Here is a 121,896-nt window from a genome sequence, read left to right as displayed (position 1 = left end):
TTGATCTGTTTTGTTATCTGTGTACAATACTATCTGATACTATTATCTGATTACAATACTATAATTATTCAGTAGCCAGTAGAATTTTAGATCTGGATCTATACCTTTAATATATGAAAATGAAAAAAAAAAAAGGCTTACAATGAAGTCATTCAATAATACTAATAATACATTTAATCTAAATCATATGTCTAGATTTTTTTCCTATCCTAGATCTAAATTAATTCTAGCAACAATCCTAGTTCATAAAACAAAACAAAAAAGAACAAAAAAAAAAGCTTCTGTTCAGTTACCCAAATTCTAGGACGATTCAAGTATTTTAATACCCCACCACCTCATCCCCAGACCTCCAGACCTTATCAAAGACATAGGCACCCAGATACACCTCCACAACTACTACTACACATCCATATACACCAATATAACCTTACATCATACCTACATGCAACCTTCCCCACACAAACACACCTGTAACACTGAAATAAAAAGAAGGAAAACTTCATGCTCAATATTAATTCCCTCCTTTGATTATTCTAGAACAACATTGAGAACCACTGTCTAATACATCAGTCACTTTGATTCTCTTCTATTAGTACCACATTGAATACCACTCCAATAATCAAATACATCAGTCACTTTGATTCTCTTCTATTAGTACCACATTGAGAACCACTGCTATAGTCAAATACATCAGTCACTTTGATTCTCTTCTATTAGTACCACATTGAGAACCACTGCCATAGTCAAATAAATTAGTCACTTTGATTCTCTTCTATTAGTACCACATTGAAAACCAATGCCATAGTCAAATACATCAGTCACTTTGATTCTCTTCTATTAGTACCACATTGAGAATCACTGCCATAGTCAAATAAATCAGTCACTTTGATTCTCTTTTATAATAACCACATTGAGAACCACTGTTATAGTCAAGGCATCAATCTCTTTGAGTCTTTTCTAAATCCATTCTTCAATGTTTCATTAATTATCTAGTCCAGTGGTCCAGTCCCTAGTCACTATCAGCTACTTTTTTTTATTAGTTCAGAGTAATTACATCTCACTATCAGGAATGTAGCCCTGTCAATCTTATCATTTGTTTTAGTTAGAGATAAAGTTGGTGAAAGCTTTTTGAATTAAACAGAGGATCTTATCATCCCTTCTAATGATAATGAAAATGTACAAATAAAATGTATGCAGTGGATACAAATAAAAACAGTAGACCACTGAGCTTTGCATGGATTCTATTTGTGTCTTGTTTTTTTTCTCACTGGATACAAAGTGTTTGAAACTTATATGTTTTATGGTGATTTGTAGATGACATGTTCAGTCAACCAGATTTACTTAGAAGTCACACAATTTGCAGAATAGTGTTGAAGGGATGTGAATAGAAAATAGATGCTGTCACTTGAAACAGGTTGCAATTAGCCTGAGGGACAGAAGACTGAAAAGTAATGTAGCAATTATACATAAAACACTGAACCATAATCTTCAAATACGAAAAACAAAACCTAATAAAATAATCAGAAAGACACAAAGATAAAGGCATATTCCTTGTATTTGTATAAATACTCCTTCTCCCCTAGTTCTGGAGTGGGTTGCCTGAGTCATTGATTAACATGTGTAGCTAGATTGACCTAGGGACGCGCTTAGGACATAATCATCTTTTTTGAAGTAATGTCTGTATTTTATAAGATAAGAGGGTTAAGTTTTAAACCTATTTCTAGAGAAGGCTAAAAAAATTACTTATTGTCATTTTTAATAGTCATTATAATAGTCTTTGAAGGGCTCAACTTTTGTTTAAGAAAACTTGAAAATTTCAAATGTCAACAAAATGTTTAAATGTCTTTAATTTATTGAATGAAGCTTCTCCTTTGCAGTCTTAGATGTGCATAGCCACAGATTAATTTCCTATGAACATGAAGAAGGTTCTATCTTTGCTTTAAAACCTGATTAAATTTGGGCCATGAGTAGGTTGTGCCTATTGCTGTGTTGTCCTGAGTTTTTTTGCTTGTCTATTTTCTCTGTGGTTGGCTATCCTCTTCATCTCATAGCTTGACATTGACATCCCTGCACAATGGGAAGCTATGAAATAATTGTTCTTCTAAAACAATAGATGTTGATTCTGCATTGGTTGAAAGGGGAGTAGTTTTATATTTCTTGTGTTGACCCCTGTTGAGAATGTCTTTTATTCACAGGTCCCAGTAAAATAGTCATACAGTAAGTACACTGTCCCACTGCAGCATAGAATCTCATGGTCTTGTGTTCATGCCAGTTCACCATGTATACATAGGCAATGCAGGTGGAAAGAATTTAGCTATCACGACAATTAGTCCATAACTCTGAGGTTTATAAATAGTTGAAGAACTAAAGCATTGTAGATTTTCAAATTGATATGTTAAGACTTTTCCTTTACCAGATTTGTTTATAGACGCTTAAACACATGCATGGAAAACATGGAAGTCTACCTGATCATTGAGTTTAGTATTTACTGCGCTGCTGCTTCCCAAACACACAAGTATTTGCACAATCTTTAGTTTCTGTCAGTGAACATTTCTGGCTCTATGGCCAATCAATAACAGGTGGCTGGTGCGGAACTACAAACTTTTTTATAATGATTGTGAGATCAAACTTTGTGCAAGCCTCAGTGAAGAGAGATTTACCATTTTGTAGACCTGCTTCATTTGAGGCATTCACCTCACACTTATTAGCCGCAGATTTCTAATACTCTCTAGTTTCGACCCCCACCACCTAGCTTGCTAGCATGTGAATTCTCAATGAGGTGTCATGGCACAGAAGTCTTTATAATGGATTTTATGGGCCCTAAAGTGTGATCTAGAAAATGTTGTGGAGGGTTCTGAAAAACTGTGGAGCATGCACAACACACTGGTCATCCAACCTCCCCCCTCCATCCCCCACTGTGTTTTGCTACAGGGTAAGTGGTGAGAAAGTTTGACAATAACCCAAACCTTTCTCACTGTAACATTTACATTGCACAAGTACATGACATTGAAAGCTAATTAACTCACAAATAATAAAAAAGACACTACAAGAAATGAATCAGATTGAGGATCCAGATATTGAACAAACTGTCATAAATATTATAAAGTGTGCACTAACCTCTTATGTTTTTGTCTGTGACGTCCTATTTAAATCCTTCCATAATAAGTTTAGCTCTTGCTTTGAGAAACATCTTCATTAGAGCAGAGATTATTACATGGTTATGCATAGAATGTAATAATCTTCTCTTTTGAATAATGTCTGTAATTTATAAGATACATGTATATTGCTCATATTTTATTGTTCCACATTAAATAATCTCCCTTGTTTTCTACTTTATTTACAAGAAATTGATTAGTTCTCTCATCTGTACAAAATGACATCACCAGCATGTGGTATCAAAAGATGGCGAGGGATGCTTGTGGTCGCTGGAGGAATTCTCATTCATCTTTCTCTGGGAACTGTCTACACATTCGGTAAGGGCAAATACTCAAGGTCAAGGGATGCCATTATTATGTTGTAAATGAAATAACACTTCTTTGAATTGTGCAGATTGACATAGTTACATTACGTGTCAGAATTCAGTTCTAGAATAATAAAGCATGAGTGATTTAATTGTGTATAATTGATGTAATTAAGTTTGAGTTATGTAATAGTGCACTTATTCGGAGAGCAAGACATCCTTGGCTAGATTTCTGGGATTTTTTTTACTTGGGGTATGTACCACATGGTCTGAAAGGTGAACTTAACTCTTTTTTTTTTACTATGAAAATGATCTGTACACACTTATAGTTTTTGGTAGTTCTGCTGTCCATGCAACACCATTTGAACTATTGGTCATGAAGTAGTTTACTGTAATTCACCTACGCTATTGAAATTTAGATCCCAATGAGAATTGTTTTTTGCTTGAATCAGTCTGAATCAATGTGCCAACTTACTCACCAGTATATTTTTTAAAACAATAGCAATAATGGACTAGAAACTATGGATATGTTCATTGATGTGATGCCATTTACAGGGAATCTGAACCCTTATATAACATCTTACATGAGGAACTATGGCTCCGCATCCAGCTTGACCTACACAGAATGTTCTTGGGTGTTTGCTTTAGGAGCCATGGGACAGGGAGCTTCCATGGCTGTGGGTGGAGTCATAGAGAGAAAAATTGGTCCTAAGCTGACGGCATTGCTAGGAGGCTGGTGCATGAGGTGACTTCTTTATGTTGTTTTGATAATTAAAATATTTTCTACTTTTATATTTAAGTACCAGGTGACCGAGCCTCACTCAGTTTGATGATTTGGGAAAGACATTTACCCAAACTTATTTTTAAAAAAAATTTTATAATGACCAAAATGATTGAGCGATTGGGAAACAACCAACAATCCAAAGAATTGCTTTTATGTTCTGTTAGTTGTAAATGTCACTGAACATAATGATTTGAATAGAAATTTTGCTCTGAGCATAATTTTGTTTTCTTCATTTAACCTTCAAATACTTAAATATTGTAAGAAAAGTTTGTCTTTTATTTTTTTTTTACACTGCAAGTCAATAATGAAAGTCTGATTCATTCAGCACCTTACAGCTACTAGCCTTTTTATTAAAACAACAATCCTTTAGGTCTACATTTTTATAACAAACAGCTGCTGTTTACAACCAGACGCTCACACAAATCATGTTATCAATAACTTAATTAGTCCAGTCATTCAGCATATCTGCATAGGTCCACCCCTACAAGTCACCAAGGCCAGCCACTAGTCAGTCTGTTAGCAATACTCTTACAAATTTTTTTTTGTCCATCTTGACTCATCCTGCCCTTCATCTCCATTGTCTTTCCAACTCTGAGCTTCTAATGCAATGTCTTTATAAATGCATGGGGCTTGTGGGACATGTTCTCTCTGACAAAAGGAAATAGGCATACCAAGAGTTGCGATGGCATGGAGGCCAATATGAGGAAACCGCAAACAAGGACATCCTCGTATAACTTGGTGCCATACTTTCATGGAGGTCCTCAGAACAGTGGACACCAGGCGGGAAGAGGCTTCAGACATTGCCAGTGACAGATCTTTGTGGAGACAGCATGACGGCCAATGCGCAGATTGGCGTGGCAGGGTCTGAATCTTGATAAAGGATTGAAAGTCTGAGACTTGATGGTATAAAATGGACAATGTTGATGTAAATAATGTCTAGAAAGATGACAGGTTTTGACCCTGTACCATCTGTTAGACTAACTGAAGAACTGCAGTTACATCACACATCTTTTTAACTGTCTAAAAATTAAACTACACTAACCTTTTTTAAAAATGTTAACTTGGTAATTGCTTCATTATGTGAAGGAAAAATACCTAAATTAATACTGGTACCTAAATATTGACAGCTATATGTAGCACTTTTTATGCCAAAAATTTAAGAGAAGCTTAATTTACTTTTGAGACTCACTTCTATCTTGTCTTGATTTCAGTCTAGGTGTGATGCTGACATATTTTGCTGTGAAACAATCGTTTGCTCTGACAATAATCACTTATGGCGCAGTTTTTGGATTTGGTATTGGTATAGCATATGCCATACCTCTGGCCTGCTGTATGAGGGTAAGTCATTCACTCACTCATCCTGGCAATATTTTTTATTGAGACTTGCCAGGCTGTTTTCATAAGTTAAGCCAAAATAGTGTCTAAAAAGGCTCATCATGAATAAATATGACTGACATAAAAATGTGCCATTTCCTGACAACATCAGCCCCTCAATGAACTTCTGTCAAAATGGTATCATTGTCTGAACAGCTATCATCATCTGAACAGCTATTAAACTCATCCTTTTGGGTTTCTATTTAAATTTTATTTTTGGCATTGTAATCATCTATTTTGTATGAACCCAAATGGATTTTAATAAAATTAGTTGGGTCTTGGGTTATTTAAATAGAAAAGGCCTGTCCATTGTTAATGTTGTCTTTTCATCTCTTTCTTTGTCTGCCTCTTCTTTTTCTTGGTATTGTTCCCTGAAGGAAGGTCTTTGTGAGCCCTCAGGACCTTGTGATATGGCCATAAAGCTTTAGTTTGCGTTTTTTTGACAGTGGTCAGCAAGTCATCATTAGGCCCTATTGCCATTGTGATTCTGTTTCGAATCTCCTCATTTGTGATGCGGTCATGTAGGTGATACCTTATATCCTTCTAAATCATCTCATTTCCATTGCTAGGACCCTTCTCTCTAATTCTTCAGTTTGTGTCCAAGATTCACAGGCATACAAGACTGTGGCCATGACCAAGGAGCACATCAGCCTGATGTCAAGTCTATGCCTTTGTCTTTCTAGATTGTTTTGATATTTGCAAGGGCTGCTGTGGATTGTGCAGTTCTGGCCAGAAGTTCAGGTTTGGTTCCAGCAATAATACATCCGGGGTGTTTTTGACTTTTGCCAGCTTTACCCCTCCAATACTGATATCCATTTTAAAGCCATGTGTTTTTTTTTTCTGCTTTCATTTACATATGTGCTGCACATCACAAATTCAGCTAGCTCTTCCCAGTCCCTGCCTTAGTATCCAAGTCATCTGCAAAGTGCAAGTTAATAATTCTTCTTCCTCCGATGCTTACTTTACCTTTTCAACTTTTAAGAGCTTTCTTCCATTATCCTTTCAAGGAAGATATTGAAAAGTGTTGGTGAAAGTAGGCAGCCTTTTCTCACTCCAGCTGTGGTTTCAAACCAGCCCGCAATGTTGTTATTGAAGAACACTGCACTAGTGACCTGCTTGTTAAAATTCTGGATCACATAAATTATGTTTTTATTTAGGTTGAACTTTTCCATTGTCGCCTAAAGTGCCCCATGCCAGACTTTGTTGAAATCAACAAAGACATGAAAGAGATTCTGTGGGTGTTGAAGGTTTTAGGGTTTGTTCTGTTGTGATGCAGCCCTGTCTAAAACCCAGTTATTCTTCTAATATTATTTTACATTCCTTTTCTGGAAATAAAAAGTAATTATTTTTTTTTGACACAGTGGTTTCCAGAGAGGAAAGGACTGGTGAATGGATTAGTAGTGGCTGGGTTTGGTGGAGGAGCCTTCATCTTCAACCAAGTTCAAACTGCCTTCATTAACCCAGATAACCTTCAGGCTGATAAGGAAGTAAACGGAGAAAAGTAATTCTAACTTTTTATTTGCTTGTTATCTATGGTTGTCATAAACATTGTTTCATGTTGTGGTCTGCAAAGGCTTGTTTCATCTGTGTTCTTATTTTACCTGTAAGGCTTTTTAATACATTTTCAAATAGCCAGGGCTAGTTGTTTTTTTTTAAAACATAGTCAGGTTTTTTCAAGCATCTGAAATAGTTTAAAAATTCAAATTTCAATCATACAAATGTTTAAACATGAGAAATATTAATGCTATATTAAACAGAATATTTATTTATCTTGAGAGTAAAGGCAAGTATCTTTAAAAAGAACCTGAATTCATCTGAAGAAAGTCAGAATAGAAGATCTGAATGTTTTTTATTTTACACCTACTTAAAACAAATCATTGCTATAATGACTCTGGACAGGTTTTTATATCAAACTGGGTTTTGGTGACCATCTGGCTTGGTGATATACTAACAAATGTAAAATTCATTTATTTAGGAACAATCTTCTAGTGGTCCAAGCCTCCAGAAAGTGATCTGCACCATGAACTTCGATGTTTGATAAATATTTGAATGATTGAGGACTGTGATGCCTGAATGATTGAGGACTGATGTTTGAATGGTTGAGGACTGTGATGTTTGAATGATTGAGGACTGTACTTAGTCTTGTTTTCTCCTGTCGGTTCTGGCCAAACTTTGACCCACTGTGCACTCCCCCCCCCCTCTCATTCTTGGGAAGAAGAAATATACTCTCATATTTGTTTTGATTGTCAGAGACTTGCTGAGCTTCTTTTTGCTAGGTCTGGGAAGCTACATGCTCTAGACTTGTATGTTGACATATTTGCATTTCACACAACAAAGTTTCTGTCTAGGTTTTTTTTTTTTTAAGAAAAGATTCTAGGCCTTCTAATTATTATTTTAAAAAATTATTTTGTGAGAATCCGTTGACCAGACTAAAGGTTTTCTGGGTGGAGGATCTCTAATCTTGAAAAACAACTAATTAAAGCACAATGCAGAATGGGCCTTGCTCCATCTATTCCTTTTTTGCACAGCTCAGACCAGGTTTTGTTTCACAATCCCTCTGTTGTTGGGCCAGCGAAGAAAATCATTTCTCATTTTCTTTTTTTTCTTTCTCATTTTCTGTCCCCAAATCTAGACCACCTTTTTTTTCCTCTGACCATCTTTCTTAAACATTAAGCAGCTTTTGTTGATTACATCTATAAAAAAAAATAAAATAAAACTATATATAAAAATGTTTTCAACAACTGTCATGTCACATCTTGTGCTAAGACTAGCTGTGTTTTAGCTGTCAACAGTTGTGTTGGACAGGTGTTGCACCCCTTAGTACACAGACAAGATCTATTTGAGATAGCATGCACCATAATATTGATTTTTTTTTATACCTCATTGATTGTAAAACATTTACTACTGGATTTAAAAGCCTAACTTATTCTTGTATATATTTATTTCTAGTGTTGGTGCCTAATAAATAAATGTACACTAAATGGACTGCAATTTAAGAAAAATATTCCATCAATGAAATGTGTTTTTTTTATTTTATGTTATCTGGTGAACAAGTTTAAACTTTTCTCTTGTTCTACAAAACTCTGCTCCTGTAGCTACTTGGATAGTTATTACTTAATTAGAGGCAAATTGTAACTGGTTTTGGAGTTAAACATAATTTGTACACAGTTAACAAAACACTTTGGTAAATAGGAGGGGAATAAGCAAAGGGCGGGGGGGGGGGGAGTTAGGGTAATCGAACATGAAATTTGGGAGTTAGTCAATATTTGTATTATTAATTTAACAATTTAAAAAATATTTAAAAATTGTTTTATTTCATAAATTTTAATATTAATTTGAGGCAGAGATTCAGTCCCTGAGTGGTAAAGCGCTTGGTTTCTGAACCGGTTTTAATTTCTGGTGAAGACTGGGATGTTTAATTTTGGGATCTTTGGGTGCTTCTGAGTCAACCCAGCTCTAATGGGTTGGGAAAAGTTAAGGTGATTGGACCATGTGCTGGCCACATGGCACCCTTGTTAACTGTGGGCCACAGAAATAGATGACATTTAAATCATTGGTCTCAAAGGGGAACTTTACTTACTTTAGGTGGCCAAGTGTAACTCTCTGTTTATTAACCAAGGCTCTAGAGTTTAAGTCTATGTTGAGGCTGGGTTTTTTATTTTGGGACATCTGTGAGTCCAGATAGCTCTAATGGATAATTTGAGAAAATTAAAGAGGTTGGTCATTGTGCTGTGTACACATTACGCTAGTCATCCACAGAAGCACACAAATGTTACACCTCTGCCTCATGGAAGAAAAAAAGTGATGAATATTTATTCAACTGTTGATTGTGATGTGAACTAACTAGTGACACTTCTCTGAATTTAGATATTTTGGGGAAGCCAGCATTTTGGATCAAGTGCCTTATGTTTTTTTACTGCTGGGCGGCTGTTACGCTGGTATGCAGCTCATTGGAAGTCTTTTGTTGTGTAACCCACCAGCTTCAGAGGTAAGTGTGAACGATTTGAGAACTTTTAAACTGATTGTGCTTCTGAGACATTAGTAGAAAACAAATGTATTTACAAATATGTAGAAAGACCTTAATGACAAGCGCATTCTATAGACAATGGCTCTTTAAGGTAACATTTTAAAAACTTATCTTTTAGAATGAACATGTTGTTCTTTATAGTTGATTAAACTGTTGAAATCCTATTCTTGGCTAAATCCGGTTAGATCTGTGCCGAGTGCTTAGATCTGTATACAGTGGTTATAGGCCTATATGTGTTCAGTGGTCATATCTGTGTTCAGTGGTCATATCTGTGTTGAGTGGTCATATCTGTGTCCAGTGGTCATATCTGTGTTGAGTGGTCATATCTGTGTCCAGTGGTCCAGAAGTTATATCTGTATTTCCATCCAGTGTTTATATATGTGTCCAGTAGAGTGTCTTAAGCTTACATTATATTTATCAATTGCGCTATATAAATTAATATATTGTTATTATATTATTATTATTTTTGAACATATCTGCTGGTCATATATATGTATGTCTCATTGATCCAGTTGGTCCCTGAGAGTTTTGATAATGAGTATGTATGTGTGTAATCAGTTGGATGATGAGTTGATAGTGGCATTTGTTGTGATGTTGTCCATTGGAACATGTTATATGGGGCAGCAGGTGCTGGTGAGTTTTAGGCTCAGTTAGTATGGATGAGACTAACAGCTGCTTGACTTAAATATATATAGTTGCAACCGGTAAGAAGAAACTTTTTCTTGTCTACTTAGCAGTAGCAGAGGGTTGTCAGACCCCCCCCCCTCCCTAACCACTTCCTTTGTTTTTTTAAAGTAGGCTACTGTTAGTCTTGGAGTTCCTAGAAATGCAAAAGTTTTATTTTAGAGGCTGTGTATAAAGTATACACTTTTTTTCCGTCTTATCTGTATAAAATTAATGCTTTATTGAGGCCATCAACTAGCCACATTTCCCATGTAGGCTATTTTTTAAACTCTGATTTGGTATTAAAGTCAGGAATCTGGGCATTGCATGCTTTTTATATTTTTTTTGTTAAGTTTTGAGAAGCTTTCATTCTTGAAGCTCTTTACACATTTTTTTAAAGTAAATTTTTTTTTCTTCTTGACAAAAGGTCCATAGTGTTTAGAATAGGGTTATTAAAAGTAGAATATGTTCCTTTGAAGTTTATAGCATATGTTCATCCTTCTGAGGTCATACATTATGTTCCTCCTTTTGAGGTTGTATTGTCACACTCCAGTCTCTATGCTTAAGAAGAGAGATGATTGAGAAGAAAATACACCATGGCTCTCTCTACACTCCTCCTGCCAGCATTGACCTAAAGTGTGAACATTTCCATCTGTTTGCTGTTACTGTATTTACTTGACTGACAGATTGTCCTGCAGTTGTATTAAATCCTTGATACTTCATATCTTCTTGTTTTAAAACACATAAAAGGCTTGTCTTTGATTGAGGAGTGCAGTAGTCCATGTGGCTATGCAACCCCAGGTGCGACAAACATATTTTGCCAACATCCAGTGCATACATAACCATTGTCCGCTGGTGGTCAATTCTAATTCTCTTTTTGATGTCTACGTCTGTCCTCGGTAGTGGATTTTCTTTTGGTCTCAAATATGTATCATGTGGTCTTTGTAAGTGATCTCCAGATTTCTCATTCTTAAGCCACCTGCAGCCATGTGCTCTCTTGTATGTCAGTTAAAGCAAGCTGGCGTCTAAGCTGGTCTTTAAAGCGTTTCTGTGGGCCACCTCTGTTTTGCTGTCCACATAACTCACTCATAAATGCTATAGTCATGCTTATAGGAACAGATGGATAGGCATATTATGGTAAAAATTGTTCTGTTGTTTGACCAAGCTCATCAGCAGTGAGTCATCCATGAAGTTTATCATAGAAACTTGGACTGTATTGTTCACAGCTTACCTTTTGTTTTTAACCATTGAACTTTAATGTCAGCCCTAGAATCCAATCAGTGATTGATATTTCTGGATGCTATGACCTATTTTATCAATCTTGTCAACTTGACCTGTCTTGTTAGGGTCAATTTGTCACCTTTTTGATGTAGTATAAACATTTTGTTTATCTTGTTGTGATCTCTCACACTGCGTTGGTGTTGTTTGAACTTTTAGCAGTAGTCAGATTAATTTGTTTTTAAGTAGGTCACCAGGGATGTTTTCAATCTCATGGGTTAGAGTGACTTCCAGAAGTAAGTAAATCTTTTGGAGTAGATAACGCTGATGAAAACGTTAAAACATCTTCTGGTCTTCCACATTGTGGCTTTCATAGTGACCTTGTAAAGTTAAAGTAATACGCTTGAGTGAACTGGGTGAAAAAATACTTGAAAAAAAAAAAGATTTCTTTGTGATCAGTTTTGGCTATTTAAAAGAAAAATCAAGAAAAAATAAATTTAAAGAAAACACAACTCAATCTAAAAAAAATACACATTTCTCTCCCTTGTCTCTCTTTTTACCTTTCACTTTGAATTGTTTATTTATAACCTCAAACATGACAGACTTGCATGTGGATACATGCAAATCTTTAATCCTAATAGAAACAAATTATATGCTTAGTTTTACTCAAGGTTACATCAGAAACATTACACACATTCCATAACAGTAAATAAAGGTTTAATATTTTCTATACAATTCTTAAAATATTAGGTAGATATTTTAAATAGATCCAGTGACTAGAAGAAAAAATCATAGACTATCATCTGCTTTAATTCTAATCACAATTGTCAATTTAAAGTTTGTTTAGACCATTTTTGCATAAAGTCAAGGGTCATAACAGATGTGGAATATGCGACCAGAGTTTTTACTAATTGCTAAGTAACTAAAACATGAATGACAAATCACATTTTAAATTTACAAAACAAACCTTAGTCTTCAGTATCATCAGTTTTCAGTGTTTTGACAAATAAGGACAATGCTAGAACTATTCTAATTTCAGACTGTTATGTACATCAATTCTGAATCAATATAATACATAGGTTAGTACATTCACTTCAGCAATGGAAAATGGAAAACAACAACTTCAAATTTCATCCAGAGTTCAGATCAAATTTGTTTGAAACAAAATTTGAAGGAAAATTTAATTTATTTAACCTTTGGAATGGTTACAAAATGAGAAGTTATGAAAAATCAGAATTGTACCTCTACATTTATTTAAATACAATATTTTCTATTTAGTTCAAAATGTACACATGAACCAAGAGATCAGAAGTCTTACAAAACATGACAGAAAAAAAAACATCTTTGAAATTCTTTTGAATAAGTTGTTTTTTTAAATAAGAACTAGTTTACAAATCAGTCGTCTTTTATTCAAATAATGATTTTGTTCTTTTAAGTTATATTGCACTATCAATTAATCTTGATAGTTAGTCCAGGGCTAAAATTCTGTCAACCCTTTCCCCATTATCCTCTAGGATTCAAACCACTCATTTATTAGATGTACAAAATAATAATTAAATTCTTTTCACTTTTAATATGCAAACTTTGAAATTGACATTACAAAAAATCTTGCTGCATATATGATCAATTTTTTTTTATGCCTTGGTTCTTCCACTTCAAAAGGTTGTCACTGTTTTTGAATTAAAAGTAAGTTTTAGTTATTTAATTTTTTTTTATTGTAGAGTTCATTTCATAATTGAACTAACTTTTGGTTGCAGTTTAAACGTGTGTATTATGCTGAATTTACATATTTGTTGTTGGGCTTACATTGGTTAGTTGATTTCCTCCCCTGATGTCAACCAAGCTTTCTAATGCATGTCTGAACACTATTTTCTAGACTGGCTTCCACTGAACTAATACCGCTGAGATTTTGACGCAGATGGAGTGAAAAATGATTTATTTTTTTTAAAAGTTCCAATCCTGTTGAGTCCACACCCCTAACTTTCACACAGATGTCTTCTGGTCATCATACAAGTGACAGTGGTGGGAGGTATCTCAGTAGACAGAAGAGCTCGTCTAGACATTTATTTCTAGAGTGTTACTTCCTATCTGCTCACTAACAATGGCTGTGGTAGAATGTGACAGCTAGAGACATAGAATGAAACTAACACTTTAGCTAATGCCAGCCCCATCTTACTAGATGTATACAGTCCCATGTTAATACATGTATCAAGTTGTTATATGCTTAATAAACTGCATGGCTATGTAATGCATCATTAAAAACTTGTTAAAATATAATGATTGTCAACAAATTAGTCACTAAATATAAATAGAAAGACTTACCCATCTCTTATGTATCTGTGTATTAGACCCAAACTTATGTAATGAGTTTGATTTTAGTTGTGCTTCCAGATACAACAAACAAGCAAAATATACAAAATACAAAGCTTATATAAGGGGAACACCTTTACATTTACAGTCATATGTCAATACTGTAAGATTTATTTCCTTTTTTAATATCAAACAAACTTAATTAATTACCACTATTTAATGAAATAATTGTTTAATTTTTTTCATTATTTATGTTTTCTTAGGAACAATAAATAAAAAATGAATAATGATTCGAGAATGGGAAGTGGGAAAAAAATGTTATAAATTTTTACCAGACAGACAGAGTGAGTTGATAAAAAACTTTGTAAAAACAAGTTGGGTTTTTTTTTTTTCAAAATGAATTTAAAATAACAATGTGATGAAATTCTAAAACTTAAGCCTTAAAGTTAAATGACATTTACAACACTAGATTATGAAACAAATGAATCAGTCAATCAAGCTTTCTTGTGTAGCTTTGCCTTTGAAATAGTGTTGTGATTCTTTCTCTCTAGTTGGACCAGTAGCAGGCATTTTGTGCTTGACCAATAATCAGAATATTTTGAGCATTTAATTGGTACAAAAAGAATCATTAACACTGACATTTATATTTTCATTTAAATTGTTTCCTATTTGTGATAATTATGCACCTTCCTTGGCCATGTAGTATAGAATTGTTAAGATTTGATTTAAACTTTGACAGTCTTTATTATTTATCTGGATCTCAAACACTTGAAAAACGTTTATATTTCTGACTATAAATATTATTTCAGCCATCTACTAAAAAAAGAACAAAAACATCTGGACATATAATAAAAGATAATTGTCCCTAGTCAGACTTCTGAACTGAAAATGCTTCACCCTACTACACTTGTTTTGTGCTATGATCTTTTAATGAACTAACAGCCTCATTCTGGACATATAGCATACATAATCTTTATTCAATTCAGTTGCCTCTATGCAATTCTAATTTGTAGCTTGAACATTGTTTGCTCTTGCATACACTTCCAGTGCAAGCTGTTTTATGTTTTTTTATGATCTGTTTTACCTGTAAGCACATCCATGAAACACATTCTTTATATTATGTATTTGTTCTTATTTAGTTAGTTTATTTGATACATTTTGTTCATTTTTTTTTTTACAATCTGACATTTTTATTTGCTTAATATTTTAGTTTATTGGCTTGTTTGGGCAGGCTATGTTATTTGTATATGTCATGAGGGATGCCTGAATTATGACCTGCAGGCTAAATCTGGCTTCTGATGTGGTGCAGACCTAGAAACTTCTGCCCACATTGTGCAATGAAGCTGTAGAGGATAAGTTAAGATAAGAAAAGATATGATAATTTTATTGGTCCAAACAAATGGAAATTCAGTTTGACTGCATTTATCTATCTCAGAATTACTACTGTGACAATATCAATTAAATATTTTTCAGTGATGCAACCCTTGTATAGGAATGGAAATAGGTTGGGCATCACTGTGATATACTCATTGTAAAGAAGAACTGGGTTACTTGTCTTAGCCTGTGGAATAAGAAACTTTTTTACCTTCCCTTTTGTTCACAAAGTTATAATTATTACTTCATTGAAGTTGTATCAATCAGTAACTTAGTATTGTGCCTTCAGTTCATGATAGCTTGTTATTATACAGAATGTAAACAGTAGCAAGATTTAATTAATTTCTTTTTGTCTTAACATTGTTAACTCATTTTATTTTATTTTTTTTCTCTTATGAACTATCTCCCCTACCTCCAAGGAAGAAGAGAAGGTAATTCAACTTTGATCTCTCATTAACTACTTATATGTATTTTTATAAGGGAAACTGTTTAGGACAGTATTAGAAAAGTATTAGTCAAGTTCAAAAAGGATACCCCAAAAATGTGATTAAGAAGTCAGATTTTTTTTTCTGAAGAAAATTTTACATTTTGCTAAAACAAAATATTAAATATTGAGAAAACAAAAGGAAACAGCAAGCATCTTCTTTTTAAACAGGGAATTCTTAAAAGCTGTAAGTTTTACCACAGATGTGTGTGCGGGAGGGAGTGACATTATTGCTACATTCTCATAAAATGAGTTAGTCAATCCCTTTAGGTGCTCCATAAATACTTTGAGAACCTTTGTCTTTAGCGGTCTTGTTCTCTCAGATGCTAACGTTTAAGGAGTTGTCCTAATTAGCATATGGGAAGAGTCCTAATGATCCTCCTATGACGGCCCTCACTGCTAGCATGTTCCAGAGTTGAAATGTATAGCCTTTATTTAGAATAGTAATTCATAATTTGTCAGCTTGTCAAAATGATATGAGCATTTTTGTTCTATACATGCCTTGTGTGTGTGTGTGCTTCTTCATCCACAGATAATAAATAACTCACACACTCAACCACCATTCAAAGAATCTAAGAATATAGCGTAAGATATATTATTCGATACTGTTTGTTGTCTCCCCTGCACGGATCCCAACCTTGACCCTAATGCTTTGATTCTGACCACAAAATCTTATCAAAAAATGTAACCAGAATTTGATGCTATGGTACTTAAACTTTACATAGGAAATAACAGTCTTGTATATTTCCTTTGTGGATGTGCAAGTTGTTTTTATGTTGGCATCAAATGTCTGGCTAGGTTTTGTGTCCTCCTTGTCCTACATGACCTTAAGCTTCTTCATTTTGCCCATGACAGCTCCTTGATAATGAAAAGAAAAGTCATGTGTCAGATGATGAGTCAGATGCTGAGTCAGCAGTCATCTACAGCAGGGAGAAAGAGACAAAGATGGATGAGAATGGCTTAAAGGAGGAGCAGAAGACAGTGTGAGTTAGACCAGCATGACTTTGAATGTGGGTTAGGGTTAAATTAGTTACATTGTAGTTGTTTGGTAGAGTAACTCTCTACTTGTAGCACTGGTGTAGAGTAACTTTCTATTCTTGTAGCTTTGGTGTAGAGTAACTCTTTACTTGTAGCTCTGGTGTAGAATTACTTCTTTTGATGAATGCAATACAGTGTTTCCAAATCTGTGAGTTACCTTCTGCCCTAAAACAGTGAGGGAACTCTTTTCTTTATCATTGTTATAAATGACATCTGAAATAATTTGAAATAACTAGATTCTAGTTAGACAAATAACTTCAGACCTTAATATAGACCAGATTCTGTGTTTTTAAGAGTTGAACAAAGTGAGGTAGTTTGGGACTATATAACTCAGTTTTAAGCTCATTTTACTTGACTATATTTTAATTTCCAACTATCATGAAGGGATCAAAATAATATGTATGACAAATTTAGGAAAAAAATCCATTTTCACCAATATAAAACATTTAGAGTTGGCGACATTAACATTTCTAACAGCACTCATCTCCATTGTAGAGGTTTGGAGGATAAGACTATTTAATTAGTAGTTTTATACTGTGCTGTAGTTGTAGTACAAGAACTTTGTGCAATTTAAAAATCTTCTTTTTATTTAAATGAAACACATCAAGTAGATTTTCTTGAATCATTTGTTTGAAAATATTTGTAAGACCTCCCCCTCCATCTCATGTGTTGTCTAAACATGACCCCCCCCCCTCCCCTCTCCCACATCATCATTTGTTTTGAAGCAAGTTTGAGAGTAATTGGAAGAGTTAATTTTCTAACACCTGTTGATCAAGCTTATTGATTGGTGGAACACCAGGTTAATGATTTTTTTAAACTGACGGCTGTAATTCTAATAGAAACTTCCCTTGACACTAACTTTAAACACTTGCTCAAATAATTTGTAATCTTTAATACCTTTTTTTTTTTTCAAGTGAATCAAATAGATTGTTTTATCCTAAGTGGACTACCGACTAATCTGTATCATGAAGTGGTGTTGTTTATGATGACAAACCAAATAAAAATTCTGAAATTAATTTGTTTAATTAGAAGATGAAAATAGAAACAAAAATAAAAACTTCACTTACAGATTATGTAAATTAAAAATGATTAAAATGTTACATTTTAAGGCAATTCTCATTAGATAATTCTTTGTTTTAAAATTTACAAAAATTATTTTTTTATTTTGTTTTGTTTGTTTCTGACCTGGCTTAAAATCTGCTTTTTAACTTATTAGTTAGTAATGAAAGTCCAAGCTTACTTTTAGTTCTTGATCAATGTGTATCCCTTGTAAAGAATGGCTATATGGACAACCCTTGAATTAAGTAGGTAAATGTTCAGTGTTTTAGCCAAAATAAATTGTTTTAGCGTTGATACACTGCAAAAGAAAGTCTTAGAAATTTCTTTGATAGATAAATTGTGAGTCTATTTTTTTTTTTTGGTTCATTTAATTTAAAAAACTGTTTGACTATATTGGTTACTAACCATTGGGCTTTCTGTATACATTTTTAAAACTTGCTGGGTGTGTTTAGCTTTCTGTGCTTCCTCATTGAATCAGAATGTTTGTTTGAAACATTTTGATTACCATCAAGTTTACCCAATACCTCAACTTTCACTCTGATTACCTTAATTTTAAAAATGTGCTCATTGTTTTTGTTTCTCTCTGAATGCTTGTTTTTAAATGTTTCCACTTATGAATCCCTGTTGCTAGGAGACACCATTCTTTCTAAGTATAGAACTAGCAGCCAGTGTTTTATTTTTTACAATAAAAACATTAAGTAGGAAATAGGATTTATCAACCAGAAGTGAGATTTCTACCTAACATCAAGTGTTCAGTCCTAAGTGAGTATGCAAAGACTATCTGGCCCACATAGGACTCTTTATTTCTTGAAAGACATGAGCCAGAAGATTCCTCTTAAAGGTGCAAACATTTGCTTTAGATTAAAATCTCAGCCTTGCTAGCTAAAGAATTCTTGGCATTCTATTTGACATTTACTCAGTTTAGTAGTCCCATCAGTTTAATTGCTGAAGCAAATACCATCATTGGTAGTCCCATTACCTAGAAGTTCATTAGTTGATAGAGAATCAACATAAATTTAGTTTCAGTCTTAGTGTTTATTGGTTGATTAATCCATCACATCACACATTTCATGGATTGTGAGCATTGGGCTACAGAGTTCAAAGTTCATGTCTAAAAGATGTTCTGTATCCACCCAACCCTTAAGGGTGCCTGACATCTGTCAGGAAAAATACAAGCAGCTTCATTTTCCCCTTAGGTCTAAAAGGAAATTTTCTTTCTTTTTCTTTTTCTTCGTTCTCATTTTACATGTCGGAGGGTTCAGATCAGTAATCCTTACTAATCCTATATCTGAGATGAACCCCGCAGTGGTCCAGATCAGGCAGTTCTCCATATAGTTTTTCTTCTATAGGAGGGTTATGGGGGCAGAGTCTTGTTCGGGCTTCTTAATATAGCATTCAGCTTTGAAGGACATGGTCAGCATTCTCTGGTGATACTCCAGAGAATGAAATCATGGAACACTTTTCTAACGTTATGATGTAGTGTACATTAACCCTACACAGTCTCTCTATTGTACTAGTCTGTTGTTGTTATGATGTAGTGTACATTAACCCTACACAGTCTCTCTATTGTACTAGTCTGTTGTTGTTATGATGTAGTGTACATTAACCCTACACAGTCTCTCTATTGTACTAGTCTGTTGTTGTTATGATGTAGTGTACATTAACCCTAGACAGTCTCTCTATTGTACTAGTCTGTTGTTGTTATGATGTAGTGTACATTAACCCTACACAGTCTCTCTATTGTACTAGTCTGTTGTTGTTATGATGTAGTGTACATTAACCCTCTTAGTCTCTCTATTGTACTAGTCTGTTGTTGTTATGATGTAGTGTACATTAACCCTAGACAGTCTCTCTATTGTACTAGTCTGTTGTTGTTATGATGTAGTGTACATTAACCCTACACAGTCTCTCTATTGTACTAGTCTGTTGTTGTTATGATGTAGTGTACATTAACCCTACACAGTCTCTCTATTGTACTAGTCTGTTGTTGTTATGATGTAGTGTACATTAACCCTAGACAGTCTCTCTATTGTACTAGTCTGTTGTTGTTATGATGTAGTGTACATTAACCCTACACAGTCTCTCTATTGTACTAGTCTGTTGTTGTTATGATGTAGTGTACATTAACCCTAGACAGTCTCTCTATTGTACTAGTCTGTTGTTGTTATGATGTAGTGTACATTAACCCTAGACAGTCTCTCTATTGTACTAGTCTGTGGTTGTTATGATGTAGTGTACATTAACCCTACACAGTCTCTATATTGTACTAATCTTTTGTTGTTATGATGTAGTGTACATTAACCCTACACAGTCTCTCTATTGTACTAGTCTGTTGTTGTTATGATGTAGTGTACATTAACCCTAGACAGTCTCTATATTGTACTAGTCTGTTGTTGTAGCATTGACAAGTCCAGCAGAGAACAACAAGAGGAACAGAATGATGAGGAAGTTAACTTCACCCCCGCACAGATGTTGAAGAGTAAATACTTCTACATCATCTGGTTTATATTCCTGCTCAATGGACAAGGCATAGTCTTCCTAACAACATTATACAAGGTCAGAGGTCATTCAATATTGTAAACATTGCCTTCTTGTCAGAGTCAGAGTTCAGTTGAAATATGAAACATGGTATTCTTATTTATTAGTAAGGCCATCGGCCAGTTTAAAATATCTCAAGTAATTGCTTTTTAAAACTCTAGTATTATCTGTGGTCAATGTGATATTGGAATACATTGTTAGGAGTTTGAGATCAACTGTTTAGGATTCATTCAGTATAACATGGCAGGACTAGACAACAAACCATGATGGTGCTTTCAGCAGTTTCTCAAAACTTTTACCCTCCCATATCCCAAACATTTTATGCTCCCATCCTCTAGCCAGCTTGTTCTCAAGGAGAGTGCTTTAAACTTCCCCCTTTTGGTTTTAAGATCACCTGGCATTTTCATGCATTTTGAGCTTCAGAAATTCCTTCTCTTGGTGTCTGCAATATAGAATAAATTAAGAAGGGTTGGGATGGACCAATGCTGTTGGGTGAAAGAGGTTTGAGGTTGTAGATGAAGAATATTCCTTAGATCATCTTCATGTTAACCAATGTCACAGTTAGGTTTCTTTATGTTGATGGAAATGCTTATTCGTCAAAGGTGTTAATATGTTGTAACTGTGATGCCGGGTATTTTGTAGATGTATATCTCTAGATCTAAATGCTATCATAGAGATTCAATAAATATAGATCCTTTTAATTCAAATACAGAACTTAAATTCAAAACTTGGAATCACAAAAGTATACAGTACTAGTTGACCAGCGGCGTAGAATACGCTGCTATTTTGCAGGGCAGGCCTGAAGCCACTGCAACCTATGCATCCGCAGTGTTATCCGCACTTTCATAGAACCCGCGCTAATTCTAGGTGTATAAATTATTAAATTAAACCATTTTATAACTTATAACTGATTTACCAGGAGCTCTACTATTGTCTAATGAAAGAAAGTACTGCAGGAATTCTAAATACTGTATATCTCTAGATCTAAATGCTATTGAAAAATACTGTAAAGATAATTTTTTATTATTAAATGTAAAAAAAAACAAAGAAATGATAATCGATTTTCATAGGGACAAGAAGGAAAATGATATTGTTTCTGTAGCTGGAGAGACTATTGAAATTGTGCAAACCTTTAAATACCTTGGTACTATCCTAAACTAAATTTTACTGCAAATACTGATTATATCAGCAAAAAAGGGCAGCAAAGATTATGATTACTAAGAAAACTGTCCTCGTTTAATGTTAGCGAAAAGGCCTTGGCTATGTTTTATCATGCTCACATCTGCAATATTTTAAGTTTCAATATCACTGCCTGGTATGGCAATCTGAGCATTAAAAATAAAAATAAACTTTATAGAATCCTAAATGCTGCTGGTAAAATCATTGGCATAAAACAAACCCCATTTGGGCAGTTGTTTGAGACAAACATCTATAAAAAAGCTACCAAGATCCTCGAAATAAAGAATCATCCTTTGTGTCAGGATTTTGTGATTTTACCATCACAGAAGAGATACAAGACACTGATAGCAAAGACAAACAGACACAAACACTCTTTTGTTCCCCTGGCAATCAAATCATTAAATAAGAACAATCTGGTATAAACTTTGTCACATGTAAATTATGAGTGAGTCTGGTGTGAATGTACACTTTGGTTTCTTATAGTTATAATTTTTTTGTTTGGTGTAATGCACAAATTGTAAGACAAATTTCCATACGGGTAATAAAGATTATTATTATTATTATTATTATATAAGGAACGAATTTATGTAAAAATGCTTTTGAAACACAAATTTGAAGGTTAATTTTATTAAATAATGAAATCAATAGACTATATTTTGTATTTTCATGTGTCAAAGTAAAAAACTATCTGTGCAAAGTGTAGTTTTAAAAATTAGATCTAGATCCTTTCGATTTATACATGGTAAACATGGCCTAGATCGATGAACTTATAATACTTTCATAGAGTTGGTCAACTTTTTTTTTGAGGGTCTTAAGTTTGTTTTAGGGCTACAATACATACACTACGGTCCCAGTTAGTACCCAAGGAACATTTATGCCAAGTTTTATCAAGATAGGTCAAACGGTTTTGATTTCTATTTGTAACATACATATGGCCTACATACATACACAAGCCTTACTTTCTACTTTATAGTATACTAGTCGACCGGCGGCGTAGCATACTCCGCTATTTTGCAGGGCCGACCTTAGGCCACTGCAACCTATGCTACCGCAGTGGGCCCTGCACTTTTATAGGACCCGCGCTAATTCTAGTTGTATAAATTATTCAATTAAACCATTTTATAACTGTGGATTTAACAGGAGGTCCTGGAAATCTCCTGAAATTGCAAAATATACGAAAAAGTCCTGGAAATATCTGGAAATTATTAAAATCTTTTGAAAACTCATACAAATCTCCTGAAATATATAGACAAAAATTGTCATTTTGAGTAGTTATTCAATATGGAAAACGCCAATTCTACGCGCGATAAAAAAAAAAAAGGGCATTAATTGTGTAATCTGGTGAAAGAAAATTCTCGCGCCTCAAACTAATGAAGAATTACTTGAGGTCAGCAATTCTTGTAGATAGATTGAAATATTTGATAATTCTTGCTATTGAGCGTGATATATGTAGGAAATAGAATTTTTATGATATACTATATGACTTCGCTACACGCAAGGCAAGTAATTCTGTATGTAGTAAAGAATGAATAAAATGCAAAGATGAATTTATTTTCTAATACAAACTATTAATTTTCACTTATTGTCTGCTTCCCTACCCAAACTTGGCCCCGTGAAATCCGTTTCACATAGGGCCCCACAATGGTTAAGTCCGGCCCTGCTATTTAGTGACCTGTAAATATACATAGTAGATTGATTACTTGTTCTCTTTCCATGACTTCTTGGTCACAATGGTTAAGTCCGGCGCTGCTATTTAGTGTTTGTAAAATGTTTGTAAAATCTTTTACATGTTTTGGATGTTCCTTCAGAGTTGAAGTTTCTTCTTAGTCCAAACCTCCCGCAGGACGAAGGGGGATGGGAGCAGGCAGAGTTTGACAGTCCAGTGTGCATCGACGTGTAAATACCCACTTGTTCTCCCCCCCCCCCCCTCTTGTTTTTTCGTGGGGTGACTATCCGCAGAAATAAGAGATCTTTCCTTTACTTCTTCTTCTCGTCCAAACTTATGAGGGAAGAGGAGAATTATATAGATTAATCCCACTTATTTATTTATTATGCTATTTTTCTCAGCTGTTATTTAAATAAACTTTTTTTGTTCTTGTTCTCAATCTTGCAGGCTTATGGACAGACATTTATAAGTGATGATTCCTTCCTGGCCTTGGTTGGTGCCTTTGCTGCTGTGTTCAATGCCTTTGGGCGCATCATGTGGGGCAGCATAGCAGACAGGTGGTCCTTTAGAGTAAGTCTCTAACCAATACAAATGTATATTGTGAATAGTAAAAAAGATATTCAATGTGTTGATGGCTTGTAGATTAAGGCAGAAGTTACTGGAATAGATTAAGATTACCAGATGTCTTGCAAATATGTCCTCATATTTAAGGCCACATTCTCCATCTGTCAGGCATAAGTCAAAGTGTGAAAATGTCTGTATTTTGCTCTGATGTTTACTGCAAGGACATATTATTCAATGAAATTCAATTTTTCATATCTTCTGGTTTAAAAAAAAAAAACTCACTGGTAAGGGAATTTATTGTCATGCATATAGCTCCTTAAAGTGGAGTATTGATGTAATGGATAATCAATCCTTGGGCAAGTACCGCCACTTGAAATTATTTGCAAGATAAGATATTTTTCAACTTCCTTCAAGAACAGTTACGTTTGTATATTTATCAGAAAAATAAGTTTTAGTCTTTGAGTTAAAACTATATCCCATGACTTTATTTCTCTCCAGGTAGCCATGTTGACTGTTTGTACTGCCTTCACTGCTCTCATGCTCACCCTACAGCTGGCTCCCTATGGAGGGAAAGCATTGTTCTTCGTATACATCTGTCTCCTCTTTGGTTCCTTCTCTGGGAGCTTTGCCTTGTTACCAACAGCTACTGCCAAGTGTTTTGGCCGCAAGTATTTGAGCATCAACTATGGCCTGGTTTTCACCTCGCAGGTAAATACTTCAGTTACTATTTAAAATCTGTGGCAGGTGAGACTAGGGTTGATGTAGTAACTTGGGTGATTTGATTCAAACTACAATCACCAAATTCTATGAGTATAACCAAAGAGGGTTTTGAGTTGAAAATCCCCTTCATAGGGTTTTGAGGTTAAAACCTCCCTCTTCAATAAATGAAAATAAAACAAACTACTGTCTCTAAATTCCATCAATGTTGCAAAGGGGGTTTCAAGATTAAAATCCCCTTCCCAAGGGTTTTGAGTGCAGAGGAAAAAAATCCCCACTCCCCAATAAAATATTTTGGCTATGCCCATGCTTGATTTTGTTTTTATTATGTGGATTCTAGTAAAGTGACGGGCACGACATGGCCTAAATTGTGCCGATGTGCCAAAACTCAAACTCTAGTGAAGTGCTGTATATTGTATTAGTTACATAGAAATTATACCACGTATTTAACTTATTACACGTTATAGTATTATTAACCATTATACTCATAATCATAGACTTTTCTCATTTAAATGACTTTGGATCTTGCATATACTTTTTATGATTCTCCAAATTTTAGTCTACACTGGCATTCATATGAATGACCGAAATAGAATTCAATGATAACAAATTACAAAAATGCACAAGTGAACAAACAAAAAAGATCTTGATTTAATTAATTATTTCTAGCAAACATCAAAATAATTTGAGTTTCTAATAAAAGAAAAATGTTAAATAACATTCCATTTAAAAACTGAAAAGAAAGCACAAAAGGAAACCATCTTCTTTGTTACATTTCTTTTTGTTTTTGGATCCACTAGTCACAAATTATCTTTATGTCTAGAGAAGTCTTGGTAGTTGAGTATTGCACAGAATTATACAAACTAAAATACTTGATTGTCTCTCTTAGATTGTGACAGCTCCACTAGGAGCATTTCTGTCTCAGACTTTGAAGTCTTCCATTGGTTGGACTGGTTTGTTTTTTATGGTGTCTGGCTTTTCTTTTGTCGGTAAGTGCAGTATGTATATTTAGGCATATTCATTTATCAATGAACACCCATGTATATGACTCGTATTTTGTCTATACCTGGTACTTTGTCTATGCCCGGTATTTTGATACAATGTTCTAGGTCAATGATGACCACAACTAGTCAGCTCCCAAATTATCATATAGATCAGGGTACTATAATTTTTTACTTAAATTGACAAGATTTTTGGGTGGTCATGTACACTCATGACTCATTCTGATGGCCGCTAATATCTTCTGCCATCCTGCAGGCAGCTACAATATAATAATCATCATTTTTTTATTACCTTTATGTACATATTTGTTTTAAAAAAAACAAAATAATTATAAAAATAATTTTAGCTAACAGATAATAAAGGTTGACATTGAAATCAAATTATGATATAAGCGTTTTATGAAACAATAAGTGGCATTCAACTCTATGTACTTCAAACTTATTATACTCAAGTTCAAATAAAACATTTTTCATTTCAACCATCCCATTGATTTTAGTTGAATTTTTTTACAACTTAGTTCAATAATACATTTAAAGTATTACATATCTCATTAAAATAAATGTCTTTATTCCACAGCCTTTTTGTTGACTGTGATATTCAATGCTAAAAGCAGAAAAGGTTTTGAGATTTGACATCTTTCTGCAGTGGTGACCATTTTTGTTGAATTTTTTACTTCAAGATTTAACTGCTGCCTGGACAACTTTCGAAAAGGCCAAATTTCATTGGTTGTTAATTATATGCTCTGGTTTTGTAAACTATTTGCATTGGTTTGGTAAATTATAAATTATGATTGATAGTTGTATTGTAAGTAAGTCTAAGATAGTTGTATGATAGTAAGTTTAAGATAGTTGTATGATAGTAAGTCTAAGATAGTTGTATGATAGTAAGTCTAAGATAATTGTATGATAGTATTTGTCATTAGGATAGCATGAGGGCATTTATAATTTAGTCTCAGGATTAAAAAAAAAAATGTTTATTGCAATATATATAGAGAGAGAGGAAGAGAGAGAGACATTACTGTTGTTTGTTGAACTTGTTCCTGTTGTTTGTTGAACTTGTTTTTTTGTCGTTTGTTTGTAAAAGGATTTTATCACTTTGTTCCTTATCATCAATTTTTTTAAAACTATATACCCGGTAGTTTTTGTTTTCTAAAGAAGTGAGAGGGTGGTACATCAAAGTCTCTTGTTACTCCAAACTCTAATGTTGCCTCCTTAACCATGTAACTTGATGTGAACATTCATTTCAAGATTCTCTATCTCCTTTATGTACATACCCCTCTGTCCCCTTCATCATCACTAAGATTTTATTCATTCCACCTACTTTTTAACTTCATAGTCAATCAAACATCAATGGTATTTTAAGATTGAATTTATTAGTTAAAGTTTTATGGGCTTTTTTTTTTTTTTTTTTTTTTTGTGAGAGTGAGATGTCAATGTTTTATGGGCATCTATATTTCATATTTGTAATTTTCAAATTTGTTTTATTTTTGCTTTTAAACAGTTTGAATGTAAAAGAGTGCAATATATTGTCATGCATGTTTATTTTGAATGGGTATGATACCCAAACTGTAGTGTTTCAAGGCTTGCTGCATTGTGGCTTGTTGTTAATCTTAATTCTGTATACTGTCTTCTTCTTGACATCTCCCTATTTTTCAGTTTTGTTTAATTGAAAAACGTAAAGAAAGTTTCATTAAGAATGACATTCCATTTGATAACTTGTTCAAAAACACAAGAGAAAGCCAACCAAGAGGCCAGTGTATTGATTGATCCTACTTAGATTGTAGACCTTTGTTTTTTAAACTCTCAAAACAAACCAATATGTTTCATGCATAGACATAGGTCTGTGGTTTACTTTTTAATTGTACAATGATTATAATATTTCAAAACAAATATAAAATTTTACGGTAAATAAGTTTAGTTGTCAGAACATATTTATACTCTGTAAGCTCTATTGTTAAAACAGACTTGTGTATGATTTAAAATTGTCATACTTAAACTGATGTTGACTTTTAAAATTAACAGTAATTTAAGATTGCTCACATGCAGATTGACCTTGTTTATTGTCAATGTCATACTAGCCCATAAAGAAATGTGCAATGTCTTTCAATGGAAACATTCCATTTGCAACAAGTTAATGTTGTAGAAATATGATGCCAGGATGATGTTACAGGGAGAGTTACATATGGTAGATGTTCCACTTTCTTTGTGATCATTTGACTTGAACCATGAAGAAAGTATTAATCTCTGATTACTAGTTTAATTCTAATCAATAGCAAATATTTCCAAATCAAAAGCTGTTCAGTGTTGAATATACCATGTTGAAGAGTTCCACTCTAGAACAGCATTCAATTTACAAGAAACAGTTTAGTTTTGTTACAGTTTTGTAGTATTTAGGTGTTTTTTTTTCTACAACAAAGACTTTCATCTTTACCATAAGAAATTTGAAGCAAATTACAAATGTAATTATATCCCTTTCTGTCACCATGATGTTCATTTAATAAAATATGTTCATGATTTGGCTCAGTGGTTATTGGTGGCCAGCATGCAGAGAATGTTTACTCTCTGTACTTTCATCTTACTGGTACAAGAGATAAACAAGTCTTGTCCAAAATTTCTCCATGTAATACCTAGCCTTTGTCTTGCCATATTTGTCCAGTTTATCATTTTCGAAACTCCTTTAGCTTACAAATGAAAAAAAACTTGTACTTCGAATGGACTGGTCAGCTTCAGTGATATATATAGTAGAGTCACTATTGCGGAACAGCTCTTCGAAATTAGTTAAAATCTACTTTATTTTGAAATTTTCTGCTAAACTACTGTAACGGTATTGCGCATGGTCCATTTCTCAACATTTCCAATATATAGGTTTTCCATTCACAGCTGAAGATTTATTTTGACTCCAGGTTAAAGTTGACAGGTGTGGAATCGTCCATTATTTTTCATGTATCAGGAGAACCGCATAGGTCAGGGCTGAAGCTTTTGTTAAAATGATAATAACTCATCATCTGCATGATACACCTAATTTTCGGTTTATAAATAGATTTGGAAAAACGTCATTTTATAGCCATCTACCAGGAATTGAATTTTTAAAAAATTGGGAGGTGTTCACCCGGTTTTTACCTTTTTAAAGATAGTCACAATTGTGAAATACTATAGATGTTATTTATTTGACCTGCGCATAGTGATTTAGATTATCGGAATTTTAACATGAGTTTGCATTAGAATACATAAATTTAAAAACATTTAGTGAATAATATTACATATACCGATAATATAGAATTTATGATTACCAGACATCCAGGGCGTGTCCTCAGTCTGGCAGATTTTATAGACCCTAGCTATTGGTACAAAATATATATATATATATATTTTTTTACAGAGTATGATTTAATTATATTTGAAATGAATTAAATTTTTGACATAGTTTTTTTGTAAACATTTTAAACATCTTTGTCTTTTTTTTTAAAACAACAGCATTGGCCCTTGCCTATTAAATGATCCAACCAGCATCTTCATCATTAATGAAACCGGATTTATATCTGACCCAAAAGACGGTGTTATTGTGTGTAAAGGCAGTAAACATGTAAGCCTATGCACGGTTACCTCAGGCTGTTAAACAGGTGACGGTGCTAACATGTATAGGCCTAAGTGCAGCAAGACAGTCTACCCATCCTTTATTAATTTATACCTACAAAAGTAATCCCTGTAAAAATCTACTTCCATGATGCCTTATTACAAATGTTAGAAAAGGGTTGGATAATGACTTCCATATTCTATTCATGCTACTATCCTTATCCCAAAACCAATTATTCCCTTAGTTGACAGCCATGCAAGATCAGGCTTTCATTTAGTCATGAGAAGCGCTCTATTGGACAAATGCCCTCAAGAAGCATATATGTTGCTATGGCCGGTGATGGGATTAATCTATAGTCCTTTGGAGGAGTTTAGAAGAAAGTCTGAAGTAAAGTGGCAGCACCCGAGATAGCCTCAAACTGCTATAGGATTGTGAGAAATTATCCCTTCAAACCAAAAAAAATAATTATTTGTGTATAATTAGGCCTATTTTTTTTGTATATATAAATTTCCGCTGCATAGGCCTACGTGTACAAATATATGTAGGTCATTAATATTTGTTTGCAAGTTTTTCTTTTTTTAAATTTTGGTTTGTTCGTTTAACTGTTAATATTATTGCTTTTTTTTTTACAGTTGAATACAAATCATAATACCATATATATATATATATATATATATATATACACTATTAATATAACAAAAAAGAAATAAAGAATAGTGGAAATTAAAACCTTGTAAAGAAAAACAGAGTAGTGTGACGTCAATTACAAAGAAGAGGTTAAGAACCTAAAAGTGACAGTGGGTGTCTTAAGCTTTAATCAAAATAAAATTAATGTAAAGGATAAGGAGTTCAAGTATTATATAAGACTAATACAATGTGTGCTTTGTTCCACATTCTTACAGTGTTCCGCAATTGTGACTTAAAAAATCCTGTTCCATAATTGTGACTGACCATATCACAGTCGATTTGAATGTAAAATTTAAATATGTGTTGCAAAACTAAACAATGCATCTCTTTGTATCGGAAAATGGATGGGCAATGCCTAGATACTTTTAGTTTTTCCATAGGTCTAACCATTACGGAGAAAAAAATTGAAAACTAAAAGAAGCAGCAAACTGTTCCGCAATAGTGACTACTATATATATATATATTTGACAGCAATGACTATAGTATCACTTGAAAATGTTCTAAGTTTGTTCCAGTAGAACCAAGCTCAAATACTAGTGTCCCCAGAGAGCCAGAAGTTAATATAACTTTTTCCAATGGTATTATTTATTAATGTGACAATCTCATTTAATTTGAAATTTATTTGTCCCATTTATTTACTTAATCAAAAAACTCGTTAAATATTTTAAAAAAATAGTGTTTTTTTTATAAGAATAAAACCTTGCTTATATTGATTGAAATTGCATCATTTATCTATCATATCTGTACACATTGTTGTTGCTGTCTGTTTTTCCCCTGATCAAGCACAAGTTCAGAGATGGTCTTAATTAGATGCAATAGGGTTGAAGGTGCATCGTCATTACAGTTTTGATTAGGTGACATTGCAATCTTCCCACTACCATGTCTCTCATCATTGCAAGGCTTATTTTCCATTAGCTTTCTACATTTTTCATATAAAGCAAAATTAAGTATGACATATCGATGAACTAATTGTTTAATTTTTTTGATTCATCTGTTGTCATTGACAATGGATAAAATGTTCAAAGTTTCAACTTGATCAGGAATGGGAAGTGGGAGAAAGAACAAAACAGATTTTGACCAGAGGGACGAAGTAAAATCAATCTTTGAAGTGAAGTCCGGTGCAGTCCTCCCTTTTAAAAGACCACTATTATGACTATTACACACATTGGAACTAGAGTGTTTTGATATTGATCCAATTAATTACACCATATTTATGACATTTTTTTTAATCATTTGACATCATTGGTGATATTCATTCCATATTATATGTTTATTGCAATACATCATTTTTTAAATGGTCAGGGTATTTTTCTTTTATTTGAAAATAAAAATATGTTACAATTATTTTAATTTAGCTGCGCAAGTATTGGATTTTTTTTTTTATCATACTCAGTTATTTACTTTTCAAATGTAACGTTATATACAACTGTGATCATTCCAAACTTACATGCCTAATTAAAATCAATGTATATTGATAGGACTTTGAGTCTTTTCATTGCTATAGGCTCCATTGACAAATATTTATTAAGTTCTCGGACTATGAAATTTAAGTTGACATTTGTTTTTCAGATGCATTACAAACTGTTTTATAGCCACTGTTAGCAAATAGTTTAAGTCAGTGATGCCCAACCTAATTTGACCTGTGGGCCATTTTGATTTCCAACACTTGTGTCGCAGGTCACTTGACCAAAAATGTACAAAAACTAAATGAAATTGACCTGAAACATTTTTTATTAGGAACCTGTGGATCTAGTACATTAATTAATGGGATATTGGAATTATTTTTTTTTTACGCATTGGAAACTGGCTTCTATTTTCTATTGAAAATGTGAGCAACATTGTAGCTAGCTTTACCAATGACTCATCTCTTTTTGATAAATATGTCCATTGATCCTATTATAACAATCATATTCACGACTCAAACCAAGAATGTCGTCATATTTGTTTTATATTCCATTTATATGTTGTTTTTTTAAAAACTGCCACAATTTAGAAAACAAATATGTTGGCTTAATATCATGTTCCACAAAAAAAGTTAACATCCATTCACTTTTGCTTTTAGATTCTAAATTCAGACACAGAGTCCATTTGTAGTTTCTTCGGCTATCCCATTTCATTAACCTACAAATTTTAAATGTCATGGTACCAATCAGGGTTCTAATGTAGATAAAGATACTTTTTTTCAACCTTTTTTTTTTTTGAAAAAAAAAAAAAAAAAAAAAAAAAAAAGAGGGGGAGGGATTTTTCTACACTTTGTACCAACGTTTTGGCAGGCCGCATGAAACCACGCCCATATCCGGCCCACAGGCCATATTTTAGGAATCACTGGTTTAAGATGTGAAATTCATGTTTCATTTCTTTAATTTGGTTTCATTTCTTTAATTTGCAACTGAATACAGACAGTCCTCTAAGTACACACTTTAGGAGTTAAAAACCCAAAACTGTATTAGATCAAGAGCTATCAGGGAGACAATGAGTTTCAACATCAATACAACAGTCCAAAAACAAAAAGGATCAATTGTTTATTTTGTCATAGCTTTCATTCAAATATACACAGAAAGTGTTGCTCTCATAATTACATCACAAATTTACAAACACATTAGTCACCATGCCTATGTGTGTAAGAAAGGCGTCAGCATTAAAGTTGTCTCTAAAATATAGTTGTATTTAGACAGACCTTTCTATGGACACCTGCCAGGGCTGACACAAGGAGACGTTAACAACTACAAATTCACACTATAAAGTTTGCATGATGTCAACTAAAGCACAATGATACAAAGGTGAATATGAACAGAATGAATTTGTTGGATGCATGCAGTACCATCCATTGAGTTATTAGGTGGACTGGCAATGACTGAGCAATGGACTGGGTCCAAAGGATGGTCCCAACAAAACTTGACTGTATACTAAAGTAGCCTGTGTAACATAAGTCCAAGCAATAACCTTATTGGTCCAATAATTGAACAAGTGTAGTGTAAAAAAAAAAAAAACAATACCAGAACAAGGTATTATATTTTAAGCCAATCTTTGAAAAAAAACAAACAGCTAAGTACTATATTGTTGAAGCCAATCTATTTCACTCCTGTTTAGCTTTGTGGATAGCCTTTCATAGAACAGGAGCAGAACATCCCAATTTACCTGACAAATAAGATGTATACATATACCATATTATATTTTCTTTTGCAATGTATGGCTTCTGTGTGTATCATAAAATGGCAAGTAAAAATGAAGGGGGCAACAATATTGTTACATCAAACACTGTCATAAGGAAAAAAAAAAAGGTTGCATTATTGCATAGTTAGTAACTGACTTGACACTTGGACTACAAGGAGGAGTGAAAACCAAATCAATGGTTATATACAACTACAAAGATTGTATGTAGACATCATTACTTCATTCAAAACCAATTATTGCTAGAGTTATCAATTGTCAACAGTAAACAGACTCAATCACTGACATCATCGGTGGTATAATTTTCACTTCCTAGGATTTGACTCAAATGGTTTACAGTCTATTCTGTCTCATTCACACCACTACTTTTGCAATGCTTATTTTTTCCATTTTAATTTCATAGCTACAAACCCGTAAGAACAATTTATAAATGAAATACAAGAACTGTCTATTATTATGTATACAAACAAATGACAAAACAACTAAGCCATAGTGCACAAGGAAGTTCACATCAAGGGATGATCCTAGCCAGCCCATATTGTCAAGAAAGGCCAGCAACATATCTCCTTAGCTCATTTAATCATCTGACAATGTTCTAGTGTTTGGTATATATCAGAGGCAGTCCATGTTTAGTCCCAGAGTATCCCAAACATAAATTATTTCCCTTGACAACCTGCCATAATCAAAGGATTATTTCTTTGTAGAAGCCTTACAATATTTGAAAACTGTCTATTTTAAAAGTCCTCCACTTTAACTCGTACAATGCAATGCGTTATATCATATTTGTACAATCTTAGGCCACATTAGAAATAGAACTATAGTACACAAGCAGTAATGTAATAATTTACTTCACAAAATATAAAAGAATGAGAAAAACAAAAAGGTCGAAAATAAGGACAAAATGGCAACAAGAACAAGCTCATTATGAACAGTGTTTGTATACTGACCAAGTCATAGATGTAGTTCCAGGCTGTTCAACAGGAGACAAGACTATTAGGAAACTATGTACAACTATAGTAACATTAAGTCTCCACATCTTGCCCTAGAAATAGATACAATAGACTTATATATATATACATATATAATACATAAATCTTAGGCAGCCACAAAAATAAAAGTTCTCTATTATAAGTATGCATGATAAAAATACTCCAACAACATACATAGGACTGAAAGATGACAAGTAACGTATTAAAGAAAATAAAAACAATGTCAATAGACCAGACAAAATAAACCCTATAAATCTTTGTTCTGACAATAAATAAAACATACACACATGCCAATGAATGCAGAAAAAGGACCTAATTTGTCTTGTCTATATATAACAGAGGGTATAGCTTAGAGAGGAGCAATTCCATATTTTGTTAAGTGATGTGATGGTATCTGTTTATTACATTTTCCAATGTCACTGTACATATAACATACATATATTACATCAGATCCTCTGATATTCTTACGGTACTAAATCCTTTTCTTAATCTATATCAGCATATGTACATAACTAAATAAACTGCCTAAAACTATTCAGCATGAAAAAAAAAAAAAAAAGATTTTTGCTTAGAAAACCAAGGGGTTGAATTAGAATAGAAGACAATTTAGACTGGATCAAGTACCTTAAGAATCAACATGGACCACAAGGATGGAACACATTTTGTTCAGACCATTACTTCCAACATAAAAAAAAACCTACCACACTACATTAAACAGAATCACTAAATGTAGACAACTCATTTCATTAAATTCAGAGTTGTGTGTCACACATTTCTTCAAATAAAAGCACAACTAGTGGTTCTCTCACAAAGCAAGCAGCTCTTTTTATGTAAACCACAACATTGGTGTAGCTCCTAATCATTAGTAGGTATTTTATCTAGAATCTTCACTCAGAGGGAATTGAAATAACTTGCTTTGAAAGTATAAATCATTGAACAATTCATTTCAAAATTCCCACACAGTGATACATAATGATCCTAGAAATCAATACCACGATGGTAAGAGACTAGAAGTGCTTGGCCACATCTCCATCATTATAATGACACAGAGAACAACAAGAGTTTAATGCTGACAGAGTAACCCCCCACTGATATAGAATTAGTACTTCCTACAAGCAGGTACTGAAATGAAGCCATTTGTTACAGTGCTCAGCTCTTCTATAAAACATATAGGATATTTAGTGGACAAGAACAAAACAACTTTATTATCAAGACAGTTTTATTCATCACACTAACTCTATATGGTATGGTGCAGCCATGAAACTGTACAGTTTTCCTACACTCATATGAGTCACTTCAAGCACAAATTCAAACAAATACCATCTTTGTATTCATTTTGTTTTTGGCCCTTTTCATGTCCAACTGGAAACAATGAAATTGATGAGCACTCTCAATGGCTTTCATTGTGGCAGATACTTTTACAAGGAGTTGAAAATAACTTGCTCTCATTCAAATCATGTTGTTTTTTTTAAAGTCCTATAATTATATTCCATAATTTCTGCACACAATTTGTCCATGACATTTAAAAAAAAAAACACAATACAAATTGAATACAAAAGGGTTAAAAAATATTTTTTTAAATAAATCTATTCTAAAAACATTATCAAAAGTTTTTTGTTTTTTTTTTAGTTCTGTGTTATTTCTTAGGACTGCACACAAAAATCTGGTCACAATTTGTTTCCCACAAAAACTGAAAGTAATCATTAGATTTAGATTGTACTACGTTCTGTTATCCTTTAGATCCAAGAAACTGAAAAACACACTAACACAGTCCACATGTGAAAATGACCAACCAGTGAGTTGTATTATCAGGCCTTCAACACAAGCTCAGCTAGCGACAAAAAACACTTCCTGTCAGTCTATTTCATTCCCATGATTCAACTAATCAGGATGCTCTTACTTTCTCATCTCTTGATGATTCGCCTGACTTAACTAAAGACTTATACAATTACTAAACTGTAGTAATCAAAGAATAAGTCAATAAGACAGTGGTTGGCTTAAGTCAGGCAATCAGAGCATTAGTCTTGGCCAGTGCTCTTGAAACAAAGATGTCAGCTCTCAAAGTCATTGAGAAATGTGTTCAGAAAGTCAAAAGATGGTCTGGAGTGAGCGTTATTCTGCCAGCAGGACAACATCACATCATAAACTTCCTGTGGACAGTTGTCTGGTTTGGGCATGCGGTAGCCATCACGAACACTTTCAAAAGCTTCTTTGCTTGCTTTGTCTGTGGGGTAGAGAAATTTAAACATGTTAGATTGGGATTACCTTAAAGATACATTACATGTAAGTAACACAGTACTAACAGTCAAGTAGAAAAATATATAAGATATAACTAACTACTGAGCTGTACCTTCATAAGGCTCTTTGCCAAATGTAAATATCTCCATGAGAACTATCCCAAAAGACCAGACATCCGCTTTAGTACTGTACTTGTTATAGAGCAGCACTTCAGGGGCCATCCATTTTATTGCCATTTTTAAACCTGAACAAGAAGTCCACAAAATAGAATGAAATAAATAGATCTAAAATATCAACAAAACAGAGGGAAATAAATAGATGTAAAATAGTCTAAAAATAGAAGGAAATAAATAGATCTAAAATAGTTTACAAAATAGAAGGAAATAATAAAATGAGATCATGAAAGGAAAATACAACTCATAATTAACATGGACTTAAAAACCACCTAGGATGGGGAAAAGAACAACTTTTTAAAAAACTGATTGTAAAGATTAACTCAAGAGTTAACCCAGAGCACATTCTTACTGACCTCGACGAAAGTTAAAGTCTGGGTCATCCATGGCTTTAGTCATGCCAAAGCCTGCCACTTTGATTCTATTGTTGTCTCCCACCAGTATATTCCGAGCCCCAAGATTTCTATGTACAAATTTCTCCTTCTCCATGTAGGCCATGGCATCAGCAATCTGCTCAACATATAATTTAAATTATCATAATGAAAATTAGCTAAATTATCTGTGTGAAAAAAAAATAAAAAATGAATAGTTTCAACATTTCTAGTTTATATAAAATTAATGTTTCTATGTAAGTCCTCTCTGACAAACTCAATAATTATTCCTCTCTTTGCTAGAACAATCAAATATTCAATTCTTGTGAATACATTATATATTAGAACTACCATTACAGACAGAAGTAGTATATCATTAACAATTGGAGAATTCAACAATTTCAATAACAAATGATGTTGCACCTCAACCAATCAAACTCTTTCCTAGACAGGATGGATAATACTTTGACTTTGAAAATGTTGACAATGAAAAAGAACTCAGACCTTCAAAAAATATGTGACAAATTACTAGTATTATTTTAATCAAAAGCAACTCAAATCAATAGAAGGTGCAGGTACTAAAATAATTATCCTGATGATTTTATTATTAAATATAAAGCTATTAGTAATTTAAGTGTGGTATTGACATGTAACAAACGCATCTAGATTAGAGACTATAATATGGTGAATGTGTAGAGGCAAACTGATGACTGTATTTGGAAATGTTTCTCACCTGAGCACCAATGTATATCAGCTGTGAGAGTGGTAAACTAGCACCGGTTTCCCTGAGATACTTAGACAACTGACCATGAGGCATGTACTCCATCAGAAGGTAGCAAGGTTCCTTCTCACTGCAGACCCCTCGCAACTCCAAGATGTTGGGATGCTGCAGGGTTTTAAGTATCTGAGCCTCATCCAAGAATGCAGCAGTAGTGACACAATTGATATTCTGCATCTTGACAGCCACCTCTATAGAGCCCTGCCATTTGGCTAGAGAAACAGACTTTAGAGTTAGACATGCTTTATTTGTTTTACTTTAGGATATGTACATTAGATACATGGATTGGCTTCTAAACTTTTGTATTAAGTTATGCCATATGGTAATGTAACTTGGTTAAAACATGTGATGCTATTAATAAATGTATTGTGGAGAATATGTCTTGCTGTTCTAAGTGGAAATGGTTTCTAGTATTTAAATGTCAACACACTTTATCTGCACTTGATAACAATGTAACAAGCCAATCAATTGATCACATAATACCTTCGCCATTTTTTACAACTAAGTCCACTACACAGGGCTATAATAATAAAGAACAGATAGGCTTTCATAATTCCAACTATTTTCATGATAGTTTGTGGAAAATTGATACTAACATTCAAAAACATATTATGAATTTTCCTTACACATTTTGTTTCAACAATAAAATAAAATGGATGTCTAAACAAAGAACAATAATTATTTATATAAATAGCAAATAATCACCTTGCCAGACTTCTGCAAACTGACCACTGCCCAGTTTTTTTATTAGATGCAAGGTACTCCTTTTTGTCTGAAATTCATCTTCTTTCCCACGTTCCATAGCCCAAATTAGCGAGCGTGGTTTGGCACAGGTTGACGCAAGCTTACAGCATAATCCATCTACAGACTCTGTCAAAGTAATAACAGCAATGAATAAGTTGAAGATAGATAATTAACATTTTTAGTAACAAAGCTGTAAATAAGTGTTTTTTTAAATGACAAAAATTTTTTTGCTCGTGGAATGGAAACGGATAAGATATTAAAAAAATGTGTAATTAAATTAACCTCTATTTACAACTTTGAATAATTAAAATGATTTATTTCAATTATTTTGAATTCATTTATTTTTTTGAAAATGTTTAAATATTGAATTTAAGTGACAAAGTCACCAATGTAATACAGAGTGTCTACTTTATAATGTCATTTGAATCTCCATGTTGTTTAATTGCCCAAAAAAAATTCAATTATATGCATAGCAAGGATTTCAAATTAGACTTACAACTTATCAAGTTTTTACCAAATATATAATTTATAAATGAAAATACCTACCCTGATAATGTTTGACCAAGTCAGCCAGAGAAAAGAATGGCCGAAGCTTAGAAATAAAATAACACTCTTTCCCATCTGGCATCTTCTTGGTGATGATCTTATAATGCTTGACAAGATAGCCTCTTAGTTCGTCACAGTCCCGGACACTTAATGTGTAGGTATCTGACAATGACAGATACAAGTTTTTTTCAACACTAAATTCACTGTCTTTAAACATAAGAAATTAAAATGGAAGCTATTCTGTTTATTTTAACCTTATCAAGTTTCCAAGTTTCATAATATAATTTAGATCAAACTATAAATACAAAAATTTAAAAAAAAAAAAAAATCTTGAAGAGCTAATCAAAATAATGTAACAAAATGAAGCTGTGAGAAAGAATAATAAATTTAACGACACTTTTTTTTATTTGTTTAACAAGATACCTGTGTGTCAGGTCATGATTTTTTAAAAGTTCTTTTTCCATTACCAAAATAATATTCTTATTTTTTGGTAAATGCTAGAAAATCAACAATAGATATGTTTTATACCTGGTGACATTTCTCCCAGCCTGACTAAAAAGGTTCCCTTGGGATAGTCTGGAGCCAGGAGCCACTCCTCTGAGGCATTCCTGCTTACTTTACCAAAATACCAGCTGAAGTAGGAGAAACAATATAGACAAAATAACATTTATTTAGAGATGACAGATACTTAGGGAAAATAAGCATTTATTTGGTTTCAATTGTTCACCATTGGTTAAGCTTACCCACAGACTTTAACAATTATTAATGGTCAACTTAAGTAGCTAGCTGTTTTTGTGGCAAAAAACCCTCTCTTTTACAAAGTTTTAATGAGATAAATACTTTTAAGTATGCTAAACAATTGTTTACATTTAGTTGTTTCAATGATGAAATATTGACTTACTCATAAGCCCTGTGCCTGAGTTCCCTTGGCGAGGGAGGATACAAACTACGAGGTGGAGAGGCCTGATATCTCTGACCAGAGTCACAAGGGGATTCCCAATTCTCCTCTTGAATAGTGTCTGCCAAACTTAATAATATGAAGTTGTCAGGGAAACCAGATACTCCACTTAGAGGTACTTGTGTGCTTTTGCGGCACATTGGGCAAGGAAAGTAACCAGGCTGATTGCCTGGGTTACGACGAGCATAATCCTTTGGAAAAAAAAAAGACAAAAATTAATGAAAAATATAATTTGAACTTAAAAAAAGATAGTATTTGGAAAAAAAAAGACAAAAATTAATGAAAAATATAATTTGAACTTAAAAAAAGATAGTATGTAATGAATTTTGGGAAAAGCATAAGATGGACAATGGAAATCATTGCCCAAACTAAGCAGGTATGAAGATATGCACAACACTGAAAGCTTTTAAAATGTGCTGTGAAAATCTGAGTAGGAGAAAAACTATATATATCATTCAGTCCAAACTAAGAATGACAACCTTTTCCAAGACTTGTGTTCTTTAATATGACCTGAAGCCAAATTTTGGTCAAAACAGTTAAGCTGACATTTGATGAGAAAAGAAAAAAAAAATTTAGTCAATGTACTGACCACAGGACACATATTCTTGTATACTGTAGGCCACAGAAACAAGCAACACTGCTTGGGTACACCCATTATCTTGCTGGTCCCAAGTCTTGAAAAAGGAGTAAGAGAGACTGTAAGGCTAGCAACCTCACACAATAAATTATTGCTACAGAAACTGCAAATACATTAAGACAGCTAAAACTTGGCCAGGAAGGTTCCTCTTTGGAAGAAAGCTGCTCAGAAGCAAGCTCAAAGGGAACTTTATTTAAACTGTTTTTGTTTATTTAGTATGCATATAGTAAAAAGTATCAAAAACCTCCAGGCATCCCCAAGCATCCAGATGGAATTGTTCTTAGAAATGTCAAGTAAGTCCTACTACCATCCCCTGTTCTTAAAATTGTATTCTAGTGAGTCATATTGGTGATGAACAGTTTTAATCAAACATTCTAATAATTTTTCTTGCAGTGTTATAGTGAACTCAGTCAACAGTCAAAGAAACAAACTAACAAAGATACCTAAATGAAGCATTATTGACTAAATATGTTATGGAGAAGTATAGACTTACCTGAAGACATAGTTCACAGAAAGAGTGCAGACAAGGCAGGGCCTTTGGTCGTTTCAGGGGCTCAAGACATATTTTACAAGACAAGAAATCTTCCTGGAGTTTTTCTTTAAGGCTACTACTATCGTTGTGGGGCCTTGCCATTGTTAGCCATTCTGAGAATAAAACAAAAAGTGGTGATGATGTAACATCTATTTAATACAAGTAATAACAATAAAATACTTGTAACATATTTACACATAGTCAATTTCAAGAAAAAAGGGAGAGAAACTGAGAATAAAGTAACCAAATTCTTTTTTTTTTTATATAGATTTTTATGTAGATTTAAAAATCATTTTTTTGAAGAATATCTTAATCTAAATAATGTGGATATATATAAAAAGTGAAATAATTTTAATGCATCACAGAGAAAAAATAATTAGAAAAAAAAAAAAAAGGTTTGTTTGTGTGTGTGCGCGTGGGGGTATTAAAAAAAAAGGAAAAAAATACATAGCAAATTAATGAAGTCCAGATAATTATGAAAATAGACAAACCACATTGTAAACAATAAATTTAGAAAAAAAAAAAATATTGATATTTCAAGCAATTAGAGATGGTTCATGCAACATAAAAGGTAACAAAAATATCCTAATAGCAATGAAACGTCACTGAGTAATACAGACAAATTTCATAGATATAAATTTTGTAGTTGTAATCACTGAGGAAGTAGACATTTAATAGTCTGTGATGGAGAAATTGAAAATAGTTTACTAATAATAACATAAACATACTTTGTTAAAAACATCATCAAAATGTTATGACACATGATGAATGATGACTTTGAAAAGTTAGTGGTCTCAGCTGGCCAGGTATATTTTATTAAATACAAAATAAAGTAACCTTTTGAATTAGTAAAAATATAAGAAGAAAAATTGTAAATTTTAGAATTTACCCATATACTGACATTTAACTGCTCCAACATAGGAACACAAAAAGTATTTGATATAAAACTTTAGACAGTGATTTTTTTAAAAATTTATTGCAAAATTATAACAATCCTTGTTCAAGACAGATGCAGAAGACTAAAGAAAACTAAAATAGACCCCCAGTAGACAATGGCAATGAAAAATATGCAGGTTTCAACTTGGTTTGCCTAGTCCTGTGAAACACTGCACTCATCCTTCAGAATCATACACATTGCCATATAAAACATCCAGACTTTCCAAAATTACTTTATCCTGACGAAATGAATCCAAATTTTTGGCCGATTATTGTTCATATTAATACAAATGATGAGGCACTTATTTTTTAACTAGTCAAGATACTAGTTAAAAGAGTCTGGTGAAACTACAAAAAAAAAAAAAAAAAACCATTTGAAATGGCAAACATCACACTTCTCACTGACTTGCTAACAGCTTAGTCAAAATGCTTTGGGTTTGTTTAGTTTTACAAAGCTTATATCAACTCATTCTGTCTGTGTGTCTTTCTGTTTGGCCAAAAGTTTGTACATGTTATTTCTCTGACACCCCAATCTCGAATCAAGCTGAAATTTTGCACAATTATTTTATTTTACATGACAACACAAAAATCAATTTTTGTTTTTAAAGTATTTTTTTTTTATTTTGCTTCTTTACAAAGCTTATATCAACTCAATCTGTCTGTCTGGTAAAAAGTTTATACATGTTATATTATTTCTTTTACCTGACAACACAAGAATCAATGTAAAAATTTAATGATTTGTAATTAATTATTTTGTTTGGTATTTTGAACAAAGGAAAGAAATTGCACTTGACTGAAGTGGTGGTTTAAGCTGAATTAGTCTGCAATATAGGTCACCTCTTTATATTGAAATAAACAATACATAACTATACAATCTTATTTAGTTATAAGTAACTCACAAGCAGAGTAGTCAGTATGTTGGCTTGAGCCATGAGTTCCAATTCAGGTCGTTTTCCATTCTTTTTTTTTTTGTAAATGCTTTGAAAAACCAATTAAGGTAAAATCCACCCAGGTATCCCATTCTTTCTCTCACCCCACCCCCCACCACCATTTTCCGACTGGTTCATATAAGTGATAGGATGGATCATAACCCACTGAGAAAGCTCAAAGCATGAAATAGCACTAAACAAAAACAATTGGTAAAAAAAAAAAATATTAATCACAGATTTATTTTTGTTGGTCTAGATCTATTACAAATTTAATAACATGAGTGATCTAGACTAATTGATACAATTACTCTTTGTATAAGCTTTGTTTTTCTTGTCAAAGTATCTAAACATGTTTACTTGCTCTTAAAAGCTTGTGTACTCACTTGGACTCATTGGAATTTACTAGTAGAGTGATTTAAAGATAGTTAATGTGAATGGTCTGATGTAAACCAAATATTCTTCTCTGGTGGAAAAACAAAATCACAGATTCAACACAGGCCAGGAGTGAAAGAAATCAAGCTCTAAACAGAAATTCTGATGGTAGCACAAGTCAGTGAAAAAACAATTTAGCCAAAGCTATGGTGTCCATATGGAAAGCAAAACCAGTAGTGCAGAGTTAGGAATGTCAGATGTCATCAAAGTATTCTAAGTAGTGCCAAGTAAATGCCGATGAACATGCCAGGAAACTGCATCAGTGCAAGCCAACAACAGAGTGGAAACAAATGAATAGAGTTCTTGTGTTATTTGACTACCTAGGTAAGAAGTTGTTGTTTTTTTTGTTGAGTAAAACCTGAAGAAGTCACTTTGTGCCACAAACACAAAAAGAGACAGCAATAAATATAACAAGAAATAGGAGAGAGAAAACGTGTGTGTGTGTGTGTGTGTACAGTGCATTGCTATGGTTTACTCAACGTGCGCGTGCACACACAGAATCTCCAGGCCCTATTGACATACTGCAATGTCCCACACGTGTCATCGAACACTGCACAAATCATTCGAATGTTTAGTCAGACAGTCAAGTCAGAAAATGATTTTCTTGTACAAACACACACGCGCGCGCGAGACACTGCACCTCGTCCAGTTTATAGTAACAGATACGTGTAATTAGGTCAAAAGAATACAAACTAACTGAATGAAGCTAGTTCCCATCATTCTGTTGTACACACGTACTGTACTTGGCCGGTACCTACCCAATGTTCTCAGAGTTGAGATAGGCCGGAATAACGTAGCGAGGCTCAATTCAATGACTGGCACAATTGAATACAAAACTAAAGGATGAACTGAAGAATGAATAACAAAACATGAATCTACCTTACTCATGAAACAAAACGTTGATCCTTAAAACAAGATCTAAGCTCACTGCTTTGTACACAAAGGCTTGACCAAAACTAAGTTGATACTAGCAAAACACTATTGTACACAATCCTCTCTCATATCATTTAGGTCAGTAGTAGTTAGTCACTGGCACTGATAACATTAAGAGAAGGAATGGCTCTAAAAGGTAAACACAAGAGTAACGTCACGTTGTATACAACCGTGTCCTCCCTCCACTTTTCATTCATTCGTTTGGAGCTGGTAGATTTCACCTTACGCTATAAACAACCCTCGCATCCAGATTTCAGGGTAAGACAACCCATTCCCCACCCCCTTCCACATTAGAAACCGAAACAGGCCAATGGAAGGTCCGATGTAGGGGTCGCGTCCCAAATCAATTACGGAAAGTGTGCGAGAGATGGAAGGGTATGAAATAAATCCTCCAGTAGCGACCCGATCGAACGTATCTGCTCTGGAGACTTTTAATTGAAAACAGCAAAGGATAAGCTAATTCCATTCAGGGAACTCTCACAACTATCCATGAAAGCTGTCTCTTTGAACATACACAGCCTGCTTCTCGCTTAACTCAATTTGTCAATTAGCAATCCATTTGCTTTCAATACCCACGCGCGCTCACATAAGTAAGGCGTTGTTAATTGGATACTTTTACAGTGAATCTCTATTCGGTTGAAGTCCAAGACTAAAACCTACTTTCAGTACAAAACATCACAGACAAAAGTCGATCTAGAGCTCAAACACCAGATGTGGAATGCAGACAAACACATACACTCTACCTTCTCACCACCGTACATTTACTTGTCTCTTACTTGTCTCCCAAAACAACTTTTCAATACATTTGTATATTCTTGTTTTTTTCTCGGTGAGGCGGGGTGATAACGGGTGTCATGTTGAGATTACGATAACCTCAAGCAAAACGCGTTTCCTCTAATCCCTAGCGGGGGAGACGTACAAAGATTTTGTTATCCTCTCTTCTGTCTCAACAGGCCAGAGCTTTGGAGAGTTTCATGGACTATAATCCCTTGGTGTGGGATTAATAGAGTTTAGTCAGAAACACAAGACAGCGGTATTTCAAAGGCCCAGGTGGCATGTCGTGATGTAACCAGGACACGGTAACACTGGGAACACAAAGTGAGCACATGTTTAGGGAACAACAAAAAAGACGTCATATAAATCAGTGATTCCCAAAGTGGTCTATATAGACCCACAGGGGTCTATGACGTCTTCCAAGGAGTCTACGAAAGTGAAATAAAATGGGGGGTCTATGAGACGTAAACGGGATCGAGTCATTAAATTTTATTTTTCTATGAATGGAAATAACTCATAGCCCTACACACATATTAGTTGTACCTTTACTTGCTATGAAACTCAACCTTGTTATTCGAAGGATTTTTTTTTTAATTTTTAATTGTTAACATTGTATTTAGATCTAAATACAAAAAATATTGTGTACACGAAACTAATATTTAACAATGTCTGAATCCAAACAGAGATGTAGATAGCTTAGTGTTATTTTAAATGTGGCTTCATTCCTTCCTTCATCGCCTATGTGCCTGTTATGCAACACAATTGTAAGTCTTGACACTATGAAACCTTCTAAGCTGGAGGTTCCTTTGAGGTGATGACACGCTGATCAAATAGATGAAGATTTGAAATACTTTCAAACACTCAAAGATCAAGTTCTGACAAAATGTTTGCTTCAACATCACAAAGAGGAGAAATTTGCGAGCATTTGACAATATCTCTACTCATAGCAAAATCTGGAAAACCGCAAACTATAGGCGAAAAATTGATTTTGCCATCCATTAAAGAAGTTTTAAGAACTTTTTTTTTTACACAAACCTGTGTCTGATAGCGTAAAATAAATTCCTGCTAGCAACAGTACAGCTGAAAGGCGTATTGGTGAAAGATTTATGACATTGAAAGCAACTAAACAACATATTTCTCTATAACATAAATTATATTTCTCTATAAATTTTGACGAGTTAACCTTGCCTGGTAATGAAGTATTATTAGTGGCCTAAGTCGTTTTATTATGAATCAAGAAATCCAAAGAAGAACAGCTCATTGCTGAGAACTTTCACCAATTGCTCCTACACCCTTAAGTCCAATGAATGTCGAAATGCTCAAATTTGACATTATTATTTTTCTTTTTTTAAAGTTTAGGAGTTATTAGATCAACCAAATAATAATCAAGCATAATCAATGGACTAGTGTAACATTACAAGAAGAACTGCTCGGGGTAAGAACTAATGATGAGCTTTTAGCACCATTTCAAATAATGACTATCAGCTCTTCTCGCTTCAAACAAAGATTACTCCTGATACTGATCAGGCATTACAGAATATCCCCAGGAGGTTGTTAATTGTTTTTCCATCTTCATATCTAGTGGGAAAAGGTTTCAGAACGGTTGCCCATCTTCTAATGAAAAAAAAAAAAGAAAAGCTGGACATCGGTTTCATTAGAATTTCGTTAACACACATATATACCATATATATGTTCAATAATATTAGCTAAGCAGGGGGTCTACCGAATACACGACAAGGGATGTACGAGACAAAAAAGTTTGGGAACCAATGATATAAATGATCAAGGATCTGCAGGTTTTAATTCTATGGACGTTAGATCGCTTACAAACGAGGAACTTTTTAAGCAACTATATCACTCTGATGATAAATCTGTTACACTGCATTTCGTGTGAAGGTGACCTGTGGCTAATAGTTTATGCGATATAGAGTGCAGAACTCATCTGATGGTACATTTTCACGTCCAACCATTGCACAACGATGTTTTCAAATTTGACAAAAACCAATTTAGTATTATGTCACTCTAAGCATGACTAGTGTTTCTAGTTAGACCAACGTGCGTAAATATCGAAACAAACACAATTTGACCAACAATGGAATCCCTCCAAACAATGATACAATGTGTAATAGTAAAGAACAAATGCATACATCGGTACATAATAATCATTCTTTTTTTTATTTCTCGAGAAGCAAAAAAAAATTTTTTTTTATTTCCAATCAACTTGATGCTAATGCTATCTTTCTTCAATCCCCCCCCCCCCCGAAAAAAAAACGAATAATCTTTCCTTTGTGGACCCCCCCCCCCCCAAACTAATAATCTTTCCCTTCTGACCCACCCCCCACCCCCACTTGAAACCCGTCTGAATGGAGGACACAACAATCAGACGACTTCCTGCATTTTTTTATCACTTGAAGTAGTCCACTCCGAACTGGGTTGACAGAACCAGACTGTATTCATGTAACCAGTCTAACTACACGATACTTTGATTTCAGGTTGTGACGACAGTATGTGGCCAGTCGATATATTCAATCAGTAGTGAGAAATACACAGTTCATATTTAAATTTTTAACGAACACTAATTATCTAGTGAATTTTAAAGAGTTATACAAAAACTTTTTTTTTTAAAGGGATGGGTGGGAGGGAGCAGTTACAAATGCAAAGAAAAGCAAAAGATGAAATAATCGTTGTACTGTTGAAGCTTATCAGATGCTATTAGAATAGAAGAATGCTCTCTACTAAATAATTCGTCAATAATCCCTTTAAAAAAAAAACTCCGAGGAATTAAAAAGCTGCAACTGATAAAATCAAAAGGTGTATTTGAGTCACTAGGTGCCGATAGTTAAAATGACTTTTTGAATGATTTAGACAGATTGGGAATAGATGGGATTTCGCACAGACCACAACGATGTCAAAATTAACACAAACATTGCCTGTTCACAAGTACCACCATCAAAGTACCATTTGTCATCAAAGTACCATTTGTCATCAAAGTACCATTTGTAAGACAAACGTTCTACATGATTGCCGTGAGACATTGTCTTAAATCATTTCAACAACCAATGGACGTTTCTAGAAAAGAGTTCATATAATTTTAGAACAAATACAATGTGGGCAAAGTCTCTTAACCTTGAAGATTTATTAGCAATATTTTATATCAAGTAATTTTTTTTTTTAATCTCCAGAGCCACACTTTGTATGTTCGTGTCCTCGTCACATCCTCAATTCCTAGCGAGAGCAGACATCAAACAACGTGACTTAAACCTAACTAATCAGTATTGCTTCAAACAGCACACAATGCTCGGACTTGAAAGAGCGCACAGAGCCTCCAGCCATGTTTGCTATTCTAACGTTGTAAAGCACGGGTAGAACAAAGATTGGCAGACACTTTGAAACAATGACACACACACAAAGATAGGCAGACACTTTGAAACAATGACACACACACAAAGATTGGCAGACACTTTGAAACAATGACACACACACAAAGATTGGCAGACACTTTGAAACAATGACACACACACAAAGATTGGCAGACACTTTGAAACAATGACACACACACAAAGATTGGCAGACACTTTGAAACAATGACACACACACAAAGATTGGCAGACACTTTGAAACAATGACACACACACAAAGATTGGCAGACACTTTGAAACAATGACACACACACAAAGATTGGCAGACACTTTGAAACAATGACACACACACAAAGATTGGCAGACACTTTGAAACAATGACACACACACAAAGATTGGCAGACACTTTGAAACAATGACACACACACAAAGATTGGCAGACACTTTGAAACAATGACACACACACAAAGATTGGCAGACACTTTGAAACAATGACACACACACAAAGATTGGCAGACACTTTGAAACAATGACACACACACAAAGATTGGCAGACACTTTGAAACAATGACACACACACAAAGATTGGCAGACACTTTGAAACAATGACACACACACAAAGATTGGCAGACACTTTGAAACAATGACACACACACAAAGATTGGCAGACACTTTGAAACAATGACACACACACAAAGATTGGCAGACACTTTGAAACAATGACACACACACAAAGATAGGTAGACACTTTGAAACAATGACACACACACAAAGATAGGCAGACACTTTGAAACAATGACACACACACAAAGATTGGCAGACACTTTGAAACAATGACACACACACAAAGATAGGCAGACACTTTGAAACAATGACACACACACAAAGATTGGCAGACACTTTGAAACAATGACACACACACAAAGATAGGCAGACACTTTGAAACAATGACACACACACACAAAGATTGGCAGACACTTTGAAACAATGACACACACACAAAGATTGGCAGACACTTTGAAACAATGACACACACACAAAGATTGGCAGACACTTTGAAACAATGACACACACACAAAGATTGGCAGACACTTTGAAACAATGACACACACACAAAGATTGGCAGACACTTTGAAACAATGACACACACACAAAGATTGGCAGACACTTTGAAACAATGACACACACACAAAGATTGGCAGACACTTTGAAACAATGACACACACACAAAGATTGGCAGACACTTTGAAACAATGACACACACACAAAGATTGGCAGACACTTTGAAACAATGACACACACACAAAGATTGGCAGACACTTTGAAACAATGACACACACACAAAGATAGGCAGACACTTTGAAACAATGACACACACACAAAGATAGGCAGACACTTTGAAACAATGACACACACACAAAGATTGGCAGACACTTTGAAACAATGACACACACACAAAGATAGGCAGACACTTTGAAACAATGACACACACACAAAGATTGGCAGACACTTTGAAACAATGACACACACACAAAGATAGGCAGACACTTTGAAACAATGACACACACACACAAAGATTGGCAGACACTTTGAAACAATGACACACACACAAAGATTGGCAGACACTTTGAAACAATGACACACACACAAAGATTGGCAGACACTTTGAAACAATGACACACACACAAAGATTGGCAGACACTTTGAAACAATGACACACACACAAAGATTGGCAGACACTTTGAAACAATGACACACACACAAAGATTGGCAGACACTTTGAAACAATGACACACACACAAAGATTGGCAGACACTTTGAAACAATGACACACACACAAAGATTGGCAGACACTTTGAAACAATGACACACACAAAGAAAAGAAGAAAAAAAAATGGGGATCATACAAAGGAACTTTTTAGTTGACAAAAAAAAACTTGCTGTTAAGTGACGTGCTATATAGTAAAAAAAATAAACAAATCTAAAGGTATAAATCAAGACATACAAGTAAAGGTTTGCTGATGGATATTTGTTTCTAATTCCATGGTAGCAGACATTAGCGCAGCCTAATATGTAAAATGTTGTTGACCAATATTTCGAACGGACACAGGAACCAAATACTTCTACCTTTTATGGATGTGTCCATACAAACAATAATATAATAATATCATAACTATTGAACACGTGAAATGAGTTACTAGCCATTAGGGTTATTAATAAAAAAAAAAGTAATATAATTTTGAATACATTTATAATACATTTTTAGTTTATGATTCAATAACAGTTTTGCAAGCTCCACGGTCGTTTAGTAACTAAAAAGATGTTACATTTCTCATCCTATCAGTTTTACGTATGTGTAGAATCAAACATCTACACGAGATTTTAGCGTGAGACTGCACTAACAGAAACCACTTCTCATTTCAACGTACAATGTTGAACGTGAGTCACAGCTGATTGTAACTCTCAGATCTGTGTGTTGTTTCTTCCTCTTCTAGTCAAGATACACATCAAGCGAACTGAAAGGACTTCATAAAGGAAAATGAAAAAAAAAAAAAAGAATTTAAAAACAAGAAGAAAAAAAAGCTTAAACGAAGTGTAATTGTAGCAATTACTTTGGGTCAGTCATGTAATTGAATTTGTAATAGAATATACCAACAACAATAAATCGATTAATAATATTTTTACCAATTGTTTCTTTGTTTAGCGCTATTTCATGCTTTTAGCTTTCTTAACACTCTATGATCCTTTCACTTATCTGGGCCAGTTGGGAAAATGGCGGAGGGATTATCTGGGTGCATTTTACCATCATTTGAAAAGCATTCACAAAACAAAACCAAAAAAAAAAAAAAAGGGTGTGACCTGAATTGGAACTCGAGGATCACGCCCCCTCGGACGTACGTGCTAACCACTCTGCTAGTGAGGTAGACCAGAAAAGATTGTATAGTTATAGACTAATTAAGCTTATACCACTACTTCAGTCAAGTACAATTTCTTTCCCTTGTTTGAGATACCAAACAAAATAATCAATAATTAATTTACTAAATGGTTATATTTTTTTTTGTTATTGATTCTTGTGTTTTCAGGTAAATGAAATAATTGTGCAAACTTTTCAGTGTGATTATAGATTGGGTGTCGAGAAATAACGTTGGCATCTTTCAGTCGTAGAACGACTATGGTTCATCTCAGAGCACACTTCCTCATGTGGCTGTGGAGCCCTATTTTGGAGAGACACTCCCGTCCACAAATAGCGCAGATTAAGGTGGCTTTTGCTTCGGTTGTAGAGGCGCTGGCCATTTTTCGGATTGTACGTTTTTCTTTCTGAGCTGAGACCCATGTTCTTTCACTGTCAATAGCTTTCTTGGTCACAGTCTCTCTCCATCTGGTGCGGTCTAGAGCTATGTCTTCCCAATGGTAATTAATATATAAAAAATCGGCATTCGCGATCTGAGGCACCAATGGACTCCAGAGCAATCAGATAAACAAATTTAATGTCTATATGAAGAATAGCTACTAAACGAGTCTTAGCACAGAGCTACTTAACAGCCCGTCAAATATTCAGAATGCCCTGTGTTATAAAGAAGTAACTTGTAAGTAAGAAGCTAAGTGCGCATTAACTGGCCTACATACACACAAAAAAAAGCTAGTCATTCAAGACAAGATTATTTGGCTACGCATAAACTAGGAGATAGGCAGACAAAGAGAGGAAATTTCAATTATTAACATCAACAATAAAATGCCTTATGTAAACTATCTGACATGAAGTTTTAGAAAAAAAGATGACACCTCGATTCGGTTGAAAGCTGGATACGCGATCTCACACACAGTTACTCTTGAGTCTGTTACTATATAAACTCAATATACAATTACTTTTAATCCCCTCTCCGGTGTCCCGCTGTTTTAGCCGACAGCACATACAGACACTTGCAATGGTTGAAGAGGAGGCATCGCACAGAGAAGACATCTCAACGACAGGAAATGGGCTCTCGTGTTCAATATTTATTGTCAATTGTGTGGGCTAAATCAAGTTTAGAGTTAGGGTTAGTTTAAATATTACCGATCAAATTTAATAGCAAAAAAAAAAAACAAAAAACAAAAAAAAAAACCAAAGAAAAGTGTCAAGGTAGACATAAGGGAGTAAATTAACATAGGTAATAAGGTAATAAATGAACATACTTTGAAGCTAGTTTTCAGCATAAAATAGATGGCCTAGGCCCTAGTAGAAACAAACATCACTAGCATATATATAACGTCAAAGGCATAAATTATGTAAAACAGCGACGAATACAAAAACACATTATGACCTACAATGTACAGGTTTTCACCACTTACACCCATACTGGAAACGAGAATCCAGCTAGCTTGGAAGTCCAGGCCATGGATGTTTTCTGAAGCTATTATTAGATAAAAGACTCTGTATCTAGAGTTAGCTGAAAGGGGAATTTTTTTAAATTAGCGTCCTGCGAGAAGGGAAAGCCGCTAAAACTTGTGTAGTCTGTCTGTCCGACCGTCACGTTTAGATGTCAAAAAGTAAAAAGGATATTGCAAAGTTTAGGTGTAACGTCTACTTTTTATCTTCTGATAGCTAACCATTTTTTTTAAGTTCAATATGTAAGCCCTTGTTAACAAATAAAAATACTGTCTTTTGAATCATTTACAATTAATAGTAAATGATATATTAGGAAAGGGAGGCGATTATTTTTGAATATTTTTAAACATAACATTTATAAATTGTTCTTTTGTTGTTGTTGTTATATCTAGAATAAAGTTATAAAATGAATATATTATTAATTTATGTGTTTCAAAAATGCTTTTATATGTACATAATTAAACACATTTTTAAAACAAGATAAGCAGTTATGTGTTATCTATTGATATATATATATATATATATATATAGCTCGTCCATCGTGGTTCGATGATGACTCTTTGTAGGTACAACATTTGCAATGAGAAGAATAGATGTCTGATATGCACTTCAGACTGTTATAACAATAGACCGGAGTTCAAATCCTGGGAGAAAAAAATGTGTTCAAACTTTTTATCAGACAGAGCTGATAAAAGCTTTGTAAAAAACAAACAAACAAGAAGTCTATCGATCAATCTAAAGTAAACTGAGCAATTATTTCAAGACTCAAAAAGATAGCTGTCTTCGGTATAAACCAGTCGATCTAGAACTGACGGACAGAATCAATGCTAGTTTGAACAAATCACCTATTAATGATTTAAAAAAAAAAACGGGATAAATTCATAATACTGAACAGAAACTGTGTTAAGTTACCAATTCTGTTCAACCTAATGAACCAAATGGATTTCTGGAGTTCACATTGTAACGATATTGATTAGAAACGAGCTGTACATGTTTTCTAACACCGATCGTGCATTACGAGTTTATATTGTATCAGCTTGTCAAATAGTTAGCACTATACGCTCAGTTACATTAGCTCAGAAAGAACAGAAGAATATCGAATAAGAACAAAACAAGTGTTTTTATACAGAAAATAGAAACACGTGCAATTGTAACTATTGCGTCGACAGGCGGATGTCGCAATGCACAAAGTAATAGGTTATAGCCAATGGGCCACGGATACCTTTTATTTTATTTTATGATCATAACTTTAAAAAAAAGGGACGCCAAGTCATTCTGTATATTTGCTCTTTATCAAAGAATGATCCTACAAGTTTTTTTTGTTTTTTTTTTAATTTCGAAACCATTCGCATTTTCCCGAAAGCTTGCACCGATTTCAACTTTCTACATCTGGTAACAGTGACTATTATAGATCATAGGATCTATATTGTTACGTATTTCTGAATCTTCTGGCTAGATGTATTAGTTGGCACACAAATAAAAACACAGCAAAGAACTTGACGACTAAACTTTCAGTTTCATATAACTTTAATGACTATTAACTCTAATAACTTGACGACTAAACTTTCAGTTTCATATAACTTTAATGACTATTAACTCTAACAATTCGTTACTGTAACATGTAGCGTAGAAGACTGTACAATATCTGTCAGTTTACAGTTAGCTATACTTCGTTGCACTGCATCTCTTCACTTCGTTGCAATTCCTCTCTTCTCAATTTGCATCGAGCCGTATTCCACAGAACAGACCAACGACACACTTCCCAGTGTCGCTCCAGGTCTCCCAAAGCTGAACCAAGTCGTAACAGACCAACGACACACTTCCCAGTGTCGCTCCAGGTCTCCCAAAGCTGAACCAAGTCGTACTCTAGTCTACCACATCAGAGCCGCACACGTCTTACATCGACTGTATCGACTGTAACGGCTCAAGTCCACTGTAGTTCGCTGTATAGACTTTAACGACAGTAGTCCACTCCAGTTAACTCTACCCTAGTTAACTTGCATCGAGTCGAACACATTTCTCTTCCACAGAGCCGCACACGTCTTACATAGTCTGTATCGACTGTAACGGCTCACTCACGACTCCATACGACTGACTTTAACATTAACTCTCTGGCTTATATAGAGTCCCTAATCGCTTGTCCAAAGTTGCACAAACACTCCTAGTATCCTCTGAAATAACACGTGAGGAAACGTCACATCCTGTCTTTGTTTATACATGTAGATTCCAGAAAACATCGGCTGCAGTGTCATCAAGTTGGGGTCACACGTAGTGACCTCTATCTGTCACTGTTCATTAGTAACTGTCCCCCTACTTAGATCTGTTCGTCCCCTGGAACAACACGTGAGGGCACGTCACATCCTGTCTTTGTTTGTACATGTAGATTCCAGAGGACACTCGCTGTGTGTCATCTCGCCGGGGTCATACGTTGACCTCTACCTATCACTGTTCATTTGTAACACTGCCCCCTTCTTAGATCTGTTCGTCCCGAACAGATTCTACTTCACCACGATACTGATGAAATCGATCGACGATCAAGAAGGAAGCTTTGGTGGTTGCCCCCTTCTCAGAGATGTTCTTTCAATCTGGCCGTTGTCCATCTTCTTTCCATAGAAGAATGGGAGCCAAATCCTCATTTTTCAGCAGGTCCTCACAAATGTTTTCATCAATCTTGGTATGGAAACATCGATCTTCAGATGACGACATTGGGCACTCTTGTCGAGAAAATCCATCAGCATTCTAACGAGTTCGTGCTTCACTGGCTGAGTTTTACATTCTCCAGCATCTTTTTACAGAGCTTCTTCAGAGATACACAGGTTCATCACAGTACAGCAATATTCACATGTTCTTCTTACAACAGCAACTGACTTTGGGTTTGTACGATGTCTGTTGGGTTGATCTTCTTGTACAGTTCTGTCACAGATGGTTACTCACTACAGTTCTGACATCTTTAAACTACTTCTTTTCTGTCCTTCTTGCTTCTGACTTAATTAGCGTTCTTCTAAAACCTTTGTTATACTTCATCAAGCTATTCTCATGAGGAATGTTCTTAAATTATTCTTTAGTGGCTTCACACTTTCAACTGATAGTAAGGCTTTCTTCTTTGGTCTGATGGTTCCGGACAGAATCTTTCTAAAAACATGGGCTGTGGAGTTTCATCAGTGCAGGTGGGGGTCTATCAGTGGGAGAATTGGTGGGCTTGTTTTCTAACAACATGGGCTATGGAGTTTCATAAATGCAGGTGGGGGTCTATCAGTGGGAGAAGGGGTGGGTTTGTATCTTGATCTTGTTGGAGCCATCCACGTTGCACTCTGCATATGTCGCTTTCTCCGCCTCCTCAATTTGATATTTCTTTGGTTGCGTTGATGTCGTTGTCGTTGTCTTGCTTTCCTGTCGATCAATGCTGATGGCAGCGACTTAGCACATAGGAAGGCATTGTATTTCATAGCTGTAGTCATCAAGACTGTTGATCTAACAAGTTGCTTCAGCATTATTCTTTGATGGGTGCTTTGCGAATGAGCTGCAAGTCCACTTGAAGGCAAGTTGTCAAACACGTCATCACCTTCATCCGAGTCTGGAGGACTCGACTGTGGGGCAGGTTGATAACATTCAACGTGCAAAGGTCCATCAACTTCAGCATCAGTTTCTATTGTAATTCCTTGACTATCACCAGGGCTTCTCGCGCCTACCTTGATAGCTGTACAAGCTTCTGTTAGGTCTAGAGCTTGTTGGTGTATTTCTTGGCATTCACAGTCTTCTTGCATAGCTACGTACGTACAGTTCTTGTCAAACGCATGAGTGCAATAATCAAGCTTCGAGTTCCTCTCGTAGACACTGGCAGATAGACGGAAGTCTTTAAGGCCCACAGCAACAGGCTTGGACGCAGACCCAACGTTGTCTTGATCTGTTTGGCTGGTTGAGGTACTCATATCAGGTTTATCTGTAGCTAAAGCTTCGGTCAAACTATAGGTCTCTTCTATTGTTTCTTCAGCGGTCTCATTTTGCTTCTCGTTGAAATAGTAACAGCTACCGTCTCTTTTCATTTCTTGTGGGCCACATTCGTTTGGTTTACTATCACAGTCACAGACAGCACAACCATCACCAGCATCCCTATCGTAATTGTCTGTATCGCCACATTCTTGGTTGGACAATTGTTCGCTGTTCATCAATGGTGTAGTTCTTTCATCTGTCGACTCAATCTGATAATGTTGGGTGTTCAGCAGCTCATTAATCATGATTCTAGTTTGATCTTTTATTGTATCTGTTTGTTCTTCTGTCTTGTTGGGCGTGGTAGCTATTTGTTCATTCTCATTCATGACTTTGATCAAATGGTTAAAAGAAGAAAATCTGGTGTTGATTTCTGATTCTATCTTCTTAATGCTCTCTTTCACCGAGTTCATTTTGTATTGCAAAGTTCTCAGGAGCTCCGTCATATTAGGCTTGATTTCAAATTGGCAGGTGTCCGGATTCTCATCTTCCTCCAACAGGGCTTGTCTGAGACGTGCTGTTAGCGTTTCCTTATTTCCGTTAAGCTGTAGACCTCTTTCTCGAAGCTCTTGTCTAAGTTCTTTCATGTCAAGTTCAATAAGAAGTTTGATGGAACACATTCTAGCCAGAAAGATCCCACTTCTGACACCAATTGTTACGTATTTCTGAATCTTCTGGCTAGATGTATTAGTTGGCACACAAATAAAAACACAGCAAAGAACTTGACGACTAAACTTTCAGTTTCATATAACTTTAATGACTATTAACTCTAATAACTTGACGACTAAACTTTCAGTTTCATATAACTTTAATGACTATTAACTCTAACAATTCGTTACTGTAACATGTAGCGTAGAAGACTGTACAATATCTGTCAGTTTACAGTTAGCTATACTTCGTTGCACTGCATCTCTTCACTTCGTTGCAATTCCTCTCTTCTCAATTTGCATCGAGCCGTATTCCACAGAACAGACCAACGACACACTTCCCAGTGTCGCTCCAGGTCTCCCAAAGCTGAACCAAGTCGTAACAGACCAACGACACACTTCCCAGTGTCGCTCCAGGTCTCCCAAAGCTGAACCAAGTCGTACTCTAGTCTACCACATCAGAGCCGCACACGTCTTACATCGACTGTATCGACTGTAACGGCTCAAGTCCACTGTAGTTCGCTGTATAGACTTTAACGACAGTAGTCCACTCCAGTTAACTCTACCCTAGTTAACTTGCATCGAGTCGAACACATTTCTCTTCCACAGAGCCGCACACGTCTTACATAGTCTGTATCGACTGTAACGGCTCACTCACGACTCCATACGACTGACTTTAACATTAACTCTCTGGCTTATATAGAGTCCCTAATCGCTTGTCCAAAGTTGCACAAACACTCCTAGTATCCTCTGAAATAACACGTGAGGAAACGTCACATCCTGTCTTTGTTTATACATGTAGATTCCAGAAAACATCGGCTGCAGTGTCATCAAGTTGGGGTCACACGTAGTGACCTCTATCTGTCACTGTTCATTAGTAACTGTCCCCCTACTTAGATCTGTTCGTCCCCTGGAACAACACGTGAGGGCACGTCACATCCTGTCTTTGTTTGTACATGTAGATTCCAGAGGACACTCGCTGTGTGTCATCTCGCCGGGGTCATACGTTGACCTCTACCTATCACTGTTCATTTGTAACAATATGTACACACACACACAATAAAAATAATGTTTACTGTTTGAATATAAAAAAAATTAACAGATATGACCATGTATAGTAATATTACGTTACAATAAATGTGTTTTACACCTACACATTTTATGTTACAATTGGATTACAAAAAACCTCTAATATATCTGTTTATTATATATATATATATATATATATATATATATATATATATATATATATATATATATATATATATATATATATATATATATAATGTATTTATTTAAGGTAAGTCGTCAATTGTATTTCCTTAAGCATTCATCTTTAAATCGACTTCTTTTCGGTTGTGTGGTTAATCGTTGTTGCTGTTTACTTTTTTTTTTTTTTCATTTCATTACCCCTTCCTCTTTTTCAGATAAGAAAATGAAATAATAGCGAGAATTCTAATGGAACAAATTTAACATCATTGCAGGATGGTTACTAAACTTGAACAACCCACCTCTGATATATAAAAGCATAAGTTTGCTACTTAACTATTTTGTAAGAATACATTATCAATAGTTGATGTAGAGATATTAAAATAGGCAAGTGGTTCTTACCATATCATAATTTGTAACAAGGTCTAATCTTTTAAAACCCAAATAAGCACAACATTTTATGATTAGTGCCTACGATTTACGAGCTAGCAATTTATAGTTTAAAATAAAAATCGAACAGACTTATTTTGAGCTAATTATATAGACTGCTTGAAATTCGTTTAAATTTTACGCCACAAAAACTAAGAGATCAAGCTGACATGTGTTTGGACCTAAAATACCAACAAGGTAAATAATAAAAATAATTTTAAAAATCCTCGCTTATATTGGTGAAATTGCAGCAATTGTTTTGAATCAATCATGTTATTACTGTTACTGTTATTAATGGCTCAATACTTAATCAAATACATGCCATACCATATAGTGGCATATAAGTTTGTTTTCCAAAAAGGACAAACCGTTTTGTTTATCATTGGACTTAATCTTTTTTAGTGCAGTTTGCGGGCACTGTTAGAGACGGTTTCGGTGCTGATTTAAAAAGCTTTTTTTTTTAAAGACAGGCTGAATTCGAACCTGAGCTTCCTTTATGGAAGACCCACGTGTTTTGCCACTGAGCTATTCAAGTACTTAAAAAAAAGTTTAATTAGTCTATTGTTATTTTTTTTTTTTTTTTAAGTTTGTTTGCGACTGGGCCTGATCATACAAGTCGCCCGCCGCCGATTTAGTGCATTGTCCATATAAAACCAAATTAATTAATTACAACGAGTTTTTTTTCCTAAATTGATTCATATTTTTCTAAAAGGCAATGAATAATTGAGAACAATTTCCACTTGATCCAAGAATGGGAAGTGGGAGCAATATGGTGTACAAGCCAAACAGACAGTGTGACTGATATAAGCTCGATTAAAATGTCCTAGTCTTTAACATGTAGTGAGCCCCCCCCCCCCGCCCTATTTTTTATTCTATGAATAGTCAATGCACCATTCACTGACTTTCTTTACAAATATATATATATATATATATATCTAAAGCAATTAGGCTACTAAAACAACAACTACAGCAAGTCATCTAAACGTACTTCAGTAGACCTAGCCCAACTAACTGATGCGGTTACAAAGGAGTTTGGCTTTTATCTCGCTCCACTGACCAGGCTCACAAGATGCGGCACGAGTTTGAAACAAGTGAATAGTCGAGAAATAATGTGGGAATGAACAGAAATCTACATTCCAAATATATTTACACCCTCTACCTCAGCCCTACCCGTCCTACGCCTACACAATTCAAAAAGAAACATCTGGTGTACGCCTTATTCCAAATATTGAAAATTAGTGTAGTAAAAAAAAACAAAAAAAAAACGGGGGGGGGGGGGGGTGGTGATACAAAACTGTTAAGATCGTATCGAATCCTTCCATTCCAAAGAAATGGGACCAACAAAGTTTTTCTGAGGTCAAAACCTGCTATTAAAAAAAAAATCTTAGTTCATATCCACTTTGATCTATTAAATTGGACGACTTAAATCCACTCAAACATAACACCCTGAAATTTCACCGTAGCCTTTACCCTTTGCACGGAATAAAACGTAGCACTTCAAAGGCTTCTCATACCGTAAGAGAATTAAAGAGAAGGTATAATATGTTACAAGCCAGAGCCCCCGCTCCTTTACTTCGAGGGGTATGTTGGAAATATAGTGTGTGTATAGGGGGGGGGGGTAGAGACTTAGGATTTTTTTTTTTTTTAAAAGATGATCACGGTGGAAGAGAAAGTAACTGGAATGCATGTATTTCAACGTTAGTACAGAATTGATAGCATAACGCCGAAATGTAACTTCTTGAAAACAGCGCACACACTGTACAGTTGTAATATATGGAACATCTTTGCCTACAATAAAAACAAAACTATAGCAATCTAATCGATTCCGAAGATTAAGGATGAGTGCAATGTTTCAAAACCAGTTTCGTCACATCTGATGCAGACAAAGCCATTGTCCGCCGGGGTCACTAAGTTTTCTTTTCATCTTCTGCGTCTGTCTTTGGAAATGGCTTTTCTTCAAAATGTATGAAAAGATATTAAAACTTATTTTAAATCGACGTCTACTATATATATTGAAATAATATAGTAAACTAATTAAAACATGCTATGTTATTTGACTTTGAAAGACAAGTACCGGGTGACATAACAAAAAGTTTTAAAACTGAATTTCTCCCTTTATGAATATGATGGTTGCCTGTAATTTCTCAATTTATTTCTTGCGATGGTCCATTATTACAATGACTATCCAATGAACTTTGCCCAATCCAGTCCAGCTAATGTTTCCTACACAAGACGCCGCCCAAAATGTCCATGTACGTCCGTTCATTTTTCAACACTTTACTGAATGCATCTAAAACATTTGGAGCCAAGTGCAGTCATTTACACTAAGCCGTGTTAAATTAAAAATTATAACGTACAAACCAGAGTTTCTTTGTGTGGCCAATTAATCCACCACCCCCAAAGATATAAATGATAAACTTACATTTTTAAGGCAAAACGTTAGAGGCGTTTTTTCAAAGTTCCGTTTCCAGTTCCCGTGCAGTTTTTTTTCTTTTTATTTCATCTTTTTGAACCAATGAAGAGTTTGCATGCTAATAGGAGGAAGTGTAATACTATAAATAGAAAAACTAAAAAAATTGGCCAGGGTGTGAGCATCGATCCCACATGATTTGAGCTATTAGCGCGACACACTATCCATTCATCTAACCAGCCATACTACTATGACAAAATTTCAGCTTGAAATAAATTATTTTTTTCTTCTGTCTTTGACCAGCTTCCACTCTTGTATGACATTTTGACTTTTGAAAGTGTGCGCTAATCGTAGGAATTGAAGAACAAAATAGATCGCAATTTCAAAACCTAAGACTAAACTTTTTGTTCCAACTATGCATTATTAATGAAATCCCTTTTTTTTTTTTTTTTTGCAGCCTTTTTTCTACACACACCTCCTCTAACGCAAGTACATCTTAAATAGGCTTTGATTCCTAAATATTATTTTCCAGGCTTAAGTTTTGTTGCGTTTATCCGAAATTTCTAGCCAGCTTGTACTCTTAGTAAACTTAGCTTAGCTGCTTTCTTATAACCTGCAACGTTGTACAATGGGCGCATTGGCGTTACTTTCGCATTGGCGGTGCAAATCAAGGTGAGACTAGATAGAGCTGAAAAGCAAACATGACCACATTTAATATCTTTGTTTATACAATACAAAGTCAATAACGTCAGGGAACCGATGTCGTGGGGAGGCGGTTACATCGTTGAAGGAAAGACAGGGACATATTATGCTGGCAACAATCAAATGCGTTATAGAAATGTATTTTTTTTAAATCCATCACTGGAAGAAAAAAAAACTAGCTTAGACCACTTACTCCCTTCACAACATATGTTTACTTTCATTAAAAAGAAAGCTGAATAAACAGCCCTTATGCAAGTACATGTATTTGATAAAAGATTAAATGATACCCCTCCCCCCACACTCCTTCTCTCTCTTGCAACGCTGTGTAAAGCTACAACTTTCTATCCACACAACAGTCGTGTCTATACAGTAACTAAATCCCCGAAAAATATTGACAGTACAAACATTCAAGAAGAAATCTAACACTAGGCGGGATGTAACAAGCAGACAAGACGTGTTCAACAGAGCTCCTATAAAATACAGAGGCTCTGCTCTTCATAGGGAATACGATTTGGGCCTCGGGGGATTTACACACACACAAAAATAGTAGTAGAAAATGAAATGCTCTACTTACGATCCATAAAATCTTGTGTTTCGAACATTTTCAAACCTGTTTGTATGTTGTTAAAATAATTACGAATAGAGAAATGGCTTAAATTTAGCGATGTCCAAGTTTTCAATTGATTTATTTCGTCGCTAACAACAAATGCTTGATTCATTTTGGTTTAAGATTACAATTTAGTGGAATGGAATTTTTCTCGACCTAGTAGTGTGTAGTTATAACACATTTTTCAGCCACTAAGTAATTAGTGTTTGCTATAAAATGCTATCACCCATCCAGTTCTGATGATAAAACTAATTACTAGACAACTCCAAATGTAAATACTAATTTAAAAAAAAAATTTAAGTATTAGTTGAAAATGAACAACGAAATACGTAAACAGAAATACTATTTAACAAAATCTTTTGACGTAAACTTACTTAAGAAAAACATTTGGCTGAGTAAGCTACTATTGACACAATGTTACCAAACCGAGTGACCGGGGGTGGGGGGACAGTTTGGCCTATCAAAAAAAGATACAACCTTGACATTTGTAAATAAGCATATTATTGCCAGAGGTAACGTCAGAGAGGTGGGGAGAGATTGACGTAAATTTATCAATGGAAAGTTGAACACTCTACTTAGTGACACATGACCTATACATGTGGCGTGTTTTCGAAGTGCGACAAGTGACTCCAAACCGGAGTCTTTTTAAATGTTGACCAAACATTTTTTTTTTTTTATAATACGTTTCGGATGAAAATAACAGACATTTTACAAATTCACTGAAGTAGCAAAATAAAAGTGAAGTACATTATGCTTGTTTTATCACTAGCTAATTAAGAAATATACACTCAGACGTGTTTTTATAACTCCAGGGAGGCATTAGGGCCTCTTTTAGGTTGATTTTAAATGCGGCTATACTAAAAATTAATCAGCTCCAAGAAACAGAAATAATCCATGGAATGGGCTTATAATCTGAACTTTTTTTTCCATAATATTTTAAGCTGAAGTATTGTTACTTGTAAGTGCAATTGTAATGGTCACAACCAGTCATCAACGTATATTCGAATTATGCCATCAGGATAGTACTTATGACGGTCAGAACCCCATGTAGCCTCAGCCTTCGAGACTGCTACTCTAAACTGTTTCTCAACATCAATAATTACTCCAATTACCATGTCGGAACTTAATTGTCGTAAACGACCGGCCAGGAAAATCTAAAAAAAGTGTAAGCTTTCTTTCCTTTTGTATTTTCAACACTTTAAAGAAAATATAAACATTGGAGCAATAAAATAGTATATTTCAACGCAATAACTGTGATCAATTTTCTCAACGCAATAACTGTGATCAATTTTCTCATGTCTAACACCAAAGCCATGCAGGTGTGCTTTTTATAACAATAATTTAATAGTGCATAAATAAACAATGCAAATATAAACATTGCTCTACTTTATAAATGGAATTTCCTATAAAAAATTACAAGTGTCTGTATTATTAGAAAACCAACTTTAATCCAGTAATGTAAACAGAAAGTGAGCACTAGACAAGACTGAGTCACGCTTTCATACAGAGTGCCGAGTGCCAGACAAACCACCATCACAACAACCTACTTGACAATACAAAACCTACTTGACATTACAAGTGTGTTACATTAATGATTAGTGCAATGTACTGCTAGCGCAAAAAAAAAATGTTTTCACAGGACATACTCTAATTCGAGCACTTCTTATACACTAGCATTGCTCATCGTCTATACACCCGTTGATTTGGTCCCAAGCAGGCTATAGTGTATTTTGCCAGGACCCTCTCCCTTTTTCTTTCTTTTCGGCCCGTAAGTTCCGAGTATCACTTTTCGCCCACCCCAAACTCTCCGTCTTATAGTCATATTTTCACTATCTGACTATTCTTCTGCTTTTCAGTTAGTTCGAAATATTTGATATGCTGTATGATATTTTTTGGCCTGGGCCTTTTTTACTTTTCACATCCTGCAAATCGTAATGCTCTCGTAATAAATACAACTTTTCGCATTTTAGCAATATTCTTTTTACAGGGCTTATATCAACTCACTCTGTCTGTCTGGTAAAAAGTGTGTACACGTTATTTCTCCCACACCCATTCTCGGATCAAGCTGAAACTTCGCACAATTATTCATTGATATGAATCATGACAAGACACTAATCAATAAAAAAAACAATTAGACAATTAATTACTTGTAATTCATTTTGGTAATAGCAACAAGGGAAACTAATACTTCAGTATTCACAGATATGGCTAAATGTGTTGAGTTTAGTCTCCTTAAATAATTGTTAACGCTATTTCTCTCTCACGCATTGTCCGATCAAGTTGATACTATATGATAATAATAAGGCTTGTCTTCGAGTCTGACGCACTCAACTAGGTGTTAACTCGAGTACACAGCTTAATGGGTAGATGAAAAAGGTGGCTATAGACTACATGACAGACAAGATTGCAAATGTAGGCCTAAATGGTGAAATTTTCGTTTTTTCGTCTACCGCAAGTGGAATAATTAGTGATGAGTCAGTCAGGGCCAAGTGCATTTATAATATAAATTTTTTTTCGAAAACGGCTCTAACGATTTCTTTAAAATTTCAAGGTACCGGTATATGCATATAGTTTAGGGGGAAAAAAAACATTGTCCACATTGGGAAAACTCAAGGTCGACGTTATATACCTTGAAAATGTTTAATTATCGTAACATTTAATTTTCGATAAAAATTGACTTTTGTTTTTCTTTCATGCCTTCAGTAGGAATCACCGCTCTCGTCCATATAAATAGACACACACGAACGTTTCCGAAATGAGCTCAGGAAACAATTCATTCAACCGAGCGAGACTTGTCACCTGGTACTATCAATTAATTGATTATCAGCACATCGATAGAGAGAGGGGGGGGGGCGTGATGGCCAAGTGGTAAAGTGCTTGGTTTCAGAACCGGGAAAGGGGTGGGGGGTCTCCGGTTCGAATCCCGATGAAGACTAGAATTTTGAATTCCAACTCTAAACATTAGTAGACATTAGTTGAAGAAAAGTGCTGGCCAATGACACCCTTGTTATTCGTAGGTCACATGCTTATGTGTTGGAAATGACCTAAAAGGAAATACATCTTGTTTTAACAACAAAATAAGCACAATCAAATTATCTTTTATGTATTTATTTACATCCAATTTCTAAATTAAAAAACAATTAGTAAGGGTATTCAGAAATAGATTATGTGCAAAACAATTCACGAGAAAAGTAATCCTCCTACCACACCCCGAACCATCTGGTGGACCAACGGTCAGCAAGGTTAAGAAAGAAATGACTACAGATGCTGCGACGACCTTCCAGTTTTCGGAGCGTGGGCGCAGAACACTAAGAAATGGAAAGCTATCACGCGATAACAACATAGACATTAGTTTCTATTTCAATAGTGTGTTTTTATTCATTTTTTTTTTAAGTTTACAAACTTCCAATTTCTTTAGTATATTATAACACCAAGGTAAATGCATGCATTTTTCTGAGCCCAACTTAAAATGATAATGTATTTTCCTTTCAATTGCAGTTCAGCACATTTTCAGATTATTGCTAACAACACGCGTTGACTGCTCATGTTTAAGGGCCGTGTGAAAAGTAAGGCGTGTCTTTCTCGAGTCATACGGGGTGACCGAAAGGCCATGAATGGTCACCAAGTAAATAACAAGAGTTGAGTGCAATAATATTTCAACGTCTTGACGCCTTTAATAACGTCTTTAATCAAATTATATATAATGTACACTACATACTGAAATGTACACGGCATTATCATACTTTTACACAAAAGACAGTCCATTTTGCATCAAGTTTATTACTGCGACTTAGCATTACATACTAAAGAAATCGCCAGACTTCCCTGAGTAAAATACTTGCTTTAAAGAATTTTTTTTAAAACTCTGCACGCTTTTCAGTATAATATAACATAAGGCAAACAGTTTTAGGATTCATTTATAAGACAAAACAAAACCACGACTGGAACACTGGAAATATTTGAGTGTCCTTAGAACTGCAACAAAATTACACAAAGTCTGTAATTAGTCAAGTGGAAACACAAAGTACAACAAATAAAGTAATGTTTCCACTATCTAGACTACGCACTGCAGTCCAATCTTAGCGTGCCCTTTAGTGAGCGTGTTGACTACTACTAAACACATACACCTGGACAGGAAGGAAACCATATGGGCTAAAATTAAAAGAACAACCGGAAACCATTATAGAAGAACGAAATTGGTGTGCAGGAAACTGTTACATCTCTTCCCCCTCTTGTTTCTCATTTTCCCATCACCAACAGCAGCTTCCTCCCATCACCCTGTCCGAAGAGCAATCACCAGTCCCTCCCTCTTCGCAGTCATTCTACGGGTCAGCCGGCAATTTAAAAAAAAAAAAAGTGAGGGGGAAAAAACGCTGGGGGAGAAAGAAGAATAAAAAAATCTACAATTTCATTGAACAAAAAAAAAAACTTCCCTCTATTAAAACGGATGAAGAAATGTATCTTAAACAATACAAAAAAAAAATATTGACAACACGTTTCAGAAAGTCTAAAGTTTTCATTTTAAGCATTAATAAGGAAAAACCACAAATGAATTAGCCCTTTAAAAAAAAAATTTATGTAATAACTGATCCATAATGTTGGAGCACACACACACACACAAATCACATTCGGGTCTTTTTGTGTAAATACAGAGCCAGCAGAATTTTCTACTGGACTCCACGTCTAGATGTTATGAAAGTATGCTGGAGAAATACGTCAAATGCCAGTGTCAGAATTAAGCAGACAGTAACAACAGGAAGTGGAACACTCAGATGTGATCTGTGCGGTTTACCCAAACCAACTAGTTCTACCTCACTATTTGCCCATCCCTCCACACCAACCGCAGTGTACTAGCAATCAGCGTTAACAAAAATCAAAGAAACGAAGTAGTAGATCTAAACCATTCCAATACCACAAACACACACACACAAACACCTCTACAGTCAGAAAACGCGTGTTTATTTATTTTTCTTTTAAGAGTTAAGAAAATGAAAAGTCGCAAAGAAAAAACTATATCAAAGCTAGGGAGAAATCTATCCTTGTCGAGTATATGTGTTAAATTGTAGTTACACAATACAGAAACACACAGTCGACACACTTAAAGAGAAAACAAGACAAAATAGATGGGATAATAATTTTAAACTTGTTTCTGGAAAACAAGATTTTAAAAAAAAGTTTGATGTCAGTAGCTTTAATGGATTTCATTGTATTAATTTAAAAAAACAATATTTTAGCACAACTCCACAGTCGTGACACGCACATTAACAAACAAACAAAAAGACGGAGCGCGAATGGCAATACCTAGGCACAACTATAAATAACAAGATAACATGGAAAGAGCACTATCTTTAGGAATTATGGAAAAAAAAAATTGACAAAACAATAGTACCTGCTAGTATGGTAATACTTTAATGGCACAAAGACATCGATTAAAAAAATAATTTAAAAAAAGTAAAGTACTGGTACCCCTTTCAGACCTTAACTTTCCTTAACTGTTCAGGTACCCACTAGAGCTTGGTGGACTTAGGGGCGTCCTCAAAATCCCAGTTTTCATCGAGATTTGAGCCCGAAAACCCTCGGTTCGGAAGTCAAGCGCTTTACTACTCAGCCACCACATTCCCATCAATTAAATAGACTAATTTAAAAAGCATCTCATACTATATTATATATTATTATAGCACTAAAACAAAGCTACTATCTTTTATAGAGCTTTTTCACGGAAGACGCATTTACAAAACATATAAAATCCGTAAAAACAATATGCACCCATTACACCACAGTTACATCAGATCTGGACGAAGTGGTCGTGTCTTCTTAATTTTGGCCAGAACAGAGAGATGTAAAAACTCCTTTATTCCACTTTTAGTTAGACTGTTTCAAGATCATTTCGTTGTCACCGAGAAGTACACAAGAGCCCAATCCAGACAACATCAAGCGGTGGTTCAGAGTCCTTGCTGTTTGTGTTTGCATCTATTTTTTTTTATTGTTGTAGTAGTAATGCTGAGGTGGACAACTTTAAAACTGAATTTCCATTTGTTTGGGCCAACAAAATCCATCCTTTCCTTATTATGAAGATCAAATTGCCGGGTATAGCCGTCAGGTATATATTTTAGATTTTGTATTAGATTAATAGATTTTGCTGCAAGAAAGATGAAGCTAGCTCACGAAAATTAAATACCGTGTAAAGTGTAAGCAATACAAAGCTCATGATTAGCTGCTAAGTTCTAAGTGACTACCACGCGGTTATAATTAAATGAAAAGTGAATGTACATAGCTCTAAGAGAAACTGTTTAAACTATCCCAATATACTACATTAGAGCCAACATAAGATAAATAGTGCACAATATTCCAACTATTGACCACAGTCGACACTGAAACAGCTCTTATGTAACCAAAAAAAAAGTATGAAGTGATTTGGCCACGAGCCAGGAACAAGTAAATTTAGTAGAAAAGAAATAAATATGAAAATAACGTAAAGAAGTATGGGGGTGGTGGGGAGAAAGGTGTAAGACTAATTGAACCAAGTCAATGAATGGAATAATTACAACGTTAGGGCTAATATGCAAGCAAATTTTAAAAAGGGGAAAGGGGGGAGGGTGGAGTGGCCCCCATGAAACTAGTTGACTATACAACAATGTGAAGATCTTAATTTTTCCCCCATACATAGGTGCTCTATTTAATTGAATCATTCAACACGTGTCTTCGCGTGAGGAAAATTATGGGGTTCTCGTGTGTACGGAGGTGCACGAAGGGTCATAGTAAAACTAGTCTCCACACAAACACACATACCACAGTAGTTTGACTCGTGTACCATACACACTGGCTACTATTATCTGTAAGAGCTGGTGCGTGAAATGGTAGACGTCACTATGAACAGCTGATCTACTTTTTGTTCTTTAATTATTCAAGGGGTCATATATTATTTTCAGTATTTTTGAATTTATTGTTGAACAAAAGAATAGTTAAGTTTTCTTTTCTAAATTAAAGTACCAGAAATTTCACAACAGAAACAAAAAAAATATAAAACGAATCGATAAAAAAGAAAAAAAAAACGAGGGGGTTGCGTCGTTCATAATGCAATTCAATAATTCGCTTCTCTCATGTAGTATTCCTTCATTCCTGCCCATTACCTCTTGTCAATAGATTTAGCTGTTTGCAAGAACTAGATTTTTTGTTTGTCCAGATCTAGACATCGCGATGAAAAGAATTTATTTCTAATTCTCCGGGACAAAAGTTGCGATAACTTAGTCACCCATTTGAAAGTATTTTTGCTAGCTACCAGTTTGGTAACGGAAGCAATTAATTATACGATAAATTGCTCTTCGGAATATGCAAGCCTTCGGCACTGAAAAATTACTAAAGTAGAAGAAGAACCGAATATCTTTGGTTCGAATCACTGATTAGCAAGTTTAGGTGGACGCAATCCGGGAATAGGAGTAAGTCGAGCCCTTACATATAAAAAGTGTACAAAACGCAAACACACACAAACATAGGATCAAGGCACGCCATTCCTGACAGTTGAACGTCAACGAACACTTGCAGCTTGCCGCGTTAATGGTGCACTGGTGTAACTCTAGGACAGTGGAATGCAAATAGAAGGGGAAAAAATACATATATGCACATCTACGAAACAGTGGTAGGGGCGGGTTGGCGAGGTTAACAAGGGCAAGTAACTGATAGTGTCAGTGGTGTGTCTACATAGGAAAAAAGTGATGACTGGAAGAGAGAAAGAGTAAACTTGTTGATATTGTGTCCCAATGTTTATTAGGGTGAATGAGGGCAGTTAGAGGAGTGTAGACCTACTGATAAGATGTACCATCCAATCGTCTCTTTGCAGTATACTTTCAACAAAATGAAAACAAACTTTTAACAAGACACTTTATTCAAAGGGAAAAAGTAAAATAAATACGAAGGAGCGTTGAGTAACGAATCGAGGCATCGAAACATGCGGTTAAAAAAAGGGGGGGGGGGAACAAGACACCTGATCTCCACTAAAACATATATAGGACTAGAATATGTGTGACAAATTAATAAAATGAAGGATATTTTTTTTTGGGCACAATTTATGCCATGTCGTGCCCATAATCCCTCAAGGATTATTCCCCCTACCTAAAATGAAGGAATAGTGTGTGTGGGAGGGGGTATTACTTCATAAGTATTTATCCGATTTTATTGTCATTATTGTTAACGCATTTTTACTCCTCGTTCATAATGATAACAGTGAGAACAAAGAAACCACTTCATTTCATAAATCAACTGTAGCTATGGTCTTTGGAGTTCGTTGCATGCAAATCTTCAATATATTAGCAACTCAATCTTAATAAAATGTGCCAAAACACAGTAAAAACAGAATGTACTAAGTGGCACATGAAACTTTTCAGCCTGCAGTACTTGTTAAATTATAATTATGATCCTGTTGTATAATAATAAGTTAAATAATTGTTAAGTATAATAAAACAAAGTAAAAATATCATTATATAAAAAAAAAAAAATAAAGCTACTGATTTAATTTCACAATGTTTTATATAACCATTTAACTGAGTAAACTAAAAATAACTTTGGCTTCTTTACTTTTAAACTTTGTGCATCATTAGATTTTGATGTATACCAGGTATATGGATAAGGTAAGAGTTACATTGGCATGAAAAAGAAAGTATTTGTTATTATCACTTTATTGTTGTCTTCATTGTTTTTACAGAATGATCAGTGTGCTCTGGTCCCTTCTCCTTTGTGGACAAATCTCAATAAAAATGTCTAGTCTATATAGGGATTCAAAATCAGTCTAATCAAACAACTAAGCAGATTATATATTATTGTGTTACTTAAATCACTACAATCATAACTGATGTATATTCAATGACTATGTGACAAACCATGATTAGAAAACATTAACACTTTAGACAATTTTTTTTTCTGAATTAACAGGGCCAATATTTATTTTTTTTTACCAAAATAGACAAGAAGTTTGTTGTTGTTTTTTTTTCAGACAGAATAATATTGTGAGCTAAAAATATCTTCTACATATTTCTTCTCTTTTTTTTAACACACACACACACACACAGTGACACTCTTTATCAGAAGTTTTTCAATACATCAGATTTCGTTATGTCAAGCTAAAAGCAGTGAACACATCTGTAAAGTACCAGTAAAAATTAGAAAATTTTAAAGTATGTATATGTTCAAACATTTTTTAATCGTTGCACTTCAGACACCACAGAAAACTAAAAAAAAAGTTGTATTTCAGCATGAATAGAAAAAAAGCTATATATTTAAAATTGGTGTCCCTTTATAACACCCTCAACATCTTGTGATATAATAGTCATGTTATAATAGATGTTAAAATTATTATTGAGATATTGCAGCCAATAACAGCCTATATATTAAGTTATAATGCAAGAATAACAAATTCTATATTCTTATTATAAAATTTTTAATAAGTAGTGCTAGTGAACCATTTTTTAAACTGAGCCCAAAGGTAACTTAACTGCTCAAAAACTTAAATTTTTTCTAACAGGTTAATACAAAAATGTGATAAAACATTAAAGTTATGCTAAAAAAACAACAACAAAACAATTTAACAGTTACTTGTACATCAATGATGTCCCTTGAAATGCAACAATGGGTACACCCTTAGCCAATACTGCTGTGGAAATGTGTGTTACATTCCAATTCATTTTCTATTGATAAATTCTTAAGGTTTAAAAGTACAATGGCTTAAGATGTGAATACACTTGAATGAAGGAAAAAATTTCAAATTTAACTTTTAGCCCAATGTGACACTTTTTGAATTTAATACCAGTACTAAGTAATTGAGGTCCGAAGATTAATGAGGAGTGCAGTATTTCCCCAGGCTACACGGCCCCAGCTGTGACCAACATATTTCACCACATCCAGGGCAGGCATAACCATTGTCCACCGGTGGTCGAGTACTGGGATTGGAGAAGCACTCAGATCTAGCTAGTGACTTACTGATCTAGTTTACTTTACTATAACACTCAGATATAGCTAGTGAGATACTGATCTAGTCTTCTTTACCAGAAGACTAGACCTAGAATTACTGTGTAACTTTAATTTAATATCTAGATTCTAGAACTAAGAGCTTCTTATCATGACTAAATCACTAATCCCATGTCGCCATGTGTATTTTTTTTTATTTTCTTTTAGCCTTTTCTGTGTAGGACCATAGGACTATATAGATATCTCAGTGTTAGCACAATCTAGAGATTAGATATCTTGGCCAATCTTGGCCTAGTGTGTTTCAAGTTTAGTAGTGTTCATTGTAAAAGTGACTAGATCTAGATCTAAATCATTGACACTGTGAGTGTGTCGCTGTTCTGGGCTCACTCCACCTAGTCTATTCTAATCTATATCTATACTGTCTTTAGATTTGTAATATGTAGACATAGACATACTAGGTCAGGATCTAGATATCTAAATTAGATGTAGATTGTAGATCTAGATCTAGTTAAAGTAGTTAAATCTAGAATCTAGAATAGATCTAGTAAGTAGGCTCCAGTCTAGTCTAGTGTCTAGTGTGTGTGTAGTGACAAAATAGTAAATTATAGATCTAGCCACTAGCTAGCTAGTCAGACTGTCACTGCTGTGTCAGTACTCTCACTCGCAACTCTCAGACTCAACTCAAGAAAGACACTTACTGTGACTTAGTCAAGACTCAAGTCTTTACTCAAGTCAAGAGTCAGACTCAACTCAGACTACACTGTGACTACGAATACATACAGTTCATACAGTCTACACTCTACACTGACTTCACACACTCATTAACATCAAGACTAGAATAGATCTAGATCTATATCTAGTTCTAGATCTATAATCTAGACAAAGACTAGATCTAGAGTCAAATAAAATAATGCCTATATTCTAGAGTCTACTAGTCTAGTATAGATCTATTTAATTAATCTATTTCTGTGGCATTTTAAATTCTCGGTCAATTGCTTTAAACATGACAGGAAGTGGCGGCAGCCGCCATGTTGTTTTGGGCAGACGTATACATTCTCCCTTGTCTGGTGCACAAAAAAAATCGCTAAGCCTAGACTAGTCTATCTAGATTTCTGAAATGTATTAAAAGCTAAACATTGTGTACATCTATAATTTATTGACAAAGCTATGTCTAAACATTGCTTTATAGAACAAAATCCTTACCTCCTTAGAGCCAGTCATGGCATGATTCATAAATAACAAAGGTCCGAAACTACATCGTAACCGACTAAGGCGACTTGTAGCACACTTCGTGTTTGAGTGGAAATATGCACAGGTCAAGGTCACTTAATACTTGAAGGATTTCCCCTCGTGACGTCACTACATCCGCCGCATTCCCGCTAAAAACACCAAGCTCGCTTTTCATTGATAAAATTTGTTGTCAGTAGCTTGGCCAAGAGAAGGATGTTGTAACTGCGTAGAAAAAGAAAAAAAAATCAGCTAAACACGACCGAGCTCAGGCGCCATAGCGGATATTGTCTGTAAATAGTACGACTGAGATTTTGTGAATGAAGTGTTTAGTGTGGAAGGTACTATCAACACCGCCACACATAAGTAAGGACTTAATGATAAGGGTGCTTCAAGTACTTAGTGAAAGACCTACATTTTTCTTGGTCTGGTCGTTGCACAATGGTTAGCATTTGTACTAATGACATGATGGTTTTGGGTTCAAATCCAGTAACAGACGTACCTGTTAGTCGTCTTAATGATTTTGTTGTTTTTCTTTGTGAAAAAGGTAATTTTTTATAAAATGTGAAGTGTTTGCCTATTTGTAAATGGCCTATTCTTAAAGAGACTCTATGACATGCCATTAAAAAAAAAAAAGGTGGCCTTTCAGTTGAAAGGGCACACTACAACACTTTTAAGTTTCGATTTCGGACTACCGTTTCGAAGGTCGCAGTGGCGTCACTAGGGAGGGTGTCACCTGGTGTGGCCAGCTTAGTATTACATCCCCTCCTCGGCTCCCCAAAAAAGTTCCCGTTTAGCTAATTGCCTACATTAATCGATGGTTACTTCTGTAAAAATGATTGTCAAAAATATTGGACAAGTTCTATGTTTATGACAATTTCAATTATCTCGTAGGCTACTGAGCAGTATGTGACGTGAGGCTCCAGGATCCGTGCAGGAGAGAGACAGACAGACAGAGAAAGCCCATCGTAGCCAAGTATTAATGTCTCAGGAATTACAATATTCTAGTTCTGAAATCGCATAGGTTAAATAGAACACTTTATAATATTATTATTACTGTATATTTTTTTTTACATATTATAGTATGAAACGTAGGCCACTTGATATATTAATAAACATCTTACTTCTTTTTAATTATTGTCAATGTTGGTGGTTAACGCCTAGTTCTAGATCAATATATCAATTTCAAATACAAGTTAAACTTAGTTTGTGTCCGGAGTCGGAGATAATAATTGATATTATTATTGACTATTGTGTTCTTTACGTTATCGGCATCACTGTTATAACGTTTATACATTATATATTAGTTGAAGTAATGAGAATGACTGTAGCCATCAAAAGCTGGGATCACTGTTATAACGTTTATACATTATATATTAGTTGAAGTAATGAGAATAACTCTAGCCATCAAAAGCTGGGATCAAGTTCTTGACAGAAAACACAAACTCTCTTTGGTAATCTTGTATGTTAGACTTTCAAACAAACAAACTTCGAATGGATGGTTTTGAGGTCATACGATGTGAATAAGTGGGCATTGCATCGTATTGGTTTCAAAATCAACCACCGCTAGAAAAGAAAAACAAACAAACTTCTAGTGGATGGTTTTGAGGTCATACCATGTGAATGAGTTGGCATTGCATCGTATTGGTTTCAAAATCAACCACGCTAGAAAATAACAAAAAAAAAAACAACAAACAAACAAAAATAAGAATGGATGGTTTTGAGGTCATACGATGTGAATGAGTGGGCATTGGCATCGTATTGGTTTCAAAATCAACCACCGCTTGAATCCGCTGTCAGAATAATTTAAATCGGCCCTCGCTGAACCTCCGAGAAAACATTAAACATCTATATTTCATTTCTCCATGAGAAAAATTGTTTAGAATGGGGTTCGAACCCAGGACTTGTGTGTCATTAGCGAGACGCTCAACAACCAGTCATTCTAATATGTGCAGCATTTTATTTTGAAATAAATTATTCAGTCTTTTACAATACCTAGATCTGCATGTGTCTAAAACAGTGGTATTCAACGGGGGAGCGCTGGGAGCCAAAGGGGCGGTGGGGGGGGGGGGGCGTTGGGCACAAAGGTGGGGGGGGGGGGCGTTGGGCACAAAGGTGGCGGTAAGGGGGCGCTTGGTATAAAGGGAGATAGAAGAAACTAAAGGTGCACTGAAACAAAACACATTTTAAAATTCTTCAAAATTAAAGCTGGCAAACTAAATACAGACAAATAATAGTTAGCTTGCAGCTAATTTAAGAAATTGAGTTCGGGAATATCATTTTCTATTGTTAAATTCTAACTCTTTTGCTGTAATTCAAGGGTATCTATTGTCCTTAGATCTTTCGCGCATAAACATTTAAAATTTCATAAACAAAGTAACTAAAGTGCCTATTAGATTATAGTTTATTTTATCTACATATGTTAATATTGTAGGCTATCAACTTAAGTGAGGCAACTCAACAAGACCTACACGTTTATTTACACGACATCACAGGTACACAAAACAACATCTATCTTAGGCACAATCTCTCCATATTGGCTCTCTACTTGGGCGGAAATCGTTCTCCTCTTCTAATGTTGACATCCTTTCCAGTCTATTCTATAACAGTCCGCACCTCTGTACTAGGCTGGATGGCGGTGCGCATGGCAGAGTTAAAACAATATATTGATATGTAAATGTCAATTGAAAAAAAAAGTTAAAGCTAACATTTAAGTGGAATAATTTAAACTAAAAAAACAACATTGATAAGGTATTGTTACGAAAACGCACTGGTATGTAATGGAATATTACTAAGAGTTTTAGAGAATTGCACTAGATAAAAAGTATGTTCCACTTTAAATGACGGCATTTTCAGATGAGGTTATGAAACAAAGTCGGTTTCACGAACATATAGCAATATCCAAAAAATAATTTAAGAATATTCATACAATTATAAAGAAACTACTATTAAAACAATATTTTTTAAAAAAAGGGGAAAACAGGATATGTTTTAGTGGCCTCTTAGAAAAATGCATAGCTTTTTTTAAAAATGATATTGTTTGAAAATTGATTAAAACTAACATTACATTTTTTTTTAAATATATGTTCACACAAAAAAGACTTTTTTTTGTTAGTGATGAAATATATTTCCAAAACTGTTATGAAGTTATGTAATTTATGACGACTTATCTTATCTTATCTTATATAATACAGACGTAACTTCAAAAAAAGAAGATGATTACGTCCTACGCGTCATGCATTTAGTCATGCATATTAACCAATGACTTAAATTCTGCCAAGTCACTGGTTTTCCTGGCTAGCTCAGGCAACCCATTCCATGCTCTAATAGCACTAGCACTTATAGGAATCATCAGTGGTTGGACGCTACAATGACTTTATAAGTAGGCCCCTAATATAGAATGAAGAACAGCTCTATACACTATTCACCTTGTGAGTTATACACAAGAAAAGTTTAGCCCGCAATGTCATTTCTATTTGAATCTAATTATAAAATTGTAAATAAAATACAAACCCATGCCGAAAATAATCTCATCTTTCAACAGTTTTGTGAAACAAATAATGAAAATGATGCTAGACTCTTGTTGTAGACTAAAGTTCGCTGGATTTCGAAAGGGGTTTGTTATTGCTCCTTTTGTTAAGCTCTTAAACACAATTCTGATTTATTTTTTTGAGAAACAGGAAGATTCAACTGCTGGCGATGACTTAAAGAAGGCTAAAAAAATTGTTTTACATGGTATAATAGGCATCTATCATGCCTGGTCTATCAGACCGTGATATCATTAAAATAGACAGATAAAAGCAGTACGATTGCCAATACAAAACCCAAAAGAAAATCAATCCCCTGGAATAAATGCAACATAACTACACCAAGCTGCGTTAAACTTTCAACAAACATTGTTATCAGAAAAAGACATTAACCAACCAGTCGATGACCTATGGAATTTCATTAAAAACTATCTTAAAACATTATAGAAAATCATATACCAACTAAATACCTTTGCACAAAATAAATAAATAAATGCTGGTTTAATAATAGATTAAAGAATCCTTACAAACAGAAGGACAACGTATGTAGAAAATTTATAGAAACTAGGGCAGAAATTTATAAAAAATAAATAAAATTAACACCTAACTCAAAAAGTAAGCAGACAGCTGCAGAGTGAATACATAAACAAAGATAACAACAAAAACCTATGGTCATACATTAAGTCTAAGATAATGGAAACAACAGGCATAGCGCCATTAAAAGGAGAAGATAACTGAACATAAAATGAAAATGAAACCAAAGATATCCTAAATAAATACTTTGCATCAGCATTCTCAGCCCAGGAGACAAAGAAATATTACTTCATTTGAACCAAGTAGACAACATAGGAGATATAGAAGTACAAGAAAAGGGAATCCAAAAACTATTAGCAAACATCAAACCGAATAAAGCATCTGGACCTGATGGAATTCCAGCTAGATTACTCAAAGAACTAAGCAATGAGCTAGCACCAGTGTTCAAAATACTTTTTCAGGCATCTCTTAACCAGGGCAGAGTACCAAGGGACTGGAAAGAAGCTAATGTCACCCCCCCCCCCATATTTAAAAAAGGCGAAAAATCTAACCCAGGAAACTACAGACTTACCAGCATGGCACTATTCCATGATACATTTAGTTACCTGTCTATCTTCTAGATCTTGTTATAAACCTGCTCCCCAAGTTTCCTCATTCATGGCTATAGCACAAACCTATTCAAATTTAACGATTCCTATGTTAACACTCTGATGTTTCTTTGGCTTGCTAAATATTTAATGTCATTTTTATTTTGTTTAGATTTCATCTCCTTTTTATTATGATACAATGATTACATTAACATTTTGTATACAATACAGAAGACAACAAAACAATGCGATGAAGACTTTCGAGGACGCATCCGTCTTGATTGAATGTCTTACACTATTTCACAATGTAAACTTCTTCGCATTCAATAGTTGTTTTTCTTTATGTCAGACTAATTTTTCTTTATGTCAGACTAATTTTTCTTTATGTCAGACTAATTTTTTTTATGTCAGACTAATGTTTCTTTATGTCAGACTATTTTTTTTATGTCAGACTAATGTTTCTTTATGTCAGACTAATTTTTTTATGTCAGACTAATTTTTCTATATGTCAGACTATTTTTTTTTGTCAGACTAATTTTTTTATGTCAGACTAAATTTTTTTTTGGTCATACTACCAGATTATACTTTCACTTACAATAGCACACAAGACAAACAGGTTAACGCATCCACGTTGAGCAGTCAAGGTTATTGAGAAGTTGTATATAATTCCTGATCATTTACACTGTTCAATGTAATATACCCGCTGTAGTTCATCAATTATAAATTCATTGTCGCAGATATACGAGCATATAATACTATTGAGCAGTCAAGGTTATTGAGAAGTTGTATATAGTTGTATATAGTTCATGATCAAATACACTGTTCATTGTAATATACCAGCTGGAGTTCATCAATTATAAAGTCATAGTCGCAGTTATAGGAGCATTAGCGAGTGGACAAAACAAGATCAGATTTTCACGTTCATTACAAAGAGCGAAGAACCAAAGTTGTTCTTAGTTAATGATTTTATTGGTACGTTTACCAGCTGACGGAACAGCCTGAACGCTAAGATGGGAAAATACTAAACAGATTAATGAGAAAAGTTGATTTGACATATTTTAAATACAAAACAAAATAGAAAAATATTGAGCTTTGAGAAAATTGAATAATTTGCAGCTGTATCGAAATTTTAATTAGTTACAAATAAGGACTGGTTCCACAAAGTTGTTAACGCCGGAAGTGGTAATGGTCTTAAGCCCATCATTACCTATAAAATGCTTCCAATGGCATGCGTCTCAAATAGCCTCTGACAACCAGTCCAACTTCTGGCCTTCACGAGTGGTTCAGTTACTGAGCCTGGCGAACCGTTACCACAGACAGGAGAAGGGGCAAAGGCGAGCAACTGGCGCCTAAACCAGTAAGCTTCGGGCAGGAGGGGCTCGTTAGCCTTGGTCGGCTACCCATCTAGGAGAAGGAAAACTCTGAATCCAAACCTCCGCTGCCTTGCGGCTATACCCAAACGCGGGAAAGGCTTCGGGAGACAACCCTGAGGAAAAATCAGGAGCTGGTGACCCTTAGTCAGATAGTGGCACACCGTGCTACAGCCTGGCAGAGCCTGCGGCGCTACTGATCCCAAACTGTATCGGATATTCCGTTCGTTTGGTCACATCAGCTGCGCGGAGAGGGGGGACTGCTGTGTGGGCGACAACGTTCCGACCATAAACAATGCCCAGGCTTTCATCTCACTTATTCAAAGCCCTAACAATCAGGACTATCCCTGTTTCTTAACCAAACTATCCCAATCCCCCCTCCATTCCTGTAATACTACCAATGGTTTTATGAACAAACAAGAAAAAAAAATGGGACGATATGGAAACGATTGTCACCCTAAACGCACGGTTAGGGCTAGCCACCATTACAATTTGATGCAAAGCAAATCCTTACATTAAAGCTTCAAACACTGGTTTTGGAGTTCATATTAATTTTGGTACAACTTTCAGGAAATTTTGAGTGAGCTTTTTACATTCTATTTTTTATCGGTTTTTACAAAAGTGAATTTATTTTTTTCACTTTGGTGTCACCCCCAAGTTCTCAACAAGTCAAGAGTCATGGGCCCAAGCGCAGTGGGCCCCTAATGGTCGAGGGCCCGGGTTCATTGAGCCCCTTCGCGCCATGGATGCTACCCCACTGATCATAAACCACTTAGACAAACATAATGTCCTTACTCCATACCAACATGGCTTTAGGAAATATAGATCATGTGAAACACAAATAATGGACTAATTGATGATTTTTCAAAAGGTTTAGATTATAGTGAACAAATAGATGCTATCTTACTAGATTTTTCCAAGGCTTTTGACAAAGTTCACCACCATAGTTTGCTTAGAAAATAAAAATATTTTGGCATTGATGGTCCATTTCATCAGTGGATTAAACATTTTCTGATAGGGAGATAACAAACTGTAATAATAAATGGCTCTAAGTCAACACCAATAACAGTAGACTCAGGTGTACTTCAAGGAACATGTTTTATTATATAAGATAAGAAGAAAAGATCTATTCGTTTTAAGACACATTAGGAAGTAATATGTAAGCATGTAGTTTAAATATCAGACTATTGGTGTTACGTTAAATTTTAATTTAGGTGACGGCCAGAGACGGTAGATCTGTTCGGCGTAACCACTGCCTGCTACACAAGTAAATATTGGTATCACACTAGTAGCAGTGGCGTAGCAAGGTACCCGTGGGTCCGGGTTCAAGAACATCTAGGTGGGTCCCCCTCCAGCCAATAAGACAAATTTAGTGTGTGGCAAAAAATAAGTAATCTAAATGTAAAGACATTTCAATGTAAAGATAGTACCATTAAAAAAAAGTAATTATGTCATAACGTTTGATTCAGTTAGGACTGCATATAAGTAATAGTGTCTTAAAAGTCAATGTTTTTACTTCTTAACAGAGTTAAACGACTGAAAAGTGTTTCTAATGAACGAACAAATGTTCTTCCTAAGTTGTGGGCTCCAACTGGCCAGGAGTGATGGGCCCCAACTGGCCAGGAGTGATGGGCCCAAGCGTAATGAACTCCTTCGCGACATAGTTGCTATATGGTCGTGGGCCTGGGTTCATTGAACCCCTTCGCGCCATGGATGCTACGCCACTGTTTCATTATCAATAATAGTTTTCACGTGTATTAAAATGTTAAGATTATTACATTAAAACAGTCTTATTATTAACATGCTTTCTATAATAGACCTTAAGGATCTTCCAACTAAATTGTTCTACATTATACTGTTAGGTTTTTAATAGGCAACGAACGAAACAAAGAATCCTTTCGTAAATTACATTAAAGGGTGCTTTGAAAGAAAAAACAACAACAACAGAAATATAGGATAATAAACTTAACATTTAAAAGTGTGCAATAATTAAAAAAAAACAACTCTTTTAAATATTTCTTTTTTTATAACTTTAAAATTGCACACTTATCATTAGCTTATCAATAACTTTAAAATTGCACACTCATCATTAGCTTATCAATAACTTTAAAATTGCACACTTATCATTAGCTTATCAATAACTTTAAACTTGCACTCTTATCATTAGCTTATCAATAACTTTATCATTATATATCTTTTACGATTTCATTTTCAATAGACCAGACATGAATGTCGTGTTTGTCCCTTTTGTTGATCTCAAGTAGTTCTTAATTATAATTTTAAAATGCATCTTTTAATATATTGGTTAACTATTGGTTACATGGGCGTAGCCAGGGGGGGGGGTTTGGGGTTCAACTCCAATAAATTAATGTGGTGACCTACTAGTTAATTCTTCCAGTAGTACGTGCAACACCTATTCAGGCCTCGCGGAACACTAGGATTCCATGGAGCACAGTTTGAGAAACATTGAATTACACACCATATTAATGTACAACTTTTCTCAATACAGTCAGTCTAAGCAATATCCGCAAATCATTAATACTAGAGTAACACATAAGTCAAAATACTTTTCTCAGTCTAAAAACGGTCAAACCTCCCCCCCCCCCCCACCCCCCATGAAAAAAAAACACGAAACTAATCCCTTGATCCATCGGCGTAGCTAGGATTTTTTCGGGGTGGGGTTCCCTCTACCCATATAGAAATGAAAAAGCAGACATCATTTTTATTAGAATCGCGTCTTAATGTCGTATTCAACAATATTTAAATAGTAATTAGTTGATTTCAGAACCCACTTCTAGATATCTGGCTGCATCTCAAACAAGAAGCCGATTGTCAAATTCGCTCAAAATTTTCAAGAAAGGATATCTAATCATTAACTGGGTCACCGTCTTTATTTCAATTAATCTCACTTATGACATCATTTTTCTCTGAAAAAAAAATCAGATTGGAATCAGCATCCCGCTTCGACACAGAGCATATCACTATCTCAATTTCAATTAAACTTCTGACACCATTTATGTCACTGTGAGTATTAATATTTGTGACATTTGGGTTCATGTTTATGATTATATACGGCAGGATGGATGACCGTACTATGTGCACCAAGTATTCAGACATCTACTGTAAATGACTGAGCAATTATTCGTTATAAAAATATATCCATATTCATAGACACCGTATTGCATAACTTGATCTAGAATAAATCCATGTAGTCCATTCGGGTTAAATAACATGTTAAAACTTCATAGAAATATATTCTATCAGTACTCAATTACAGACTGACTTAACACTAACTGTACTACAACTGTCTCATTAATGACTTTGAGAGTGAGCGCTTGCTTCTCAACTTAAATATCGACTGCCTTGATCATAATCAAGTTACAGATTGACTGATTACACTCAGTACAATGTTAGATCAAGGCTGTGTTGGTTCACTCTGGAACCCATGAATGTTAAGAGTTTAGATGACTTAACTCTTTCTCTTCTAATCGACGATACCATCGTTAATTTTACCTCATTAAATTAAAATTTAATTTGAAAAACTTTTCTTTATGTTACATAAAAGGAGCATGCATTCCCCTTGAATCCTAGACCAAATAAAACATTTTCTGATCACAACAAACAAAGTTATTGAAGCTCAATCATAATATGGTAGTGAAATACTAATGAGCAAAATGAAGAATTCCGTCTGAATGAGAAAAAATAATTACGGAGGCAAAGAGCTAATATGGATTTTGGGGATTACAACTTGTGGTGCCAACTATGAGGTGATATCAAAATGATCTCTGAAGACTAATTTAAAATCTTTCATTGAAACTATCCTGCAAAAAACGCCAGAGTTTTAATCATTCTGCTTTGGGGAAAGACATGTTGGGCTTCTGATCCTTTCAGGGACAAAGATGCGAGAAGCATTGCGGTGTAGGAACTTTAAATAAACAAGGTTACAAAGACAGTTTATGTGGAAGCACAAACTCAAAATCGGCCCCCGAAGTGGTCCACTCAGGTAAGTAAAAAGGCAGGTTTCAATATTTTCAGAAAGTATATCAGAATGAAATTCTATCAAAAGCAAATTACAGAGAAGTATAAAGGTTGACAGATCTTGTGTGGAGCCCCAACGGTTCAGCAGACCAAGTGATAGGTGAAAGTGAATGTTTTGTTTGATATGAACATGGCCTAACCGATGTCTTATACAGATTATTTAATTGTTTTGTAAAGGGTCTATCTCTTATTAAAAGCCTCAAGAAAAAAAAATTCGTAAAAATTGTTTTTCCTTTAGTTAAGTGTTATATGGCGTCTATTGTGCTCGCCCGTTGACGCGATAATATGAAAAACTACTAATTAATTGCTGTTTTAATTTATGTTCCACTTATATGCATACTAAACATTTTTTTTCTCTTTAAAAAAAAGTAAATATTTTTTTTAATGTAGTAGTTAGTATGACAGGATTTACTTTAACTTAGCAATACAATTGTTAAAAAAAAAAATTTGGACAAAAAGAATCTAAATACGTTTGCATAATTGTGCAGTCTCCCTGGGAGGCACTGCTAAATGGACTACAGTGTTTGTTACTATTAATAGTGAATAGTTGTAAAAGTGGTGTATTTTTAACGAAAAAACTGCTTGCATAAGTGATTTTAAAAATTAGAGTTTTTGCGTTCAGAAAAGAAAAAAGTAGTGGTTGCATCAGAACTTTAAATGGTCTAAAATATCATGATGTCGGATTTTCACTATCTTTTCTAGTTTACGAGATCTAAACGGGATGGACGGACAGACCACACAAAACTAATCGCGTCTTTTCCCCTTTAGGGAGCTATTAAAAATCAGAAACTTGAAAAGGAAATGCAATCCATTATAATTTTTTTTTACATGTAGAGTTTCTCCCCTTGTATTACGGATGTCAGACATTTAATGCAATATACTAACTATAAAGCTTAGTTTAACATTTCCTTAGGTTACCTATTAACTCATGGTATTCTATATTTTTCGGAGTATTCATTCGTTTTTATTTTTCTTTTCTTTCCTTATTACGGATAGCGAAGCAGCTAGCTTATCAATGTTACTTTGCCTCTCTAAAAATTTTATCTTCAACAGATTCATTCTCTCTGGCCATACTACAGTAATTAAATCCTACAGAGTATTCATTTGCTTAAATAAGTGGTTCCCAAACTTTTTTGTCTCGTTGACCCCTTGCCATGTTTTTCTGGCTTTCGGTGGACCCCCTATTTAACTTGTATTGAATTTTTGCAAATTCATCAAAACATTTTTAAAACAAATTTTTTACTGTATTGAGTTTAAGAGTGAAAAACTAATTAGGAGCTACACATAGAGTTATAGATATCTATTTTTGTATTGATAAAATTCAAATTTAAACTAATTAAAATAATTTATATTTATTACTGGAATCACTAAACACATTGGAAATTTTTATATTTTTTTTGCACATTCATTGCTACGGATATTATGTTTCATATAGGAATTTGTTGATCTATGAAGTAGTCCTCAAACATTAAATAGTATTCAATCAATTAATTAATTAGCCTTATGTATCATTGTAAAAGTTTTCGCAAATAACAGTTTCTTATGTATTTTTTTGATCTTTCAAGTCTGGCTCAAATATTGGGAGCGCAGAACTGTTTTCACTAACATGAGAAGGTGTGAAGGTACCTAGTGAGTACCTAAACCAGTAAGCTTTCGTCAGAAAGGGCTCATTAGACTTGGCTTGCAGCCCACCTAGCAGAAGGAAAACTGAATTCAAACTGTGCTGCTTTGCAGCTATAACTGAACATTGTAAAGGTTTCGTGGGTCAACCCTGTTAAAAATAAGGAACCGGCGACGCGACCTTTAGGCTGTTTGCAGCACACAGCACTACACCCTGTCAGAGCCTGCGACGCCGCTTTCCCAAACTCGTTTGGAAAGAATTACAAAAGAAGCTTTTAATTTTATAACTCATGCCACAGATGTGACCTTGAACTGAATTGTTGCTTAAAGATATTCGTTTAATAATATCAGATGTAGATTTGTGTAAAACAGTTATTAAAACTACAACGGCGAGTAAAATCAATGTTTTACCTATAATATTTTCCATATTTTGCTTTACTTAACGAGATTTTGTAAGACGCTCACAAACTATTATCTTCTCTATTTGATGTAGAAGAGAGATTTTGCTTTGTCTATTCTGATCTGATACGAACGTTTTTCAAAACTTTATCTATTTTGTCAGGTTGCAGGCTTTGTCTCAAATGATCCTCCAGGATAACTGATTTCATATCGGTATAAAAAGGCACTTAGGCAACCGCTAGTATGACAAGGAATGAATAAATTACCAATTTTAAATAATAAACGCTGTACAGTATACATTCTTTTTGTTAAACATTGGTTGCATGTAGACAAAATGAAGCTATTTAAATAAGTATTTAAATTAGATACAACAATTTTCCGTTTGATTGGTAGGATAAATATTTAAAGGTTTAACTCGGGTACAAATCATATATTAGTGTATGAAAGAATTACATTAATTTGATGTTAAAATTAAAGTCACGACTATTTTAAATGAAATCTATTATCATAGACCCCGTGGACATCTCATAGAACCCCAATTTATGTTTTCACTTTCGTAGACCCCTTGGAAGTCTTCGTAGACCCCTAGGGGTCTATATAGACCACTTTGGGAATCACTGGTTAAATTCAATAAATTCTGTGTAAGCTTATTCATAAATATTATGTACTTATATATACGTTTTTAAATTGATATTGGCCCACAGAATGATACAGAATATTTTATCATTATTGTCATATCTTGAACTTTAATCATTGCAGTATTTCCTCAGAAGAATCTATTTGATAATGTAGAATGGTTCATGTTGAATATACATAAAACAACTGTCTTTCAAATCAACAAATGTTAAATTTAATCCAATTTCGTTTTTAGCTTAATTTTAAATATCCATAGATATGCAAGGTGTAGGAGTTAAAAGCCAAAGAAATATACAAACAAAATGTTTTTGTTACACATTGGTCTCTGGAAGCTTTGAAAAACAATTTCAACACAGAAAGGTAAATTATGTAGGGGAGACAATAAGAAGAAAAAAGTTTTTGCAACCAGAACTTTCAGTTTCAAAACAGGTTTATTTCTGGGGGTATAATCAGCACATTAGTAATTCTAATACTGTTAATTTATTATTAAATTTAAATTATATTGTCTGTTACTACTTCAATGATTTCAACTTGAGAACTAAACTATTCTGTTTTAAAAAAACAAACAAAAAGAGCTCCTTTGATTGTACACTAATACCAGTATCCCAGGCATACAATTGGATATTGGACATTGGAACAACAGGTATAACTTCTAAAAATTACCAAAATGTATTTACCAACCTGAGCAATTATAGGAAAATATTCTGTATTTAATTCAATGAAACGCAAAAATGACTCCGACCCCCCCCCCCCCCCTCTGATGACTTTGCCAATCAGTGTACCACCATCAAAAATGGCTAAACAAAAGAAAGACAATATGATGAACATTAGATCAAGTTTGTTGTAATCTTAGAACTAACAATATATAAAATCAATTATGGTATAAAAAACAAACAAGCACTGCTCAACCAATTAGGAATATTGCATTCAAGATGTGACAAATGTCATTTTTGCAATGTTTCTATTTCTCTTTTCACTTTTACAAGAGCAGCTTTAAGACGTATTATCAGTGATGCGAGTGACAAGGATTCATTAGATGTGGAGGAAGGACTTGCAAATGCACAAATTTAAATAAAATATATTCTCAATATTTCATCAGTTCAGAAACTATCCAATGATACATTTAGCCTTATACTTCTAAAGAATGCCACGCCTCCCCCATATCTGAATGCCTTTTTAAGACTAGCTAAAAAATTTGCAAGGTCAAAGATAAAAATAGCAAGTTACAATAAAAAATTGTCACAATTGTAGACCAGACTAATGATATGAACCAAAAAAAAAAAAGATAAAACAGAATAAAACTTTATCTATTAATATAAGAAAACTTGTTGAAACATCAGGTAACAATCATAACAATCATGCAGTTTCCAAACACAATCACACAGATGTCAAATAAAAAATATAAATAAAATTCATATTAAAGATTATCTCTTGAAACACTTTTGACTTCTTGTACATACTGTAGCTGCACTCTTGCTGTGAGTAGTTAAATGCATACAAAACATGGATGTAATTCCTCAATCCAATGAAAGTCCTCAAGCTTGTACAGGCTCTTGTGGATTATAATGTCTTTTAGAAACATATATTTTGTGCTGTGAAACTGTTGCCATGTAAATAACATCACCTAAAATTACTGAAAGACAAAACATTTTTAATTAGATGGCATAAATAATGCTTTCTAAATCAGTAAAGTATTTTCAAAATACCACTGATTCATCTATCAAGAAATCGCAGCAACTGTCTAATGGATTTGCATGAAATTTTATACACATGTTCCTTTTACCACTTAGGTGTTTGCTAAGAAACAGTTTTTATTGATTCAAAGCCAGAATGCCGCAAATTGTGAAAATTCTTAAGGCTTTCTTTCTATTTAACCTATTTCTATTAACAAAACTGCAGAAAAATTAGACTTCCATCTTTTTCTTTAAAAGCCTAGTTTCTTTCTTTTTGCCTAATTCAACTTTTTAAAAATTAGGCTTACAACATTTTGTATTTTCATGTCCACTTCCTTTTACGACATGGCTGAAATAAACGACAATACTGACTTAGTCTAATGGTATCAAAAAGATAGATTCTATTTATTCACCCCTCCCTTCACTGTCTGTGTGTGTAGATAAGACTACTATACTCTTAGGCTCTGTCTTTTCTCTAGATCTAGGGTTTCTTCAGGAACTACATTAAGAATTAAGAATCCACAGAATTTTCAGAATATGAGGGGTTATTCACAGACATTTTGGACTATCAAATGTGTTTTGGTTGATGGAAGATTGCATTATTACAAAATTATAATAATTTAATCAAAGTTAGGGGTTGTCTTTACAATAAAAACGGTAAGAAAAGTGAAATCTAATTGGGAGCGGGTGGGTGGAGTGACTGATACATTAGCCAACAGTTCATGTGTGTGTTCAGACAAAGGTGGCCTTTTGGGGTTGGCGAGTGGGGCAATCTTCCTTTCATGACCCTGATATGATACTCACCCAGGCCCCATGCACTGCTACTAAGGCGCCTCTGGTTTGGGGGGTGGGTTTACAAAGCTGGTTATTAAAATGCTTGTCAAAAGTCTGTCGGAGAGCATTACAATGTGCAGTGAAGAAAAAATAAAAAGGGAGTTCAGAGAGAGAGAGAGAGAGAGAGGGGGGGGGGGGGGGTAGACAAACAGAAGGAGAGATAAGAAAAGAGAGATTAAGCTGTTAAAAGTCTATGTAACATACTAGAATTGATGGGCTAAAAAGTATTTTAGGGGGCATTGTTAAAATGAGGGTCTTTTTGGTAGCTCATTAAAAAAAAAAAAAAGGGAGGGGATATTCTAGCCATAATAAACAATACATAGCTTGGGAACAAATCAGCAGGCACATCTAGTATATAATTGATATAAATGAACCAATGATGTGGGTTAGGGACTGCTATACATGACTGGACAACTTTCAGTATTATTAAAGGGAGCGATGTAGGTAAACCCTAAAAACAAATTAAAAAATCCAATTTTTTTCAGAGAAGAAGAATTTGATGTCTTATTTTTTAAATATAAATGTTTCTAAACATTTTATTAGAACCTTTTATGCAGAATTTCAATCTCAAGTTTGAAAAACCATCAGAGTTCCCCTTTAAACAGGATTTTTTTTTTTTACAAATAGGTTACAAGTACAAGTAGCTTTCAGTTTCTACAAAGAAGAGTAACTAATGTACGATAGCTGATTTATTTCTGGCACCTGAGATGAACTCCTATTGAAAAAACAGAGCAGGAAGGACTCAATCCTCCCGTAGTGCTCTGGCAAGAAACTTAGACGTTCAGCTTAATGTCTCATAGCTACCATACAAGTCGAGTGACTGCTCAGACAGCTCCCCCCTTAGCTCGCGGAGCTGGGGACACTTGTACAAGACGTGCGTCACTGTTTCGACACTCTCTCCACAATGACGGCATCGGGAGTCAAAGTTCACCAGAAATTTCAATAATTTTCAATTCTAAGAGTCAAGATAATTTTGTATAAGAATTCTTATCAGTTTCTTAAGTTTCAAGCTTCATGTTAAGTCATGTTAAGTCTACTACTCCTGCCACAGAAATAAAGATTTTCAAAGATAAATTTTACCTGATAGTCTACGTAAAGCATCCTTTTTATCTCCTGTCACTTGGATTTTGTAAGCCGTATGAACCAACTTAGTGATTTTATTGGCTGTTGTCTCATCATTTTCTAGCTGACCACCAGACTAGCAATAAAAACAATAATTATAAAAACATTTTTGCATTAGTCTTTTATACAAAGTTGCAGACCATACAAACTAATGAAATATAAATGGAGTTTGAAGCTCTAGCTTTGTAACAAATGATGACTAAATATGACATGTAATATTATAATAGCAGAACTAATGCCTGTGTTTTGAGTGTTCTCAGAGCTTATGTTTCATCATATTTTCTTCACATTCTCTCTAAAACCTTTGTACCTTAATAAGGCTTGTCTTCAAGTCAGAAAATTAATGAGGAATGCAGTATTTCAAGTGACTATGCAGCCCCAGCTGCAACTTACATACTTTTGCTAAATCAGCACAGACATATCTGTTTTCTGGCAGTAGTCAATCTAGGTTCTCTTTTCACAAAAGATAATTATAAATAATATCCAATAATCAGTCTCAGTATAAGAGCCAGCAAATGTATTTTTCACTAAAATAAAAAATTAAAAAGTCTGATGTATTGAGTTTTTGATTTAGGATATAGAGTCTTCTGTAAAGGTATTTTCACTAATTTCATACAAACACATAACTCTCTTTTCTATCATTCATTTTCTTACAATAACTTATAAATACAAGAATTTGAGTTATGAATGCCATAGTCATTTGTTTTACAGCACAAGAGTTTTGGAGCTAAACAGTCCTAGAGAGCCAAGCTTCATTGTAATGGCTGATAATATGAACCTCAATTTTTACATAGTGTCAAGTTTTGAAATATTTCAAATAAACGTGTTTTGGAGAAATGACTTAAAAAGCAATGTTTGCAAATATTGACCTTATCTTTCATTTTTGATTTCATACGTTTCAGAAATTCCTTTACAAATGAAGAATACATCCTAGCCTAAAACTCCTGCAGATAGGCAGGGTTTGAACTTGGGATAATCATGACATTAGTACAAAGCACACACTAGACAACCAGGCAGCCATAATAAATATAAACATAGTAGTCTTTGATGAAGGTCAAGCAATGTAGTTCAATCAATAACTTCTATCTAAAATGTTTATGATGCTAAGCCTAACAGGGGATACCTGCTTTAGATAAGTGGTCTCAAGATCTAACAAAATATACTTACACTGATAACAGCTCCATCTTCAGTCAAAACTAAGAATCCTAAAGAATCAGGAATTCTATCAATGCCGTGAACTGACATTTTGGTTCTTATTTCTTCTCAATCAGTTTAAATAATCCTGTAAAAAAAAAAAATTAAATATTTAAATTGAAAAGAAAATTTACTTTAAAAATATTTGTGTGTTACATACTAGCCATATACTAAAGTACTGTAACTGAAAAGGACAATAAGATAAATCTCAGCTTACTATTCAAAACTAATCCTACAGTAGGGAAACAAACCCTAGTATACAGTCAAGTCTAGTTAATTCAATCATCTGGTAATTAGGACAAATATTATTGTGCCCTGATGTGGTCTGGTTATCTGGATATGACTGTATTATAAATTACCCAAATTATATTCCACTCACCCAAAATATCTGTCCTTACCAGCTTCATCCACTATGAGGACACAGATTGGTTAGTAAGGAAACAACAACTAGCTCTCAGGTACCCTGATGCCATTGGTATCAGTTGTGTCGACATTGTATTGTGATGGGAATGAAAATGAAACTGAAATGTCAGTTCTCCTTTGGAAGCAGTGGGACATATAATAAAAATGTGTTTCCTTTGGCTTTAATTTGTCAGTAGCTCAGACAATACGTTTACTATAAAAGGAATGAAACTTTACAAATATATGTGTCCAAAACCCAGAAGGGTCTTGACTGCAGTCAAATCTTGTAAAATGAAGAATAGGCATATTACAGTGATTAAACATAGAAAAGGGACTGGATGACACATCTCACTCGCCATGGACTTGGCAGACATCAAACACACAAGAAATAGAAACTATGCCTATAATGGGGCATCACTTAATCTCTCTTTGATAGATTTCAATTTTTTTTTCTTGATATTCACGCAATAGTTTCATATTTATGGACTGAACTCCATCTTGGGCATACAAAAGGAAGACAAGAGCTATAAATAATGATGTTATTGCAAATGCTGGTATGGGCAGTAAAGAGGAACTGCTTATAGTTCAACAGCTATGCTGGGCAGGGCACAAAACCTCGGCTCATATCTGGTATGGGTGATAACTGTAAGGCTGAAAGGTGGTAAGTGCAAAAGAGGTGCCCCCACCCTCTCCCAAAAGACCATCTTTGGCACCAGCTTGCTTTAACTGACATAGAGTATCTTAAAGTAATCGGCTTCCAAACATCAATATCATCATTAAACTTGATGGTTCAGCTTTTTGAAATGATTTAAAGCCCATACAATTGGCTTCCAAAGAAAACAACTGGAGATTTATTACAAAGGTTGCAGGATACACCTTTGAGACCAAAAGGAAATTTAGAGCCGAGGTCAGACGGAGAAGGCGGAAAGAAAACCTAAACCGACCATAGGCAGACAATGGCAAAATATGTAGATCACAGACTGTGTACCCATATGAAATACTGCACCTTACTTAATCTTCAAACTAAAAGACAAGCCTTGCATTACTATGGAATAGCTCTAAATCTATATAAAATAATAATATTCTATAATCTATACTTGAGTATACTCATATTGTAATATATATGTAGTCTAGAGTCACAGACTAGTGACTTGTAAATATGGTAAAAGTACTAGTAGATCTAAATAAAAATATTATTATGCTGTTGAAGCTGTTCACCTCCGATACGATTCTTTGCTACTGGTGGATAACAATAAGAATCGTATAGTCATATTGGAGGCAAACAGCATATAATAATTTTTACTAGACTAGAAAGATTAGTCTGATTGGATGATATGACATATGACTATGATATGTCTATTAGTTAATATTAATAGAATTAGATCTAAATTTAAATCTAGTATTACTCATTTACTCAGTCTCAGTACTGTAATACTGTAGTATGTATACTATACTACTGTATGAGTATAAAACTATATTTTAATTTATATTATAATTATTTAAAAATATTTAGATCTTTACACTATTTAGTTTACAGATCTAATCTAACTTTCAAACAACAATCAATCAACATAGATTCTATATTCTAGAATAAATCTAGATCTAGATATATTTAGTTAGTCTATTAAATTATTATTAAACTTTATTCTTTAACTTTAACATTCAACATTGAATTACGAAATACCTAGATCTAGATCTTTAGTAGATAGTACTGCTATATTTAATTACTTATACTAGACTAGTAACTCATTACTATAGTTAGTAGATCTAGAAGTGTCAACTAGTGACTAGTCTTAGCCACTAGTCACTCACTAGTGTTACTTAGTTATACTAGACTCTAGTTATAGTTAATTATACTTTATTATAGTTACTCAAACTCAAGTTACTGTAACTCATCAACTGTAGTCTACAACTCACTGTAACTCTGTCAACTGTAAGTTACTCACTTACTGTAGACTGTAGTCGTAGTAGATCTAGATTTTAGATCTAATTTATATTTATTAGTTAAAATTTATAAAATGTAGCTAGATCTCTAGATCTAGATCTATTCTTATAATTCTAGTTTGTTTAGCATCATGAAGTCACATGACTAGCTTCTCGCGATAGCTGCGAAATGTGCGCGAATTAGATCAATGGACTATATAAAAATATCATAATTCATACTATTTGCAAATAATAATAATAATAATAATAATGTATTATATTGCATCAAGCTAATAGAAGAAAGAGAAATTTACACATGTGTTACATCGACTACAAAAAAGCTTTCGATTCAGTTCCGCATGATTGGCTATTAAAAACCCTGGACATCCATAGAATCAACCCAAGAATAAAACAACTATTGAAAGTCTGTATGGATAATTGGAAGATAAACCTGCACCTAAATCGTGATAAACTAGGTTCTGTGCACATAAGAAGAGGTATATACCAGGGTGACTCACTATCTCCACTCTGGTTCTGCCTAGCGATTAATCCTCTATCTACATTACTCCAAGACTCTACAAACGGTTTTAGGGTTGACACTAAATGTACAAATTGTGTGTCCCACTTATTATACATGGATGATCTAAAGCTATATGCAGAAACCGAGCAAAAATTACACACCTTAATCAAAACGGTAAAAGGCTTTAGTGACGATATCTGTATGTCTTTTGGCCTGGATAAGTGTGGCATCATAAGCATTAAAAAGGGCAAGGCAACGAACACCAACATTAAATTTGAAGGCATCGAGGAATTGAACTCCGCCTCTATTTATAAATATCTTGGAATAAACCAGAATGCCAAGATAAACCATAAGAAATTAAAAGAGGACTTTCTTGGCAAATATAGGCAAAGAGTTAATAAAATCCTCAACACCAAACTGTCTGGCAGTAATCTCATCACTGCAATTAACAGCTGGGCCGTCCCTGTGCTCCTTTACACGTTCGGTGTGATCAAATGGACTGACACCGACCTACATGACATTGACAGACTCACTAGAAAATTACTAACCAAGTTTCGATGTCTACACCCCAAGTCCTCCACCATAAGGTTATACCTGCCCAGGAAGGATGGGGGTCGTGGATTGCAGAACATCTTCAAATTGTGTAAGATGCAAGTTTTAAAAATACGATCAAAACTGCTCGCCTCCAGCAACAAATTAGTTTCCTTCCTACGGAAATACGACTCCGATGCAACCCCTCTGAACCTACACAATGCTGATGTCAATATCGGTTTGGACGACGTAGGGCATGAGATTCGCCAATGGGAAGAAAAAACACTCCACGGAAAATTTCCGGCTTCATTACATGGGGACAACATCGACAAGGCTGCTTCCTTAACATGGCTCAAAGCAGGTCATCTCTACCCTGAAACAGAGGGCTTTGTTACAGCAATACAGGACAGAGTAATCAGGACAAAAAATTACGAGAAGCATATCCTGAAACTCAATGTTGTCGACAAATGCCGAAAATGTGGAAATGTGGGCGAGTCGATTGAACACATTATGGCAGGATGTCCAGCCCTATCAGAATCAGCCTACCTAGGTCGCCATAACCAAGTTGCAAAGTTAATACACCAACACCTGGCTTTGACGTACAAATTGATCGGTAAGGACACTCCCCCTTATTATAAATACATCTGCTGTACTGGGATAGGCCTATTCTGACCGACAAAACGGTAGATTTCAATCGCCCGGATCTGCTGCTCATCGATAAAAAAGAAAAAACCGCTACCATTATCGATATCGCCGTACCACTGTCTCATAATTTAAGAAAAACTGAGATAGAAAAACAAAGAAAATATGGGAACCTAGGCTTGGAGATTAAGCGTCTATGGAAATTGTCCAAAATAACAATATACCCCATTGTTATATCAACCGAGGGGATAATAACAACTGGCCTCACAGACACCCTCAAGGCCCTTAACATTCCTAGGAACATCTTCGTTGCCTGTCAGAGGGCGGTACTTCTGCAGACCTGACACATCACCAGAAAATTCCTCAGTGGAAACTGTTAAAGGGACTACGATGAATTTTGTTTCTCTTTAGCGAAACTCGACCCTGGCAGCGCCAGAGAATGACTACTCGTTCATTTCTAACATAATAATAAATACTCCCCGCAAGAGGTTCTCGAGTCTACTGAACATCTGCTGTACTGGGATAGGCCTATTCTGACCGACAAAACGGTAGATTTCAATCGCCCGGATCTGCTGCTCATCGATAAAAAAGAAAAAACCGCTACCATTATCGATATCGCCGTACCACTGTCTCATAATTTAAGAAAAACTGAGATAGAAAAACAAAGAAAATATGGGAACCTAGGCTTGGAGATTAAGCGTCTATGGAAATTGTCCAAAATAACAATATACCCCATTGTTATATCAACCGAGGGGATAATAACAACTGACCTCACAGACACCCTCAAGGCCCTTAACATTCCTAGGAACATCTTCGTTGCCTGTCAGAGGGCGGTACTGCTGCAGACCTGCCACATCACCAGAAAATTCCTCAGTGGAAACTGTTAAAGGGACTACGATGAATTTTGTTTCTCTTTAGCGAAACTCGACCCTGGCAGCGCCAGAGAATGACTACTCGTTCATTTCTAACATAATAATAAATACTCTCCGCAAGAGGTTCTCGAGTCTACTGAACATCTGCTGTACTGGGATAGGCCTATTCTGACCGACAAAACGGTAGATTTCAATCGCCCGGATCTGCTGTTCATCGATAAAAAAGAAAAAACCGCTACCATTATCGATATCGCCGTACCACTGTCTCATAATTTAAGAAAAACTGAGATAAAAAAACAAAGAAAATATGGGAACCTAGGCATGGAGATTAAGCGTCTATGGAAATTGTCCAAAATAACAATATACCCCGTTGTTATATCAACCGAGGGGATAATAACAAATGACCTCACAGACACCTTCAAGGCCCTTAACATTCCTAGGAACATCTTCGTTGCCTGTCAGAGGGCGGTACTTCTGCATACCTGCCACATAACCAGAAAATTCCTCAGTGGAAACTGTTAAAGGGACTACGATGAATTTTGTTTCTCTTTAGCGAAACTCGACCCTGGCAGCGCCAGAGAATGACTACTCGTTCATTTCTAACATAATAATAATAATAATAATGTTTATTGTCCGTAAGGAAATTTGTCTTGTCTGGTTCTCCTCCGTAATTAATAGTTACTTTCCTACTCCAGCGTGCTCAGAAATTATTATTACCATGGGCTTTGAATTTAAAACCCCCTACAGGGGGTTTTGCAGTTAAACCCCCCTCTTCTATAAAACAAAACAAAAAAAAAAATGCAAACAACAATCCTCAAATTCCAACAGCACAGTTAAGGAAGTTTTTGATTTTAAACCCCCCTCCAAAATTTACGATAAACCCCCTCTTCAATATAAAAAAGAAAATTACACATTCAAAATTCTAGTAGCGTAGCCAAAGGAGTTTTGTGTTTACCCCCCCCCCCCCCTCCAGTTGGGGTTTGAAGCTAAAAAGTACCTCTTCAATATAAAAAAAAAAAAAAAGCAAATTACACACTATAAAATCTATGAGCGTAGCCAAAGGGGTTTTGAGTTTAAATCCCCTCCTCCATATGGCTTTTTCTTTAAAGTTTAAAACCCCTACAGATGGTTTTGAGTTTAAAATGTAGGCTTAGTGTATATTTGCATTGTTTCAGAAGATCTGGGGGGGGGGGGTACCGTCACATACAGGGAATTTTGCCGGCAGCCATTTTGTCTATGGCTTTGTTGAGTTCTACTAGGGTGGGTACTTCGTCTAGCTCATTCATTGTGAGTCATTGGTTGATAGCGTTAAGGGCTGAGGCAGAGACTGAGCTTGTTGTGGCGTAGAGTTTGGAGTAATGTTAGACCCATCTGTGCTTTTGTTCGCTCTTTCTTGTCTATGATAGTTTTCCCAGTGGTTGATTTGAGAGGTGCTGACTTGTTTTGGGCAGGTCCGAGAGCCTTTTTGATTCCTTCACACATCCTTTTTTATGTTGCCTGCTTGAGCAGCGAGCTGAATATTCTCGCTGAGCTCTATCCAGTATTCATTGGCACAGATCCGTGCTGTCCTCTGCACATTGGCTCTAGCTTCTTTCAGACTAATAAGACTAGACTTATTAGATCTATTTCTAGATCTAGACCTTGACTTAGATCTTGAATCTAGATTTAGATCTAAAACTAGGTCTAGAACTAGCTAGATCAATGTCTAGTTTGTACGACAATATGACAATGGAGATATTAATTTTGATTTTGCGAGGGGAATGTCTGGTCCAAGGACGCCTCCAAGAAAAAACACGAAATTCGAACGACATTCCAGTACGTACCAGGACATGTAGTTGTGGAAGGCAATACGAAGGCTGACTTACTAGCCAAGCTCGGCACAAAACTGGACCCTGTGGACGAGCCACAGACATTTGAGCAGGCGCGTGCGATTGTTCACGAGTGGGCGAGAGAAAAGTGGCGTAAAAACTGGGAAAACGTTACCACGGGCAGGGAGGTATGGCAAAACCCTAAAAGGGCCCTCAAAATCGGACGAGTGGTGGCAGCTGAACAGGGAAGAACAGGTGACAATCGCTAGGTACAGAACGGGACACTGTCCAATCGGTGCCTATTTTGCTAAATTTAAACATAACTTCGATTCACGCTGCAGACACTGCCAGGACGACGTCTAGACGGTAAACCACATCCTTTACGAGTGCGCAAAACTACAACCCAAGAATGGCCATTTGAGTGAAAAAGAGACTGGTACGCATGATGAGTTGGCCCTGTACGGAGACAGGGAAACTCTGAGAAGAATGTCGCTTTCCTTGTCCGTGTTATTAGAGAATAGAGTTCTCAACACGGTGCCCTAGTGCGATGACACACGGTCCAAGTAGAACTACTCCAAGTCTTTCATGTCATTTCTAGCTAGCTAGGTCAAGAATTTTTTTTTTCGTGTTGCCAATTTATCTGAATATATGGGGATGAGGGGCAAAGCACTTGAAACCAGAAGTCCCGTGTTCGAATCCTGGTGAAGACTCTATGTAGACCACTTCGGGGGCCGATTTTCAGTTTGCGTTTCCACACAAACTGTCTTTGTAATGCAGAGGCGGCCTTAGCAGAGCGCGGGGCCTTGGACGAGTGTCATATGCGGCGCCCTGAGCCTATATATAGTTATATACCCTACATGGGCGTATCCAGGAGGGGGGGGGTTGGGGGTTCAACCCCCCCCCCCCCCGAAATGAAATCCCCCCCCCCCCCCCACAAGAACAAAGGTGACAGAAGTGACTGCAACAACTACAGGGGAATCTCTCTCCTAAGCATTGTAGGCGAGTGATACTTCACAGGGTACAAAAACTTGTTGATCTCCACCCAAGCTGCTAAATACTATGGTCTCTTTCCACCAAAATATGACGGGTACAGTGGAGTTCAACGGCCCCTTCTCCGAAAGTTTCAGTATAAACAGCGAGTCAAACAAGGATGTGTCCTGGTCCCAACCCTCTTTGGAATACTTTTTTCAATGCTAATCCACCACGCGTTTGACAAATCCACCGAAGACATAAATCTTCATTTCAGATTTGATGGCAAACTTCTTAATATTGCTAGACTGAGGGCCAAACCTAAAACCAGAACCACTCATAAGAGATATGCTCTTCGCGGACGACGCAGCGGTAGTGTCACACTCACAAGAGGAGCTTCAGTTAATAATGCCCTGCTTCTCTAAGGCTTGCAAAGAGTATGGCCTACATAGCACAAAGAAAACTACTGTTATGGGACCACTTGCTACAGCACCACCATCCATCCTCATTGACGATAACAAACTAGATGCCGTAAACGAATACTGCTACCTTGGATCTACAATTCAAGATGACCTTTCACTAGAAGAGGAGATTAAAAAAAAAACGCATACGGAAGGCCGCACCAACCTTCGCTAGACTCCGACCAAGAATTTGGGAAAACCAAAAGCTCACCACAGCGACCAAAATGGAGGTCTACAAGGCATGCGTTCTTGTCACGCTACTGTACGGCAGTGAGTCGTGGACAACCTACACAAAGCAAGAGAGGAAACTAAACTCATTCCACTTGCGCCGCCTTCGGCTTAAAAATAACATGGAAAGAAAAAGTGTGTAATACTGAGATCCTCGCGAGAACGGGCCTTCCCAGCATCTTTACGGTCCTCAGGCAACGAAGCCTGCGCTGGCTCGGACATGTTCGCCGGATGGAGGACAATCGCATCCCAAAAATCATTCTGTACGGGCAACTTGTGTCTGGCTCAAGAAAAACTGGTCGCTCCCACCTCCGTTACGTTGATGTGATAAAAAGGGATTTAAAATCAGTGAACATTGATACTGACCATTGGGATGACATAGCCTTAGACCACACTAGTTGGAGAGAGACGGTGACCAAGAAAGCTATAGACTGCGAGAAAACATGGGCCTCGATTCTTGAAGAAAAGCGTGTCACACGGAAAATGGCTAGTTCCTCTACCACCAAAGCGTAAGCCACCTTGACATGCAATATATGTGGACGGGAGTGTCTCTCCAAAATAGGTCTCCACAGCCATATGAAAAAGTGTTCGAGATGAACCATAGTCGTTTCACGACTGAAGGATGCCAATGAAGTCTAGTCTAGAATTAGATCTAGATATAGAATCTTGATATAGAATCTACTATATCGAGACTAGAACTCGTATGAATTTACACGTTTAATCTTAAAATTACTAGACCTAGGCCAATGTTATGATCACCTTTTGTTACCGGGTAATGGCATTACTTTACTAATGACTAATGGTGTACTATGCTGTTCGTATCCGATTCATTTCTTAATGTGATACTATTGTTTACATCAGGGGTGGGCAACCTTTTTGAATCGAGGGCCACATTAAAAAAATTTGGGAATGGCGGGCCGCACACGTATATATATATATATATATATATATTATATATATATATATATATATATATATATATATATATATATATATATATATATATATATATATATATATATATATATATAACTTAGAAAGTTAGCTAACTGTGTAAAATGTCTTCCATTTAATATTTACACTGTATTATATTCACGATTTTGTCTTTTTTTCCCCCACACTCCACGTTGATAAATTACAACAAGGGTAAGGAATTTTTTTAAACTAATTTAACTATTTTTATAAATTGCAGTTGTCATTTTATACCACAATATCCCCCACAAATATACAGTTGTACTTAATGTGCAGTATTTTACTTTTTACACTCGTGCATAATGTTCCGGAACTGTGAAACTAGCTTACAAGTTGTTACCCTTGTGACTGCTGTCAAATTACAGTCAGTCAACATTGACCAGTGATTATACTTGTTTAGTTTCCACAAAAAATAAAAAATGCTTGCTCACTGAATGGGACAATATAAGTGCCGGAAGTTAAGTGTCGAGACGAGCGAAACCTTCCCTTGTGGAACATCACCAGAGAATGCTGACCATGCCCTTCAATGGTACATACTAAATCAAGAGACCAGAGGAAGACCCAAAATCATCCAAAGACTGCCTGACCCACTGCGCGGTTCAACTCAGATATAGGATTACTCATCTGAACCCTACAATATGTAAGGTGAGAACGAAGAAGAAGAAGAACAGATGTAAGTGTAATTAAATAGTGTGAACAGCAGCAAGGTTTTTCAAGTGTGGAAATACAGCTTCTGGCACCAATTCGACTCCCGTGCAAGTACTGGCTGGATCTTTGCTTTTATAAATTGCACACTTAGGGAATCTTAATAAGTGTTTTACTTTTAATCATTTCACTAGAAATAGTTTCACCTTTCAGCAAATAAAAATGACAACAAAATGTTTTATTTTGCTTGCTTGTAGAAATGGGGAAAGCCTTGTTTGAAAAGATTTAACATTCATTTGCATTTATCTGTAAGCAACCAATTGCAATAGAAATTATTAAAAACATGAAACCTGTCTTCCTTAGAAATATTGGTAACAAGGTCACAGTCAATGTCCTTCAAGTTACATAGCAGGTTCTTCCTTGAGATATAATATTCTTCTCGTTTGCCTTGCCCAGGCTAAGCTAGCGGGTACGTTGAATTATTTTGTTCATGAATCGGAACTACCAGAGGATAGCACCCCCTATTTTTTTTTTTTTAAAGGAAACCTCAGAATTTGCGCTATTCAGTTTTAGATTTATCATCATAGGAATCCTTGGGCCTTATGCCTCTTTTCTTTGCCTCTTTTTTGGGCTTTATATGCCTCTTTTGTGGGCACCCCCTAACTTTTACAATTTTAGTCATTATAGTGTTGCGATCATAAGAATGAAATTTAATGCAAACTTTCTTGTTTAGAGTTTATGGTTAGGATATTTTTTATTAAAAAAAAAACATTTGTAAACCTGTTCCAAGCCTACCCAACACTCAAGAAATTATGTCTTCAATTGAGTGTATTGATGCATAATCTTCGTTTACTTGAAAATTTTTATAATGAGACAATTTCAATAACTTATATAGATATTATTTTTAATATTTGCATTTTATATGTATATACTGTAAGCACACCTGATTTCTGGAGGTGTCGGCGGGCCGCATAAAGCCCTCCGGCAGGCCACATATGGCCCGCGGGTCGTAATTTGCCCACCCCTGGTTTACATAATATATAAATCTGCACCCCTAAGCTGCCAGAAGATAAGTTATTGCCTTAATAATTAAAATTTTGTTCAAATCTGCTTGCATATATAATTTTTAAAATTAGATGGTTCACTTTCGGAAAAGAAAAACGTAGCCGTTGCATCAGAACTTTTTACGTTCCTGATGTCGGATTTTCATTTTCTCTTCTGTTTCTGAGATATAAACGGTACGGACGGACGGATAGACATGCCACACAAAACTAATAGCGTCTTTTCCCCTTTCGGGGGCCGCTAATAAAACACAATGTACATTCACACCAGACTCACTCATAATTTACATGTGAAAAGCTTATATCAGATTGTTTCTATTAAATGCTTTGATGGCCAGTGATACAAAATAGTGTTTGTGTCTGTATTTTACAAGATAATTTAAGATAATGTTAGTTATAAAATTTTTACGATACCTCTATTCGAGTCTTACATTCCGAATGGGTGGGCAAAGCCTTGGTTGGTGGACAAAGAGTTACCAGACGTCCGTCAAAAGAAGGCCAAGTCCTCTTTTTTTGGGGGGTTTTGTCCTCCGTCCGGCCGACATTAGCCTAAAGTGTGAAAATGTCCGGCTTTTTCACGGTTGTTTCATGAAATGGCATAAAAAGGATCAAATGTAATACTTCATATCTTCTGGAGTACACTTCCATAACATAAAAAAACAGATGTATAGCTTCACCGTAAGACGCATGATTAATGTGATTCAATTTCCAATATTTTGATTCCCACGCCCTCAGTGACACTAAAAAATCGCATCTCTGAGGAAACAATTTCACTAGTATGAGGTTGGAAACACCCCTTGAGCAGTGCCAAAACTAGGCATCTGCTTCTTTAGTGTGTTCATCATAACAAGAGATAGAAATGTTGGTAACGATTGCTACACGTTGGTTTCTTGCACATGTGCTTATGGAAAACTTATGATAGGCAAAAGTACCGCCTCTAGCAGCTAGCTTGACTCTTCTACCAAGGCCGGCCTTAGGCATAGACAAACTAGGAAGCCGCCTAGGGCCTCTTAGTTGGGAGCTTCACAAAAGACTCGAATAATTTTTTTAGAGAAAAAATTGCGAAACATGGAAGAAAGCGGGACATTTGCCGTCCCGCCCGGACATTTTATGAAAAGCGCAACCAACTATCTAAAGTGGGAATGTTCCACCTAAGTTTAAGTTAAGTCTGGCCACCTTACGTGTGACGTAATTTGAGTAGACTGTAGACTAAGTGTCCTGCATTTTGGGAACGACCTTGTGCAGTATACAAGGGTTTGACATATCCACAGAAGGTCTTTAGTCATTCGTGTTTACTTAATGATTACTGACCTATTTTCACCTCCTTATAATATGTGAGAAATTATGATTTCTAGACTTATATAACAAAAGTAGATACAACATAGCAACGGAAAAATGTAGTTCTAAGTATAATTTAAATAAAAAATTTAAATTCTTTAAGTAACTGTCACATTTATCATTAAAATAATGTTTAAATGAAAAAAATATTTTTATGAAACAAATACAATAAAACATGTTTTTTTTTTTTTTAAATTTAATTGAGTCCTATTTTTTAAAATATTAAATCACAATATTTTTTATTTTAGTTTTTTTTTTTCCTTTTTACTAGAAAAATTAAATTATAAGTATGACGTTGGGATCACTTCCCTTGGTACTCAATAATTGTCATGTTACTATCTTTCTATGTAATGATCTGTCTTCCTATGTATTAAATAATTAATGTTGGTTGGTTCACAGTAAATTTTAGTAATAAAGGTTCCATTATTAAGAGAATGCCCCGTTCTGGTATCGCCCTTGCAACTAGGGGATAGGGGTGCAGCATTGTGAGTTCCTTAATCGTGTTCCAGGAAGAAGCAATCTGAGTTGCAGACATGCATTGAGGAAAAAAAAAACAAAAACAAAACCTGAGCCCGTGCGGTAGTACTTTTTGCACACCCGGGATTGGTAATATACCGCTTAATGTTGCAAATCTCTGAATGTGAATTCTAATAGGTAAACAGGTTACCATTATCTCTAAGGATTCCTCGATAAATCGTTCACGACAATTCGTTCACCCGGCTGTTTGCTCACAGACAATGGATTCACCGACAAATCGTTCACTGGATAGCAACATACTGTTAATATTGTTGTCTAGTGTTAAATTACATTACATCGTGATATTGTAATTTGTCGGTTGAACCATTTTTTCGGGTGAATCAATCAGTCGAACGAATTATCGTGAATAGTTTATCTGTTATCTGTCGTTTTCACAATTTTTAGCAGGGCAGAAAGGAGCATCTTACAAGGGAGACAAGCCGTTTTAAGCTGTGTATTTGTATTTCCCTAATTATTTCCCTTACATTGTTACTGTAAAACAGTGATGCCCAACCTTATTCGGTCTGCGGGCCATTTTAATTTTCGGCATTCGTGTCGCGGGCCATAACACCAAAAAGAAAAAAAAAATATACAATAAGCTATTTTTAATAGTTTTATTTGTGGACCTACTTACATAAATTAATGTGATGCATGAAGTTTATCCAAAAACATCTTCTGAATATCTGGCTGCATAGATGAAACACCAAGTCGGAGCACTGAATCTAGATGTTCATCCGTGAGTCGAGTACGTAACATGGTTTTCACCAGTTTCATCATTGAAAAAGTTTGTTCACACAGATAAGTGCTTGAAAACATTGTGATCATCCTTAGTGCTTGTTTTCGAAGATTTGGAAACACTTCAGCAGGTAACATGGAGTAGAAGTCAATGGTGTGCATCACTTGAAATTTGTCGAGCAGGGATGTCTGGCTTTGTAAATCAATCAGCTCCAATTGCAGATCTGTCGGGGCACTTGACACATCGGCAGCAAACGGATTTTCAAAAAGACGGATTTCATTTTTTAAATTCTGAAAATCCACACATTTTTCACTGAAATTATCCATCAAGAGCCTCAGAAGTTGGATTATTCTTTCTTTAGGGAAAGACATATTTAGCTGCTTATCATTTTGTGGTACAGGTTGGAAAGTGGACAAGATTCATCTTTTCTGCCTGTTGAATGAAGAGTTGCAATTTTGTTTGGAAAGCACATATGTCTGCATACACATGCGAAATCAATTTGTCTTTCCCTTGTAGTTTGGTGTTAAGTTCATTTAGATGTGATGTGATATCGCATAAAGTAGCCAAATTCCACAACCATGAGGGGTCGTTCAGTTGTGGCACTTGTTTTGATTTATGGGTCATAAATATTTCAATTTCGTGTCTCAAATAAAAAAAAAACGTTTTAACACCTTTCCTCGGCTTAACCAGCCACTGCACTTCACTGTGAAATAGAACGTCTTCATGTTCGGACTCTATTTCTGTCAGAAAATCTTTGAAAGTTCTGTGATTCAACGCCTGTGATTTGATGAAATTTACAGTGTTGAGCACAATCATCATCACATGGTCCAGATTCAAAACCTTTCCACAGAGATTTTGTTGGTGAATGATGCAGTGAAGCCGCAGGGGTTCAGTTCCATTTGACTCAACAACTTTTTTAATAACTCTTGCTGCCATTCCGCTGTGACATCCAACCATATTTCTAGCGCCATCAGTAGTCACTCCAACTAATTTATTCCAAGGAAGAGCAAGGTCATCTATGATGGTTGACACTTCTTTGAACAGGTCTTCTCCAGTTGTTGCTCCTCATAGCTGCTAACTCCTCTTATATCAAAGTTTCTGTTTGTACCGCGAATAAATACCAAGAGTTGCGCAGTATCAGTTATGTCAGTGGACTCGTCAGCAGCAATAGAAAACATTTCGAATTGTGCTGCTCTGTCTTTTAATTGTGAATGAAGATTTACCCCCATATCTTCCACTCGCCTTGTAATTGTCATGCGAGAAATGCTGACAGCTTCTACTGCATTCTTCTTTTCAGGACACATTTCTTCCATCACTGCTTGCAAGCACTTTTTTACACATTCGCCATCGGAAAAAGTCTTCATTGCTCTACTTAAGATGTGAGCAACTCTGGCCCTTGTCTCTTTTTGTTAAATATTCTTGTCAATTCCCCAATCTCTAGTCGTAACTTGGCAATCTTGTCTTCGGGGCTCAAACCAAGAATGCCACCATATGTGTTTATATGTTTGGCTTCATAATGCCTTTTATGTTCTTTAAAAACAGCCACACTTTCTTTACAAATCAAACATGTTGGCTAACTATCATATTCCACAACAAAAGTAAAGATCTGTCCACTTTTCCTGAAAGTTTCTACATTCAGAGTCCACTTTTCGTTTCTTAGGCTCTCCCATTTCATTCAATCACAAACGTTAAACAATACGGCACCAATCGCTTTGACATTAAAAGAACACGACCCAAAATGATGCATCAATGATGCTCTGTGTTGTACACACAAGGTGTCAAGGACACGGCTAGTTCAAGACAGTAGCAGAATTTTCCAAGAATTAAAAATAGTTGTCTAGTTTTATCGCCATTGAAACAAACAACACTTGTGTTCTTACAATACAAAAAATATTTACTATGAAACCAAACCTAAAGATGAAATTCATCACAGAATGAGTGAGAATCCTAATTGAAAGGGAATAATTTTTCGACATTCTAATTTTTTAATTTAAAAAAAAATAAATTTTAAATTTGTTTTGTTAACATTTTTTGTTTTATTTATTTATTTTTTTTACATTTTGTTCCAATGCGTTGGCGGGCCGGATAGAAGCACGTCGCGGGCCGGATCTGGCCCGCGGGCCGTAGTTTGGGCATGGCTGCTGTAAAACATTTTGCTTGCTCGCGACTTCAATGTTCACCTTGTAACAGAACAGAAACTGCAGAATGTCCATTAATTTTAATTTAACGAACATACATGAAATGTAGCGTCCCGAATTTCTTTCTTCTTCTTTTTTTTATTTGACTTGTTTTACATTAGGGCAGGGGTGACCAACCTTTGACGCATGCGCCAAAAGTGGAACACACGATAAAAAGTGGCGCATTTCACCCAGGAGAAACACAATGAAGACAAAGCATGCATGCTAGCAAAAAATTATAATAACTGATTTCTAGGGGAAAAAAATTCATCGGGAATTTAACTAACAATTAATCGACCGACATGTTTATAATACATATACTAATATAAGAGAAAAAACAACAACCTTAGAACGCGTTGGTTATATGTTGTTAATGGTATTGTACACATGTATGTTCTTTCTTTATGTAGCCTTGGGTATTTTCGATGTTACCTATTTTAAACATTTTGTTCTTAGAGAAATTGATGATAATTTGTATTATATTCTAACCTCTAAAGCTAGTTAGATACATTTTTGCGTGTATATGAAATTGTTTTTTATTTGAAACTGCAAACATAAATTATTACTAGTATATGGACAATATGAAAATAGTACATTTTAGGTACTAAAAATTATACAAGGAAACTTGAATTGTTAACAAAAGACAGACTTATTAAGTAAAGTTTTTTTTTTTTTTTCTTAGATCCCATTCTTTGAAACACACCGATATGTATAACTGACCAGAATCTGTACAAATTACCATAACTTAAAGAACTGAAGCTTGTACAATTAAAATTGGCGCATCTGAATGAAAGGGTAAAAATAATATGCTCACGGAAACAAAAGGTTGGCCACCCCATGCATTAGGACAATATCTGGAGCATTGCACTGTCAAGGTAGGCGACTCGCTCCGGGTCGGTCTCCTGAATGACTCCATACGCAACAGACGAAAAGAAAATCTTTCTTCACAGAGCTATCTCGCATGAACTTATACAAGATTCGAATCAATCACTCTATATACCCACTCTATTTGTACACTCGTAGATTTGTAATCCCGTTGACGTTCTTTAAGCAACAATAAGGTGGGACAAGAAAGAATCGTGATGTTCACCCCCCCCCCCCACCACCACCGAAATGAAAGCGCCACAGATGGTGAAATTTTGTGACTGTTTTTTGTTTTAATTTTGTTTATTATAAGTGAGATTTTAATGTTAAACCAGCATTTGCCCCAGCGCAACCAAGAGAGTTTTAGGTTAAAACTTCTTCAATATTATTCTAACGTAGGCTAAACTACAGTCACCAAATTCTAAGAGCGTAGCTAAGGGGGTTTTGATATTTTAGTTTAAAACCCACAACAAATGGTTTTGTCGATAAAACTTCCCTTTTCAATATAAAATTTAAAGCAAACTACAGTCACCAATATCGATGAGCGTAGCCAAGAGAGGATACTGATTTCTACCAGTCGCGGAGTTCATTAATAAAGTGCAATGAATAACATGGAAGTCATCTGCCAAAATTGAGAATGGACTAAATGTGGCTCAACAAAAGATGGAGTCAGGAGTCAGATATAGAGATCGGGTCTCAAACAAGGAAATCCTATGCCGAACTTAGAGTCGACCACTAAGTGAGGTCGACCACTAACAGAGCGTCGCATGAGGTTTGCGGAACATGTTCACCCCCCCCCCCCCCCCATGACCACGCCCATGATCCTGAATTACGGGTCATTGCACTTCATTTTCGACTGTTTTCCAGTTTTCTTATTTGGTTACAACGTGGATTCAATAGTCATCAATTTCATCGCAAATAAAAGAAACCGACTAGAAATGTGCGCTCTTTGAGATCTGCGATTCTACTTACACACACTGAGCCAGACACTTATCAACCTCAACCAAGTCATTAATTATTTTAAATTTTCTTATACCAACTCTGTCTGTCGTTCTGTCTGTCTGGTAAAAAAGTTTGTACACGATTTTTTTCTCCCATACCTAACCTCGGATGAAGTTGAAATTTTGCACAATTATCTATTGTACCTGACAAAACAAGAATCAATAAAAGAAATTAACCAATAATTTAATTGACTATTGAAAATTAATTATTTTGTTTGGTATCGAACAAGGGACGGAAATTGTACTAGACAGATTTAGTGGTATAAGTTGAATTAGTCTCCTTGAAAGGCTCGAGCCCTGAGTTAGAATTGAAGTCTTACAACTTAAAAAAAATGCATTTAAAATCACTGTGACATTCACACAGATACCTCCATCTTCCACACCCCGTTTTCCAACTGGTCCATACAAGTGATAGGATAATGGTGTATTGAGAAAGCTAAAAATATTAAATTGCATTCTACAGAATCCCCGGCACATCACAGGAAGCATCTGACATCTCAAAAAAAAAAGTGAGCCGTGACAACTTACTTAGACAAACATCCTCCTCGGCGCATTGGCCGGCAAGCTGTCTCCACAAGGATCTTTCACTGGCAATGCCTGAAGCCAATTCCCACATGGTGTCCACTTCTCTGAGGTCGTCCATGAAAGTGTGACGCCAAGCTATACGAGGACATCCCTGTTTGCACTTTCCTCGTATTGGCCTCCATTTCATCAGAGCTCTTGGTATGCGTAATTCATTTTGTCGATGAACTTTTCCCGCAAACTTATGCGACGCTCGGTCACAACCTCATTAAGCGGTCGAGTTTCAGTTCGGCATAGGATTTCTTTGTTTAAGACCCTATCTCTGTAACATACTCCTAAAATCCATCTTAGACATTTTTTTATCGAGCCACATTTAGTCTTTAGAGATTGTAGGGACGCTTCTTACTGTTTGACACCTGCGATGTTCAAGGCTACTATCGCCTATGAAAGATTACAGTAATCCAATTAGTAGAGATTACTTTAAAGTACTCTTCTTATTTGTCATTCAAATACTTCAGTTATTAGTCTAATGTATTAAGCCTTTAAAGCAAAGTAAAAGTAAAGTTCTCCTGTCAGAGCTTGCAATCTATAGAGCAGATGATGTAAAGGTCATCTGTTTCTGTGGCCCACTTTTAACGAGGGTGTCATGTGGTCAGCACAGCGACCAACCGTCTTTACTTTTCCCCGACTAATGTCAGGTACCCATTAGAGTTGGGTGGACTCAAAGGCGCCCAAAAGATCCCGAAATTAAAATTCCCAGCCGTCATCAGGATTCGAACCTGGAACCACCGAATCAGAATCCAAGCGCTTTACCGCTCAGCCACAGCGATTCCTTTTAAGTGTTCCCTACAATAGTCACACAGTTCTGGAACTACCAGAGAAAGATGTAACTCTTAAGGTGTAAAACTTATAAACACAAAAAACATTGAAGCCTAATAAATTATTTCAATAAGTAATGGCCACACAATGACACAGAACAGAAATACATGAAGCTCAAATAAACGTTTGACATACACATTTTGTTGTTGCATTAATTAAATTGACTTCAAATTTCAGTTTAGCCTCGTATTCATTTCAACAGAATGTTTTGTTATTTTTCTTTCCTGAAATGCTAATTTAAATAAGTTTTGTGTAAACAACGACTCTGAGACAAACGGAAATGCGATCTGGCCCACTAGACATTACATGAATATTCTAAAATTCAATTTTCTCTGTCACAAATTCTATACCTCTGAAGTTTTGTTAACTACAAGCGAGGTGTCAGAAGGTAGGCAGGGAAAAAAATAACAACACATTTTGTTTCGCTGGCGACGGTACGCTTGACGGATCACTCCTTCAACAGAAGACCCATTTCAAAGGACAGCGTAGCAGCGTCCAGGACAACAGAGCGTCGTACATATTTAAAGCGCCATCTATCACAGATCACGACCAACCAGCCCGCTACCACTCCAGCCCCCCAGATCGCTTTGCACCATATCACTAGAACAAAAGAACGATTCACGATCATTATAAAGAAAAATAAACTCTCCCGGTCTTGGAGGATTGGGTGGGAGGTTTCTCTCTCTCTCTCTCTCTCCCTCTCTCTTTCTCTCTCTCCTCCTCACTATTTTGTTCCTTTCTATTTCTCTGTAGTCTTTACTCACACTATACTGCGACATCACGTCGCCGCAGTGGGCGCCAAGTGTATACGCGATGACGCATGATCTCCAGCATCACCCAGTGGCGTTATTCGGTCCCCTCCAGTGTCGTCTTATTATCGCCGCCTTCCTGGGAACAAAAGAAAATCAGACAGCTCAACAACGGAAGGGAGACAATAATGTCGAGTGAAATAAAAAGATTGAGATTATTTCCCTTTGATAATCAATACATTGTATATCTTTGATAACCACAAATAGTTATGTGCACTCATCGCCACCAAACAATGAAGAATAAATTATTACAAGAATATAGTCGATTCAGCAGCTATAATCTGCATTCCGAGAAAGTAGTGTAGGCATACATGCTTTCTTTCTACTTTAGAGAGTTCTTGATATAGATCTACTGCATTATAAGTATCCACTGCAACGTGAAACAGTGACGACTTAAAAATAAGCACTAGAAAAAAAAGATTACAAAGAGAGTTTGTGTTATCACACAAACTCAGAGGCGGCCCCCATCGAATTTACCAATGGACAAGGAATATTCAAGCCATAGTGTTGTTTTGATCGTTGAAAGTAATAACATTTTTTAAAATCATTGGGCACTAAAAAAAAATAATAATAAATTAATTTTTCTCTTATAAATTTTAAATCTTTCAAAATGAATTTTTATCAAATATAAGTACTTTTCAATTACAAGTTGTTGTTTTAATACATTCAATAAGTAAAGTTCCCTTTTCAGACCTAGTGATCTATCGGGCAGATGATGTAAAGGTCATCTGTTTCTAATGTCCACGGTTAACGAGGGTGTCAAGTGGCCAGCAAAATGACCAACCACCTTTACTTTTCCCCAACTCATGTCAGGTACCTATAGAGCTGGGTGGACTCAGAGGCGCCCTGAAGATCCCGAATTTTAAAATTCCCAGCCTTCACCAGGATTCGAACCCGAACCCCGCGCCTCCATATATTTCTTTAGCGTACACCTATATTTTTTAAAATAATAATTATTAAACTTATCTATACATATAAAATTAATTAAAATGTTACATACAATAAAGAGAAACAAAAAAAAAAAGATTTTTTCTTCTAACAAAAATTACATAAATTGGCAACACGAAAATAAAATTCTTGACCTACTTCACAATTTAATTTGATTTCCGGTAGTGAGCTAGAAATGACATGGGTGACACAAATTAAGACTTTTCCCTTCGCTAATAAAAATTAATATCTCCCTTTCCATTTGTCATACAATCTAGATCTAGAATATAGAATCTAGATCTAGACTAGAATTCGTAGGACAGGTTTAACCTTAAAATTACTAGACCTAGGCCAATATTATGATCAGGATTAGTAGGCCTTTTGGTATCGGGTAATTGTGTACTATGCTGTTCGAATCCGATTCATTTCCTAATGTGATACTACTGTTTACATAATAAATAAATCTACACCCCTAAGCTGTCACAGAAGATAAGCTGTTGCCTTAATAATTAAAATTTTGTTTAAATTATTGATACATTTTGAAAATATATATAGTATAAATATATCTATATCTGGGCTCAAGTGTATAATGAGGATATGTCAAAACTACATGCTATAAGTGTACTTTTTTTTTTTTTTTTTTTAAACTTACAACTAAAGCGAAGTTCGTTTCAAAATTCTTTTTTAAAAACATTTCAATAAGTATTTCATTCCACGAGTTGAAAATGGAAAATATATTTTATAATAATCCATTGATAATTTGTCCATTGTGACCTAAGATGCATTTTTTTTTGTACCAATGCCTAAATGTATGAATAAAGCTTGAGTTATTAATGAGGAAGTCTGTGAGCTTTTTAAAAAATTACCTCCCCTGAAGTATTTCATTTAAAGATGGTGTATTTAACAAAAAAATCTGCTGGCATAGATAATTTAAAAAATTAGATGATTCACTTTCGGAAAAGAGAAAACTTTGAATGATCTAAAACATCGTGATGTTAGATTTTCATTTTCACTTCTAGTTTCTGAGATCTAAACGGGACAGACGGACGGACGGTCAGACAGAACACATAAAATAATAGCGTCTATTCCCTTTCGGGGCCGCTAAAAAATAATACTTTTTAAAAACAAAGCTTATCTAAGGGAAGGAACCGGTAAGTACTACCGTTTATCTGAAAATTACAGGGTTTATCTCCCTATCTGCAACATAAAACAAGGTAATAAGTAATAAATGATTAACTAATTGGCTAATTTTTGGAATGATTCGTGTATTATTATTGAGTAACGTAACGTCAAAACGTAATAAAGGAACTAGATCCATATTATTATCTTCAATGAATATTTGGGCAAAGAATGGGATGCGGTAGAAATGACGTACACAACATTTGTTCCAGACAGACAGTTGATAGAAGAGCTCATGTAGTGTGGCATAGAGGCGTGGCTTCGGAATAAAAAAAAAGCGGGAACAAGTTTGCTCGAACAGGGATGTCCTATTATATTTGGCCTGCAGGAAATCTAAGCTTACGACATTCGAATCTCGGCGAAGACTGGGATTTCTTATTTCGGGATTTTTCAGTACGCCCCTGAGTCCGCACAACTCTAATGGGTAGGCCTACCTGATTTTAGTTGGTGAAATCAAAGGCGGCTGGTCGTTGTGTTGGCCATATGACACCCTCGTTAACCGTCAGCCATAAAATAGATGACCTTTACATCTGTCCTATAGATCGCAAGGTATGAAACGAATTCTTTACTTTTTACTTTAATTCTGCTGGCCTTAAATAGTAATATAATTACACAGCAAGATCACCAAACCTTATCTTTGTGCTTGAAGGGATTTTCTACTGAAATGTTTTCATGGAAGGCAATTGTTAAGCTAGCCGGGGAGAGAACTTTTATAATGGGAAATAATCAATGATATACAATATGCGGTTACAACTGAAAGGGGAGAAAGAAAAAAGGAGAACTTCCCGAGGGCGCCACAAAAACCGCTGTTTAAATATTGTTGTCCCACACTCCCATATCTTTACCGTGTCAATGATGACAGCGACAGACAATGACAGACAACGACAGACAGTGGTGAAAATGACAAACAAGACACTGATGAGAGTGAGTGTGTGCATAGTCAGGAGGAGAAAGAGAGGAGAGAGCGAGAAAGAAAGAGATGATATAGCGATAAGGAGGGACGCGGGGACAATGCCTCGTGAGGACAAAAGTTGATGCCTCAAAGAGACGTCATTTCTCCTGCTGTTGGACTCCAGAAAGAAGTGATCCTCTTGAGACGTCATGGAAGACGTTGGCATCAGCCTCTGTGTCGAACTGAACAAGCGATGAACGAACTTCTCCCCTGCCCCAGTGCTGGCAGAGACGGATGAACACATCCACTAACTGTTATATTATTCTCTCTCTCTTACTCTCTCTTTCTCTCTCTCTCTCTCTTCCTCTCTCTACACCGACCTTGTCCATTTTTTTTTTCAGATTAAGAGGGTGAGGATTGGCACCTTCGAAAGTTAGCGTATATGAGAGTGTGCGTGTGTGTTTAAGCGCTTATGAAGGAGCGAGAAAGTTCTTAAACTTGAAAGGATTGAGTCGGACTGATCTCGTATTACTGACTACCCACTCCTAATCGATCTTCTCCACCTTATTGCACTTGATCGTGAAAGGTTTTATAGCTGTCGCGGTTAGTTTGTCCCCCTTTGTCCTAGGTAAGTTAAAGAACGAGATTAACGTAGTCGCAGAGGGAGAGGTGGGTGGGCGCTTCTTACACCTTATAGACGTATGTCGACAGATAGGGAAACCTTTTTATACAACTTGGGTTGATCTGTACTTTAAGTAAAAAGTTTGTAAACGTAATTTCTCCGACACTCAATCTCGGATCAAGCTGAAATTTTGGCACAATTATTTCTTTTACAACTTTTAGCTGACAACACAAGAACGAATAAAATAAAATAACCAATTAGTTAATTAATAATAATAATTAATTATTTTGTTTAATATATCGAACAAGGGAAAGAAATTGTACTTGACTGATATAAGCTAGATTAGTCCCCTTCAAGTGTCGCCGCTTTAAAGTAAGTTTGTAACAAACAAGAGATAAATGTTCTCTTCTATTTTCATAAGCATCTCATTAGCAGAGTAATTGGTATGTCGGCTTGAGTAGGCTTGAGCCATAAGTTCGAATTCAGGTCGTTCTTCCTATTGTTATAAATGCTTTTGAAAAAGCGATTACGAGGTAAAATATCCCTTTCTCCCCCCCCCCTCCCTCCAATTTTCCCAAACAGGTCAATATAAGTGATTGGACCATAGAGTATTGAGAAAGCTAAAAGCAAGAAATTGCGCTAAACAAAACAATTGGTAAAATATTTCTAATCACAAAGACGTATTATTGTTGGCCTAGATCTATTACAAATTTAATTACATGACTGATTAAAACTAATTGATGCAAATACACTTCGTATATACTTTTTCTTAAAGTATTTTTTATGTTATTTTTTTAAAAATTGTTTATTGCTGAGAGAAGACACAATTACTTTTTAAATAGCGAGTCAAAACATTTAAAAACAAATTTGTCAGCCATACAATTTTTTTTAATATAAAAGAAACAACAACAATGTTTTAGTAATAGATTTAATGATATCGAAATTCAACAAATGCGATGCATGAAGATGGTATTGCTTTGATAACGGCTGCCATCATTTAATTCAAATTGGGACATTGTTATTCTTAAGAGTAAACTAAAGTGTTCACCCGTTAATGTAACACAGCTACTTATAAGTATTAATACCGAAAAAGCTGCTTTCCAATGTAGCCTGTAACATGCAAACAAAGCACACATAATGAAATATTAAATTTGGAACGCTGGATGTTGCCAGGTAATCGCATCAGATTATCTTCATTATTGCCTTCCTTGACATTAATCATTGAGTTTATCCTCATGCATTGAGACAAGCCATTTTTAGCTAGCTGATTGCCAAATAGAAGTTTTTCCTTTAATGTGATATTGTCAACAATTTGACTTTTTAATTTGTTCCTGCGACAGAAGATCTGCGACAAAGGCTATGCTCTGCGGGCTTTTTCAGTGCACGGACCAAAGGTTTGAAACTCACTCACCATTGATCTCAGACAGACAACATTCTACACTACATTCAAGAAGAACATTAAGACCTACCTGTAAAAAACGTTTTTAGATTAGTTTAAATCATTTTAGCTCTCGTGTTTATTTTTGTGATGTTATCACAGCGCCTTGAGCCTATATTATTTTTGTTAACAGCGCTCTATAAATTAAATTAAATTATTATTGTTATTATCATTATGTCAGAAACGAACGAGTAGTCATTCTCTGGCGCTGCCAGGGTCGAGTTTCGTTAAATTCAAAATTCATTGTAGTCCATTTATCAGTTTCCACTGAGGAATTTTCTAATGATATGGCAACTTTGTAGCAGTACCGCCCTCTGACAGGCAACGAGAATATTCCTAGGAATTTTAAGGGCCTTAAAGATATCTCTGAGGTCAGTTGTCATTATCCCCCTCGGTTGATATAACAATGGGGTATATTGTTATTTTGGATAACTTCCATAAACACTTAATCTCCAGACCTTGGTTCCCATATTTTCGTTGTTTTTCCATTTCCGTACAGTGGTACGGCGATGTCAATAATGGTAGCATTTTGTTTTCTTTTTATCAATAAACAGCAGATCAGTGCGATTAAAATCTACAGTTTTGTCGGTTCAAATAGGCCTATCCCAGTACAGCAGACGATCAGTAGACTCGAGAACTTCTTGTGGCGAGTATTATTATTATTATTAAATGTGAAATTCAAGGCCGTGCCGAATCTTCAATTATTTCATATTAGGTTTTTCTCATAGAAGAAATACTTTTGTTTTCAGTTCCTAGATTCTCTTGAAGACGCGTCCTACACTAAGCTATTTTCTTGTAGTGAAGTATTCATATTGCATAGAATTAGTCACACTCTTGACCTTGTGAGTTCACCGCGGAAACGGAACGTATTTCCAAGCATAACTATTACATTGAGGACTGTTTTAAATTGAAGAGTTTTGCAAAGAATGTCTCGCTGTAGGATGCAGTGTCTGAAAACAACGTTTTTATCATGGCTATTCCATTTTTGATTGAAAATCTCGACAAATTCACAAACTTGATTATACATTGTTCACAAATTCTCCATAAGAAAGTTTTTTTTTTCTTTGAGCACTATTTTAAAGTAAAAAAAAAAAGTAAAGTTCCCCTTTCAGACCTTGTGGTCTAAAGGGCAGTTGATGTAAATGTCACCTGTGGCCTACGGTTTACGAGGTTGTCATGTGGCCAGCACAACGACCAACCGACTTTACTTTTTCCCCAACTAATGTCATGTACCCATTAGAGCTGGCTGGACTCAGGGGCGCCCTAAAAATCCCGAAATTCAAGATCCCAGTCATCACAAAAAATCGAACCCAGGACCCCAGGTTTGGGAGCCGAGCGCTTAACTACTCAGCCCCCCCTCCCATGTTAGTAGTTCTCTGCCTCTGAATCACGCATTTCATGGAAAGTCCGCATTAAATATTTTAAATGTATTTCTAAAGGACTTAGAACTCGGCGATTTGAAGGCATTGTTTTGTATATGACTGTTTGCACGCGTCACTAATGCATTCGTGTTTAACTAACCTTGAACTTCAAGAAAGACTTCCGCCAAAACTAACAATCCTAAACAAAGGAAACTATTTGTCTTTTTTCTTTGATACGTTCCTTGGGCCGCATGCATTTTTAATAAGTAAGTGTAGTCTGAAGGGATATGTACCTTTAAAACATTTGGCCACACCACATTAAACACAGCAGCTGACAACACTGGTAGGGAAAAAGTGCTGGAAAGATAGACATATTTAATATTCTCTTGTAAATATACATTTAGTTGAAAGAAAACATTTTAAGAACTACACGATACAAAGCAAGCGTAATTGGTTTGGACTCGGTTCCTGCTTCTGTTTTTCAGAAGATAAATAGCCTTGGCATTGTGCAATGGCCAGGAAGACGATAAATTATGTAAAATGAACTAATATGGAAGTGTCAACACTCCGCCGAGAAAAAGATTGGACACAAATGTGTCTTGTTCAGGATTATCACGTGCTTGGTGGAAAGTAAAAAAATAATGGATATTCTAGTGGCGTATCCATTTTATTTTTTTACCTTTGGGGTGATGGTGATGGGAGAAAGATTCAGATCTATAAAGAGGGGGGGGGGGGGCCTTTTGTTGTTGACGGCCGTTGACTTGTAGCACCAAACTGCTGGTAGACAACTAGAGCGTTGTAGGCCTAATATAACTTAACTATTGAAACTTTAAAAAAAAACTGAAATAAATTGCTTTTGAACAAACATAACTTTTATCATAATACTAGCAGCACGCACCGGCTTTTTAGTGTTTATTATGGCCGGAACGCCCCCTACTTTCCCTTTTTTTGTTTTTTTAAATTTGAATGTCAATAAACGGGCCACATTTTAATGATCAACCTAACCTACTTTTTGAGGCCGTGAATGGGTGTATCTCTTACGATCAAATTTCACGTCCCGCTCTCTTCTATTAGACACCGCACACATTTCTTCATAGCACCAGTTTCAGTCATAGAGAAAAACAAAATGCATTTTCCTATGGCCCCCAATGGAATGCCACATTCCCATTAGCCGTTCCCCTTTCTACATTTATTTTGGCATTTGGTTCTCTAAATAAAAAGAAACATAGATTAGGTTTTATTAATTGTAATAGTTTATCTCATCCTTTTGAATGTTGCGAAATGACAATAGATCTATTCCTTGCTCTCTCTCTCTCTCTCTCTCTCTCTCTCAGGGCCGGTCTTAGGCCACTGCAACCTATGCGGTCGCAGTGGGCCCCGCGCTTTCATATGCCCCGCGCTAATTCTAGGTCTAATTATTAAATTGAAAAATATATACGAACAATTCCTGGAATCTCATGAATTTATTAAAATCTCCAGAAAAATAGACAAAATTGTCATTTGGTGTCATTCATTGCCGAAAACGCCAACACTACACGCGATTAAAGAAATCAGCATTCATGTAATAAAATGTAATAATCGGGCGAATTTCCACCTTAATCGGAGGTTATAATACTTTATTTACTTTTATAGTCACTGGCATGCAAATATGCAATAGGTTGTAAGGTTCTTAAAGTACAGTTAATTTGATCACAATTTTGGACTTAGTAAAGAATGAATAAAATTCAAAGTCAATTTTTTTTCTAATACAGAATCTTAATCTTCAATTATTATCCTTATTCCCACCCAGACTAGGCCCCACGCAATCAGTTTCGCATAGGGCCCCGCAATTGTTAGGACCGGCCCTGCTCTCTCTCTCTCTATTTCTCTTTCTCTCGTTCTCGAAAAAATAAAAAGAAAAAGACTCTAGATTATCTAAATGGAAGTGGAAATGACTTAAGACATATTAAAAATAAGTAGACTTATGAAAAAAAGAAAACAAAATTGCTTTAAGAATACGGAATTTGTTTCACATTTCTATAGACTACTGCATACAATGCTAGCTCATAAAGCTAATAGTGCTCATAGTACTAATTAATAAGTTCAGAACCCGTTTCAGATTCTTCAGAGTTTACACCAACACGAGTTTTGTCTTATCTTATCTTATCTTTCTTATCTTATATAATACAGACGTTACTTCAAAAAGAAAATGATTACGTCCTACGCGTCATGTCTCTAGTCCTGCATATTAACCAATGACTTAAATTCTACCCATTCCATGCTCTAATAGCACTAGGGAAGAAGGAGCAGTTGTACAATTTTGTCCTAGCATATGGATCGAGCAATGTACCTTTATCTTTGTGTCTTTCTGAGTAGTTTATTAAATTTTGTTTTTGTATTTGAAGGTTATGGTTCAGTGTTTTATGTATAATTGCTGCTTTACTTTTGAGTCTTCTCTCCTAAAGGCTTTCTAAATTTAGTGATTTTACGAAAGGTTTAATAAAGGGTTAAAAAGGACCTGAATTCGAGCTCATGGTTCTAGCCTCCTCTAGCCAACATATTAACCACTCTGCTAGTAAAAATAGACGATTGTATGTTTATCTATTGTTCGTTTCAAACTTACTTTAAAGCGGCGACCTATGCAGGGAACTAATTCAGCTTATATCAACACGTCAGTCAAGTACAATTTCTTTCCCTTATTCGAGATACCAAACAAAATAATTGATTGGTAAATTTATGTTTATTGTTCTTGTGTTGTCAGGTAAAAGAAATAATTGTGCAAAACTTCAGCTTGATCCGAGATTGGGTGTGGGAGAAATAACATGTAGGCTACAAACTTTCTACCAGACAGACAGACAGTGTGAGTTACTATAAGCTTTGTAAAAAAGTGTTTCGTGGACAGTTACGTGTTTGTATACTAGAAAAGAAAACTTTCAATAAATTGTATTGGAAAGAGAGAGAGAGAGAGAGAGAGAGAGAGAGATAACGTTATGGTATTATATTACTTAACTTTAAATACGTACTCAATATGTACTGTAATTGTGTAACATTCCTTTCGTAAGCTATTTCTTTCTTTCAGACGACAAGATGATTATAGAAAAAAACTAATCTCTCACTTCTGCTACAATATGAATGACAAGGCGGAAGAACATCTTTTCTGTCATGCTAGTCTGCGATGCAGTCTGGAAATGCCGCCATAATTAAATGATTTTAAGTCAAACTTGGACAAATGATTTCTTTTTGGACATCGCCAGCAAATTACATGCGATAATTCCCGCGCACGATTAGAATGGAAAAAAAAAGGGGGGGGGGGTGAGACTAAATGACACGAAAAGGGAGACTTCCACGATAGTTTGAGTGGTCAGACTACTGCACGTGCTCGACGTGTGGGAAGGAGAGCAGACGTCTGACAAGATGAAATGAACACCTTCCCCGCCTTTTACAGTTTTTGACCGCTTCAAAAAATAATTCGAATACCCCCTTTTATTCTTTTGATTGTCTCCCTTGTAGAGAGGAACGAGTGATCTTCCCCTGCAATTATCATCAAACAGAACAAACGATACCCTGTCCTTAAGGGCTTTCTAGTGGCCGAGATGGCCTCGTTGTGTAACCATGGTAATCATGTCCTCCTTGGAAAAATATGGGGAGGGGGGGAGAATGAAGTATTTTTTTAAATGCCAGGCCCAATATCCAATCAACGGGAATGGAGAAGTATCACCGCCAATTATAATTAATGTGCTGAAGGCTAAGTGAACTAAATGGCCAGATACAGTGTGAGTATGTGTGTGTACACTGACTGCTGGATTATTGTAATAGACCATTGAGCCATGTGCCTACCCATCTCTTCTATACAACTTACGACCTAATTGGAATCAACAATGGTTATCATGTGACAGTTTTTAAAAAAGTTGTTGTATCAATGTTTATCACGTGACTGTTTTTGGCGAACGACTGAAGCCATCCATTGTCTAAATACCACTAGCATCTAAAGCTCATTATTCATCCTATAAAAAAGCAGGTCAGATTAAGTAAAATAAAGCGACCTGGGGGCAATGGCCGATACCGAAGTGTGATTGACAATCGAGGCACAAGTAGCATAAGTATATTTGTATCTATAGTAATATTATATGCCAAGCAGGACTTCTGGTAATAAGTTTTTGTTTGGTCAGAATAAGATGTGAACAGAACGATGGCTAAACGTTCTTTAGATATTCAACCGTTTTGACGTATGCAAAATTTCTAATTTTTAAGAACCTTTGAATAATGAATTATTCTATTATGAATTTATAGCCCCTAACTACATTGCAAAATACAATTGATTTGTTCCTTG

General features: G+C 35.3%; 3 protein-coding genes across 10 annotated transcripts; 1 reads left to right on the top strand and 2 right to left on the bottom strand.

Annotated features, from left to right (window-relative positions):
* The first annotated feature begins 936 nt into the window (after positions 1-936).
* On the top strand, positions 937-31,647 carry LOC106066483 (uncharacterized MFS-type transporter YhjX-like). The gene is made up of 11 exons (XM_056013193.1): positions 937-1,448; positions 3,345-3,473; positions 4,016-4,205; positions 5,456-5,582; positions 6,980-7,119; positions 9,486-9,642; positions 20,201-20,347; positions 23,622-23,744; positions 24,237-24,446; positions 25,345-25,444; positions 26,034-31,647. The coding sequence occupies exons 2-11, from the start codon at positions 3,374-3,376 to the stop codon at positions 26,087-26,089; spliced, it is 1,350 nt and encodes a 449-aa protein (XP_055869168.1). The 5' UTR covers positions 937-1,448; positions 3,345-3,373; the 3' UTR covers positions 26,090-31,647.
* Positions 31,648-32,224: 577 nt separating this feature from the next.
* Positions 32,225-73,893, bottom strand: LOC106066484 (tyrosine-protein kinase SRK2-like). Of its 6 annotated transcripts, XM_056013189.1 has the most exons (11): positions 73,735-73,845; positions 72,160-72,217; positions 40,816-40,967; positions 39,629-39,876; positions 39,256-39,359; positions 38,728-38,889; positions 38,143-38,307; positions 37,393-37,649; positions 36,645-36,798; positions 36,228-36,359; positions 32,225-36,101 (listed from the first exon to the last, which is right to left on the bottom strand). In XM_056013189.1, the coding sequence occupies exons 3-11, from the start codon at positions 40,954-40,956 to the stop codon at positions 35,929-35,931; spliced, it is 1,536 nt and encodes a 511-aa protein (XP_055869164.1). In that variant the 5' UTR covers positions 40,957-40,967; positions 72,160-72,217; positions 73,735-73,845; the 3' UTR covers positions 32,225-35,928. The 6 variants fall into 6 exon arrangements, with proteins under 6 accessions (XP_055869164.1, XP_013080982.1, XP_055869163.1 ...); XM_013225528.2 differs by lacking the exon at positions 72,160-72,217 and having other exon boundaries at positions 73,735-73,893; XM_056013188.1 differs by lacking the exons at positions 72,160-72,217; positions 73,735-73,845 and adding an exon at positions 63,961-64,076.
* Positions 73,894-86,881: 12,988 nt separating this feature from the next.
* Positions 86,882-93,781, bottom strand: LOC106068843 (ragulator complex protein LAMTOR4-like). Of its 3 annotated transcripts, none has more exons than XM_013228345.2 (4): positions 93,645-93,781; positions 91,266-91,380; positions 90,057-90,174; positions 86,882-88,102 (listed from the first exon to the last, which is right to left on the bottom strand). In XM_013228345.2, the coding sequence occupies exons 2-4, from the start codon at positions 91,341-91,343 to the stop codon at positions 88,005-88,007; spliced, it is 294 nt and encodes a 97-aa protein (XP_013083799.1). In that variant the 5' UTR covers positions 91,344-91,380; positions 93,645-93,781; the 3' UTR covers positions 86,882-88,004. The 3 variants fall into 3 exon arrangements, with proteins under 3 accessions (XP_013083799.1, XP_013083800.1, XP_013083798.1); XM_013228346.2 differs by having other exon boundaries at positions 93,641-93,777; XM_013228344.2 differs by having other exon boundaries at positions 93,612-93,773.
* Between the last annotated feature and the right edge of the window lie 28,115 nt (positions 93,782-121,896).

The sequence above is a fragment of the Biomphalaria glabrata genome, chromosome 15 (genome assembly GCF_947242115.1).
Source record: "Biomphalaria glabrata chromosome 15, xgBioGlab47.1, whole genome shotgun sequence".
Lineage (NCBI taxonomy): Eukaryota > Metazoa > Mollusca > Gastropoda > Planorbidae > Biomphalaria > Biomphalaria glabrata.
The sequence above is the reverse complement of the archived record's forward strand: the minus strand, read 5'-3'. Positions and strand labels throughout refer to the sequence as shown.

Excerpts from the sequence above, each read along its gene's own strand:
- LOC106068843 (XM_013228345.2), bottom strand. The coding sequence starts at position 91,343 with ATGTCAGTTCACGGCATTGATAGAATTCCTGATTCTTTAGGATTCTTA. Across the intron at positions 90,175-91,265 it reads AAGATGGAGCTGTTATCAGT|TCTGGTGGTCAGCTAGAAAA; the intron begins GTAAGTATATTT and ends TTTTATTGCTAG. Across the intron at positions 88,103-90,056 it reads TGCTTTACGTAGACTATCAG|TAATTTTAGGTGATGTTATT; the intron begins GTAAAATTTATC and ends TTTGTCTTTCAG.
- LOC106066483 (XM_056013193.1), top strand. The coding sequence starts at position 3,374 with ATGACATCACCAGCATGTGGTATCAAAAGATGGCGAGGGATGCTTGTG. Across the intron at positions 3,474-4,015 it reads GGGAACTGTCTACACATTCG|GGAATCTGAACCCTTATATA; the intron begins GTAAGGGCAAAT and ends TGCCATTTACAG. Across the intron at positions 23,745-24,236 it reads CAGACAGGTGGTCCTTTAGA|GTAGCCATGTTGACTGTTTG; the intron begins GTAAGTCTCTAA and ends ATTTCTCTCCAG.
- LOC106066484 (XM_013225527.2), bottom strand. Across the intron at positions 39,360-39,628 it reads CTCAGGCACAGGGCTTATGA|CTGGTATTTTGGTAAAGTAA; the intron begins GTAAGTCAATAT and ends CTCCTACTTCAG. Across the intron at positions 36,102-36,227 it reads TGGCAAAGAGCCTTATGAAG|ACAAAGCAAGCAAAGAAGCT; the intron begins GTACAGCTCAGT and ends TCTACCCCACAG.